This window comes from Narcine bancroftii, chromosome 1 (genome assembly GCF_036971445.1).
Source record: "Narcine bancroftii isolate sNarBan1 chromosome 1, sNarBan1.hap1, whole genome shotgun sequence".
NCBI classification, from domain to species: domain Eukaryota; kingdom Metazoa; phylum Chordata; class Chondrichthyes; order Torpediniformes; family Narcinidae; genus Narcine; species Narcine bancroftii.
The window spans coordinates 374,421,701-374,538,526 of record NC_091469.1 but is presented as its reverse complement, the minus strand read 5'-3'; the positions used below and the strand labels follow the sequence as shown (position 1 = coordinate 374,538,526).

The window sequence follows — 116,826 nt, the reverse complement described above, 5'->3', positions numbered from 1 at the left end:
TCTGATCTATGTGTACGTATTACCAATGGAAGCCGGCTACACATTACCAACAGTGGCTGGCTTGCACATGCGCTTTAATTCCTGCATATGTCACTCTGAATGAATAATTCTGGACGCCAGGCCCAGGTAAGTACGCAGCTGCAGCAATATAAATGTTTGCACTCTGATGCTTCAGCCAAACAATGAATTTGGTGACATGTTCATGACAATAAATTCTGATTTGGAAACATTACACTATTCTAGCTTAATTACTTTTATGGGAATAGAAATGGGGAAAGATGAAGAGTTACAGTTAATATCTCATTTCAGATGTTTAAAATGAGTTAGTAGCATATGCTACTTCATTAAAAATGAAGCAAAAATATAACAGCAGAAATTAGATCATAATACAATGCTGTTGTTCCCTTTATAATTCAATTTAAATAAAATATCAACCAGGAAAATTATGTTTACCTGATAGGATCGTCAAGAAGTCATATGATATACTTTTCATAGATTGGGTAATAGAATATAAAAATTGCAATGTTGCAACTTTACAAAAAACACACTTGGAGTATTCTGTGTGGTTCCATTCGCCACAGAGGGAAGATTTGATTGCACTGGAGAGGCTGTAGAGGAGATTAACCAGTACATTGCCTGGATTGGACATTAATTATGTAGAGATTGGATATACTGAGCTTGTTTTCCCTGGAGTGAAGGAGGCTGATGGGGTAACCTGACAGAGTTATGTAAAATTATAAGAAACATAAAGTCAGTACTCAGGACCTTTTTTGTCATGGTAAGACCATCAAAAACCTCTGGCCAAATGTTCAAAATGAGAGGAAGGAGTCTTAAAGGGAGGTGGGGGGGGGGGGGGTGGGGGGGGAATCCAAGGAGAAAGCTTTTTACACAACATCTCAGCCAGAGGAGGAGAAATTGAATACAACCACTGTTTAAGAGACATACAGCAAGCCATAGATATAGGCCTAATGCAGTTAGAGTAGAAAGGCAAAATGGACACTGCAATAGATGGGTCAAAGGGCCTGTTTTTGAGTTCTCAAGATACCAGCACCAGCAGTTCTTTCCCCAGTTTAATACTCTTATTGCAAATTCTCCTATGAACTCAGCTCCTCCCCAAAATTTATGCTTTTCACCCCCCTGTCCCACCTTAGTCTCAACAAAGGATCCCAACCCCCCATAATGAAAAAAAATGGCAGCACTGCCACTGGTGCAGACCCACTGCAGAGCAGGGGTGGGGCCTCAGAGACACAACATTAGTGTGGGGTCCAACCAGTGGCGTATCTAGGTAAAGTCGCGCCCTAGGGCTGCCACTGACATCAGCGCCACAATGTTTAAAATAAATGCACAAAAATGGCCTATGAATTAAACACTTGGCTGATTTCTTTAAAAAAACCACAGTGTTAGTGAGAAAGTTCTGACAGTCTGATTGATGAATTACGAAGATTTTCATAGAATGTGAATGAGCAAGGTTTTATTAATATTCCCCATAGCTCTACAACTTTCACACTTCTCTTTCTTTTGCAATGGTTCTTTTCAGAAATCAGATGATAGAGCATAAATAAAATTAATAAGGGTTGAACTTTCTTTGGATAAGAAAATGTTGTTCTCCTTTGGGAGGTTAATGCTGGCAACATGGTCATTGCCAAGGGGGTGGCATTCATGGGCATTGCCCCCCAAACAAGATATTCTGATCTCCCACCTAAACCAGTATATTTTTAGGTTGTTATCTTTTTTTATAGGGGAAATGCTGATCTCCCTATTTATCTCTGGCTGGTAATATGCTTTGACGGTGCTTATAAAGGTACCTGTCTGCCACCAATGCCTTCACATGTATTTCCAGCCCATCTAGGGGAATGTGTTGTAGCCACTTTCTTCAGAAAAGTGCTGGTCCCTGGGTATCTACGACGTAAAGTGAGAATGTTTTTGGTTGTTGTTGTTTGGATTGTACTTGGACTGTATATTTCCAAACACTGATTTTATCTCCTGTAACTGATCTTAGAGTTATTTCAGTTGTTTTTACTGGGAGGCATGTAATGGCATTAGGGACACCTCTGCCCATATCTAACTCCATCTTCAGGGGTGTCTGTTTATTTTTAGCCGTCCTGGTTTTTTGATTCCAAATGTTTGGCAACTTGATTGACACTCGTCTGGCCTGCATACCAAGGTGGCCAGGTATGCACTGCAGACTCCAACACACTTAACGCTGTTTCACTTACCAAAAATGATCTGTTCACAATATTGACTCCCATGCTGAGTGCTCGTATGTATATATACACACATATACACATACAACATCCCTATCTGCTGATGCAGCTCTTCTCCTCTCCACTATCTCAAAAATCCTTTCCTGATTTGCCATCCTGATCTCCCTCCCAAAACATGACAGCAGTCCCATAAGAACAACACAGGATCCAAGAATTAAGGTTCCCAATGTGTGTGGTTGCTAAATTCAGATGAATCGCTATCAGAAAGTGGCCAGCACAGCTTGTACAGTGGGTTGGGGGCCTCCATAGGCACTCCCAATGTTACTGAGAATTGCTGCCATTCAGTGCCTGCTGCTGGCATTCATTAGAACAACCTGGTTTATTCCATTCACAACCCTCTTCCTCTTGAGTCTAGCCTTAATTGGCTGCATCCACTAAAGTTTAGGTAACTTAAAAGCCCTTCTGACCTTTCCACAAAGCTGCTCCCAACCATTTCTGAACTATATTTCTGTGCTCACACTCCCTTTCTCATTCCGCTAGTCCTTGTTCCTTTAAGTCTATTTCACTTCCAGATAAATTAAAGCCCTCCCCTGTGACAACAGCAACATCCTTCCAGGCAGCAGACATCAACTCAAGGTACAAGGTTTCCTTCCTGCCCCAGAACTGAAAACTCATGCCCTCCTTACTGCAATGTCTTGACCACACATTAACATGCTGAATTGTTTTGCTCACTTGCACATGGCACCAATGTTCTGAGAGATCTCCAGATTTAAGACTTTCCCTCTGCTAATCCCAGTTGATAACCTAAGAAATCACCATTAACGAGAAACTCAACTGGATCAGCCCCTGAGCTCCTGTGGCTACATGAGCAGGTAAAAATTTGGTCAAGGGATTCACTCCTCTCCCTCCAAAGACCATCCAGTGTCTACAAGTTAGGTGTGTGATGGACTACTTTCACTTGTCTGAATGAGAACAGTTTCAATGACTCAAGTAGCTTAACACCAACCAGGTAAGAAGCAGCCTGCTTGATTGGCAGCCCATTATTCATTCATTGTAGACACTGACACACGTGTACCATCCACAAAATGTACTGCAGTTATCTGCTCTTCCGACTTCTAAAATCTCAGCACCCAAGGACTACTGGCACAAAGGTACATCAACCAGACTTGAAAGTATAATCACCTTGTCCTTTATTGTCTGGTTCCAAATGCTGGAACACCCTGAGCAGCATTGTGGAAAAGCCTTCACCAGAATAACAAGAGCAGTTCAAGTTAGTGGCCCGCTATAATTTTCTTAAAGCAATTTGAAATGGTTAGTAACAGCTGGCTTTTGTCAGCTCTCACCTGATCCAGAAAAAAACAGTAACCCCTGAATTCCTGCAGTACTGGGCTGCAGCTACATGATGTCATAAAGTCCTAGCGATAACAGGCCCTTCCGCCTATCTTGCTCACACTGACAAAAAATGCCCAAACCACATTAGTCCCAGCCTGCCTGTGAGGCCCATTTCCCTCTAAACTCATCCTATTCATGTATCTATCCAATTTATTTTTCCTAAAAATTGCAACAGCAGGTCAGGCAGCATCTGTGGAAAGAGATACAGTTAATGATTCAGGTCAAAGACTTCATCAGAACAATCTTCGAGCAGAAATGTTATCTGTTTCTCCTCCCACTGATGTGGCCTGATTTGTTGAGTATTTCCTGTCTTTTATTTTTTATTTTCAGCATCTGCTGTGTTTCTTTGATTTTCATGAACTTATGACCCTGAATTCTGCTGGGAGCAGATCACAATTTAATTAAATCTATATTCAATTTTTACATTTCCCTCTTCAGCACTATTTCCTTAGTTCAGCAAATGCACACAATGATTTTCAACTCCGCTCCATTCTATTTATGTACAAGTAACAACCAAATTCCTAAAATGTGTTACCCCTGATTTTCACTTAAAATCAGATTTCAGATTGTCAAGGGTACATTCATGACATCACATACAACCCTGAGATTCTTTTTTCTGTGGATGAGGCAAAATTATCATTTACTGGTAATGCAAAAGAAACTGTACACAACTTACACATGTAAACAAGTAAATAAAAATAAAGAAATGTAAACAAACTGACTGCATAATACAGAAAGAATAAAAGAAAATCAATAAAGTAAAAAAGAGACAAAAAATGAGTCCCAGGTCAAATTTGTTGTTGAGTCTGATGGTAGAAGGTTGGCAGCTTTTCCTAAACCTGATGGTCCAAGTCTTGTGGCACCTATACTTCTTTCCTGATGGCAGCAGCAAGAAGAGAACATGTGCTGGATGATATGGATCTATGATGAATGCTGCTGTCCTCCAACGGCAGCATTCCTTGTAGATGTTTTCAATAGTGGGGTGGGTTTTACCTGTGATGTCCTGTGCTGTGTCCATTACTTTCTGGAGGGCTTTACACTCAGGGACTGTGATGCAGCCAGTCGCCACACTTTCCACCAATGTGTAGAAATTTACCAGGGTTTTGATCAATTAAGATCAGGTGACCCAGGGAATTAGAGGAGGAAGATTTGAAAAACACATACTCAACAAGATTCAAGATTCAATTAAAACAGTGTTACATTACATGAAATTTCTTTTTGCCTGCTGCAAGGCAGACAGATTCACCACCGGCAGGAATTGCCTAAGCACCTTTTACAGTTAGACATGCAGTAAAGAGAGTCTATCCCCCCCCCCCCCCCCACCACAGAGCCACAGAGTGTCCGTAGATTTGCCTCCAGCACTTCCACAGCCCCTCCAGCCACACCGAGTCCAGTCCAAACCAATGGCAACACAAGCTCCAGATCTGAACCTCCGACATGGTCAGCACCCTCAGCACCTCCTCACATCCCAGTTCTGATACCTGGTACTCCTCCAGCCAGTTCAAGCCAGTCTCCAGCAGTCCGCAGCTCGGCGTGAGACTCCCATCAGTGGTCTGCAGCAGCCCATAGCTTCCAAGAGTTCCTCGCCTCGAGTTGCCAGCAGCCTGCCGCATGCATGGTCCCTTAGTTGCAGAGCCCCTCACTAGTCCACCGCTGTGGTCACCATCCTCATAGGTAGTCTCCTCCACTTCTTAGATGGGGGGGTGATCCTTCCAGCCTCTGGTGCCCTGCTCCAGTCCCCTGCTTCCCCGGAGTCTGCAGCACCTTGTGGCTGCTGCCAATTAATAGATGCCACTATCTTGGGTGCAGACTCGCAGTCATGGAATTTCAACTAAAACCCCTGTTGGCTCCCTCAATGGGCCATTCAAAGCCCGTGTGGAACCAACAGCAGTCAACTGGGTGGCTGGTCCCCGTGGGTCTGCACCTGCGGCATAACTGCCGCTACAGCGGTTCTGGCAGCACTGTCATCTTCTGATTGGGCAATCAAGGTCAGGTGACCCAGGCAGTTGGAGCTCAGACTCAGCAGGAAGAACCTGATCCAAGCATCATTCAAAGTGAGGGACTGTGTAGTTGAGTGGTCATCCTTGGAGTGGGCTGAGTCAGAGTGGAAAGACTTTGGGTTAAGAAGCTTAGAGGCTGAGGTGGTGGTGCAAGAATTAATGTGAGGGCCACCTTATTCAAGGAACAAAAAGGATACAGCAGGAAAGGACAGGTAAGAGCAGGTTTACATTTATCTTAAAAAAAATTATTTCAAGTCATTGACAGTGGGAACAGCATCAAAGGGAGAGGATGCTCCTTTTGTAGAATGGGGACAGTCAGGGAAACCTGCACTATCCCTGATGAGGTGTATCCAGTTGTAGCTCCTGACAAACTGAGTTAAGGAATTGGACCTAGAGTTGGATGAACTCTGGATCTTTCAAGTGCCTGAGAGTGTGATAGGCAACAGTTATAGGGACTGTATCACACCTAGGAGGCAGGAGGAAGGTAGCTGGGTGACAGTCACAAGAGGGAAAGGAACAGGTAGCCATTCTTCTCCATAACAAGTACAGTACACCATTTTTGTGGGGGGAGGGCAAGGGACAAGCCATGGCGATCATATCTGTGGCATGGAATTTAGTCGTGAGGGAAAGAAGGGAAGGGAGGAGAAGAGGCGTGCTGTAGTGATAGGATATTCCATATTTAGGGAAACAGAGAAGAGATTGAGAATCTCCAATGGTATCTTGCCCTCTGATGCCAAAGTCGGACACATCTCAGATCGAGTTAGCAGCATTCGCAGGAAGGAGGATGAGCAGCCAGATGTCATAGTCCATGTGGGGATCAATGACATAGGTAAGAAAAGTGATGAGGTCCTGTAGTTCAGGGAATTAGGTGCAAAGTTGAAGGTCAGGACCTCCAGGGTTGTGATCTACCTGTGTCACGTGTTAGTGAGGTTAGAATTAGGAGGATAACACATCTTAACACGTGGTTAAAGTCATGGTGCAAGAGGGAGGTCTTCAGGTTTCTGGATCATTGGGCTCTCTTCCAAGACATGTGAGCCTATTCTGACGGGATGGTTTGCATCTGAACTGGAAGAGGACTAATATCCTTGCAGGAAGGTTTGTTGGTGTTGCTCTTGGGTGGGGTTAAACTAGATTTGCAGGAGGATGGGAATCATAGTGCCAGAGTAGATATGAGAGTGGAGGAAGGAAAGGATTATGTAAAAATTGCATTCAATGTTATAAGTCTGGCATGGTTTGGATGACTGGAAGGCCACAAATCTAGTTCCACTGTTTAAGAACGGAGGGAGGCATAAAAAAGAAAATTGCAGGTCTTTTAGTCTGACATTGGTAGTTGGAAAGTTATTGGAGTTGATCCTAAAGGACGAGGTTATGAAATACCTTGAGGTGCATGACATGATAGTCCAAGCATGACTAACTTCTTGGAATTTTTAGAAGTAATTTCATAGAGGATGGACAAGGGAGAGACTGTGGATGTTGTGTACTTGGATTTTCAAAAGACCTTCAATAAAATGCCACATAAGAGGCAGCTTAATAAGATGAGAGCCCGTGGAATTACAGGAAAAATATTAAATTGGGTGGAGCATTGGCTGATAGGCAGAAAGCAAAGGGTGGGAAATAAAGGGATCCTGTTCTAGTTGGTTGCCAGTTACTGGGAGTGTTCCACAGGAGTCAGTGTTGGGGCCGTTTCTTTTTACAATGTATATTGATGATTTAGGTTATGGATTAAATGGTTTTGTGGCTAAATTTGCAGATGACATCAAGATGGGTGGAGGAGCAGGAAGTGTTGAAGAAAATGAAATGTTGCAGAGAGACTTGGACAGTTTAGGAGAGTGGGTAAAGAAATGGCAGATGGGATACAATGTTGAGAAATGTATGGTTGTATATTTTGGAGAAGAAATAAACAGACAGATTATTACTTGGATGGGGAGAAAATTTAAAATTCGGAAGTGCAAATGGACTTGGGGGTCCTTGTGCAGGACACCCTAAAGCAAGGGTGTCAAACTCAAATTCACGGAGGGCCAAAATTAAAAACTTGGACTAAGTCGAGGGCCGAACTAAATATTTATTGAAAATTTTCAACCACATCTGCATGTTTTCTCTTATTTCAACATATGTAATGTTAAACTTTAGGATATAACTTTAGGAGGATAATGTTACAGGTCACGAGTAGGTAGCTCAAGTTCACCCTTTGCTTGACCTGAGGGAAACATATTTGGTCCCTGTGGAGATGTAGTCAGCATTCACAGGCTGTGTCCATTTTGGCCTGCATCAGGACTCAGCATTTCCTGCTCACTCTTCAGGCTCTAGGCCTCTATTCACCCTCAACCCACCATCCCTCTACCTGACCAGTCCTTTACCCAACCTCTACTCACCCCTCACTCCACTCGCTCTGCCTCTACCCACCCCATCCTATACACGCCCCTCTACTGCCTCTCCCCTCAACCTGTTTCTCCCTCTACCCGTCTCTCACCCTCTAATCACCCCTCCCCTACTCGCCCTGCCCCTCCCCTTTTACCTCTTCCCTATCCACCCCTCCTTCTACTCATCCCTCCCTCTAACTGCCCCTCACACCACCATAACTTCCCCTGCCCATTACTCCTCACCTACACCCTCTGCCCACCCCTGCTTACCCACCCACTCAGGCCCAGCGCGCTGCCGATCAGCCTTTGCGGACAGCCACCATCTCTCTCTTCACATGCAGGGCCGAACCAGCCGTCCCTGGGGTCCGCGCAGGTGCAAGACCGTGGCGACCGGGAGAAGTGCGCTCGCGCTGTGGAAGGGCCGTCCGGTGCCAGTCGCGCGGGGCTCGCGCTGCCCGGGGGCCGTGCGCAGCCTGCCATGCCCGTCGCACCGACAGGAAATCACAGGCGCTCGCCCATCCGCCACACCGCTCGACAGGTGGGAGAAGTGACTGGTTGTGCGGGGAGCCTTCCAACCGGCTTGCCGGCTGATGACATCGACAGACTTCTCGTGTTACAATTTCTCGTGTTACAATGGGGAAGGATGTGCAATGAAGGGGGAGGATGGTGGGGGTGACATTACCAAAAAACAGCATCGGCTCTCGCTGCAGGGCGGACCACCTCTAATACATTTTTGAAATGACCTTGCGGGCCAAATATAATTATATCGCGGGCCAAATTTGGCCCGCAGGCCAGAGTTTGACATGTGTGCCCTAAAGGTTAGCCATCAGGTTGGATTGGCAGTAAAGAAAGTGAATGCTATGTTGGCATTCATTTCAAGAGGAATAGTGTACAAGAGTAAAGAGGTGTTGATGAGGCTCTATGGGGCACTGGTGAGACCTCATTTGGAGTACTGTGTGTAAATTTGGGTCCCTTAGAAGGGATGTACTGATGTTGGAGAGAGTTCAGAGAAGATTTGTGAGGATGATTTCTGGAAGGCAACAGATGAGAAGCATTTATTGGCTCTGGGACTGTTTTCATTGGTGGATAGAATATCAAAAGAGGATCTCATAGAAACATTTTGAATGCTGAATAGATTGGATAGAGTAGATGTGAATAAGATGCTTCCCGTGGTGGGTGAGTCCAGGACAAGAGGGCACAGTCTTTGTATTAGAGGGTACCCATTTAAAACAGATGAGGAAAACTTTCTTTAGCTAGATGGTTGTGGATTTGTGGAATTCGTTGCCACGTACAGCTTTGGAGACCAAATCATTGGAGGAGTTTAAGAAGGAAATTGATAGTTATCTATAATTAGTCAAGGTATCAAGGGATTATGGGAAAAAGGCCAGATTTTTGGACTAGATGTGAGAATGGTTTCACTCATGGTGGAGCAGATTTGATGGGCCAAATGGCCTTCTTTGTTCCTTTATCTTGTGAAGTCAAAGGGTTGTACGTAGTGGAAATTTTCTCAGGTCATAGTTCAATGGAAGTATTGTCAGAAAGGCAGACAAGCTTAGAGTATGGATTGGTATGTGGAATTATGATATTATGGCCATTAGTGAAATTTGGTTACAGGAGGGGCAGGATTGGCAGCTCGATGTTCCAGGCTTCCATTGTTTCAGATGCGATAGAACAGGGGAATGAAAGGGGGAGGAGTGACATTGCTTGTCAGGGAAAATATCACAGCTATGCTCAGGCAGGACCAACCAGAGGGCTCATCTACTGAGGTAGAACAGGAAAGGCAAGAACACACTATGGCTCAGAAGAAGAGAGAGGTTTATAATAGGAATAGGTAACATGAAGCAAATGGGGTACTTGAGGATTATAAAAATGCAAGAAAGAAATCAGGAAGGTTAAGACACAAGGTTGCTTTGGCCGACAATGTGAAGGAAAATTTTAAGGGTTACTAAGAGGAAGAGAATAGTAAGCAATAAAATTGGTCCCCTTGAAGATCAGAGTGGTCGATTGTATAGAACATAGAACAATACAGCACAGTACAGGCCCTTCAGCCCTCGACATTGTGCCAACCCACATATTCCTCACTCGACCAGAACACAGCCACCAGGGTCATTGATTTCTTCTGGCATCCTCCGGATCAGAGCAAATATGTAGATATCAAAGAGCTATTAACCTGCACTTTTGGGATCTCAAAACTTGAGCATGCAGCCTGACTGCTGCACATTGAAATTTGGGGGTCAGGGCCCCTTCCGCTCTCATGAATAACACATTAGCGTTAACTGATAGCCACAAGCCTTGCCTGCTCTTCAACCAGATCTTCCTGGAGCAACTACTGGAGGATCTCCAACTGCTGCTCACCAAGGAGGACTTCAGTGACCCCAGGAAGGTCACAGCTTGAGCAGACGTTCTCTGGGGAATGAAGAGAGACTCCAGCATCATGGTAGACCAAAATGCAAGGCCTCAAGTGCAGCAGATGACTATATCACCACAGATGACCAACAGGCGCATGGACACCCCCGGTGAACAGTACTGTTTCTATCACCAATGGTGATAGCCACTGCTGACCGTCGCTAGTGGCTGTGGTGGTCGGCTTACAAGACAGTCTTCTCCACTTGTGAGACTCCCTATCAGGGCGACGGTTCCTAGTTGACATCAGGGCCAAGATCAATGTCCTGCCATCCTCAGCTTGTTATACACATAATGGAAAACCAGGCCCAGCCCTGAGGGCTGCAAACAATTCCAACATCCAAACTTTCAGCACCCACACCATCCCATTTGACTTTGTGAATAGCCAGTTCACATAGATGTTCACACTGGCAGCAGTGCAAAAACCACTACTGGTGGCAGACTTTCACAGGGCTCATTGTTTGTTGGTGGACATAAAAGGGCAGTGGTTAGTGCACACCAAGACTTTTCAAACCTTCTCCCAGGGGAGGCCAAGCTACCCACCCCTCACCTACATTCTGTCACCAATGGCGATAACAAGTTTGCATGTATCCTGGCAGAATTCCCCTCCATTGTGGTACCACAATTTACCTCAACAGAACCAAAACACGGGGTTTGGCACCACAACCTCATTAAGGGCCCCCCCCGACACACCAGGGCACACTGCCCTCCCCCCCCACGAGAAACTCAACCTTGGTAAGGAGGAGTTCTGGTAGATAGAAGTGCTGGAATAGTGCAGCAGTCCGACAGTCCCTGAGCATCGCCCTTGCATATGATACCGAAGGCGGCAGGAGAATGGAGACTGTGTGGGGATTATCGCCACCTCAGTGAGGCCACCACACCAGACAGGTATCCAATGCCCCACATACAGGACTTCACTGCAAACTTACAGGGGGCATAAATATTCTCTAACCTTGACTTCATAAGGGGCTATCACCAGATACCGGTCCATCGGAAAACATTGCTAAAACTGCGATCATCACAGCCTTCGGTTTGTTTGAGTTCCTAAGGATGACTTTCAGACTTAAAACTGTGGCTCAGACATTCCAGAGGCTGATGGAAACAGTTGGCCAGCATCTCATATTTGCATTCATTTACTTGGATGACTTTCTGATAGCCAGCTGCAACCACCAAGAACACGCGGCCCACATAAGACAGCTATCCACCTGCCTCAGTGAGTTTGGCATGACCGTCAACCCAGCCAAGTGCCAGTTCAGGCAAGAGATAATAAATTTCCTGGGCCACAAAATCAATAGTCACAGGGCGACACCTCTGCCCAAAAAAGTTGAGGCCGTCAGACATTTCTTCAAGCCACTTACGGTAAAAGGCCTCCAGGAGTTTGCTGGTATGATTAACTTCTACCCCCGCTTCAAACCAGCAGCAGCCTGTATCATGTGCCCATTATTCACGGTCATGGTGGGGAAGCAAAGAGAGGTTGAGTGGAACAAGGAAGCTTCAGAAGATTTCCAGGCCAATGCAATGCCCTGGCCACAGTGGACACATCCAACACAGCGGTCAGGAGCAATGGGTCATCGGGGGCAATGCCAACCTTTGGCCTTCTTCAGCAGGCACCTTTAGCCACCCCTCCCCGAGCTCAAGTAGAGTGCTTTTGACCATGAGCTCCTGGCATTGTACTTAGCGGTCTAACATTTTAGATATTTCCTGGAGGGGAGCCGATTCAAGGTCTTCAAAGATCTCAAGCCATTGACCTTTACCTTCAATAAAGTGTCAGATCCTTTGTGAGCCAGGAAGCAGAGGCAACTGTTCTACATATCCGAGTTCACCGCGGATAGAGAGCACATCACCAGGAAGAGCAATGTGGTGGCCAATGAACTGTTCTGGCCAACTGTCCAGGAAATACAGATTCTATCCCAAGGAATCAATTACACACCCCTGACCCAGGCACAACAGATGGACCCCGACATCCCCGCATACAGGACAGCAGTGACAGGATTCCAGCTGGAGGATGTCTGCATCGGCCTCAGCGACCGACCCTCCTTTGCAACATTTCAACCAGCAAGCCTCGCCCCATCATCCCAGCAGAATGGAGATGACTGGTGTTCAATGCGGTACACAACCTGGCGCACGACATCACAACCATCATCAAGATGGTAGTCAGCAGGTTCATTTAGCATGGCCTCTGCAAGCAGGTCTTACAGGCACTGCCAGACGTCAAAGGTACAGACACACATGAGGGAACGTCTCCCTCCAAACATTTGAACTGGTACAACGGTGATTCAGCCACATGCAGACATTGTGAGACCCCTGCCAGTGTCACAGGGGGCACAATATCTGTTAGCGATGGTGGACATCTCACAAGGTGGCCGGAGGCAGTCCCACTGGTGGAAATGTCAACAGAGGCCTACACCAGAGCCCTAAATGATACTTGGATGGCCCAATTTGGAGTCCTGAAGCACCTGACATCAGACAGATGTGCACAATTCACCTCAGGGCTCTGGGCGGCCTTACCTAGCCTCCTGAGAACCCAACTCTACCAGACCATGGCATACCATGCTCAGGCCAATGGGTTTGGAGGTTCCACAGGCATTTCAAAGCAGCACTAATGGCCCAACTCAAAGGTTCAAACTGGGTTAATGAATTGCTGTGGGTCCTCCTGGAAATCCGCACCACATCCAAGGAGGACTTCAACACCTTGGCAGCAGAAATGGTGTATGGAGCACCCTGGTCATCCCTGGGGAATTCCTGGCCACCACCAGGGAAATGGACGAAACACCAGCAGCAGCACTCAAGAGACTGAGAGAACGACTGGGCACCCTGGCTCCGACACAGCCCTCAGTGCACAGCCAGCCCAAGACGTTCATCCCCAGGGACATGAGAAGTTGCATGTTTTCGAGCAGCGAGGAGTGCACTGGGGGCTGCTACAGCAGCTATATGAGGGCTCCTACTGGCTGGTCAAGCATAACGGGGCTACATGAGTGCTGGACATTGGCAACAAGAATTTAACATTTACTACTGACTGCCTTAAACCAGCACATTTGGACACGATCCACCCACCAGCCCCATGCCACAGAGGCAGGCTGCCCAAAGATAGTACCTGGATTGCCAGTTCTTGGGGTGGTGGTGGGTTTATGTGGCAGCCCTCGGCGTCCTAACACACAAGATGGTGTTCGAATGTGGCAATCATGCAAAGACCATGCCAACTAAATTGACCTTCTTCACGGGCTGCTGGCCGCACGGCGGGAAAAAGTGAACACCAGCGGGAACACCAGCCTACTATCAATAAAGTACTCACCTCGTGTCAGTGTCTTGCTTTCATGCCCTGTTGGTCCAGATCTCTCTGAAAACTTTGAAAATCTTTGCTATCCACAACACTTTCAAACTTTGTCATCTGCAAACTTGCTGATCCAACTTACCAAATGATCATCCAGATCATTGATATAGATGACAAACAACAATGGACCTATCACCGATTTCTGAGGTACACCACTTGTCACAGGTCATCAGTCTGAGAACCAATCATCTACCATCACTCCCTGGCTTCTCCAGGCCAGCCGTTGTCGAATACAGTTTACTATTTCATCATGAATGCTGAGCATCTTAACTTCCTGACTAAGCTCCCAAATGGGACCTTGCCAAAGTCCATGTAGTGTTACACCCCAAACTAGCAACAATAGAGGACACAATACAAAAGGGCTAAATTTGAACTCGATATTTATTATTATTAACAATATATCTTACCCAAATTAACTCCACTCTACACCTCTAATAGTAACTATATAGATATTATTTATAAAAAGTGTGTATAGAAAAAAACCACAGACCTTTTCAGTCTGGGCCTATTAGTCAACAACAAAAGAAGGAAAAAATCCCCAAAACCTCAGGTCAGTCCAGTCAGGTAAGTCAGTCCAAAAACACAGTCCACAGAATTCACTCTCAAAGTTCAGTGCCAAAATTCAGTTCTCCAACTGATAACAAAAGGATTCTGTATAATCGGACAGAGAGTTATGATTGATGTTGCTTGGCAGTAAGCTTATAAATTCTTTGCAGGTTTCTTCACCATGCACTTTCATCGGTTCTTCAAGGTTGGTTTGTTTTAACCACCTCCCTTGTGAAGCCTGTGCCTTTAACACAGCTTCTTCACAATTTCCTTAAGTAGCAGACTCAAAGTGACCTTTATGTCACACTCAAATTCAGTCAGCCAGAACTGTTCTCAACAGAGTGGGATATCTGCATATCCTTCTGGCTTCTCCACCAAACTCTCTATCTCTGCTTCAGCCCAGCCAGAATATCTCTCTTCTTATCTGCATAGCTCAACCTTGGCAACTCAGCACTTAGTTACACAGTTGTCAACAGAAATCCATCATGTAAAGTAACAGTCCACAGTCCAAAAGGTCAGTCCATGGTCCATAATGATAGACAACATCTAGTCTCTCCTTCATCAACTTTCCTGGTAACCTCCTCGTAAAAACTATTTGCCATGGTGACTATCCCTGATCAGTCCCTGGCTATCCAAATACTTGTATATCTGATCTGTTAGAACACCATCCAATAATTTACCTTTTTTTGATGTCAGGCTATAATTTTCAGGGTTACTTTTGGAGCAATTTTTTTGGAACAATAGAACATAAGCTACCCTCCAATCTTCTGGCAGCACACCCATGGCAAAGGACATTTTAAATATTTCTACCAGAGTCCCTGCAATTTCAATACTAGTCTCCCTCAAGGTCCGAGGGAATATCTTGTCAGGACCTGGTGATTTATCAACCTTTATTCACTTTAAGACATCAAGCACCTCCTCTTGTCAGTTCCATAACCTGTTTTTTTTTAAAATTCCATTGACTCTGTCTCACTTTCCTGAGAAAATACTAATGCAAAAAAAAACATTTAAGATCTCCTCCATCTCTTTGGCTCTATACAAAGCCGACCACTCTGATCTTCATGGGGATCAATTTTCTCTTACTATTCTTTTGCTTTTAATATATCTGTAAAAACCCTTGAGATTTTCCTTCACATTGTCTGCCAAACCAACCTCATGTCTTCCCTGCTTTCGTGATTTTCATGCATTTTTTATACTCAACTACCTTATTTGTTCCATCTTGCCTATACCTGCTATACACCTCTTCTTCCAAACCAGATTCCCAATATCCCTTGAAAACCAAGGTTCCCTATGCCTGCTAACTTTGCCTTTAATCCTTACAGGAACATAAAAACTCTACTCTCAAAATTTCACCTTTGAAAGTATTCCACTTACCTCACTCATCCTTGTCCAAAAACAACTTTCCCAATCCACATATTCTACATTTTCTCATAATTGGTCTTTCTCCAATTGAGAATCTCTACCCAAGGCCCAGACCTGTCCTTCTTCATAATTAACTTCAAACTAATGGCATTATGGTCACTGGACTCAAAATGTTGCACTATATATACTTCTGTCACTCATCCTGTCCCATTCTCTTTTTGGAGATTCAATATTGCACTCCCTCTAGTTGGTACCTCTATATATTGATTTATAAAACTTTCCTGAATAAATTTGACAAACTCCAAGCCATCCAGCCCTTAAATGGTGAATGCAGGGTCAATTTTAACATTTAAGAATTTGGACAGGGACATTCATGGCTATGAAGTGGATGCAGCTAAGTGAAACTCGGCAGAGACTAGAATGATCAAAGAGGCTGTTTCTGTGCTGTAATGTCTATGGTTTCTCACATCGTACCAAGTCACCACAAACTCCTAAGTAGGGGCGCTGACATTCTTTCTTCACAAAGCCATTAGAGTGGGGCCCAGGAAAGATCTTCTGAGATAGTGACTCTCAAGAATTTAATTTGCTCACCCTCTGCTGGACAAAGTGGTGACTCTGTCTTCCTTACAGTCAACAAAGAATTTCATGTATGTTACATTCAACATATAGTATTACATGATAATAATGGAACCTTTACCTCTGATTCCCCAAGGATCACTGGACCGTATACCTCTGGTTTCCTCTTCCTGAGTTCAATAACTTCCTGGATTTGGTAACATAGAGTACACCACTTCAGCCAAGTTTTCAATCTCCCTCCTGTATGCTGACTCATCGCCTTTTTTTGAAAAAGTATAATCCACGACCGTGGTATTGTCGGCAAATTTGTAATTGGTGTGATTGTCATACTGAGCCACACGGTCACATGCAAAGTGAGTAGAGCAGCGGGCTAAGAACGCAGCCCCGTGTTGAAAATTGTGGAGATGTTCTTACCAATCCTCACAGATTGTGGTCTGGATTTAATTATACAGTGAAGTGTTGAGTCCCATGACTTGGAGTTTTGAGGTGATGATGGTGTTAAATTCCAAACTATGGTCGATAAAGAGCATCCTGATTAATCCACCATTGCCTGATGATGCGTCTTTTACTGTTAGAATAAGGGGAATGAATGCAAATATTTTGAACGCAAAACATTCTCATCCTGAATTACATTTCATAAATGCTTTCAACTTGAATTCAATTTGAAGAAGCAGTTAATAAGTTGCTGCTTTTTCTTTTTTTTAATTAGTTAAAACTCTGCCATAATTTTATTTTTCTATCTAGGTTTACTGTCATACAGTTTTCAATTCACAGACATGAGTAAACATTAGTAAATATTATGAGTTGTCTCATCATAGTAAAAAATTAAACAAACCACCAGTAAAGTTTTATTTCACTATTATTTCATCTCAACATATGGCAAAGAAACAAGTTAGTTAAATCTAATATGATTTATGATAAAGAATGTGTTCTTCCATTTAAAAAAAATCATTTTATTCAATGCCATGTTTTTCTTTTAATTCCTGAACCTTTTGTATGTACTTCTTCATCATGTCTTCTTTGTCTGAACCTTTCTGTGCTTTCTATGCATACCATTTGGCTTTTCCTTTCAGGTCAAGCATGCCTGGACAGTCTATATTCACATCACCAACAGTTGCTTGTTTGTATAGGCTGTAGAGAAGCAATATCAGCGACTCTGGATTAATCCTGTCCATGCGAAGATTGCAGATTCTCCCTGTGGATTTTCTCCACTACTCCGGTTTCCTCTCACCTCCCAAAGGCACGTAGGTCAAATGGCTGCTGTCAATTGCCCCCAATGTGCAGATGAGTCGTGGAGTCTGAGGAGGTTTAATGAGGGTGTGGGAAAAATAAAATGCAATGAGTATAAATGGGTGCTTGATGGCTAGCATAGAAAGTGGACCGAATAGCCTGTTTTCTGCGGTGACTCTGAATTTCATAAATTTAATTATTTATCTTTGGTATGGTGCTTATTTCTCAATCAATCAAAGAAAATACTTGTGCAGCCGGCTAATATTGCAACGTTGCTCGAGCAAGTATAATTTGCCTGGTGTCATCTTTCTTAAAATCCAGGACAACCAAACTACAATAACTATGATACACTACACCAGATTTATTTAACTTGATCTTCACATCGTCTGCTGCTCCAACGGTACCAGCTCTGCAGATGTTCCCATGTGTGGTCTCTCCTCCCTTGATGGATGCTGCTGCCGTTCTCCCATTTTGTCATTGGAAAACCTGAGGGTACTTACATTTTGGTTCCACCTGGCTTAAAGTACTTTTCAGAATTTAGCAACTAATTGACTAAAAATACCTTTTATTAAAATGCTACATAGACATTGGATGGAAGTTAATAGATCAAACTCAAGAGCTACAAAAACAAATTTGAATCAAGTGATTTATTGGAGCAAATTACATTTCTTTCAGGCTCAAATTCATCTCATGGGACTACACGATAAAGGCCAAAACTGATCAATGATTCCACATTTATACAAAATTTTGTTGGTTAAAAAAGGTAAGGGATCATGGTTCATGGGGTTTATCCAACAGTCTTTTTCCAAGTCTTCCAAGCATCAGAATGCTGTGGGAGAAACATATTATAATTATTAAACATACTTCCTAAAGATAACACACTTCTGTGGTATTAAAATGAGTTCCTTAATATTTTTATTTGAAGATGGCTTTGTATTCTAACCCAATGGCAAAAATCTAATAATCATTGTCTTGTTTTAATCTTATTTATTGTGATTTGCCAGTAAATTATTAATTGACTGACTATGCAGTTACCCAGTCCAGAATTGTAAAGCTTTAAATTGGTTTTGAGGAAGGGTTGCTGGCCCAAAACATTAACCAGTTTCTCCTCCCACAGATGGTGCATCACCACCTGAGTTCTTCCAGCATTTCTGGATTTTTTGGTTCCAATTCCAGAGTCTGCAGTTTTATTAGTTTGTCTAATTGCAGGGTGCAATGGAACACAAATACACTTGGCATCATTTGCACCATCACCTCCAGATGGAGGAACTTAGTCATCCACTAGTTCCTCATGCTTTTTACCCCACCCATTTCAAATGTATGAAGGTCAGATGAACCCTTGACTCCTTTGATGCCCCATCTAGATTAATGCTGGAGATTAAAACTAAGATTTGCCCACTGTAATTCCAGCAAGTCCACTCACAATGGAATTCAGTCTCTTCATTGAAACGGTCAACCCGAAGCTGGACACAGAAAGCATCTACACAAACAACACAGCCACCATTGCGACAAAGTGCACTACCAAAACGTCATCCATCAATAAACGGAGAGTTTGAGCTTTTTAATTAAATGGAATAAAAATACTTGGCTGCTACCATATCTTAGTCAGTGGGGGAGAATGTATAAATTAGAAATATCACAAACAAAGGTCACTGAATGAAAAGCTGCTAAGAAATCATAACCAACTAGTTCAGTATTTTGTTTATATTGCAGTGCAGATGATCTATTTAGCCTTTGGGTTTGACTCAGTGTTGTTTTTGCTTACTCTTGCTTCTTTAGTTCTATGCCCTATGCTGGCATTCCACAAAACACTCTCAATGTGCTCTGCTGGGGTAAACAACTGAGAAAGCATGACATTTTAAATAGAAAGGAGGAAACTCTTATTTTCAAGACTATGACAGGAACGGACAATGTTGATCCACCTACATAGTTCTTAACCCTGGGAACTTGTACACCTGCTTGTGAGACTGAACAGATTCTAAACCCTCCAATAAAATGGACTTGGGGAAGGGAAGGCTTGCATTTATTTTTGTGCTTTTCAGGGTCTTGGGACACCCACAAGGCACTCTAAAGCCAACTAAGCTCTGTGACGTTCAGCCAATGAGTGGCAGTCAAGTTGTGTACAAGGTTCTACAAAAAGCCATAGAACCTCATCATTTTGATGCTTTTCAGTTTTTTTAAATTGAGGACTGAGTATTGCCTGAGACCTCAATACTGCTCATCTTCATTTGACTGTAGTGTTTTACCTCTGTCCCAGGGGGTTGATATCTCATCCCATGACCTGACTCCAAACACTGCAGTACTCTGTCAGTACAAGCCTGAAATGTCAGCATAGATAGGTCCAAGCTCCTGGAATGGGACCTTCGACTCAAGTGAAAGTACTGACGTTATTCTAACAAGGAGGGGAGTTTGAGGATTCCCCCCCCCCCCAACCAGAGGTTTAATTGAGATGTCATGAAAGAGCATCAAAATTGATGGCAGAAACTGGTGAGAGATGTGGATGGAAGCTGTCTGTTAACACAGTGAGAACTTTGTCCTTTATGCTCTCACTACATTTTTCAGCCCATATTTTTTTTAAATGTAGCTGCCACAGCAATCTTAATTCATTTTATCTCAATAATACACACACTGTTATCTCCGTTACCTTAGTCCTGCAACTAAACCAGCTGGCATGAACTTCCTTGAATTGTAGAATCTCATTCCCATTATTCCAGTCAGTGCCCCTGAAACAACTTGAGAATAAAAAGGCATCTATCAAAAGAGATTAGAAAACCATATGCATATTTGCCTGGGGTAACAATTCATGTAACAGACTTGTCAAAAATCATAGGTATTCTAAACAGATCAACCATCGCTTTATCAGCACAAGTGGGCGAGAAGATTTTCCAATCCTCGCATTTAAACTCAATTGAGCCCCATTTCCTGCACTCTTTAAACTTAGTGGGCCCTGACCCCTGCACACACTCTAAACTCTTTTTGTTTAAAAGCCTGTTTCCTGGGCTCCCTTTAAACTCACCCAATATACTGGAAAATTTATGAAAACTATGTAACATTTTTTTTAAAAGAACTAAAAACCTATTGGATGTTACACCTATTAATACACCAATCATCCAGACAATCTGCTTGTCCAGCAATAAAGCAGCCAGATTATTAGAATTTTAAAGTAATCTTTTGGCTCTTATCAAAGTTTAAATTCCTATTAAGCTGCAATGGATCAGTGCTTGTCATCATGGACTCAATCCCGTGGCTTGATGACCTCAAGTTATTGTAGGAGCATGTAGTTCTACAGCACACAAACAGGTCCTTTGTCACAATATGTCCATACCCACCAAGCTAACCCCATTTGCCTGCAATCTAAACCTTCCCAGCCATGTGCCTATTTAATTGTGTTTTGCATTATGCAACTTCTCAGCCAGCTTGTTCCCCAAACCCACCATTCTGTGTGAAAAACATGACCCTCAGAACATTTTAAAATTTTCCCCCTCTCATCTTAAATCTGTGCCCTCTAGCTTTACTTGGAAAAAGACCAAGGCCAGTTGCTGTCTCCATGTCCCTTATGCTTTTATAAAGCTCTACAATTCTTGTTTATATCCTTGACATATCTTGTTCTGATTCAGTATCTAGCCATGAATAAGAAAACAGGAACAGTCACTCCCAAACTATCAGGACCATGACATTGAAACACAATAAACCAACAAATAAGATACACTGTACTAGGCATCTGGTCTTTGAGTACAAATGGAGTCTGATGAAGGGTTCTGGATCGCAAGGTTGACCATTCTTTTACTCCACAAGCTGTTGCTTGATCCACTAAGTTTCTCCAGCAGAGTGCGTATAGTTTGAGGAGTACTCTTCAATTGGAAAAGTAAATCAGGTTGTAACTGTTAATGCATCTAAAAGCAGAGTGGCACTGTAAAATGGAAACATAATTTAACATTTGTTGTTGATTACAATTGTACAGTATACTATGAAAATAACTGATCCTGTGTAAGCCAGAAAGCAAAATCATTCACAAAAAAAGGCAAGCCCAACATTTGAATACCTTAAAAAAAAAATTAATACTCACTCAGAGACAACCATATGTTTTGGGGGTTTTGGGTGATCTGATAGGCGCCGATACCCGCTGCACTCCCAAACAGCAAGCCAGCTGCTAAGGAAGGCACACTACCTGATGCAAACCAAAAGTACATTAATCATTCAGCAAATGTGAAGGAAACACTTGTATTTTGTTATGTAAAAACAGGGAATGTGTGCAATTTAACAGCTCTGTGTTTAGGAAAGTTCCCTTAATCAATATATACAGGTCCCAACTAAAGAGAGAGTGAAATGCTGGATCTCCTATTGGGGAAAGAGACAGGAAGTATGTGTATGGGCACACTTTGGATCCAGTGATCAAAATGCCATAAGTTTCAAGACAATTATGGAAAAGGACAGGTCTGGCCCTGTAAAATACTCCTGTAAAATTAAAAGCAAGACTAATAGGTACAAGGAACCTTGGCTTTTGAGAAATATTGAGACCTTGGTTAAGAAGAGGGAGGTATATAGCAGATATAGGCAGCAAGGAGGAAACAACGTACCAAAGTAGTGCAAGAAAACACAAGGAAATCAGGAGGGCCAAAAGACATTAAGTTGCTCAGGCAGGTAAGTTGAATGGAAACCTTAGGGGCTTCTACAAGTACATTAAGAGAAAATGGATAGCAAGGGACAAAATTGATTTTCTTGAAGATCAGAGCAGTCATTCATGCACACAACCAAGAGATGAGAGAGATACTAAATAGATTTTTGCACTTGTATTTATTCAGAAGGACACAGAGTGTATGGAAGCGAGGCAAAAGAGCACTGAAGTCATGGACGGTGTTTGCTGCCTTGGCACAAATAAAGGTGAATAAATCTCAGGTTCTGCTAAGATGTTCTCTTGGACCTTGAGGGAGGCTAGTTCAGAAATTCTAGAGGTGCCAGCAGAGTTATTTAAAATATCCTTAGCCACGGGTGAGGATAGCTAAGGTTGTTCTGTTTAAAAATGCTCCAAATATGACTCAGGAAATTGTAGATCGGTGAATCTAACGCTACCAGTGGAAGATATTCTACGACATTGAATACACAAGTACTTGGATATTCAAAACTGATCAGAAAGAGTCAACGTTGCTTTGTCATGTCTAGCTAATCTTTTAGAGTTTTTCAAGGAGCTTACCAGGAACGTTGATGAAAGATAGGCCATTAGTATGGCCTTTAACAAGATCCCACATGGGAAATTGATCTATCACCAGGTGTTCAGAGTAAGGTAATAAATTGGATTTATCATTGGCGTTGTGCAAGCCAGAGAGTGATAGAGGATGACTGTCTCTCTGACTGGAAGCCTGTGACTGGTGGTGTGTATCAGGGATCAATGATGGGTGTATATTATTTGTCATCTATATCAATGATCTGGATGATAATGTGGTAAATTGGATTGGTAAAATTGCGGATGACATTAAGATAGAAGGTGTAGTGGAAGCAGGGATGGCTTTCAAAGCTTGCAATGGGATCTAGACAAGCTGGAAACATAGCTGAAAAATGGCAGATGAAATTTAATGCAGACAAGTATAAGACGTTGCATTTAGGTGACAAACCAGGGTAGGACGTACAGGGTAAAAAGCAGGACATTGCAGAGTGTGTTAAAACATAGGGATTGCCGAATACAGACACAATTCCTTGAAAGTGTCATAACAGGTAGAGAGGGATACAAAGAGAGCTTTGGCACATTGAGTATAGGAGTTGGGATGTTAGGGTAAAGTTGCACAAGACGTTGTGAGGCCAAATTTGGAGCATTGTGTGCTGTTTTGGTGTCCTAACTGCAGGAAATATATCAATAAGAGTGATAAAAGAATGCAGAGAAAATTTATAAGAATATTGCTGGGACGTGAGGAGCTGAGTTTATAGGGAAAGGTTGACTAGGTTAGGACTTTATTCTTGAGTGTCGAAGAATGAGGGGAGATTTGATAGAGGTATACAAAATTATGAGGGGTATATAGCAGTCCTCTAACCTTAAACTCTAGTTTGATTTATTTCATGAATACCCTATTTTTTTAAAAAATTAATTTGTTGGGAGAGTAGAATGTGACAAAAACAGGCTCTTCATCCCACTACTTAAATATCCAGAGTGGACTTTTATCTCAATTTTAGTAGCCTTAACAGCACAATGCAGAGGTGTAAATTCTTATACCCAGCTAGCAAATAGTTCTTGTCATCAGAAAATAGCTCAGAGTACTAATTCTGGGACATCTCTGCAAAACTTAAGGTCAGACATCAGAATGCTGTTTTCAAATGATATTATACAATACAAGAAGGAAAACAAGCTTTACAACAGGCAGAAACATATGCAACAATTAAATTAATGGACATAGGTTAAAATATAGGAGTTATTAATCAACCAGAATAATACAATGCTACAAATATTAAAGAGATCCTGAGCAACTTCTCCAAAAAATGTTTGTAATCTAAAGTGATCATGATATACATTAATTAATGTTGGAAAGAGGCAGAATGGAAGTGACTTTGCTCACTCGCCATCAGAGGAGTTTTATTCTCCCCTCTCTGATGGATAGAGCTGAAGTACCTCACACATAGAGATAGCTTCCTCATTCAATGACAGAAAGAGAGGGGACTAGGATGAGGACAGCTCCCAGAAAGAAGCCCAATGCTGGAAAAAGAGAATTCTCCCACTACAAATGGAGAAAAACAACAGGGAGACGAAACCTCTCTCACTTAATGGGGCACTGGAGGACAGGATAATGCAAAGAGGGGCGGCTGCTCAATCAAAGAGGGACGTGAGGGGGGGGGGGGGAAGAGAGGAGCTCCCTCGGTGATTGACAATAGGGAGATGGGTGTTCTCTCCCTCCAGAGACATGGGAGTGGAGGGGGTCCTGATAAATAAACAGTAGGGAGAGGGGAGGCCCCCACAATGTTGGAGACACAATAGGGGGATAAGGGGGCACTGGGAGAGGGAAGCTCCGATGGGAAGGGAGCTTCCTCTGATGCAGGGACACTGGAAGGAGGGGAGCTCCCCAAACACCGATGGGAAGTGGAAGCTCACTCACTCACAGACGAGGGAGAACGGAGTTCTCTTCCCACTGAAATGTGACCTTATTTTTCTCGGTACCCGAGCCGCAATCTCTTAGTTCCCCTGCCCTGAAATTCTCACCGGCTTTGACATAGCCCAGCACTCCTCCCGAAGCCACCAAAGCCGCATAGCCAAACCCCCACCAGTCCACCGCCATGGCGCTCCGCATTCGTCTGAGCATGCGCAAGTGACGCTGGGCGGACTGGGGAGAGGGCGCGCATGCGGCTGAGATGCAGAAGAGGAGGAGGAGCAACCGCGGAAGCGTCATTGACTGCTGTGGACTTGGAGCGCGGGAGGGGGAGGGGCTCTGGACTTGGAGATGTTGAGGGAGTGGGGGGGGGGGGGGGGAGTAAAAACTTTTTTTTTCTTTCCGGCCCTTTTCGACATCCGAAGTTTTTAAATTCAACTAGTTTTGAAGGGTCAGTCACCCCCATAAATAACAGTCCATGAACCTTGCTCCAAAGAGCAAAAAGGTCAGCAACATCTGTCCCTGACTTCGAGTACGTGCAAGGTTTAGTGGTGTGTACGCCTGGGAAAACTTTTACAGGACAAATCCTCCCACCAAATGGCGCCCTATGTTGACCACATTAGTTCATCTGTTGGCATTATCACTACAACATTGGCATATATCCTTATTTCCAAATATAATAACTTTTAAGAATATGAAATAACAAAATCTTCACAGAATCACAATGTGCAAAATAAAACATCTGCACCATGGGCATGGTCGGTCCAGCCTCACAGCTCCAGTACCATGGTTCAAGGCCACTGACTACCAATTTCCAGCCAGGCAAGCCCACTCCCGAAACGTCATCATGCCCACCTTTTGCTTCTTCTCTCCTTTGTTTTAGCATCTACACCTCCTCCATCAATACCATTCAGGGTCCATAAACAATCCTTCCAAGTGAAGCAACATTTTACTTGTGAATCTGCAGGGGTCATCTACTGCATTCAGTGCTCCTGTTGTGGTCTCCTCCACATCAGAGATTGGGAGATTGATTTGTTAAGCACCTCAGCTCTCTCCACCGCAATAGTGTGGATCTCCCAGTGGCCACCCACTTCAATTCCCATTCTATTCCCTTGCTGACATGTCTGTCCATGGTCTCGTGCACTGCCAAACTGAGATCACCTCATCTTCTGACTGGGCACCCTCCAACCAGATGGCATCACCATCAACTTCTTAAACCACTGCCCCACCCCCTCCCCTCCCCTCCATTTCTTCCCCCAGCTCTCTCTCCCTTTTCCCCGTTTCCTTTCACATAGACAGAAATCAATATTCACCTCTGGTTATTGTATCCAATTAACACCTTTTGTTGGTCTAGACTCCTCCCCCAGCCAGCATGTCTCGATTTTGAGATTTCCTGATTTTAATTTAGTCCTTGAAGATGGGATCACACCTGAAACGTCAACAAGATACTGTTTCTTTGTCTCCTATGGATGCTAATGAGACTGGCTAAATTCCTCCAGAATTTTGCTGTGTTTTTGCAGATGATATTCTTGCTGCTATGAACTGGGATGGGTTCAGAAACCACCAATATAAATAAAAAGGTGCATTCATCATTCGTCTTGTACTGAGGATGTGCCGATCACTGCTGGAAATTAGTTCTGTCTCTGTGATTGGCAAATGGATTTAGAATTTCCAACTGAAAATCATCTAATAATTAAAGTGTTTTTATTTGTGGTTAACTGTAAGAAAACAGTTTATTTGGAGACTATCAATATCCTCCATATATCCTCTTTACCAATACAAATAGGTAAAATCAATCCATAGATCGAGTTGGATGTGTATTATTTTCACACAGAAGGGAAGAATTAATTTTAATTGGTTTTACAGCTTCATTTTCTTTCTACTCTCCTTTATTTTAACAACTTTTTTTCTCTTGCATAAAATTTGGTGCTCTGTCTCTGGATGAACAGCTTCAACCAAGGGAGTAGTTTTCATTTTATTTTTCTTCCCTTTGCGACATTTATCGGTAGCTGTATCTTCTGCAACAGAACAAACAAGAAAATAATGAAGAATTCAAGATCAGTGGATTAGTACTCAGTGAAAGTTTTGGTCAAGTCCTTTGGATTTAGGATCAGTGCTCATTTCTTTATCAGACATTTATGGAAAACAGATTCTATTAATAACTATCTGTATAAATATTTATTTTGCCTTCTGAAGCAATTTACTTTGAAATCCCATATTCAGTTTTAAAACAACACAACAAATAATAAAGTCATCTGAAGATTCAATTCTCCTATGTTTTGTTCTGATATTGTTGGCCATGATATTAGGAAAAGTGGACAAACATTTTTTTGTTCAAAATAATTAAACACATATTTAATGAGGGAAATGCAGTTTGCAAGCTTTTGTCCCAAAAAAATCCCTATTGATTAATTCCATCTTGATTTTCCACTTTCTTCGACAAATCTAAATGTAATGAGTTTCCTGGTTTAATCTTTTGGAAATGTGGCATATTTGCCCCGTGTTATTTTCCAGTGCAGATCTTTCCTTGATGGGTTGGACACATAACAATCGTTTTTAGAACTCTTGCTCTTCTTTGCTCGTTACACATTTTTTTCCTCAGTCTACATCAGCAAAGTTGATGCCCTTCATTTTTTAAAAATTACACCAAATCTATTTATCACTGCTTCATAATCCAATTGGATACACGTGACTACCAGCTATCAAATATGTTTTGCTTCATGCATTTATACATATCCAATCCAAACCCTGCTTGGTGTGTTTTAGCTTTTAATGCCTTTAAATACTCTATTTTAGAACTATTCTTTATTCCAAAGCTGCCACTCATGCACCTTACTTCTCTTAAATAGTTCTAGCTGCTACCTCATTCCTTTGTAATTAACTTAAAAGTGAGACTCTGAAAGAACACATGTTGACATCAAGGGCTTTTGGACACAGCAGATGGATTCAGGCTAAACAAATTAACGTCACATCATAATCTTACCATCACGGATTACACTGCACTAACATTATCCGGTATTTCAAAAAAAGTTTTTTCCCTAATGACAGCCATTCTGTTATTTTAAATCTCACACACCTGCAATGTTTATATTTATGGACACAGGAATACCCTATAATCAGGAAATGAGCATCATCTTTCTCAGTTGAGCTGTCGACCAAGGTTTATCAGAAGATTCAGGGGAGTACCAACTGGGCCAGTCTACAAGAAACAATCAGCTTGCAGATGGATGTCATCATGATTACCACTTCAACCTTGTTCTTGTTATTTAACATGTTAAAACATCCCAAGGGACTTCACAGTAGTAAGAATCACACGTGACCCAATGTTTGATCAAAAGTGCAGATTGTAAGGACCAACGTAACAGAGAACAGAGGGAGCAAGATGATTGACAGTTCCAGATCTCCAGAATCATTTTATCTGAATTTTAAGTTTAATTTTAATCTAGAGATAGAGCACAGTAGCCATCCTTCCGGCCCACGAGTGTGTGTCGCCCAAATACACTCATGTGGCTAATTAACCCACCAAACCTGTATGTCTGGAACATGGAAGGAAAGCAGAACACCCAGAGGAAACCCATGCAGTCATGGGAAGAATAAAAACCAGGGTCGCTGGCACTGTAATAGTGTTGCACTAACCACTGTGCTAAACGTGAACACTAATGAGTTAGTGATTAAAACACTGGATGCTTGAGTGGCAAGAATTGCAGGAGTAGAAGTACTTGGCGAGTAGATGGGAAAATGTAGAAATTTGCATCCATACCTTTACACTGTGTGTTCTGTTCCTCATCTACTTGTGTTACACTTGTTGCACTTGATAACCACACAGCTAAACAAGTAAGTCGGGCTTCAGTATTTACTTCACTTAGCAGTAATGGAGAACTTTGAATCTGTGAACAGATAGAGATAAAAATAGAAAATATCGCTAGATGCATACCAGATCCTTGAAACCAATAATTCTGTCTATGTCCTCTGTCGGATTGCTTTCCTGATCCCCTTTATTTCCTCAAACATGCGAGAGGAAAGTCCTGTATACAACACCTGAATTACTGATTGTTCAACTTTCAATCCAGAATTACTTGATTTTCACTCCTTCTCTTTCAGGTTTAAATATGCATCACAATTTTGTTTCACTTAGTAGAAGCGGATTTGAAATAGACTTCTATGACTGCGATCTCTAAATTTTGATTTGGCCAGACAGACTCAAAATTCAATGGATTCATCAATGAACTGCTTTGAAAAGTACCAACCCACATCCCAAAGATTAATCAAAAGTTAATTGGCTGCTGTAAATCACCCCAAGTGTGTGGCTGAGAGGTAGAATCCAGGGGGGTTGGAAATGTGGAGAGAATAAACATTTTGATTAACATAGGATTGACATAAATGGGTGGTTGATGGTCAGCAGGGAGCCAGCATGTTGATGGCCTTGTTTCTATGCTTCATCTCTCTATGGCTCTAAAGGGCAGTGGAAACAGAGGAGTCTTTGAATATTTGGATATAAATAAATTCTTGAAAAGCAAGGTTAATTGAGGAGTGGGAAAGGAGAATGTAGAGTAGAGGTTATGATCAGATCATCACAAATTTGTTTAATGGTGGGGTTAGTCTGAGGGCCAAAGTGGCTTACTGCTTCTGATTCCATGTGTGAGATAAGATGAGAGTTTACTGTCATGCATAGATACACCAAGATTGTTACTTGCTGCTGCCACACAAGACACATCAACTAGAAAAGTATACATTAAATTACCATAAAGTGCCAAGACAGAAAAAGGGACAAGTAATATTTAGATAAATATTCACATTTGCAGCTAGTCCAAGAAAAAGAATATTTCAGTGGTGCAGGCAAATCTTGGTTGCCCAGAGTTGTTTATGCTTAGAAACATGGAAGTCTGTAGATGCTCTGATTGAAGTCAAAGCAGAGAAATGCTGGGTGAACTCAGCTGGTCTTGCAGTCCATAGGAGGTAAAGATGTATCACTGACGTTTCAGACCTGAGCCCTTCCTCAATGTAAGGGGAAGGGCTTAGGGTCAAAACATTAGTAATACATCTTACCTCCTATGGAAGCTGCGAGCCAGCTGAGTTCCTCCAACATTTCGGTGTTTCGTTTATGATTAGGGCCAGGGTAATGCATGGTGGTTCAAGAACCTGCTGGCTTTTGGATAAAAACTGTTCTTGAATGTGAAGCTGACAAACTTCCAGCTGCTGTACCTTCTACCTGAAGGTGGCAGCGAGAAGAGGTTATGACCAGGTTTATGGGGTCCTTTATGATGTTGGCTGCCTTCTTGAGGTAGCATCTCACATATATGATTTAAATGAATGGGAGGTCAGTGCTAGTGATGGACTTGGCTAGGTTTTCCACTTTCTGCAGCATTCTGTGTTCCTGGACACTCAAATTACCCAACCAGGCTGAGATGCAACCAATCAGTACACTGGTTCAATAAATCATTCGACAACATGTCAAATCTCCTCAGATGTCTTGGAAAGTAGGGTAACAATAGTAATAAGAATGGCCCTCAATCATAAAATTATGGGGCAAGGGAAACACTGAAATGAAGGACATCAGAAAATGGATTCTGCACAAGGAAATTTATACAAACAGTAAAATTGGAAATCCAGAAAAATACTTCAAGCCAACTGCAAGAAGTCACAGGTTTATATAGCCATCACCATAATTTATCCTTCATACTTGGAATAGGTTTCTAGAGGTAGGAGACTGGAATCATTTAAGAATGAACTAGAGCTGTAATTCTGAATGTTTTATGACAATTTTGGATGATAACCTTATCTACTGCTAATGGTCACTCAGGTTGTACTGTATCAGAGACACCCACATTCCCCCACACTCCAGCAGCAAAACAATATTTTGTTTATTTTCCCCCAGTTCTTTCAATCTCAAATGTTAACTCAGTTTCCCTTCCCACAGATGTGGTGTGACATAATGAGTATTTCCAATGTTTTCTATCTTGAACTAATGTCAAAGAAAGTCTGGAAAAGCAAGATTTGACAAGTGATGTGGAGAGTTTGCAATATATATATAGGTTAATGGAAAAGCAAATATTATGAGTCAAGATATTGAGATCAAGAGCCACAAGGCAATTTTGTAACTCGTTAAATTCTGGAAAGTTCTTGTGGAAGCTTTAGAGAGGGTGCAGAGGAGATTTACCAGATGCTGTCAGAATTGGAGAACCTATCTTATGAGGAAAGTTAAAACACAATGGTAGACAAACTCAGCAGGTCAAACAGTGTCCTTTCTTTTTCTTTTTTTTTCTTCTTTTTCTTTGGCTTGGCTTCGCGGACGAAGATTTACGGAGGGGTAATGTCCACGTCAGCTGCAGGCTCGTTTGTGGCTGACAAGTCCGATGCGGGACAGGCAGACACGGTTGCAGCGGCTGCAGGGGAAAATTGGTTGGTTGGGGTTGGGTTTTTCCTCCTTTGTCTTTTGTCAGTGAGGCGGGCTCTGCGGTCTTCTTCCAAGGAGGTTGCTGCCCGCCGAACTGTGAGGCGCCAAGATGCACGGTTTGAGGCGATATCAGCCCACTGGCGGTGGTCAATGTGGCAGGCACCAAGAGATTTCTTTAGGCAGTCCTTGTACCTCTTCTTTGGTGCACCTCTGTCTCGGTGGCCAGTGGAGAGCTCTCCATATAACACGATCTTTGGAAGGCGATGGTCCTCCATTCTGGAGACGTGACCTACCCAGCGCAGTTGGATCTTCAGCAGCGTGGATTCGATGCTGTCGGCCTCTGCCATCTCGAGTACTTCGATGTTGGTGATGAAGTCGCTCCAATGAATGTTGAGGATGGAGTGTCCTTTATATAGCATCGGGTATGTAGTTTTATATTTGCTATATAAAGGACACTCCAACCTCTCTCTCTCTCCACCCCCCACCCACTGTTCCAGGTGACAATTGCCAATACCAAGGACATCTGTTTAAATTGAGTGAAGGAACATTTTGAGGAGATGTTAGCAGGAGGTTTTTTTTTAAAAAGAAAACAATGGTGGGTTCTTGGAATGTATTCCTGGGGGTTGTGGTTGAGATTGATACAAAAGAGACAATAAAAAGGCATTTCGATAGACACATGGATTCAATAAATTTGTGGGGGTGGAGAATAGAAGGTAAAGACTAGAGAGGGAAGGATTAAATTGATCATGGAATAGGTTTATTTAGGTCAGCACAATTTTTGTGAGCCAAAGGGCTTGTACTCTGCTGTACTGTTCCATTAAATTAGAACAAAAAAATACTAGAAATACAAGTCTACCACAGGTCAAACAAGCTTTCTAATAGAGAGAAAAAAATTAAGATTTCAAGTTTCTGGCTTTTCATCAGAACCAGCTGATGATGTGTAGCAGAACGTAGCAATCAGAAATCCTGCTGGAGAAAATAGTCCACAAGACCAGAAGAGAAAGGAACAGAAGCTGGATATTCATTCTACTGAGTCTGCCCTACCATTCAATAATGAACCATTTTCCCACTCAGCCCCACTGCCTGGCCTTCTCCCCATAACCTTTGATCCCCTGGCTAATCAAGAACCTATCAGTCTCTACCTAAAATGAACTCCATGACTTGGTCTCCACAACCACCTGTGCCAACAAATTCCAAGATATACCAACTCTGTCCAAAGAAATTCCTCCACATCTCTGTTCTAAGCGAACACCCTTCAACACCTCTTGACCTCGACTCTACAATGTGGGGGAACAAAAAATCTTTCGATAACTACTCTGTCCATGCCTTTCAGCACACAAAATATTTAAATGAGATTTCCCCCCTCACCCTCAAAATTCTAACAATGACAGGCCAACAGCTGTCAGACACTCCTCATATGATAATCCTTTCATTCCCAGAATTATCTTTGTGAACCTCCTCTGAATGCTCTCTAATGTCACCACATCCTTTCTTAAATGAGGAGCCCAAAGCTGCTCACAATACTTCGTGAAGTCTCACCATTGCCTGAAAAAGCCTCAACATTATAGCCCTGCTCTTATGTTCTATTCCTCTTGAAATGAATGCCAGTATTGGATTTGTCTTCTTCACCATAAGGATTCCCAGATCCCTTTGCATCTGTGTATTTCCATTTTTCTCCCCATTTAGAAAATAGTCTGCCCATTTATTTTTTCCACTAAAGTGCATGAGCATACACTCTCCAACATCTAATTAATGGTAGGTATTGCAGGATGAACAACAATAGGTGGGATAAATAACAGGTGGGATGAGTGACAGAAATACAAAATATAAAAAGAAAATTCTGGAAAGACTCAGGAGCATATTTAACATTCATAAAATAAGCTGAATGCCTACCTCTTCAATGTTCAGCTTCCATAGTTTAATGTAGCCATCACTGGATGCTGTGGCAAGAATGTTATTCTGTTCCACTTGAAAGAAGTACAGTACTTTCACTCTGATGAAATGTAAAGTTTAAAGTTAGATACAGGTTGAGTATCCCTTATCCAAAAAGCTCCAAAGACCGAAACGTTTTGAGTGGAGAGAGTGCAGAGAAGGTTTACCAGAATGTTACCTGGGTTTAAGCATCTAGAGTATAGGGAGAGATTGGACAGATTAGGTCTTTATTCTTTGGAGCGTAGAAGGTTGAGAGGGGATTTGATAGAAGTATTTAAGATTATGAAAGGGATAGACAGAGTGGATGAGGATAGACTATTTCCGTTAAGAGGAGGAAAGATTAAAACAAGAGGACATGAGTTAAGAATTAAGGGGCAGAGGTTTAGAGGTAACATGAGGGGGAACTTCTTTATTCAGAGAGTGGTAGCCGTGTGGAATGATCTTCCGGGAGAAATAGTGGCGGCGGAGTCGATTGTATTATTTAAGAAAAGGTTGGACAGGTATATGGATGAGAAGAAGAAGGAGGGTTATGGGCATTGTGCAGGGAGGTGGGACTAGAGAGGGGTGTTTGGTTCGGTGCGGACTAGAAGGGCCTAATGGCCTGTTTCCGTGCTGTAATTGTTATATTATGTTATGAGTGCCAACATGATGCCATAAGTGGAAAATTCCACACCTGACCTCACTTGCCCATGTGGGGCTCTAACACTTTGTTGGTGCCAGTTTGTTACCAACCATTGTTACCATCAGACCATCAGTGCATTACTCACTGTGGTTTTTGCTTATTCTCTGTTCTGCAGTACAAAGATATTGTTGAAAGTGGCCAAAATGGTTCTGAATCAAGTCAAATACAAAACATAATTTTCATGTGAAATCTGAAATTCATCTCCATATAAAATGCTATTTTTGACTGTAACATGACTTGCAACATTATCACATTGAAAAAAAAAATGCTGTAACCTTTTGATCAAAACACATCACAGGTGGAGACTGAAAGCCAACCATTGTTTGTTGTTTAATAGATGATAGAGGTATTCTGCTTAGTTACCCTAAATGCATTATTCCAAAATCCAAAAATCAGAAACACTTTTGGACCCATGCATTTCATATAAGGAGTACTCAACCTGTAATTGAAAGTAACAGAATGGTGAATCTGTTGGAATGAAAAGTCAACTCCCTACACTGTGCAGGCTTGATAAGAATTTAAGATATGATTTTGTGCAAAAGCAATTCCTCCTCCATTCACCACTAACGTTATCAATGTCATACACATCTAAGGCAAGTGGGCAGCACCCACGCTCAACAGACATATCGTGCTGCAGAACTGATTGAATCTTCTAATTGGGTTTTTCTGCATGACTCAGAAGATTATAGGTTCAAGCCCCTTTACAGGACTTAAACACACAACATGGGCCAACTGCTTAGATGCATTAGGAAGAGGTCACATTATCTTTCATTAAGTAGTCTCCTGTCTGTTCATGGAAAGATAAAAGATGCTCCCTATAATTCAGAGTGGGGAATTGCCTTGGTTTGAAGAATTGGAGGCAGTTACCCTGATGATCTTGACAATGTTTAAACTTTAACAAACATAACCAAAAAAAATCCATTGATCCAATTTCTTCGATGATCACGTCATGTACTAAATTGCATCCGTGGAGTCAAAAATAATTCTTTTACTGTGAAACACAATTTGTGAAAAGTGGTATGTAAATACAAATATTGCCTAATGGAGATTTCATAGCAGCAGTGTCTTCAGTTATGCTACAGAATTGCCAAACATCAAAGCCAGAAGCTTACCAACATCGTAGAACAGGTTACTTTAGATTGGGATTGAAAGCAAAAATTCACTGACAAAGGTTTCAAAATTATAGAGCATCTAGAACAGGGAATCCTGAACAATGGTTCACAACAATTCTCAACTTGATCTACTGCCCCAGACTTGAGATATTCTTCCATGTGGAAGGTCCAAACTGCTGCACTTAGGATAATTTCCTTCAGATTCTCGGGTCAATGCAGAGAGCATTGATCACACAGGAAGTGGTAGTAAGCATCAAAGGATTCAAACTTTGTGGTAAAAATGGCTTCAGAAAGAAGATCGTAATTTGGGGTAGGGTCCGATGGAGAAAATGGCTGTGTTGGGTGCGAAAATGTATTTTACATAATGGAAGACAGCAGGCAAGCCATGGAGAAGGTGAAGTCCTCTGCGCTAGTCCAAGTTGGGTTGGTCTTTTAAGTTGTACCTCAAGCAGGTTTCAATCCTCTAGTTTTAGCCAACTCGTGCATTTGGCACATGGGACTTTTGAAACTCATATGCTCAGTAAAACTTTGGACAAATTATATTAATTGTTTGCTGGATACCTTTGATAAAGTCCAACATATAAGGGTAGGGAAGAGTGCAAATCTAAACCACAAGGAACACATTGGCATGAACTAAGAACTGATCGACAAGAGAGGAAATAGTAGGAATAAATAGTTCTTTTTTGAGGTAGCAAGTTAAAACCAAGTAATTGAATAAACCCAAGAAACATAATATACAAACAAAATGGTTTAACAGGGATGGAGTTAGCATGAATATGCTGATGAGAGAGTAGTATTTCCCTTTCTGCACACTTGCCAGAGGTGGTCCATAGTGAAGACATAGTACAGAAAATATATTGGCCAAATATTAAAAAAAGTTGTAAATTTGAACAAATAAAAATTAATTCTCAAAAAATTCTCCCACTGAAACAAAACAAAACAAAAAGGGCTCGCGCTCACCAGTCACTTGCCTCTACTGGTGGTGAATGGGTTCATTATTGGTGGCCTGCTACAAGTAAAAGAGTACTTCAGGTGCTTAATGGGTGAAAAACATTGAGAATTACTGAGACAGAGCTATGAATATTGAATGGTGGAGCCAGCTTGAAGGGCCTGAATATCCTTTATTTTCCAATGGTTTCGGTGATAAGGAAACCTTTTCTCATGCAGTTGAGTTGTCATGTTCTGGTCTTCTCTGCCCATGTGAGTTGGGAAAGCAGATCCAGAAAAGAGTAGATACTGGAGAGAAAATAAATAAAAGTTGTAGAACCCGAAGTATGGGATGTATTGATTTTTTTTTTATTTTTTAAAGTGAGGATCACTGGACTAAAATAACTCCTTCTAATGCTGAAATACGACTACCCAACTGTATGTTTGAAGTATGTGAATCAGGGACAGTTAAAATTGAACAGATGGTAGGTACCTCTGATTAGTCCAATCTGACTCTTAGACTCGAGATGCAATTGGACATCCTTCACTGAGGCCATTAATATTCACTGATGAAGTAAATTCCATAACGTTAAACTCCAAGAATTTTTTTGGAGGTTCAAATGAAAGGAGGAACTGAGATAAAGTGGTGGTTCAAGCAACCAAGAGTTGTGGATAAGGATTGAACTGGGGATGAAAATAGGGTTTTGAGAGGGAAAGAGAGTAAATGCAAAAAAAGTGATAATCATTTTTTAAATTTTAAAAATACAACACAGCTGAAAGTTTTTCCAACCCATGCTGCCCAATTAATTGCGAGCTATACAAGTGGCACAAGAAGTGGGATCACAGCCTAAAGTCATCAAAAAGTGGAAAAAAAAGTGTGGTTTATCTGGATAGCAGTGACAACTTTGGGATTTTTAAAATTCAAGGATGCTTTAGACAGGCAGATTTTCCCAGAGACAATGATGAAGAATTTGTAAACTATGATCAGAGAGGGCTAGAAAACAATATAAATATCAAGTGAGATGCTGAGCAATTGCTGACATTGGGATTTTTTTTAAAATTACATTTAAAAAATTTAGACATACAGGAATGGTAACAGGCCTTTTCTGCCCACAAGTCTGTGCCACCCAATTGACCTACAACCCTCTGGTACATTTTGAACAGTGAGAGGAAACGAAAGCCCCTGGGGAGAACCCACGCAGACATGGTTACAGACAATGCTGGATTTGAATCCTGGTCCTGATAGCTGGCGCTGTTACAGCTTTGCCTTAACTACTATGTTGTGTCCCCCATGGGATAGTGTGGCACGAGGTGTTGGCATGATTTACAAGGTTTAATAGGAATACAGAGTGAAACTAAAGGAGCATTCAGTCAGAAAGAGGTTGCCCCATCTAAATGCTAATAAACAATATCAATGAGCTTACAAACCAAAATTTTACACTGTACCTGGCCTCATGAGCTTTGAATTCAGAAATACATTTTCTTGACTTTATGTCATACAGCCTGACATACTCTTCATTTCCAGCAATGGCGATGATAGACTCCTATTAATCAACAGAACATACTGAACTTTAATAACAACGTGAATGTAATTTCACTGTAGAACAACATGATGGACTGCAACTCAAAGCAAGTACTGCCAATTCTAGACACTGCAATAATCTATTAAAGTACTGCCAGCTTACTATACTTTTTAAAGTTCCTACCTCTACACACCATCCTTCACCATTCATTTAATGGCCATGATATCTCACTCCATTACAGACATTGTTCCACCCACTGGCCTCTCCAATTTCTCAGCTACCTTGCTTTCTCAGTTGTGATTGAGAGATCTTCAACCCGAAACATGAACTCTTTCCACAGAGGTTGCCTGACCTGCTGAGTTTTTCCAGCATTTTCTACTTTTATTTTAGATTTCCAGCATCTACTGTTTTATTTTCTGATTTCCTTTTAAATGTAGAGCCTGGTAACAGGCTCACGAAACAATGTCCTCCCCCCATACACCAACTAACCTACGATCCTCATACATTTTGAAGGGTGGGAGGAAACCAGAGCACACAGGGAAAGCCCAGACAGACATGTGAAGAACGTACAAACTCCTTCTAGTCAGTGGCAGATTCCAACCCAGGTCACTTCTGCTAAAACAGTGTTACACTAACAGCTATGCTGTTTCATAGACAAGCGAGATTAGTAACAAGCAAGGTCACATAAGGTCAATTTTGACAAGCTCTTTTTTTGGGTCAAGGTTGCAGAAGCATGCCTTACATTCCCATTTTGTTTCATGTACCATCTCTAGGCTGTAGAGAAATAGTTTAATAAAAATCAAAAACAATACTGTACCATACATGTTCTACATTCTATTCACTTTTATTTATTTGCTAACATGGAAACTGATATTTCCACTGTTCCAATGCGAATTCAATTACATTTATCTTAGATTTACATTCCAAAATTTTGTACTGTTGGTGATACATTTTGGTTTACATTTATCTCCACTAACCTTCAGTTGTCACATGTTTTTTTATATTTGCACTTTGATAATGATGGTTCAAATATGGCACAGAATTTTTTAGACTATGCTTGAAATATTAGGATAACGATCACAATTAATCAGAATCCAACAAAAAAATGAAAGTACAAGAAATAATGGCTGTATCCACAGAAACTGTACTTTGACCTGCTTTTGCAGGTGCAGAGAAATACCATGCTTTCCATTGAGGAATTGTGTTTTTTTTTCCTTAAAAACATGCAGTTATGAGGCAGAAGTTTATTGATGGTTGCTTATATACAGGGAGAGTATAGAGGAATGGGGAAATGGAGCAATAACTCTCTTTTCCACAGGGTTTCAAATGGATCAGGAAATAAATCGATGGGGGGGGCAGGAGGGAGAGTCACGTGACATGGAGGACATAAAACTCCCAGGAAAATAAAAGAAAATGATTATTTAATTGAAGTAAAGAGAGATTAAAATATGAAGGAAGAATATAAGAATAGTCTATTTACTTTTTAAAATGCCTTTGAAGAAAGGAATTGTTGTTGCTGGAGCGGAAGAAGCTATTGAAGAGATGCCTTTGAGGCAGAGAAATCCTGGATCTGAAGTGATAACCAAGGCCTGTCAGAGAGTTGAGTTGTTGGGAGTAGCAGTGAGTGTGACCGCCTCTCGGCTGGCGAAGATGGCATCTGGCCAAGGAAAACATTCTTTAAGCAAGGTCAGAGGCTCGAGTTTGAGTGAGATGATTGATTTCAGTGGCCAATTAGCAACTGTGGTGGAACATGGACAGACAGGATTTGGAGAGGTTGCTTCAGTCAATGAAGATGTTAAACAAGTTAAATATAAAACTAAGGCTATACAAAAGGATAAAGAGAACACTGATGGTGAATTGCCACACATGGTATGGGAAATGCAGGATTATATCAAAATGATGTGGAAAAAAATAAATTATTTAAGATCTGAGGTTAATGATATGAATGAAAGATAAAGCAATTATCAACAAATATGATGCAAGTACAAGAACAACAGGATGAGGAAAATCAGAATATTATGAAGGTTTATCAAAAGGTTAAATATGTAAAGGAGAAGCTGAAAAATATGGAGTGTGAAGTTAAGGAACAAATTGTTGAGAGGAAGATAAATTTAGAAAAAAATTGATAAGATGGAAAATTTTAGTAGGAGAAACAACATTAAGATTGTTGGCTTGGAGGAAGGAGAAGAAAAGCATGACATGATTCAGTTTCTCCAAGGATGGAGACCCTAGGTTCTGGAGGTAAATCAATTTGAAGGTCAAATTGAAATTGAAAAAGCACATAGAGACCTCAAACCACGACCACAATCAAATGAGAAACCTTGCTCTATAGTAATTAAGTGTTCAAAATATCAAGATAAGGAAAAGATTTTAGCTTTAGCAGCAAAAAAAGTAAAAATAAAGAAAAGTCCACTTGAATATCATGGTTGAAAGGTTTTCTTTTATCTGGATATTACTGCACAGCTATTAGTTAAGAGGACACAGTTTAATGAAGTAAAGAGAAGTCTTTGGGAAAAGGGATACAAGTTTACGTTATCCAGCGACGATGAAGATTGTATTACCAGACGGCAAAAATAATTTTTTTAATGGATTACAAACAGGCATTAGATTTTGTGGAAACTGCCTTCTAATAGGCTGAGTAAATGAGAAGGAACTATTTGGAATGGGTCATTGGCCTAGTAAACTAGAGACTTTGTTTTGATGTAATATTTGGGAGGTGAAGGGTGCTGGAGTCTATTGTCTGTGTTTGAGAGCTCATTTGTGGCAATAAGCCACACCTCATATGATAAAGGGGGGTGGTGCTATATTCCTTAGTGCCATAGAGGGAGTTAAATTATTAAATATATGTTTATGAATGGAGTTATATTGATAACATTGATGTTTTATTTTACTTCAGAGAATTGATTAAACACAGAATTTAAATTGAATGATGGAAGAGATAGGAGATTCTTAAAAGATATATGATTAATTAGGATTAATATTTAAAATATAAGATTTACATATTTGGATATGTTATACCATGTTGTTTTATGTAATCTTTATAACTTTTTTTTAAATATCCACTCCATTTTTTTCTTCTTTCAAGTTTTTTTTAGGGAAGAGGGCTTAGGTCATTTGGGGGATTGGGGTGCTTCTTTTCTTTTTTTTCTATTTTCTTTTCAAATTTGTAAAAACCATGCATGACAAATTGTCAATGAAATGTATGTAATGTAAATGATTGCATGGCATCTATAAATAAATTTTATTTAAAAAAAAAGGAAAGAAATAAATTCAATTTCCTATTCAGTTGTTAAACAACAGAAGATTGCACTGAACCTTTACTCACTTACTTTAAAAATAGTCGCAAGGGTATTTTTTAATAGGCGCAAAACTAAATTATGTGTTAACCAACAGTGTTTGGTTCTGATAACAAAACTCCAAACATAAGCAAGACAAGGTAGGTCAAATACCATGTAAATATACCGTTATAAATTTCACTGAAAAAATCCTTTCATTGCAGGTGATGGAACCACGGATGGAGGCTGTTTTCAGAGTATAAATATCCAACTGGTTATTTGAAACCACAACATATTTGTCTCCACTGGGGGACCACAGAACAATGTGAGCATCTGAAACAAAGACAGCACCATTACATTGACATCTTTGAACAAACACAAATGTCCATCTTCTAACATTTCATTATTGTGATGCATATTTGCCCTTCTGATCAAGTACATAATTAATTAGCAATAACAAACCCAGAAAGATGGCTCAGTTCTGGCTTCAGTCTAAGGAAATGGAGACGGGCCGCTGGAAGAAGCATTGATGGGAGACATTATTTTAGCTGTGCCCATAAGAGTTTGATTTAGCATAGTTATGGACCAGGCTGTTCGGCATGGGGAAGCTGGACCTGTAAGACTATGATAAAGGTTTAACGAAAAAAAAATGTTTAACATTTTACTAAATCAGGTGAATTTAGTTAAGAACATAATAGGAGCGGGAGTAGGCCAACCAGCCCGACATGCCTTCTCTGCCATTCGATGAGCTAATGGCTGACCTAATCTCCACCTACGTGCCTTTTCCCCATATCCCTCAATTCCCTTACTCTGTAAAAATCTTTCAACCTTGTCTTAAATATATTTACTGAGGTTGCCTCCACTGCTTCAATGGGGAGCAAATTCCACAGATTCATCACCCTCTGGGAAAAGCAGTTCTACCTCATCTCCTCCCTAAATCTTGAGGCTACATCCCTAGTTCTGGTCTCTCCTACCAATGTAAACAACTTACAGTGGAACCCCGATTTAACGAAAATTCGAATACAACATAACAAGTAATTGGACCCCTTAACGTCTACATTCCATTCTTTGAGATGGGACGTAAAGCGAGCCCATTTAAAGGATGCAGTACCAGGGATGGCCACCCTGTGGTGCAGTGGATGTTTAGAAGTGGTGCATCTAAATGATTAAGGTAAGTACAGTAATGTTTATCTTGGTGGGGGGGTGGGGAGGTGGTGCATGTTGCTGAGAACGGAGGGGGAATAAGTGTGTTGCTGAAAACGGAATGGGAAGGTATGTGTGATGCCAAGAATGGGGATGGGGGGGGGGGGGTCGGGTCTGTGTTGCCGAGAACAGGGGGGCGGGGGGGGGGGGGTTGTGTCTGTTTTGCTGAGAACAGGGGTAGAAGGGGGTGTGTGCTGCCGCGAATGGGGATGGGTGTTGTGAGCTGCCACGAGCAGGGGTAGGGGTGCGTGCTGTCACGAATAGGAGGAGGGGGTGGCCACGGTGAATGCTGCCACGAAATGTAGGTGGGGGGGGTAAACAGAGGGAGGTACACGATCAATGAGTATCTATATTGTACACAGTAGTGAAACCTCGATTTAGCACGACCCCACTTTTTTAGCGATCCGATTTTTTGGACCTGGACTATAGCGATATAATGGGGTTCTACTGTACCTACCTCATCTTATCTATGCCTTTAATAAATTTATATGTTTCTGTATGTTTCTCATTCTTCTAAATTCCAGTAAGCACAGTCCCAGACGACTCAGTTTTTCCTTATAGGCCAACCCCTTCATCCCTGGAATCAACCTGGTGAACCTCATCTGCACTGCCTCCAAAGCTAGTACATCCTTCCTTAAGTGAGGAGACCAGAACTGCATGCACTATTCTTTATGCAGTCTCGCCAGTACCTTGCACAGCTGCTGTAAAACCACCCTGCTCTTAAATTCAATGCCTCTAGTAATGAAGGTCGACATTCCATTTGCCTTCTTGCTAGTCTGCTGCGCCTGCAAACCAACCTTTTGCAATTCATGCACTAGAACTCCCAAGTCCTTCTGCACAGCAGCATGCTCCAATTGCTTGCCATTTAAATAATGTTCTGTTCTTCCATTTTTCCTTTCAAAGTGGATAACCTCACATTTCCCAACATTATACTCCATCTGCCAGACCCTTGCCCACTCACTTAACCTATCTATATCTCTGCAGACTCTTCGTATCCTCTGCACAATTTTCTTTTCCACTCAATTTAGTGTCATTACCAAACTTAGATATACTACACTCTATCATTTATGGGGCCCAGCAGCAACCTCTGCAGCACACCGCTCACCACCGATTTCCAACCAGAAGAACACCTCTGTACCTCAATTCTCTGCTTTCTATTGGTTAACCAATCCTCTAGCCATGCTAATACATCATCCCCAACTCTATGCATCCTTATTTTCTGTGCAACCTTATCAGAAACCTTCTGGAGATCCAAGTAAACAACATTCATCTGCTCCTCTCTATCTACTACACTCATTATATCCTCAAAGAAGTCCAGTAAATTTGTCAAAGAGGATCAGCCTTAGCTGAAAACATGCTGTGTCTGCCTGATGGATCCATTTTGCTCCAGATGCTTTGATATTTCTTTAATGATAGCTTCAAACAATTTCCTAACTACAGATGTTAAACTAACTGGCCTATAGTTCCCTGCAATTTGCCTACATCCTTTTTTGAATATTCATGTGACATTCCCATCTTCCAATCTACCAGGACCTGCCCAGAGTCCAGGGAATTTTGGTAAATTATCACCAAAGTCTTGACTACAAATTCTGCACTTCTTTCAGTACCCTGGGATGCATTCCATCAGGACCATAGGATACATCTATCTTTAGACCCTCGGGTTTTCTGAGTACTACTTCTTTAGTAATAGCTATTACATCCAGGTCCTCATCTCTCATCATATCTGTCTTTGATGTGAATACCAACACAAAATAGTTATTTAAAGCCTCCACTATTTCCTCATTACTCAATATCAATTCCCTCTTTCTCATCTTCCAAAGAGACTAACCTTCACTTTAGCCATCCTTTTGCGTTTTATGTAAAAATAAAAAAACTTTTACTGTCTGTCTTTATATTTTGTGCTAAACTTTTCTCATAGGCTACCTTCCCTCTTTATTGCTCATTTCACGGTTCTTTGATATTTTTTTAAAAATTGTTGCTTCTTAAATTTAAAATTCTTAAAATTGCCTGCAGAGTCCCCATCCAACCCGCCATAATTAGTTATGGTTTAAGATTGTTGTGTAAACTGCAATTAATTAATTAAACGATACAAGTTTTTTTAGACAAGCTTTTCTTTTTTCCTACTTTTTTGGGGAGGGAGGGGGCGGGTGGGCGGGAGAAAATATTACTTTTGTGTCATTTTTATTATTCTTATGTTATGGATAAACATTGTACATGTTTCAACACAAATGGAAAACAAAATTATAAAAATACTATTGCCTCGTTCTCATCCTTAACTATCCCACCTCCCCTGTCCCCTTTCGCCCTGTCCTTCCTTATTACCTGATATTATTGGATATTTAATTCCCAATCCTCTCCACTCTACAACCACATTTCTGTAATGGTCACTAAATCACACCCCTTTGTACTGATTTGTGCCACAAATTCACTGCAGGAATTCAGATAAAGAGCCCTTATATCAATTGTGCATTTTAATTTGCTAATCGTTGCCTCTTTTGCACTTGTCTTTTACCCCCCCTTCCTATTTTTCTCTTTTTTAATGTTTGCTTTTACTTTATCCATCCCTCTCCAATCTGTTGAACCCACCCCTCCTACTATTTGAAGCCTTGTCCAGTGAGGATCCAGGTCCCATCACGGTTCAGATGGGACACGTCCCCTTTGAATAGTTGCCTTCTTCCCCAATACTGGGGCCAATTTTCCATAAATTGGATCCTACTTCTCCCACACCAATCTTTTTGACCCTGTGCCAATTTGCACAGAGATTACCATCTTTTTGGTTCTGCTTTTTAATTTGGCTCCAGCTTCTTAAATTCCCTAATTTTACCTACATTATTGGTTTAAAAGTGAAGTCTAAACAATTATTTGAGAGCAATTCAGTAAAATCAATGAGAGGCATTTAAGAAAATTGAGAGGGTTTGGGGGAATTGCATTCCTTCATACAATTGAATGGGGCTGTCAAATCCAAAACTTCTAGAAAAAGAAAGCTTATGTCATTCAACATAGCAGAATAAAGTTCATACTTATTCTAAGCAAAGAGAAATTTGGAAAGCAAAAATGTTATGAAAAAATACAGGCCAGTAATATCAAATTATTTCCAAAGACATTTTACATAATGAGTAAAATGATAACTTGGGAAAAAGTAGGGTATTTAATGACCAAGATAATAATCTGCATGTGGAGACAGAATGTGAGTAAACTCCTTAATGAATCCTTTTGGTTGACCCCACATTTGTGGGAAGCTCCCAATGTTATAAATACTGGATGGAATAAATATTGTAGAGAAGAAACAGTTGCTAGTTTATCATTGAAAATGGATGAAATACTGAGAAGAGATTTTGTAGTCTTTTACCACAAATGCCTCAGGAATGGTGCTTGATGACTGGACCATTGTTCAAAAAGAAGACAAAAGATAATCAAGTAATTACAATCCAGTTTAATTTCAATTGTGTGCAAATTGTTGGAATTAATTTTCAAGGATATTATAATCCTTCAATCATGAAGCTACAGATTAACCAAGAATAATCAAAATGGATTTGTTGAGAGTTCATATTTCCTGAACTTGATTGTTCCTCCTTGTTACCTCCTCAAAACATTCAATGTCTTTAATGCGGTCTGCATAGATTTTAGCAAGGCTTTTGGCAAGATTGCACATGGCAGGCAGAAAAGTAAACCCCTTGATATTCCAGGGAGTGAGGCAATGGGAATTCAAATTATGTTCACAACAAGAAACAAAAAATGTTTGATGATTGTTTTTGTGATTGGGTTTTCACAGGGCTCAGTATTCAGTCCATTCTTTTTATTTGTAACATACATGAATGATTGAGATCAACCATTCCCCCTAGGACTCTGCTCAAAGTTTATAGACCCCCTTCCCTGCGAAGCAGTCAAGTTTAGTTGGTTTCTTCCGTACTTCTCTCATACTGATTACATAAAAATGTTTTTTTGCCCCCTCCCCCCCCCCCTTTAAATGTGCTGTGGCTCCAATTTAGAATCAGTGATTTAGACAAATTTAGTAGGTACTATCAAAAAGGTTTGAGCTTAATTAGCTGGGTTTCATTAGTCGGGGGATTGAGTTTAGGAGTCGGGAGGTAATGTTGCAGCTCTATAAATCTCTGGTGAGACTACATTTAGAATATTGTGTTCAATTCTGGTCACCTTACTATAGGAAAGATGTGGAAGCTATGGAGAGGGCGCAGAGGAGATGTCTGGATTGGAAAATATGTATTTGAAGCAAGGTTAGCACAGTTAGGGCTTTTCTCTGGAGCGAAGAAAGATGAGAGGTGACTTAAAAGAGGTCTATAAGATGAGAGGTATAGATAAGGTATACAGCCAGCACCTTTTTCCTAGAGAATGAGTAGCAAGCACCAGAGGACATCTGTACAAACTGAAGGGAGGAAAGTTTAGGGGAGATTATTGGGGTAAGTTTTTTTTTATATACATAGAGTTGTAGGTGACTGGAATGAATAGCCCGGAGTGGAGGTGGAGGCTGGAACAATAGGGGCATTTAAGAGACTCAGACAGGCACATAGATGAAAGAAAAATATAGGATTATGAGTTAGGGAGAATTTTCTTTTTTTTTTTTGAAAGGGTAGGTATATGTAGGCCGGCACAACATCATGGGCCGAAGAGTCTGTACTGTGCTTTACTATGTTCTATGTAATACATTTAGTAAAATGTGACAAGGCAAGAGAATGTTCAATACCTTGGAGGATACAGTGAAATGTGGAGATATACAGGCACCTTAACACATATCTAAGGTTACAGGTTAGATTGGTAAGGGGATTAAAGATCTCTTTTACTAGCTGGGATACAAAATATAGCAGCAGGTAGGTTATGCGACAACTATGAACATGCTGCCAGAAATGCTAAATTATTGGTTTCTTTGAACAGAACAAGTTCATGGGACTGAAGGTGTACAAAATTCAGAGGGACTAGGATTCCTTCCCAGCCCATTTAATTTTTTGAAAGCTATTTTAAATAATCAACTTACTCTGTTTTATAGATTTGATGAATGCAGATTTTCCATCAATAAGATTCCATGTTCTGAAAAATTAAAACATTATGTTAAAGACCAGAAATGCTCAGGCTCAAGTACTAATGTAAAATGTGAGCTCAGCTTTTACTACTGACCCTGCTCTGGTATGTTTTAACAATTACTATGCATGACCCTTGACAATAAACGTTTATACCTCATTGCACCAATCCATTTTACAGAGTAGTTGGTGCTTAAAAAAAAATACATGTTAGATGCGGGAATACAATGAGGAAATAATCAATTAAACCATAGAAAGTTAGTGACACAGTATGAGGTTACTCAGTTAAACAAGAAAATCTACAGATGCTGGGGTCAAGTGCAATACACAAATGCACCCCTAATCTTTGGCTTCCTCATCGGAAGACCACAGACAGTACAAATAGATAACAACTTCTCTTTACTATCACCACTCAAAGATCCATTCTAAATCCACTAGTCTACTCACTATACACCCATGACTGTGTTGCCAGGCATAATTCCAATGCTATCGACAACTTTGCCAATGACACCACGGTTGTAGTCAGAATCACAAACGGCAATGAAGAAGCGTAAAGGAGGTAGATCAGCTCATTGAGTGGTGTCAACGTTAGCAAAACCAAAGAGATGATTGTGGACTTGAAGAGCAAGTCAGGAGAACACGAACCAGTCCTCATCGAGGGCTCAGTAGCGAAGAGAGTCAAGAACTTCATATTCCTGAGTGTCAACATCTCAGAGGATCTGTCCTGGAGCCTCCACTTCGATGTAATCATGAAGAAGGCTCACCAGCTGCTATACATTGTGAGGTATTTGAGGAGATTCAGTACGTCACTGAAGACTTGAAAACTTCTACAGGCGATCATGGAGAGTATTCTGGCTGGTTGCATCACTGTCTGGTACGGAGGACAAAAAAGAACTCCAGAGTGTTGTTAACAAGGCCTGCGACATCACTGGCACCAGACTTCACTCCATCGAGGACATCTACATGATGAAATGTCTTAAGAAAGCAGCCTCTATCCTCAAGGACCCCCACCACCCAGGCCATGCCCTCTTCACTCTGCTACCATAGGGGAAAAGGTACAGGAGCCTAAAGACAAGCACTCATTTGCTCAAGGACAGCTTCTTCTTTGCTGCCATCAGATTCCTGAATAATCAATGAACTAAAGACAGTGTCTTTCCTCGACTTTTCGTGCACTCTTTTTATTTATGTTTTTGTAAGGTGGTTTATATGAATGTTTGCACTGTGATACTGCCACAAAACAATGAATTGTGTAATTTATTCATGTCAATAGATTCTGATTCATCTAATGGAATGCTCACCCCTATATTGCTGAGGACTGTGACCTAAGCTTGGCATCATTCCTCAGCAAAGTTATATTGGAGATAATGCAGAGTGGATTTACCACAATTGTACTTGAGTTAACATCCAAGGAAAAACAACACAAAACCTGGTTTGTACCTTTCAGAACAGAAAGTTATGGGGAGTTAAATTGAAGTTTTTGAGCTATTAAAGGGAATTGAAATGTGTGACAAATAGAAAAAAATTGCAGAATCTGGGCTGAGGAACAGAATCGAAAAGTTAGAAGAGTAAAGTGAGGAAATGCTTCTACATCAAAATAAGGAAAATTGCAGCAGATGGTAACTGATGCTTGAATACTTCTGATGATAGATTTTTGATGTTCAACAATAATAAAGGATAGGAAGAAAAGGCACATAAATGAATTTAGGTCACAGATCATTCATAACTACTCCTACACCCTTTCAAATGTATAAATCACAATTTCCAGCGACTGTTTCTTTCATTACTTAGCAGGACAAATAAAACCTAGATAAGAAATATTTTATGATTTATTTCTATAGGTTTTTTCAATTAAGATCAAACATTAAATTTACAACCTCTTGTACACAATTGTTCATTCACTAGAACCACAATCTATTGCAGTTATGGAGAAAATAGGCAGCTGGGTCACATGATGAAACAACAATCTATGCCTTTGTGATATTCCAACATGCAGGCAAAACATTGTTCAGGGAATCCAAAAGTGCATAATTATTGATGTTGCACCATCACAATAAATTATTAAAATGAATTTCAGATCTGTTGACACATTTTGGAAAAATATTGAAACAATAGGACTTTGTTCAAGATGTCTTAATGTCATTGTAGCCATTTAAATATCCTCAATGTGGATGAATGTTGGATGAATCTACATACCTTAAGGTTTTGTCTGTTCCTACTGACAAGGCCAGCTTTCCAGATGGATGGACTGAGAATGATGACACATGGCCTCTGTTTAAAAAAAAAAGAAGCCAATTTAATCACATGATCCCTGATTTCAAAAGCATACTCTAAAATTGTCACTGAGCTGCAGCATATCTACCACCTTAAATATCTGCTCCCTCCTGCAGTGTCATATTGTGGCTGCTGAATACCAGCTACAGGAGCAATTCTTCAAAGTTTCACAGCACCGCTCATCCTCCAACAGAGAAAGGCATGAGGGAGAACACATGGGAGCATTGTTACCTCCAAATCACCTGCTACTTTGTAAAGTCAAGGGCACAATACCTGCAAACCCCTCAGAATTTTGACAATTGCAAGGAGGTCAAAGCAACTCCAATGAGTTAGTTGTCAACATCCTCCTCTTTCTTATCCATTCTCCACATGACTATTATACATTAATCTCAGGTTTTTAATTTGGCCAAAACAGAAGCCCCTCAGAGTAAACATTCTGAGGTTTTTTTAAAAAAAAAAATTATTCATTCATGGGATTCTGTCAATGGTTTTAATTGAGCATTCTGAAGAAAGTGGCACCCGGGCCTCCTGATGGTGTCTCCAGCAATGTCCTGGGGCTAGATTGACTGATCTCCAACCAGCACCACCACATTCTTTTGTGTGGGGTCAGTTTCCACCAATGAACCCTTTTCCTCTTGAAGTCCAGAACCTCAGTTTTATAACTTCTCAAATGATGCCATAGTTGATCAAAACCTATCCTAATAACAAGGACAAATGCTTTTATCTCTTCAATAAATTCCTATCCTGTCATTGGAGATTAATTAATACCAAAATACACAGATGTTATGATTTGAAATAGGTCATGAATTATAAGAAAATTGTGTGCCAGTGATTCATACTTATGAGCTTGAATAGACTTCAAACATTCCCATCTCTTGGTGTTCCACACACAAATCAGTCCATCTTCTGCTCCACTGAGTAAATGTGTATTCCCAAAGAATTCCATACAGGTTATTGTACCTTCAAATAAGGTAGGGCAAAATTAGTTTAATGCTGTGAGACACGTCAAACTAATCACAATGTCCTTTACCGGTATCTTGCATTAAAGATGTTCCATTCTTGGATTGAAATAAAAACAATTGGGTGCAAAAATCATGTAAGCGAGGAACCTAATCAGCTTAATATTCAAAACATTCACCACCCACTACTGTTAGCTCTCAGGCTCTCTGGAAGCAACTTGCGCACACTAAGAAGTTCCACAGGACATTCCTCATTTTAAACCACTCCAGAGGACATGGATAGCAAGGCATTAGTATAATTTAGTACCTCAAGTTCAGAAGTGTTTCTAATTACAACTGAATGACTGGTGCTCCTTCAATTTTGTGAAGAGTTTTAAGGCCAGAAATGACTCAGATGAGATGAGTCCCAACCTATAACTCCTGGCAATACTGAGCTCACATCTAAACTGTTGATTTTCTTTTTGTGAGAGTTATGGAGAGTTCAAAAGGAATGCAAAATAAAAGAGATACAACAAGTTTAAAATGTACAAGTTAAAACAGTTTATCATCTAACAGTAGTTCCATGATGAACATTAGCTTAATTAACTTAAAAATAGATGCATGGAGGACATTTGCAGAATCACAGACGACAATGAGGCAGTGTATAGGAGTGAAATAGATCAGTGAGTCTAGTGGTGTCACAACAACAACAACCTTGCACTTTACATCATAAAATTAAAGAATTGATTGTGGACTTGAGGAAGGGGAAGCCAGAACACAGACCAGTTCTCATCAAGGGGTCAGCAGTGGAGAGGGCAAGAAACTTCAAATTCCTGGGTGTCAACATCTCTGAAGACCTAACCTGGGACCCCCATCATGTCAATGTAATCATGAAGAAGGTACGCCAGCGGTTATATTTCATTAGGAATTTAAGGAGATTTGATGTCACCAAAGACGCTTCCAAATTTCTACAGGTGTACCATGGAGATGATTCTGACTAGTTGCATCACTGATTGGTATAGAGGTGCCAATGTACAGGACATGAACAGGCTAGAGACTGTTGTAAACTCTGCCAGCACCATCATGGGCATTAGTCTTCACACCATTAAGGACATTGTTAAGAGACAGTGCCTCAATAAAGCAACTTCAAACAAGGAAACTCATCACCCAGGTCATACCCTTTTCTCACTGCTACCATCAGGAAGAAGGTACAGGAGCTGGAAGGCACAAAATTATACAAACAGCTTCTCAATCATCATCAAATTTCTGAATGGACAAAGAACCTATGGACACTTTTAAATCTTGTATATAAGTAATTGTAATTTATAGTAATTTTGCACCTTGTTCTGCACAATACTGCTGCCGCAAAACAGCAAATTTTGTGACTTATGTTCATAATTTTGTACATATGTACAATGTTAGTAAGTGTGAGGTTATCCACTTTGGCAAGAATAAAAGAGCTGAATATTATTTAAAGGGTAAAAAACTACAGCATGCTGTTGTGCAGAGGGACTTGGGAGGGCTTGTGCATGAATCACAAAAAGTTAGGTTGCAGGTGCAGCAGGTTATTAAGAAAGCAAATGGAATGTTGGCCTTTATCGCTTGAGGAATTGAATTCAGGAGTAGGGAGGTAATGTTGCAACTGTGTAAGGTACTGGTGAGACCGCACCTGGAGTACTGTGTCCAGTTCTGGTCTCCATATTTGAGGAAGGATATACTGGCTTTGGAGACGGTCCAGAGGAGGTTTACTAGGTTGATCCCTGGGATGAAGGGGTTGACTTATGATGAAAGATTAAATCGTCTAGGATTGTATTCGCTTGAGTTCAGAAGAATGAGAGGAGATCTTATAGAAACATATAGGATTATGAAGGGTATGGATAGGATAGATGTAGGAAGGTTTTTTGAGCTGGCCGGGGAAACTAAAACAAGAGGACACAGTCTCAAATTCGGGGGAGTAGATTTAGGACAGAGATGAGGAAAAATAGTTTTTCCCAGAGAGTAGTGAATGTTTGAAATTCTCTAACCTCTTAATGAGGCTGCCTCATTAAACATATTTAAAATTCGGTTAGATAAATTTTTACATGATAGAGGAATTAGGGGATATGGGGATAAGGCAGGTAGGTGGAGTTAGGTCATAAATTAGATCAGCCATGATCGTACTGAATGGCGGAGCAGGCTCAATGGGCCTTTTTTGGCCTACTCCTGTTCCTACTTCCTATGTTCCTATAACAAATGTTATGCCATGGGGGAACTCCAGGATGTTTCATGGCCAGGACAACCATTGGTGATGCAAGTGTCATTAGCTTGAGGAGATCAAGGTCCTGATTTTAAAGCTTCAGCAACAGTTGCTGTGACTAAAATCCACCTGTGAGGCCGAGTACTTCATGGAGAGCATGCTTCAAGAAGATGTTGCCTTGCAGGGTAAGTGAGTGCAGGAAGAGTGAATGTAAGACCATCAGACATAGGAGTAAGGGCAGGCAACCAGTTCAGGACTGCACCCCCATCAAGGTCAGTATTTAGACCAGTAAACTGATTGGGTAGAGATTGGCCTGGGAATTACAGCCATAGCATCATGGGCGACTCAACTTTATAGAGAAAATAGGAGTATAATAGCAATAGGGGTTTCTATAGTTAAGAGGAGCAGATGGGTGTTTCAGTGGTTGCATGCGATTCCAGGATTTAATCCTGCCACAGTCAAGGATATCATTCAGCAACTGCAGAACATGTTTCACATGGGTACCATGTAGGGAGATGATGTTGTACAAGCAGATAAGGGAGGAAGAGACCTTCTCAATGGTTATCTTCATGCTTGCTTTCTGTACAACTTTGAACAATTTCCAATAATAGTTCATCAATTCAAAAAAGCTAATCTTTGTTTTTTTCCCCCCATAGATGACCCCCATAGGCTTCAACCACACACCCCACCCCCCCACTAAGGTGAACCTCTTTCTCCATCTCGAGTATTTCTTACAACGTCAATTAAAAGTATCAATGAGCAGCCATTTCCAAAATCAGAAGCAAAGAAGCACTTTCTCCAACAGGTTAACTACTCTGGAACCAGAAAACTCACCAACCTTTATTATTGAAACAATAGTTTCTTTCACACTACTGTAACTGTGAATATTTATTATCTATCCTTTATATTTATTATCTATTTCCATATCTTAATTTATTGCATACTTTTTTTTAATGCTTGGACATACAGGGAATAAATATGTATAAGCAGCAGAGTTTTAATTTAATTTTGCATCCTGTTTGGTGCAGATGCCGTGAGTTGAAGGTTCCTGTGCTGCACTGCACTTTGTTTTATCAAGAATTTATGACTGATAAAAAAATCTGGAAAAGTACCCAAGGGAACCAGAATATCACAATATTGTGAAAGCTCTGTTTGTGGTTATCTTTGAGTTCTCTTTTTTTTTTAAACAAAAGTCTGCAGCCAGTAAGAATTGTGATGCATTTGAGCATTGTATTTATGAGCATGATATAAACTCATTATGAATGTGTAAGTTAAAAACACTCGTCCTAAGCAGGGGCGCTTCAATTACAACATACAACTGACTGACATAATAAATGCCAAGACATGTTTCAGATACAAGATATTATAAAAGGTAATTGACTTAAGATGATAATTTCATTGCTCTTTCCACAAACATATCCATGTCTGCTAAAATATGTTCAATAATTTACTTTCATCAACTCTCAAAGACCAAATCATCCCATTTTCTGAGACATTTGTTTAAAAAAAAATCAGAATTCAAAAGATAACCACAAACAGAGCTTTCACAATATTGTGATATTCTGGTTCCCTTGGGTACTTTTCCAGATTTTTTTTAATACTGTTGATAACATCAATTGTAAATTCTTGATAAAACGAAGAACAGTGCAGCACAGGAATACTCCATTCAACTCAAGGCACCTGCTCTGAACAGGGTACAAAATTAAAACTCTATTCCCTGCATGTTCCTGTGTTTATTTAGAAGCCTCTTAAATGCTACTCTCCTATCTGCTTCCACCATTACTCCTGCCACTCCATTCCAACCACCCACCACTCTGTCGAAAAAAGCTTGCCCCGCACATCTCCTTTGAATTTTCTCACCCTCACCTTAAATGCACATCCTCTTGCTTGAGATATTTTTACCCTGGAAAAAAAGATTCTGACTGTCCATCCTTACCTTTGCCTCTCATAATTTTATAAACTTCCAGATCTACCCTCAGCCTTCGAACTTCCATTGTCTCCCCACAACCTGCGACACTTAACATTGATCCTTAAAATATACCACCCATTATACTGTTTCAGCAAAGAAAATAATAAAACATAAAAACAAAATTTTACTTACCATTGTGATGCAATAATGATCCCTGATCAATTTTCTTTTTCATGTTATACAACTGAATTGTTTCATCTTTACTTCCTGTTGCCACATATTGATCATTCACAGCCACAGTCGTTAAAGAGGCAGTGTGGGCATGATGGGTAAAGTCAACTTCAGGATCCCAACTCTAAAACAACACAGCACAATTTCAGTCAACTATTTACAAAAGTTAACAGCATTTATTGAAAATATCCGCAAATATATTCTTGATGTAATTGATCAAATCCACATTTATAAGAAGATTTATAAGAATGCAGAGTGGAAAACTGAAAATCCTGTGTTAATGGGACCAAAACCTGTGCAGACAAGCAATTGGATCATGGAGAGAAAGCAAACTGCAGTGCTAAAGAGTTACTTTAAAATGCAGAAGAATTGTCTAGTGGCATTCAAAATACACTGAGACCACTTGGATAAGTGAAGGTCAAGGAACATCACTGAAGATTATCTATGTGCAGTCCCCAAATTTAGGCTATGGTTGCAAGCCATTAGAAAGGCAGCTATTTGGTAATTATTGAAATAGTATCTCTCCTCTTCTAAATAATTATTTTCATCAGAAGGTGTAAGATTAATATCACTATGAATTATTTCCCATTTGAAGAATGGGGATCACTCAAAAATCTTATCATTGTTCTCTGCAAAATTATTAAACAAATGCCTTGGATGCTGGAGCGCAAATGCTAGTTGCATATTTCACCAATAGTGAACTTTAATTTAAAAGTATCATGCCTTTAAGCACATCTCTGGTGGATGCCACTAAAAGAACAAGGATTCTTTTCAGTGAGGCTCAGTGTTATATATGATCAAACCTTAGGGGTTCAATCCCTGGTAATTCAATGCAAATTTGCAGTTTTGGTCACCCAATGACAGGAAAGAAAACATTAACAGGAAAGAGTGCAGAAAATACTCACAAGAAAGATTATCTGCTACACCTGGAAACTCACCCTCCTACTGAAATTGTGACTCCCGACTACCATACTTTCTGCATTCCGCCTATTCAACTGCTGTCTATGAGACTGGGAGGAAGCCTTAAACCACACATGTCAAACTCTGGCCCGCGATATAATTATATTTGGCCCGCAAGATCATATCAAAAATGTATTAGAGGTGGCCAGCTGGCCGCTGCGCCAGTATAGCGCATGCACAGTAACCGCTGTGTCCCAGGGTGAGAGAGAGAGAGAGAAAAATCCTGGTCCTTGAAAAGTAGTGGTAGGTGGCTTTATAAACACGCTGTCGTGTCCCCCCGCCCACCCCCCCACCTGGCCGGTGTCAGGGGAAGCCAAGGCCGCTTACCAGCGCCCGGAACCCCAGTGGCACAGCGTTTCTTGGAGCTGCAGATGGAGTCGGGACGCCGGAGGGAAGATTGTGGCTCCCCGCCGGGCGATGGGGACGACGGCCGCCCTGCACCTTCCCACCGGACCAACGGCGGGTGCCCGGAGTATACGTGGAGAGCGAGGCTGGTCAGGCAGGTAGGGTGAAACCCCCCGCCAATCTCGGGAGTGGCATGGCCTGGATCAGGATTAGCCGCGCTCACCTGCTCCTCCACCACTGACCGGGATCCCAGCGCGGTCCTGAGCGCGGAGACTGCCCTGGAAAGGTCCTGGGACACCGGCACAGAAAGAAGAGCAGGGTCCGTAGAACATTACAGATCAGAAACAGGCCCTTCGGCCCTTTGACTCTACCTCGTGAAAACCCAACACTGGAGAAACTCAGCGGGTTAAACCGTATCCTTTATCCAGCAGAGAGGTACCTGACAATGTTTGGCCCTTGATCCCCCTCATCAATGTATGAGCGAAAGTCTGTGCTTCTCGTAAAAACACCAGAAGGGAGAAACTCAGCAGGTCAAAGGGGGTCTGGGAGAAACTCAGCAGGTCAAAGGGGGATCCGGGAGAAACTCAGCAGGTCAAAGGGGGGTCCGAGAGAAACTCAGCAGGTCAAGGGGGAGGGGTCCGGGAGAAAATCAGAAGGTCAAGGGGAGGGGGTCCGGGAGAAAATCAGAAGGTCAAGGGGAGGGGGTCCGGGAGAAACTCAGCAGGTCAAGGGGGGGTCTGGGAGAAACTCAGCAGGTCAAGGGAGGTCCGGGAGAAACTCAGCAGGACAAGGGGGGTCCGGCAGAAACTCAACAGGTCAAGGGAGGTCCGGGAGAAACTCACCAGGTCAAGGGGGGTCCGGCAGAAACTCAGGGGTGGCCTGACCTCGCCAGGACCGTTGCCCACTCCCCCTCCCTGCCGCAGGTCGACCCGCGACTCATGGTGACAGGGCCGCTGATCCGCCGAGATGCCGCCCTGCAGCGAGAGCCGATGCCCCCGCACTGTCGTTGTCCAACCCGATTGCCCGCAAACCCCGCCCTCCCGCACACAGGCCTGAGTAAGTATTATGAACTTTAATCTCAGGATAAAACGATCTTCCAATAGTTTCATGTCACAGTGATAAATATATTCCTGGTTAAAAATGGTCCTGCACCTGGATACAAGCTCATTAGGCATAAAACTTGAAAAGTGTGTAAATCAAAGGTTATCTGTACCAATGGAAAAAGGCATGGCAAATAACCCTGCTAGAGTTCATGCCCACAATCAGTCCCCCATTTGATTGTTTCAGGAATCATGTTATTCTCCCACATTCTCAATAGCCCTCAGATTTTACTATTCGACAGCACACTAGCAACATTTGACAAATCCTCTATAGAGAAATATTATTTATTGAAAATTTTATTTCTCATTTGTTAATGCTTCTGGAAAGAGTTTGTGCTGGAAAGAGCATAGAAGAAAAAGGTGGAGCCAAGAGACAGCATCAGAGAGTGAGTAAAATAAAAGCTGCACTTACCGGGACTTGGGCTTAGTCAGGTCAGACTCGGGGTTGGAGGAGACAGTGAGTCAGTGTCTGGTGTCGAGTGAGAGGAGGAGCTGGGAGTTAATTGGGGTTAATTGGTAAGGGGCAAATAAAAGGAGTAGAAAAGGGGGGAGCGGCGCAGTGAGTGAGTGGCCCAGTGAAGGAGTGGGGACTTTGGTTTGAGGGACTTCGGTTTGAGGGACTTCGGTTTGAGGGACTTCGTTGAGCAGGGGCTAAGAGGGAGCTTATTAGTAAAGGGTATTATAGTAAGAAAGGAGGAAATGGAGTCAGTTGGGGTAGTCAAATGCTCCAATTGTGGGATGTGGGAAGTCAGAGACTGCACAGCTGTTCCTGATGACTACACCTGCAAAAGGTGCATCCAATTGCATATAATGAGTGACCGTGTTAGGGAGCTTGAGCTGCAATTGGATGAACTGAGGATCATAAGGGAAGCAGAGGCAGTGATAGAGAGGAGTTACAGGGAGACAGTCACCCCTAGAAGGCAAGAGTCAGGGAATTGGGTGACTGTGAGGAAAGGAGGGAGAGCGCCAGTGCAGAGTACCCCTGTGGAAGTGCCCCTCAGCAACATGTATTCGGCTTTGGATACTGTTGGGGGGAAACAGCCTATCAGGGACAAGTTGTGGGGGTCAGGTATCTGGCGCAGGGGCTGCCCCTGAGGTTCAGAAGGGAAAGAAGGATAAGAATAGGATTCTTGTAGTTGGGGACTCATTAGTCAGAGGGACAGATAAAAGGTTTGTGGGACGAGATCGGGGATCCAGATTGGTCTGTTGCCTCCCTGGTGCCAGGGTCAGGGATATCTCTGATCAAGTACATAGCATTCTGCAAGGGGAAGGAGAACAGCCAGAAGTCGTGGTCCATGTGGGGACCAATGACTTAGTTAGAAGTGGGGATGAGGTCCTGAAACAGGATTATGTAGAATTAGGTAGGAAGTTAAAAAACAGGACCTCCAAGGTAGTAATCTCTGGATTGCTGCCCGTGCCACGAGCTAGTGAGGGTAGAAATAGGAGGATGTGGAAGATGAATGTGTGGCTAAAGAGATGGTGCAGGGAGCAAGGGATAAGATTTCTGGATCATTGGGATCTCTTCCGGGGAAGGTCGGACCTGTACAAGAGGGATGGACTCCACTTGAACTGGAGGGGGACCAATGTGCTGGCAAGTAGATTTGCTAGAGCTGTGGGGGTAGGTTTAAACTAGTTTGGCAGGGGGGTGGGGAACAGAGGGTGAGAGCAGTGTCCAGGGAGTATGGCCACCTAGCTAGGAATAAAAATGATAAGAAAGGTAGGATGGAGATTAGGGTAGAAGGTAAAAAAGAGAATATATGTGAGGGTCATTCTCTGAGATGCATATATTTTAATGCAAGAAGCATAGTGAACATGGATAGATACTTGAGCTGAGAGCATGGATAGATACTTGGGGTCACGATATTGTGGCAATTAGTGAGACCTGGCTACAGGAGGGGCAGGACTGGCAACTTAATGTTCCGGGATACATTTGTTTTGGATGTGATAGATCAGGGGGTAAAAAAGGAGGAGGAGTTGCTCTGCTTGTTAGGGAGGACATTACTGCTGTGAGGTGGCAGGATGGTATGGAGGGATCGACCAGTGAGGCTGTTTGGGTGGAATTGAGGGGTGGAGGAGGCAAGAGGGTCCTAATAGGGGTGTATTACAGACCACCAAATGGGCCAAGGGAATTAGAGGAACAAATTTGTAGGGAGATAATGTATATGTGTAAAAATCATAGGGTAGTGATCATGGGAGATTTTAACTTCCCACACATTGATTGGGATACCCATACGGTTAGAGGGCTGGATGGGCTGGAGTTCGTTAAATGTGTTCAGGATTGTTTACTAAATCAGTTAGTAGAAGAACCGACTCGGGATGGTGTAATACTGGATCTCCTGTTAGGGAACGAGCTAGATCAGGTAGCGGACATTAATGTTGGAGAACCAATTGGGTCTAGTGAACATAATTCTGTTAGTTTTGGGGTAGTTTTAAGGAAGAGCAAGGAGAGGCCTAAAGTTGAGGTTCTGAATTGGAAAAGAGCAAATTTCGTAGGAATAAGAAGGGATTTGGGGAGTATTGAGTGGGACAGGATATTTTCAGGCAAGGATGTTAATGAAAAATGGAGGATATTCAAAAAAGAAATTTTGAGGGTACAGAGTAGTTATGTCCCAGTCTGGATCAAAGGAAAGGCTGGAAGTCATAGGGAGGCTTGGTTTTCGAGGAATATTGGAAATTTGGTTAGGAGAAAAAGGGAGGTGTACAAGGAGGACTACAAGGAGTGTAGAAGGAATCTTAAGAAAGAAATTAGAAAGGCCAAAAAAAGGCATGAAGAGGCTTTGGCTGACGGAGTAGAAATAAATCCAAAGGGTTTCTATAAGTACATTAAAAGTAAAAGATTAGTGAGAGATAAAATTGGACCCCTTGTAGATAGCGAGGGTAGGCTGAGTGAGAAGTCTGAGGAAATGGGGGAAATTTTGAATGATTTCTTTGCCTCGGTATTCACTAGGGAAAAAAATGTTGAACCAGTTGAAGTAAAGAAAAATAGTGGGGAGGTCATGAAGCATATAAGGATAACCGAGGAGGTAGTGATGGCTGTGTTAAAAAAGATAAAGGTGGATAAATCTCCCGGACCGGACAAAATATTCCCTAGGACACTCAGGGAGGCTAGTGGACAGTTAGTGGGGCCATTAACAGAGATATTTCGGATGTCACTGGCCACGGGGGTGGTACCAAAGGATTGGAGGGTGGCGCATGTAGTTCCTCTGTTTAAGAAAGGGTCCAAATGCAAACCTGGGAATTATAGGCCTGTAAGTCTGATGTCTGTGGTGGGCAAGTTGATGGAAAGTGTTCTGAGGGATGCTATTTACAAATTTTTGGAGGTACATGGATTGATGGGGAGTAATCAGCATGGTTTTGACAGGGGTAGATCATGCTTGACAAACCTGATTGAGTTCTTCGAGGGGGTTACAAAAAAGGTTGATGAAGGGAAATCTGTGGATGTTGTCTATTTGGACTTTAGTAAAGCTTTTGACAAAGTTCCCCACAGGAGGTTAGGAAAGAAGGTGGAAGCATTAGGTATAAATAAGGAGGTAGTGAAATGGATTCAGCAGTGGTTGGATGGAAGGTGTCAGAGAGTAGTGGTAGAAAATTGTTTGTCCAATTGGAGGCCGGTGACTAGTGGAGTTCCTCAGGGTTCGGTCCTGGGTCCACTATTATTTGTTCTATATATATTAACGATCTGGATGTAGGGGTAGAAAATTGGATAAGCAAGTTTGCGGATGACACAAAGATTGGTGGTGTTGTGGACAGTGAGGTAGATTACTGTAGATTAAAAGGTGATTTAAGAAGGCTGGAGGTGTGGGCTGAGAAATGGCTGATGGAATTTAATGCAGATAAATGTGAGGTGCTGCATTTTGGAAAGGCAAATTTAAATAGGTCATATACATTGAATGGTAGACAATTGAGGAGTGCAGAGCAACAAAGGGATTTGGGAGTTATGGTAAATAGTACCCTCAAGGCTGATACTCAGGTAGATGGTGTGGTGAAGAAGGCATTTGGAATGTTGGCCTTCATAAATCGGAGTATTGAATTCAAGAGTAGGGAGGTTATGATGAAATTGTACAAGGCATTGGTGAGGCCAAATTTGGAGTACTGTGTACAGTTTTGGTCACCAAATTATAGGAAAGATATAAACAAAATAGAGAGAGTACAGAGAAGGATCATGAGAATGTTGACAGGATTTCAGGGTCTGAGTTACAGGGAAAGGTTGTGCAGACTGGGGCTTTTTTCTCTGGAGCGTAGAAGATTGAGAGGGGACTTGATAGAGGTGTTTAAGATTTTAAAAGGGACAGACAGAGTAAATGTGGATAGGCTTTTTCAATTAAGAAAGGGGGAGATTCAAACTAGAGGACATGGTTTAAGATTGAAGGGGGAAAATTATAAGGGGAACATGAGGGGAAATTTCTTTACGCAGAGGGTGGTGGGGATGTGGAATGAGCTTCCGGCAGATGTGGTCGAGGCGGGATCATTGGTTACATTTAAGGAAAGACTGGATCGTTACATGGAAAAGAGGGGACTAGAGGGGTATGGACCAGGTACTGGTCAGTGGGACTAGGAGGGTGGGGATTTGCTACGGCATGGACTATTAGGGCCGAACTGGCCTGTTCTGTGCTGTAAATGGTTATATGGTTAAAACTATTATTAAACATTTATTTTAATAAGAAAAAGTTTAACATTACATATGTTGAAAGAAGAGAAAACATGCAGATGTTGTTGAAAATTTTCAATAAATATTTAGTTCGGCCCTCGACTTAGTCCAAGTTTTTAATTTTGGCCCTCTGTGAATTTGAGTTTGACACCCCTGCCTTAAACCATCTTCTTCTTCCCTCCTCAAGGAGGGAGATGCTCCTGGGGTCATGACTACCTTCAACAAGTGCCTAAGTCTCAGAGGAGACATTGACAACTATACATGGGTATGATGTATGGGACACCTGTACTGTGCACAGAATGACTCCACTGTGCGCAGGATGACTGGATTGTATATGGAAAGTCTGCTGCATAGTGTATACCTGATGTACTGTGTCTGGAACGCCTTTACTGTGTGGGTATATTGCACAAAGTATACCTTACTGTGCAGGATATACCTGGACTGTGTATGGGACGCCAGTACATTGTGGTAAAGGACACACGTGTATTGGATGCCGAGCTGGACTGTTCACAAAACAAACCCTCTCACTGCTCCGGGAAATCCCTGACAATAAAATTGTCACAGACTCACCTCCCTCCAGCACTTTATCCGGTAACCGAACAGAATCTGCTGGTAACAGCCCCCGACCAGCACAAGCTGCCGACCCACCGACTCCATGGATCCGATCATACACTCTGGAAAGACCCACTGCCACTTTGTCGAGGAAATGTGACGTCAGGTGCTGCCCTGACTGGGCTCCTAATGGAGCCGATTATTTTATTTGACGTTTCGGACCAACATTAATCCCGAAAAGTGTTTTATTTGTTTTTGCCGTAGTTGGCGGGACGATGCGAGCCGTTCGGTGGGGTGGGGGGAGGGGGTGGCGAGAGGAAAGTTGCATTCAGGCGGCTGGGTGGCCTTCCCGAGGCAGTGTAGGACCGGCAAGTCGGTTGGATGGGCAATGCAAGTCGGCGCCGGACTCTGTCGTTGGCTCCAGAAAGGAGGGCTGTTTCCAGGTCGCGTCAGCGGACCCATTGCGGGAGAGGATTCCTTCCCTGAACATCGGGGTCAATGCAATAGGGGAAACCCCGGGACGAATGGAAGGGAGGGTTCTTCTGTCCTCTGAATGGACTCTCCTTCCTCTCAAAATGTTGGTACAAATCATTGTGATTGTATCTGAAGTGGAGGCTGATTCAGAAGGTACAGATACATGGAATCCAGGGTGGATTCGTCATTGGCTTGAGTTCCACAACCAGTGGTGTAACACAGGGATTGGTGCTGGGACATCTGACATTTGTGATATGTTTACATGACTTGGATGGGTTTATAAATTTGTAAAAGACATCTGGATTGGGGAAATTATGGATAGTGTAAGGGGCTATCAAAGGATACAACAGCATATAGGGACAGGGAAACTGCAGACTGAGTTTAATCCAGACTCATCGGAGGTGTTGTACTTTAGGAGGTCAAATGTGAAGAGAATGTACATTTTTGATATGTAAAGGGGTTCAGGTCCATGTTCTAGGAAGTGGTCACAGAAGAGGGTAGGATTGTAAAAAAGGAATATTGTATGCCTGCCTTCGTTGGGCTTGGAATTGAGTATAAAAGTAAGGAAACTATAAAACTTTGGTTAGACTGCGTTTTGAATATGCCTGGTTGCCCGATTAGAGGAAGGATGTAGTGGCTATGGAAAAGATACTGAGGATGCTGTCTGGAAGAAAGGGTATGGGTTATAAAGAGAGATTGTACAAACTTGGGTTGTTTCCTCTGGAGTGCTGGAGGCTGAGAGTTGATTTGATAGAAGTTTATAAAATTATGAGATACAGGATAGACAGTTCAATTTTTTTCCCCAGGGTAAAAATGTCATAGAGGATAAGGTACCTGCTTGCTTTGCCTCTTTACTTATGTAATGGATCTGTGTCAATTTTGATCCTTAGTTTAATGTTAAAACTATATTTTATCTAGATATGGGTTAATAAATTAGTTTGGGAGGACATGGCTTATTTACATTCTACAGAGACATGGTTCTTCTGGCTTCAGCACAAAGACAACACATTAGCATTTTAAACACACCTGGTTCTTTGCATTGGAAGCCAGTTTGAGATGAAAATGGCTGCTGATTGAAGTTAGAGTCAGAAGATGAAAGGATTTATGATGGTTTTTGAGATACTGAAAACAATAGATGTTATTTCACAAGCACCTATATAACCGCACACCCATTTTAGCTCTAAGGAGAGCAGACTTCACAGAGACACAAGTGCTTTTAGCACATCAAAAGACCTTATGAACTTCAAAGACAGAAATTACATCATATACCATGTGAGATGAGAGATTTGGCAACAATATATTATTGAAATGTGAGAAAAAGAAGTCAGTTTAAGGAAACTCACCGTTCTGTTAAGATGCAGACCTGACCAGAACTATTTCCTAATGGAAAGGAAAAAGCTGCCTACGTGTTACTCCTAACAAAAGAACACAGAATAAGTAGATTTCAAAAGAGAAGTCTACTTCTGACTGTCTCTAAGATAAAGAGGACAGTCTCATTGTTTGGAAAATAGATACCAAAGTCTTCATTTAAAAGCAGAATTGATCCTGGGAAGACAGGACTTGTATTCTCCTTTTCACAGGAAATACATTATTGGCTCAGAAGATGGTCACTTCTGCTTAAGGACAACTCATCGAAAGAATTGTGAGTTTAAAGTGGCCTGAAGATATGATGTTTAAAAGCACTTTATAATAATTATTTCTGAACTGAAATAATACTTTCAAGCAAGATTAAAATACTGCTGAAGTTTTAAAATTGACTTTTCAGACTTTTAATCGCATACACGTTTATATTTGCACATAGTGGGGTTTAATTTAGAGATAAGTAAGAAATAGTATTAATAGTTTAATAAAAACTTTTATTTTGCATTTACCATTGTCTGGTGAATTTTCAAATGCTGTTCCTTTATTAGTGCTAACAAAGTCCCTTTAGTCCCAAGGATAATTGAAAGGGTTGTTAGCTTGTAACAGCTTCCTATGGCCTGCTCAGTTGCTATCGCAATATTGTGTATTTCCTACAGTCCTAGAGTCTGGAGTCTTTCAAATTTCATCACATCCCAGAGAACATGCATTTATTTTTTTTATTTTTTATTTTTTTATTTTTATTTTTTAAATTTTTTATTTTTCACACCATAAATCACATTAGCCATGATACACACTTTTTCTTTTTCACACATATACAGTGACTTTTTCTCCCCCCCCCCTCCCTCCTCCCAAGCCACCCCCCACAACCCCCCCTCCCATCCATTTTAGGTATACAATCTTTTATGAGGGAGAATACGTTTAAAAGAAATGTTCTGCCAAATTATTTTTTCCAGAGACTTGTACATCGAGTTCAACACAGATTTATGGATTGAAGAGCCTGTCCCCATGTGGTACTGCTTTCAAAGGACTGAAGTTAGAGTTCCCCTGTTAGGAAACTCATTTATGCACGTGCCTCTTTGTCTTTCGATATCCCAACGTACCTTCCTACGACAACTTTTTTAATAATGTAGTTACTGCCCCACTAGGGAAATACCACACACATATAATTTTTCACCCAGAAATGTAGACATTTTCCATTCACAACAGCAGGTGAGTCAAGAAATGATCAATGGGTCAGACAGCATCTGTGGAGAAAAGTAGCATTAATGTTTCTGTTCAATGATCCTTCATTTGAGAATAGATCATCAACCAGAAATGTTGATCTTTCTGCCCCCACAGATGCCTGATCATATGAATCTTTCCAGCATATTCTATGTTTATTTCTGATCTCCAGCCTTTATGCTGTTTCATCAGGGAACATTTCTCAGCTTTTCTCTGACTTCATCCTCTGACGTCTTTTATTTCCATCTCAAGGACAGCCTCCATCTTGCCAGAACAATAGAAACCCTGATGGCAGGACTCCCTTAGTAATCTCCTGAGTGTCGGTCTAGATTTCTCTGCTCAAGTCAATGGTGTCAATCTTCTTACTCAGATGAAAGGGTTATTGACTGGGTCTCCGTTAACTCTTTCAGTTGTAGCCTTTTGGGAGATCTATCCAGGAAGCTCAGAATCTGTGAAAGAACAAGAAACTCAACTGTTTTCTTGATAAACATTGTTAACCTCCCCCTCATGGTCCACTTTAACCAATGAGATCAAAGACATTAAAATATCCATGCATTGGAACTACGGTGCATGAATTTGATTTCTGCTGATACCCACATGGCAACTTTAAAGTTTGAAGTTCAAATTTATTGTCAGATTACATACCTGATATCACATACAACCCTGAGATTCCTTTTGCTGTGGGCCAAGTTTAGTAATTTCAGTACTGGTATCTGTAAACTGTACTCAGACTGTGTGATGTAAACAGACTGTGCAAATGCAGATGTAGGGATAAATATACAGAAAAATAATTAGCAAAATATGAGCCGTTAAATTAGTCTATTGTTAGAGACTGAGAGTAAAGTGGTAGCAACTCTTCCGGAATCTGGTCGTACAAGTAATCCTTCCTGATGGCAGCAGAGAGAACAATGCATGGCCTGGGTGGGGTAGATCCATGATAATTGATATTGAACATTCCATGTAAACCAATGGTTCTCAATCTTTTTCTTTCCACTCACATACCACTTTAAGTAGTCCCTATGCCATCAATGCTCTGTGATTAGTAAGGGATTGCTTAAGGAGGTATGTGAGAGGGAAGGGAAGGTTAAGAATCACTGCTTTAGACCCAATTGTTACTGAAATATTTTGTTTGAGAAAAATTGTCATTGGCCCCTTTGGAGTTATGAAACTGCACATAATGAGTCAATTAGGTACGATTAAAACAGTGGTTTTCAAATTTTTTCTTTCTACCCACACACCACCTTAAGCAATCCCTTACTAATCGCAGAGCACCTATAAGTTTAGGGATGAGCATAGGGAATGCTTAAAGTGGTATGTGAGTGGAAATAAAAAGGTTGGAAACCACTGATGTAGATATTCTCGAAGGGTGGGAGGGGAGGGGGAAGAGTTGCCTGTGACTGTAACTTTAGAAACATTTTTAAAGATTGATCATGTAAAGCTTGTGAAAACAAAATTGGTTCCATTACATTGTGAGTTAGAGAGCAGTGTGGTGGTACTGTTTGACATTAATGTTTAACACTTGAGGCATGCTTTCTTTTTCAATGACTTATTAATCCAGAATTGCACCTACTCTTAGTTAAAATAAGCATTCAAGGGCTCTATCCAAAGCAGAAGAGTTCTCTTTTCCACAAAACTTAGTGCTCTCAGTATGCACTTTACATTCTTGTGGACAATAGAAAGTGAATCTGTGCTTTTTCTTCAACGAGCAACAAAATAGATCTTGTAATCATTTATGCCATTGCTGTTTTGTGAATTTGTCCATGTTACAACTTTAAAATACTTTATTGGCTGTAAGATGCTTTGGGAAGTTCCTCACATGTAAAATATGTAACGTGAAGTTTTATTCACTTAAGTGTTCACTGACTTTGTACCCTTTCCATTATTATTCCTTCCTATTCAATTGGTATAGTTCTCATTGCTTTTGAAAATAAACAGTTTCACTGTCCAGTCCTTTCATCTCTAATCTGCCTATTCTCTCAAACATTCTGAAGAGGAATTGCTATTCACTTGAAGAACTATATTTTTGGTTCCTCTTTTGCAGTATTGAAATGGAGATGGTAGAGAATTTAAGGATTTAGCTGTAAATATCATCAACGATCTCTCCTGTCCCAGCTAAGTTGACACTATGGCCAAGAAAATGTACCTACACAGAAGCCAAAAGAAGTTTGTCCCATTGTCTCGTACTTATTTTTATTGATGCACCAAAGAAAGCATCTTGTCTGGATGCATCACAGCTTGGTCCAGGAACAGCTGTTCCCAAGACAGCAAGAATCTGCAGGGAGTTGTGAATGCAGCTCAGATGACCAGACAACCTTCTTCTGTAAATTCGGTCTACACTTCCCACAGCTTTTAAACATAATTAATCATTATTCTTCTTAATTACTTGGGGATTTGGTCCTTTTTTTATTGGTTGGATTAGGGGTCTATATAGTAAACCGGTAGCTAGAGTATTGACAAATGGTTTGATTTCGGAACCCTTTAAGTTAACTCGATCAACTCGTCAAGGTTGTCCTTTATCACCAGCTTTGTTTGCATTAGTGATTGAACCTTTAGCACAGCTGATAAGACAAAATACAGATACAAGGTATGAAAGTTTTAGACGAGGAGTATAAAATTAATTTATTTGCTGATGATGTATTGGTGTATTTAATAAATCCAGCTCAGTCACTTGAAGGAGTGTTTAATACAATATGGATGTATTTCTGGATATAAAGTTAATTGGGAAAAAAGTGAAATATTACCGGTAAGTGAAGGAGATTATTCAGTTTATAAGAATATTATTAATTTGAAATGGACTGATCGAATTAAATATTTGGGTATAATTTTGAATGTTAATTATCAATCTTTATATAAATTAAATTATGTTCCATTCATGAAAAAAATTAAAACTGATTTGATCAAATGGAAAGATTTACCTATTAATTTAATGGGTAGGATAAATACAATTAAAATGAATATCTTTCCGCGTATGCAATATTTGTTTCAATCTATTCCGTATTTAATTGATAATATTTTTTTTCGAGACTTGAATAAAATGGTTAGGGAGTTTTTATAGAGATGTAAATTTTCGAGAGTAGCTTTGAATAAATTAACTTGGAAATATGAGTTGGGGGGGGGGATTACATTTACCACATTTTCAAAATGATTATGAAGCAGCCCAACTTAAATTTATTTGTTCATTGATGGATTTGGTACGGCCTCCTAGTTGGGCTAAAATTGAGATGGCAAATATTTCTGAATTTGAAATACATCAATTTTTGTTCAGATGGAATATAAATTTGTTACAACAATATAATGTGCCTATACTAAAACATTTAATGAAGTTATGGATAAAGAAAAATAAAATGATAGGCTCTAGGGGTAAATTATCGGCTTTGACTCCGTTGTATAATACTCAACTTATTTCATTTTCAATACATAATCGAAGTTTATTGCATTGGAGATTTAAAGGTGTGAAAAATTTGGGAGATTGTTTTAAAGAGGATAAATTTTTATCTTTTAATCAGATGTGGGAAGGTTTTGGTATTGATAAGAACTCTTTGTTTCATTATTATCAATTTTGATCTTTGGTAAAATGTATGTTTGGTAGAGATATGATTTTACCTGAAATGACTAAATTTGAGACTTTTCTTATGAAGGTACCAGAGAAGGGTTATATTTCATCTGTGTATCAAATATTACAGGATGGTATGGATAAAAAGGGTTGGGATAGATCTAAAAGTAAATGGGAAGTGGATACTGGTTTTATTTTTTCCAAAGATGATTGGTTAGATATCTGTTATGATAGTGTAACTAGATTGATAAATGCAATGATTAACTATAATTTTTTACATCAATTATACTTAACACCTGAAAAATTAAAAAAGTATGGTTTTCATGAATCAGATTTGTGTTTTAGATGTGGTAATACAGTTGGAACTTTTTTCATACCGTTTGGTCATATATACATATACCATCTTTTTGGAAGAAAATTTAATCGTTTTTAGAATATCTGTATAAGATTAAAATAGTTTTAGATCCAACAGTATTTTTATTGGGTAGTTTTCAACCTCTGAAAGGCTTGAGATGAGATAAATTTCAGCTTGCTTTTGTATATTTAGCTTTATCTGTGGCGAAAAAATGTATTGCTAGTACGTGGAAAGATACAAATATGATTGATATCAATAGATGGCATAATGAGATGAAATATTGTTTAATAATGGAAAAAATTACGTATGTTTTGCGTGATCATTATAATTTTTTTATTAATAAGTGGTTGTTATATTCAGAATATTTATATTTCAATTTAAATTGATTAGATCTTAATGTGTATTGTCAGAAATAAAACTTCTCACACATGAGTCTCTTTAAAACTGATGACACGACAAGCTTTATTTACAAGTCTGCAGAGTTGGACTCAACTGGTTTCTCACCAGTTAAGCCCCGATACATACTGTGCATTGATTTTTATACCCTTATTGTTTGCCCTTCCCCTTCTTATTAATACTGTTTTAATTGGTTAGTATTACAAAAGCATTCTAAGTATAACTGCATTTTTAATTATCACGTTCGTTACGTACGCTGTGAACTCTACATACACTAAATTCTGTTTCTCACCCTTCTTATCAATCCTTTGTCTCCTGCATGTCTCTCACTATGACCATGAAAAGATAGGTTTAAAAAAACATATTCAGCAGATCCTTTTGTCCTTGACTGCTAGTAAACTCCCTGTCCGTTCTGGCTTCCCTGTTTATGATTAATCATCACATTTTAACTTAAGTCATTTTAACCTAAATTCTCTATATAACAATCCACCCCTTTCTCTCTTTAAAATGTGTTGAATATATATATAGATATGAATGGGGATTTTAACCTAGGGAAAAGAAACGTTTTATGATTCATTAATCTCACGCTGAAATAAAAGTCTTACAGGGTCTCCCATTCCCCCTGGTTGCATAGCTTGTTGGACCATGGAAATCACCAGGCTGCGTAGACAGGGAATAATACAGGGCAAAATAAGTAGGAGGAATAAAATACCTCCGATGACCCACAAGAAGGTACGCCACCAGGTTCCTCCAAACCATTTGTCCATCCAATTTAATTGTGGGAAAGGATGCCAGGTTTGAACCGGTACATGGGACAATGTACGAATATTATCAGCGATTTTTCGAATGGCTTTGCCATTATCATCAATCTGTAAGCAGCAGTTAGTCAAATTAAGCTTTCCACATACACCTCCTTCCGTGGCTAGGAGATAGTCTAGGGCCAGACGGTTCTGATATATAGCAGAGCGCATTTGACCTTGCTGGGATGCAAGTAATTGCAGGGCTAGAGCTGTTTGATTTGTAACAATTTCAAGGACTGCTTGTAAGCGAATTATGCGATTTAACATATATATAGGAGTACGATAACCCCAGGATCCATCTTGAGCCCATGTAGCGGGACCATAATATTGAATTATGCGTTCTGGAGGCCAATCATCTCCCCATTGTCCGAAATGTACCGTGGTAGAGCGGGGTTGACGGTGTAATGTATCAAAAACCTTCACGCCTAATTTATGACCATGATCGTGGGGTAGGAGGAAAAATTCTGGGCGGATTATTCCTAGGAAACAAGTTCCACTCCACTGTGATGGAAGACGAGTATAAGCTTTATTACCACATACCCAGAATAATCCATTTGGGGAAACTCCATACCCCCTTTCCCAAACTCTTTTAAGAACGGGATTTGATTGGTATGGTCCTGTGATGGTGGAAGTGGTACAATTCCAAAACTGAATACTGCTATTAGACAGGGGTAGGCAATTAGTTTTAAAAACAGTGGATAAGAACCAAGTCTGGGGTTTAGGAAACCAAGTGAAAATACCAGGCGAAATGCGAATCCATACAGCCTTGCAGGGACTTTCTCCTACTGGGTATTTGCCGGCTCGTGAGAGACAATAAAAACCAGAGGGGACGTTAGAGAGAGACCAAGTTTCTCTTGATCTCGTTCGGTTAGTTGTCCAAATTCGGGAAATAATGGTCAATGAATTGAGGGGCTCCCCCCACCAAGGCCATTGCTCTGACATCCGTGGACCTCCGCAGACCCAACAATTGGTTACATTAAAAGTTCCTGCAATTTTAGTTGCCAGATCTACAAAAAGGTTATCTCCCCCAACTGCATTACCGAAACTTACATGGTTATTTGGATGGACTCGAACTAAGTCCGGCTGTCTTAAAGGGACAGGCATTTTCGAGTGTGGAGTGTAACTTTTCATTGGAACAGTACGCTGGTGTATGCAAAACCAGAGTCCATCAGGGCATGGTGGGCTTGAGTCACCCTTCCAACCGTTAAGAGGGAAAGGAGTGGTATTAGGAATCTGTATATAATGACCCATATTATTTCCTTCTTTTTCCACACAAGGGGTATATGGATGTTGGGTTGTATTTTCTGCCCAGCATTTCTCAGGAACTGAGGTATGGGAAATGAAATTACCTTCCTTTCTTCCCCAAATGTGGTCCTGAAACAGGACCACTGTGTCTCTGCATTTCTTACATTTCACACTTAATAAAGACATAGGCAAACTAAGAAAAATCAAAGAACATAACAATAACATTGTGAATTAAGTTTTTTTTCGAAATCGTAAGGTAAGAGGTTTTTCTCCAGGAACACAAGTCCAATCTGAGTTCGTATCAGGGTCCTGAGGCGCCTCTACAGGTCCCTTAAATCTGGATGCGTGCGTCCACCCCTTCTCTCTTGTTCGTGCTGCAGCCTCTGTAGTTAAGAGAACTTGGTATGGACCTTCCCACTGGGGCTGGAGTTTTTCAGTCTTCCAGGTCTTGATGAGAATCCAGTCTCCTGGTTCCACTTTGTGTAAAGAAAAGTCTAAAGGCGGTGTTTGTGCCAATAGTCCTCTCTTTCGTAAATCTGTAAGAGAGCGTGACAGTGCCTGTAAATAGTTCCTAACAAATATATCCCCTTCCCCCAAGGTGGGACACCCCTCAACTGTACTCCAGAAGGGAAGCCCAAACATCATTTCATAAGGGGACAGCCCTACATCTTTTCGTGGGGCAGTACGAATTCTCAATAAAGCCAGGGGCAGACACTTTATCCAAGGCATTTTACTTTCCACCATTAACTTTGTCAATTGCATTTTTAGTGTTCCATTCATACATTCAACCCTCCCTGAGCTTTGTGGATGCCAAGGGGTATGTAATTTCCAAGAGACCTGTAATGCATTACAAATCAATTGCTGGATTTTTGAAGAAAAATGTGGACCCCTGTCTGAGTCTATAGAATCCATTATACCATATCTGGGGATTATCTGCTCTAGGAGGAGGCAAGCTACTGTAGAGGCTGTAGTATTTATTGTTGGGAAGGCTTCCACCCATCGGGTAAAGTGATCTATTATCACCAACAGATATTTCCATCTTTGGACTTGAGGTAACTCTGTGAAGTCGATCTGGATACGTTGAAAAGGGCGTATGGCTAATGGTTGACCTCCCATGGTCCCTGTCCTCATTACCTTCTTATTAATTTTTGTGCATAGGTAACAATTCTGCACCTCCTATTGGGCCAAGGTGTAGATTCCCTTACACACATATTCTCAAAGCACTGTGTCACATAAGGCTTGGGTGCCCCAGTGGCTCTGATGATGCAGGTGTTTTAAAATATTGCGAGTTATTTCTTTATTTAGAACCATTCTTCCATCTGGTGTCTTCCATGTTCCATCAGGCAACTGGCTTGCGCCCAGCTGATCCATGTCCTTTTCTTCCTTAGCAGTGAAAATGGGAGCTTTCTTTATGCCTTGCCTTATTGGGATTAAGGTCAGCAAACGGACTTCTTGTTGCATGGCTGCTCTTTTGGCTTCTTCATCAGCCAGTCTGTTTCCAATTGCTGTCGGGTTATCTCCCCTCTGATGGCTTGGTATGTAGACCACTGCTATTTCCTGGGGTAATGTCAAGGCTTCTAAAGTCAGAGTAATCATCTGTTCGTGTGCCAATTCCTTTCCTCTTGATGTAATTAGACCACGCTCCTTCCAGATCTTACCAAAGGTATGCACTACCCCGTATGCGTATTTGGAATCTGTGTAAATCGTTCCAATTTTCTTTGCCAGTATTCTGAGGGCTCTCTGCAAGGCATATAGTTCACAGGATTGTGCTGACCAGCTTCCGGGTAGTCTCGTGGATTCTACTACTTTCCAAGTATTTCCTTCTATTATAGCATACCCATTTCTTCTCATTCCGTCAACACATCTGGCGGAGCCGTCAATGTAGAATTCATATCCTTCTCCCAGCGGAGTATCGCAAAGGTCTTCTCGGGTCTTGGTCTGAAGATCTGTCAACTCGACACAGTCGTGCTCCACCTCTCTCTCTGTTTCACTGCCGTATAAAAACTGAGCTGGGTTGCAGCTATTAATCTTTGCAAACTGTAAATCTTCTCCAACCATTAAAATGGTTTCATACTTTAATATGCGAGAATCAGTCAGCCATCGATGGGCAGTTTGTGTTAATAAAACACTCACAGAATGGGAGGTGTACACAGTTATCTTTCCTCCAAAAGTAAGTTTACGTGCTTCCTCTACCAACAGAGCAGCAGCCGCTACTCCCTGGATACACGTCGGCCATCCGCGAGACACTGGGTCCATCATTTTGGAAAGGAAAGCCACTGGGTGTCGCTGACCGCCTTTTTCCTGTGTTAAAACTCCCACAGATGTTCCTTGGTTATGAGTGACAAATAGATGGAAGGGCTGTTTTAAAGAGGGCAGAGTGAGTACTGGGGCTCGTGTCAGGCGATGCTTCAAGTCCTCGAACCATCCCTCCTCCTCCTGGGTCCATTTCAATGGATATTCATTTTCATTTGTCAGTTTTTCATACATAAACTTCACCAAAGCTGAGTAGTCCTCTATCCATAACCTACAGTAACCTAAAAGTCCCAGGAATTGTCTTATTTCCTTCTTATTACGGGGTAACGGCATTCTAGTGATTCCCGCAATCCGTTCAGGGGTAATCCGTTTCTGTCCTTTACTTATCTGGTGTCCCAGATATATCACAGTTCTCTCAACAAACTGTAACTTGTTCCTGGACACCCGTAGACCCTTTTTCCCCAGATAATTCAAGAGTCTAATGGTATCTCCCCTCATTTCTTGTTCCTTGGGTCCTGATAATAGTAAATCGTCCACATACTGCATTAGTTGGGAATCATCAGATTGTGGATAGTCCACCAGGATTTGTTCTAGCATTTGTCCAAACAGGTTTGGAGATTCAGTGAACCCTTGGGGCAATACAGTCCACCGAAACTGTCTCCGTCTACCTGTCCATGGATTTTCCCATTCAAACGCAAACATATCTCTACTTTCCTCTTCTAATGGACACGTCCAGAAGGCATCCTTCAAGTCGATAACACTAAACCACTCATGGTCTGGGGGAATCCGACTCATAATAGTATAGGGATTAGGCACCACTGGGTGGCGGGTCTGAACAATAGCATTCAAACTTCTTAGATCCTGAACTAGGCGATAGGATCCATCTGACTTTTTCACTGGGAGTATAGGGGTGTTATAAGGTGACATGCATTCTTCTAATAGTCCGTCTCGTATTAAAGTCTCAATTACCGGCTGTAGCCCTTTTCTCCCTTCCAAAGAAATAGGATACTGACGTTTCCTTACCGGCTGATGACCTGGTATTAATGTGACATGTAAAGGTGGGATGTCCAGACCTCCTCGATTTCCCTCCTTATACCAGACTCTCTCGTCAATCTGCCGTTCATCCTCTTCCTTTAAAGCGCAGAGGTGGACTCGCACTTCTCCGTCCACAGGGAGAGCACCCAAACCTAGGAGAGCCTGTAAGTCCCTTCCTAGGAGGTTAAATCCAGCCGACGGTAATAACAAGAGGTCTTGTACCCCTTCTCTTTCTTCCAGTTTCACTGTTACTTGGGGAATTATTGATACCATTCTGGGAGCCCCTTCTATCCCAGAAATTGTCAAATTACTTTTTACAGGCTCAGTTCCGATTGGCACAGTTATTACACTACTTCGTTCCGCTCCTGTGTCCACCATAAACACCACCTCTTCTCCCTTGGGACCAATTTTTAGTTTTACCAGGGGTTCCCTCTTATACTTGGTCCCTAACATTTGGAACCCCTGACACCCCTAATCTTCTTCCATAAGTTCGAGGGCACGCAATTCCCTCTTGTATCGGGGGCATTCCCTCTTAAAGTGTCCTTCTTCATTAGGGTTAGGGTTAACCTTCGGGGTCTTCCCTCTCTTGGATATCTTGGATTGTTTAGAGGAAGGTTTTGTTTTCTTTCCCCTCTGGATTCAGCATTCATCTGTCGGATAGTCTGTACCATAACCTTTGTCGCCCTCTTTTGATCTTCTTCTTCTCTCTGCACATATACTTTTTGTGCCTTTTTTAACAGGTCACTTAGGGGTTTTTCGCTCCAGTCCTCCTCCTTTTCTAGTTCCTTTCTAATATCTTGCCATGATTTGGAAACAAATTCAATTCAAATAAGCTGTTCACCCATTGGTGTACTAGGGTCCACGCCAGCATACCGTTGGACATTCTTTCTCACCCTCTCCAAAAAATCAGTAGGGGACTCGTCTTTCCCCTGGTGGTTCCCAAATGCCTTGGTAAAATTGTGACCCTTTGGCACAGCCTCCCGTATCCCTTTAATTGTCCACTCTCTATATTGTCTCATACTTGCCAATCCCTCGGGTGTTCGTTTGTCCCACCTGGGTTCATTTAAGGGATATTTTTGTTCATGGGGTCTAGGGTCCCCAGGTTGTTCATATTCCCACATGAGGAGGGCAGCCCGTCGAATCATCTGCCTCTCCTGGGGTGAGAATAATGTTCCCATTATTGCCTGCATCTCTTCCCACGTATATGTGTTTGGTCCCAGGAATTGGTCAAGCTGTTCAGCCAGTCCTATAGGATCTTCTAATAACTTTTTCATTTCTTTCTTAAATCCCCGCACCTCTGTACTAGTTAGGGGAACATTCACATATCCCGTTCCCCCTCCCGGTCCTCCCATAAGAACTTCTCTCAGGGGATTTAGGCTTATTGAAAACTTTGATGGTCCTGGACCAGTCTGGGATCTTGTCCAGGGTCGGTTTACCGGTGGAAGTTTAGGGTCCGACTCCCTTAATTCATCCTTTTTTTCCCGGCCCCCTTCGGGGCAATCAGATTCATCACCTTTCCCCTCCGGTAATAAGCTTTCCTCGGGCGCAGTAGGCACCGGGGGAATATAAGGAGGGGGAAGGTTGTCCAGAGGTTCCCATTTCTTTTCTCCCGCTACCCTCAATTTAAAACATTCTGTTAAGGATCCTGGCCAGGGAACCCAACAAAATGCATATGCTGACTCTTCTTGATTCACCTTTGGTCTCGAATTTACATATATGTTTAATGCTTGTCTAACCCAATCCTCATCAGATCCAAATTTCGGCCACCAGACCGAGGAACCTTTAATAGGTTGTTTTGACCAAAGGAGACAATATTGGACCATCTTTTTCTTGTTTTTGTCCCGATATCTTTTACTATCCCAATTTTCAAACATTCTCCCCAAAGGGCTGTCAAGGGGTACTCCCAGGAATTGTCCTGAATTTTCAGACGAGCCCTTAGATTTTGATCCTCCCATTTTCCCACCTAGATCTGTTTATCGTTGCTGAGGACCCTCTCGTTCTGGACCCTACTCCCTTCTTCTCAGACGCCTCGTCGGAGGTACTGTCCCTCCTTCGGTTACCGCTGAGGTTTTCCTGGGGTTGACCCCTCTCTTCTCGGCACTTCGTCGGAGGTGCTGTCCCTCCTTTGGTTACCGCCGAGGTTTCCCTGGGGTCTATCCTAGAGTCCCGCGACAGGGTCCTCACGCTACGACAAAAGATCTATACCTAATCTATTACGTTAGGTTTTTATCCAAACAGGTGTATCCCGTTACACCTGTTACCCAATCCCCACACCACAATCGTAAGTCGTCACTTACCGGTGTCTTCCCGGGGATTGAACCGTCACCCTTCTCCTCTCCGTCTTGTCGTGTCACCTTGTCCGGATACCACTCGCTCAAGCCGCCCGAAGCGACGAGCAAGGGACTAGGAGCCGCTGAACTCAGCGGGGTGCACCGCCTCCGATGTCCCTCTTCTCGCCTCCCCTCACGGCTGGAGTGTAGATCCCGGACGAGCCCCCATTTGTCAGAAATAAAACTTCTCACACATGAGTCTCTTTAAAACTGATGACACGACAAGCTTTATTTACAAGTCTGCAGAGTTGGACTCAACTGGTTTCTCACCAGTTAAGCCCCGATACATACTGTGCATTGATTTTTATACCCTTATTGTTTGCCCTTCCCCTTCTTATTAATACTGTTTTAATTGGTTAGTATTACAAAAGCATTCTAAGTATAACTGCATTTTTAATTATCACGTTCGTTACGTACGCTGTGAACTCTACATACACTAAATTCTGTTTCTCACCCTTCTTATCAATCCTTTGTCTCCTGCATGTCTCTCACTATGACCATGAAAAGATAGGTTTAAAAAAACATATTCAGCAGATCCTTTTGTCCTTGACTGCTAGTAAACTCCCTGTCCGTTCTGGCTTCCCTGTTTATGATTAATCATCACATTTTAACTTAAGTCATTTTAACCTAAATTCTCTATATAACATGTATATTTAATTTTTCTTTAATATTTTTTCTTTTTTCTTTCTTTATGGCTCTCCTTAGAGTTGGCTGAAGGGGGGGTTCTTTTCTTTTCTCTTTTTTTTCTTTTATAAAAAAAATAACGTTCATGTTTATGGTTAATTGTTGTATATGTCATATATTGTTTTTTGAACGAATAAATAAAGTTTTTAAAAAAAATAATTATTTGGGATCAAACATTGCACATGTTCATTTTGGAAGTTTGTTTGGTCATTAGTACACTTGTTTGATATATTACTTCATAGTGCACTTAATACGCACCTTAAATTCTTGTGGACGTTCGAAAGTTGATCTGCTGCTTTCCTTTCATTTTTAGCGGGAACAATACATGGATGAGACATTTATTAAACATGCCTTCTCTGCCATGGGTGAGGCAACCGTTAACATGAAAATCATAAGTAACTGAATGACCGGGTAAGAAAAAGGTATAAAATTCAGTTTAATGCTGTATTTCAGAGTATAGAGGCCTAATATTCTGCATTATCTGTCTAGATGAAAATAGTAAAATGTGAGCAGTGAATGGCCAACTCATAGATCTTATTGAAACATTTTAAATGTTGAAAGCCATGGACAGAGTAGATATAGAAAGGTTGAACCCCCAGGGAGGAGCGTCTAGGACAAGATGTCCGGTTAGCTCAGTTGCTTAGAGTATAGTGCCAATAAAACTAAAGTTGCATGTTTTATTCCCCCTATGAGCCACTGCTTTGGGACGGTCCTGTTATATAGCGGTGAGCGCAACACTGTTACAGACTCAGCGATCGGGACTTGGGTTTGAATCCTGTGCTGGCTGTAAGGAGTTGGTACATTCACCCCATGTCTACCTTCCCTAAGGGCTCTGGTTTCTTCCTACCATTTGAAATATACTGGGGAGTAGGTTAATTGGGTGTAATTTGGTGGCACAGTCTCGTGGGCTGAAATGGCCTGTTACCATGCTGTATGTCTAAATTTAAAATTTATATATAACTTCAGGACAGAGATACAGAGAAATTTCTTTAGCCAGAAGGTGAAAATGTTTGAATGTGCAATGAATTTGTAGATATTTCGCTTATTGGACACTTCTAAAACCTGATGCATGAAAATAGCAAAATGTGAACAGGCCAACTCTTGCTTTCTATTCCCAGTAATTTCAAGGCCACTAGTCCCAAAGTCAAGATATGGGATGTACATTTTCAGAGGAGCAGCAGAATTCTCATTCTAGTCAATGAAAATCAAAGCCTCAGATATTATAACTCTGAATAATAAAAAATAAACACCTGGAAAAACTCCGCAGCTGTAGAGAGAAACAGTAAAGGTATCAGATAGAAGACTCTTTACAGAACTGAGATAAAGGGGAAAAATAAGTTGATTAAAAGTTTCAGAGAAGCTGGAGGGATGCATAGTATTAAGGTCTATGGAATCCTTGAAAATGTTCACTTTTAGTGTGTTTGATATTTCTCCAACGTGGAACCACATGAGACATATACCCTGAACTCTGATATAGCACCAAAAAAGAAAATGTGATGTATAGCCTTGGGGGTCTCCGTTCAGTTCACTATCTTTTTATCCTGCCTGTAAATTTTACACGTGGCAGTGACTATAAGAGAACGTTCCTTGTGCATGTGATCATATACTCTCAACCTCAATGTCTTCTTTGGCTTGGCTTCGCGGACGAAGATTTATGGAGGGGGTAAATGTCCACGTCAGCTGCAGGGTCGTTTGTGGCTGACAAGTCCGATGCAGGACAGGCAGACACGGTTGCAGCGGTTGCAGGGGAAAATTGGTGGGTTGGGGTTGGGTGTTGGGCTTTTCCTCCTTTGTCTTTTGTCAGTGAGGTGGGCTCTGCGGTCTTCTTCAAAGGAGGTTGCTGCCCGCCAATCTGTGAGGTGCCAAGATGCACGGTTTGAGGCGATATCAGCCAGAACACGGAAATTGCATGTGGCAATCAGAATCAGAATTATTGTCAGGAACAAGTCACAAAATTCAGTGTTTTGCAGAGGCATCATAGAGCATTCATATTATGACCATCTTACAATAACTCAGGTAAACTAACAACAATAGCATAAATAAAATTAGTGCAATATGCCATGACAAAAAAGCGATAATGTGTGCATGTATATAAATGATATATAAATTCAATTACAGTTTGTTTAAAAAAAAGTAATGTTTCAATAGTGCAGCCAGATCATTTGGTAGTCATTGGAGTTAGGGTAGTATGGGGAGGATAGTTATTGGAGGATTTTTTTTTTTTTTTTAAAGTTTTTCTTGAACCGGACTTCAGGCTTCTTTACCTTCTACCCAAAGGCAGCAATGAGTAGAGTTTACAACCAGGGATAGAAATCCTTTATGATGTCAGCTGTCTTCTTGTGGGAGTGACATATATAGAAGTCTTCAATAAATGGGAGGTCAGTGCCTATAATGGTTTTGGCATGGTTGCTACTTTCTGCAGCCTTCTGTGGTCCTGGGCATACGAGTTTCTAAACCAGGCCGTTAATACACTTTCCACAGTGCACATGTAGAAATTTGAGAGAATATTTAAATGACATGCCAAATATCCTCAGACTTCTCACCAAATAGAGCCATTGGTGTGCTATCTATATGGTTTCCTCGATCTGTTGGCTCCAGGAGAGGTCCTCCAATATGTGGATTCCAAGAGATACTAACCTTCACCATTGCCATTCAACCAATGAAAATGGGTTTGTGGTCATTGTTAAAGTCCACAATAAGGTCCTTGGCCTTATTGACATAGACAGCAAGATTTTTTTTTGAAAATTTTATTTTTCATTTGCTTCAATACATACATTTAATTCTTCATCATGTAACAATATAGTGTAACAAAAATGATACAAAATGATATATAATTTTTTTATTTTTAATCCCCACTTCCTCCCCTAAAAGGAAAAGAAAAAGAAGAAAAAAGAAAAAAAAAACACCTGAATTGATTTATCATTTACTATTCGTATATTCCTAACATATTATTCTATCCTGTACATATTAATTGGGAGGAGTGGATGTTATGGACGATGTGGATGGACTTTTACTGACAAAATCCATATATGGTTTACAAATCATACAAAAATTCTCAGGTTGATTCCTTAAATTATAAGTAATCTTTTCCAGTGGTATACAATTTTTAATTTCCATATGCCATCTATTCAACCTTATAAAATTATCTGACTTCCATGTTACTGCCATAAGTTTCCATGCCACCGCTATTGCTGCACTCAAATTTTCATTGATATTTGTCTAACTTCAATTTAGTTTCAGTGTCAAATAAATTACCAAGCAAAAATATTCTGGGATCTTTTTGTATCTATTTTCATAATTTGTCCCAATAATATATTCAAGTCTTCCCAAAATTTTCAAACTTTTTCACAAGACCAAACTGCATGTAATAAGGTTCTTGTTTCTTTGTTACTTCTGAAACATTTGTCGGAACAATTTGAATTAAGTCCATGTAATTTATATGGAGTGTAGTATAATTGGTGTAAAAAATTTTATTGTACCATTTTATATGTAACATTAATTGTATTGGTTACACACTCCTGGCACAACCTTGACCAGGCCACATCATGAATTTGTATATTTAAATATTTTTTCCCCTTTTTTTTACTTGTATGGTTCCTTTTTCTGCATTGTGTCTTGTAATTGTATATACATTACAGTAATAAATTTCTCAATAAATGTATAAATTATTAATTATTAAAATGGGCTCTGTTCTGGAAGTCTAAAATTTGCACCTAATTTTTTAAAATATGATTTAAGATGATAGTATGAAAAAATAGTTTTATTTGATATATTGTATTTCTCTTTCATTTGTTCAAAAGTCAAGAAAAAAAGAACCCAAGAAGCAATCTTTAATCCTCTTTATTCCGTTATAGGCCAGATATCAAAGAAAGGATTATTTAAAGTAAAAGGAATGTGGATTCTGCTTTAACATCATCTTAGCTATTTGGTGGTTTTTAATTCCTCTTTTTATATGAATTCCATTCCATATCTTGAATAAATGTTTTAAAATTGTTACTCCTTTCAAAAGTTCCTCATTCCATTTATACAAAAAAATGTTCTGGATTAGTTTCTCCTATGTTATTCATTTCAATATGTACCATGCTGTCTTCTCCCCAATTTGATAAACAGGATAGAAATCTTAATTGAGCTGTTTCATAATAATTTTTTTAATTCAGCAAATGTAATTCTCCATGATCAAATTTGTAAGTTAGTTTTTCCAAAGCTGTCCTTCTGATTTTATTGCACCAAATAAATTTTCTTACACTTTTATTTAATTATTGAAAAAACTTCATTGGTATAGGACTGGGTAACGACTGAAATAAATATTGCAACCTCAGAAAAATATTTATCTTTATACAATTTACCCTTCCTATTAAATTTATTGGTAAATCTTTCCCTCTCTTTAAATCTTCATTAATTGTTTTTTGTAATGGTAGATAATTCAATTTAAATAAATTATTTAAATTTCTATCAATATTAATTCCTAAATATTTAATTCCTTCCTTTTTCCACTTAAACTTCATCACCTGCTTACTTAATGTATAATCCCCATCATTCATAGGCATCACTTCACTCTTTCCTTCATTAACTTTATAACCTGATATCCCATATTCTGCCAATCGTACATTTATTTTCTTCAATGATATTTCTTGTTCTGTAAGATATAACATCATCTGCAAACAAGATAATTTTATGTTCTCTATCTTCTATCGTAAAGCCCTTAATCTCATTATCTCTTCTTATCACTTCTGCCAAATGGCAGATGGGATAGTACATATAGCCAATGCAAATACAAATGGTGATAATGGGCATCATTGTCTAGATGACCTTTCTAATGGAAAAGGTTTAGATATTTGCCTATTCGTGACCACCTTAGCTTTGGATGATTATACAAAGCGCTTATCCAATTTATAAAATCATTTGGAATTCCAAAAACATTTAATACTTTAAATAAAAAGTTCCTTTCTTGTCTATCAAATGCTTTTTCCACGTCTAAAGCCACCACTATTGCTGGTATCTTTTCTTTCTGGGCCAGTCTGATCCATATTTATTAATTTAGGTAAATATTTAGTTAATCTGTTAGATAATAATTTGGATACAATTTTATAATCTGTATTTTATAATGATAACGATCTTTAAGAAGATGGTAATAAAGGATCTTTCCCTTTTTAATGTTATTTTTAAAGATTCTGGTAAGTCATTAGAATCTCTCATTTGATCCAAAAGTCCCATTAAAAACAGGAATTAACAACTCCTTAAATTCTTTATATAACTCCAGAGAGAAACCGTCCTCACCCAAAGCCTTATTATTTGGCAAAGACATCAAAATATTATATACTTCAACATCTGTAAAGGAATTGGATAATTCAATTTTTTCTTCAACATTTAATTCAGGCAATGTAACTTGTGATAGATATTCATCTATTTTTTCCTCATCCTTTAAAGATTCGGGCTGATATAATTGTTTATAAAAATTCCTAAAATCATCATTAATTTCTTGCATTTTATATGTAATTTGACCAGTTTCTCTTTTTCTTGCTATTATTGTTCTTGATAATTGCGCCACTTTGAGTTGCCATGCTAAAACTTTATGGGCTCTATAACCTAATTCATAATATTTCTGTCATGTGCAGTCCATCTCTTTCTACTTTATAAGATTGTATTGTTTCAATTTTTTTGATTCCAATTATCTTAATTTCTCTTCATTTTTATGAACATGAAATTCCTTTTTTAAATACAATACATCTTATAACTATTCAGCTTAAAACATGGTGTTATTCGTACATTGTGATGAAGCTAAACACGACTACACAATCATGTGTTTAGAGAGAACAGAGTATGTAGTCCTGAGGTTTTTTTGTTAATGGTCAGGGAGGAAGGGGTGAAGTTGTCCTCACTATCAATCAACATGGGTACCTCAAGGATGCGTGCTTAACCCACTGTTCTACTTTCTCTACACGTATGACTGTGTGGCTAAGTAAAATTCAAACGCCATTTACAAATTTGCCAATTACACCATGGTCATTGGCAGAATCACAGACCGCAATGAAGAAGCATACAGGAGTGAGATAGATCAGCTGGCTTAGTGGCATCACAACAGCAACCTTGCACTCAACTTTAGCAAAAGTAAGGAATTGATTGTGGACTTTAGGAGGAAGAAATCAGAACACAAACCAGTCTTCATCGAGGGGTCAGCAATGGAAAGGGTTAAGAATTTCAAATACCTGGGTGTCATCGTCATTGAAGATCTATCTTGGGACCTCCTTATCAATGCAATCATGAAGAAGGTTCACCAACAGCTATACTTCATGAGAAGTTTAAAGAAATTTAGTAAGGTAAAAACCACAATGCTGGAGAAACTCAGCAGGTCAAACAGCATCCTTATATAGCAAAGGTAAAAATACATAATGACATTTTGGGCTTAAGCCCTTCATCAAGGTATGGAAACATGTCAGCAGGTGTCTGAGCAAAAGAATAAGTGGGGAGATGTGGTCGCAAAGGTGGAGAAGGGAGGGAGGGGACAGAAGTGATCAAGGGAAGGAGGGATGGCAAGGTGAAGGGAGGGAGGAGAACTGGAAAGGGGAAGAGGAGAGCAGGTCAGCAGAAACCAGAAAAGTCGATGTTAATGCCATCTGGTTGGAGAGTGCCCAGACGGAAAATCAGCTGTTGTTCCTCCAATTTGCGGGTGGTCTTGTTGGGATAATACATATGGCCATGGATAGACGTGAGTATGGGAGTGATACAGAACTGAAATGGTTGCCTTCTGGGAGGTCTCTGTAACTGTAGCAGACAGAGTGAAGGTGCTCAGTCTGATCTCACAATCTGCGCCCAGTCTCTCTGATGTAAAGAAGGCCTGTAAGGTCTTGTTCAATAAATTGAGATTGTCAAAGATATCTGCGAGATAGAATATATCCGCCTTTGAATCCACAAATTTTTCTCCTTGCTCATTATGAGAAGGAAACAATCATTCCAGAGTGCAACAAAATGACAAAGACAGGGTAGGGTTTTTAGTGTAGGTCACATACAAACACTTTAAAAGAGATCTTATTTAAAATACTGGAGCTCTGCTCATGCTAGACATATTGGGGCCAACAGTCTTTGCAAACGCTTTGGAGAGTGCCGAAGAGACTTCACTAATGGATTGTTTACAAAAGGCAACAGGTGAAAGATCTTGTTGGAGCCGCAGATTGTCTAGAGATGTTCTAAGAGGGTCATGGGGTTTTGCAAGCAGAGAGAGGCTTTCTCTCAGAGAGAGAGAGAGACACACACACACACACACACACACACACACACACACACACACACACACAGATTGCTTCTACAATGTTACAGCCATCAAGAGAAGCTGGGACTGGAACAGGACAAGCTGGCAAGCTTGTGGAAACCCTATTTGGAAGACAGCCTGGTCAAACCCCTTGTGGTTCATGCAAGAGGAGAGGACTGGTTGTCTAATGTTTCATTTGAAATAAGAGAATCTAAAAGGAACTCTGGTGACCTGAAAGAAAGAGGTTATCATCTGGAGAACCCTGATGGGGCAAGATTCTTCAGTAAGACACTAAAATGGCTAATTAAAAAAGGAATCAGTTGTGGGTGTCAGCGTAAAATAAATATCTCTCTGAGCAACCTTCCTGAGCAGTAACCATTTACCTTTCAAGCACCGAAGCCTGGTGAACTTTATAAATGTTAAATTCTGTGCACAGTATAAGAATTGCCTGGAGCCAGTGAACTTGGAGGAATGAGAAGTGAGATTGGACTGTGAACCAAAGAACTTTTCTGAACCTACACACATTACATACATGTGCACTTAGAATTAGAAGGGGGTTAGTTAAGTCAATAGTGATAAGTTAAAGTGTGATTCTGTTTTCATGTTTAAAGATAATTAAAAGCAACTTTTGTTTAAGTAACCATTTATCCTGGTGAATATCTATTGCTGCTGGGTTTATGGGTCCTCTGGGCTCATAACAACACATTGCTTTCATGTTGAAATAAACATCGCTGCACCACTTTCCCAGCACACCTCAATTTTAGATTTCAGTTATCTGCTTACAAGGTCTTCTAAGAGCCTTTGAATATCACAGATTTTCTGTTTTTTGCACTAAAGTTGGCCATGACACTTTTTCTCATTATATTCCATCTCTGTTCTCACCCACTCACTTAGCTTGTCCAAGTCCACTTAAAATCTCTGCATTCTCCTCTGTACTAAAATCTTTCAAAAAGTGTGATATCTCTCGTGCAAAGGATGATACGGAGGATGTTTTATTGTGGGATCCTGATGACAAAGTGGAAGCCAACTCAGGAAGCTGAGAAATAATGCCCACTCTGCCCCCACCCAACTAGTGTAATTCTGAATATTTATTATCTATCTTTTATATTTATTATCTCTTTCTGCATAGTAATTTAATGTATACTACAGTTGTTTTTTTTTAATATAGTACCTAGCTGCAGCAGCTAAGAATTTTGTTACAAATCTACATTGTTCTTGTGTGTATAACAATAAAGTCATCATGATTTGGTCCCCTCAGAAATAATTGCTACAGTTGGTTACTAGTTGGGGAACAAGCATTGAACCCCTTGATATCCCATTAATCAGTTCCTGCCATCCTGAGAAAGATACTTTATTCCCATACTTCTCCATCTATTAACCAACACACAGTCCATGCCAGTAAATTACCATATATGTCAATGTATAAGACGACCGAAGCACCCAAAAAGAGCGCCAAAAACAGGGTCGTCGTATAGGCCAGATTTTAAAAAAGTGACCTTAAAATTCTTCTCATAATACCTGTACCATTTGATTGGTTTCAGACCCCATCCTACAACACATTTTTAAGCTACTGGTATATTAGAAATTTTTATTGCAAAAAAACACATCTAAAATCCTTCAAAATCACTATCATCATCCGAGGCAAAGAACTCGGCAAATATCCGGAGCCTCACTGTTTACCCGGTCATCATACAGGTCCCAGTCCCAGTCAGCTTCCACTTCGTCATCAGTGTCCCACAATAAAACATCCTCCGTACCATCCATTGCACTAGAGATACCACACTTTGAAAGATTTTAGTGCAGTCTCTCTTTTCACGTTCTCCCGTACTTTGATCACAAAATCACACAGCACATCAAGTGATGCAGTACGCATTTCCCCACCTTTTTTAGCACTCTATAACACCCACCACCTGGCCATGCCCAACAGCTCAGTCAACATAACACCAGTTCAGTCAGCACATCTTATACACCTGATATATGATAAAACCATGAAATTCAGGCTGAAATTGGGGAACCGTCTTATCTGTAGGTTGTCTTATACGCCAAAATATATGGTATTGTAGCAGCAGCTACACTGTTCCTGAAAGAACACACACAACCAGACGGGTTGAGCTCAGTGAGCAGACTATTGCAGGCTGCTGAGCTGCACTTATACTCCCAGCCCGGACCTGGCTGAGAACCACGCTGGAGGGTGCTGACGTCACCCAGGTGTCATGTGGTCCCCCAGCGCGGGCTTCTGAGCCCCCCAACAGCGCCATTTTGGGCGGCTGCCCCACCACGTGGCTTACAAGCAGGGCCAGTTTGCCTGCCTCATGGTGAGCCGCCACACAGTTCCCCCCCCCCCCAGAACCGGCACCAATGTCCTTTATCGCCGGGCGGCCTCGCTTCTTGGGCTGGGCTACGACCACGGGCTCGGTGGGATCGAGGTGCGCTTGCTTCAGCCTGTCCATGGTAAACAGCTCCCACCTGCCGCCAATGTCCAGCATGAACGTAGAGCCAGAATGCTGTACGACCCCTCGTATGGTCGCTGCAGAGGTGCCACTGTCAGGCCCTGCCAAACGAAAATGTACTCCGCAGAAAGCAGTTCACCAGGAACGTGAGATGGGCGGGTGCCATGCCTGTGCAGCGGTGGGGGTTCGAACAAGTTCAAGCATGCCCTGAGGTGAGGAAGTAGTTTGTGCAGCGACCGCTGGGGATTGTGAGGTGCGTTGACAAACTCACCAGGTAGTGCCAGTGGCGCACCGTAGACCAGCTCAGCTAATGACACTTGCAGATCCTCCTTGGGAGTGGAGCGGATGCCCAGGAGCACCCAAAGCAGTTCGTCTGCCCAGTTGGGACCGGTGAGGCGGGCCATGAGTGCTGACTTAAGGTGGCGGTGCAGACGTTCGACCAGTCCATTGGCCTGCGGGTGGTAGGCTGTGGTGCAGTGTAGCTGTTGGCAAGCTGTGCCCAGAGCGCAGATGTGAACTGCATGCCCCGATCGCTAGTGAAGTGACCCGGGACGCCGAACCGGGTGACCCAACCATGCAACAGTGCTCAGAAGCAGGAGTCGGTGGAGGCGTCTTGCATCAGGATCGCCTCGGTAATGGTTGCCCCAGGAAACGGGTAAGGGCCCGATGATGTCCACGTGAATGTGGCTGAACTGTTCCCATACATGCTCAAACTCCTGTACGGGCACCCTGGTGTGCCTATGCACCTTGGATGTCTGGCAATGGGTGCATGTTCTGGCCCAGCCCGCGATCTGCTTCCTCAGACAATGCCATATGAACCATTCTGCCACCATCCGGACCGTAGACCTGATGGACGGATGTGAAAGGTCATGGATGTGACGGAAGACCTGCCTGTGCCACTGCTGGGGAACCACTGGTCGTGGGGTGCCCATGGAGATATCGCACAGGATGGTGCCTTCACCACTCGGAGTCGGGAGGTCTCGGAACTGCAGGCCCATGATGGCAGTCTTGAAGGTCCACGTCTCCTCATCAGACTTCTGGTCCCGGGCGAGCTGGTCACGCAGATGGCCAGTCGCGAGAGTGCATCGGCAACCACATTGTCCTTCCCCACCTTGTGCTGAATGTCGGTGGTAAACTCCTACACGAAGGAGAGGTGACCCTGGTGGAGGGCCGACCAGGGATCCTTTGCCATCGCGAGCACCTGGGTGAGGGGTTTGTGGTCGGTGAAGATGGTAAAAGTCCTCCCCTCCAAATAATAGTGGAAATGCCACGCCGCCAGGTACATGTCCAGTAACTCGCGGTTGAAGGCACTATACTTACGAAGCAGGCGGCTGAAGAATGCCAGTGGCTTCCAATGTCCATTCACCTGCTGCTCCAGGACAGCACTGATGGCTGTGGCAGAGGCATCGATCGATAGTACAATATATAGGTTGGTGTGCGGGTGGGCGAGCATGGGGGCCTTTGCGAGGGTATCCTTGGTGGCCTTGAATGCGGTGCAGGCTTCTGGGTTCCAAGCAAGCGTTTTATGCTTGGCTGCAATGAGGGCAAATAGCGGCTGCATGATGCGCGCAGCTCCCGGGATGAAGTGGTTGTAAAAGTTGACCATACCCGCGAACTCCAGCAGCCCCTTGAGACTGTAGGGCATGGGAACTCCCTGAAACCCGGCGACCTTCGCTGTGGCGGGCGTGGCTCCTTCGGCCATGATGGTATGGCCCAGGAACTGCATGTACTCTTTCCCGAACTGGCACTTTGCCGGGTTGATGGTAAGGTTGAAATCAGCCAGCCAGGAGAAAAGGGCGCGTAGGTGAGACTTGTGTTGTGCCTGGTCCTTGCTGGCGACGAGGATGTCATCCAAATAAATAAAGATGAAATCCAAATCCCTGCCCACAGAGTCCATGAGGCGCTGGAAGGTCTGAGCGGCGTTCTTGAGCCCAAATGGCATGCGCAGGAATTTGAACAAGCTAAAGGGGGTGATGATGGGTATGTCCTCAGGGTGCACCGGGATCTGGTGATATCCATGCACCAGGTCAACCTTGGAGAAAACCCTTGCACTGTGCAGGTTGGCTGTGAAGTCTTGGATGTGAGGGATGGGGTAACGGTCAGGAACTATTGCCTCGTTGAGCCGTCGATAGTTTCCGCAGGGATGCCAGCCGCCGAAGGCTTTTGGGATTAGGTGGAGCGGCGAGGCCCATGGGATGTCAGACCGCTGAATGATCCCCATTTCCAACAGTTGCAAAAACTCCTCCTTCACCACCTGGAGCTTGTCAGGCGGGAGCCGGCGTGCCTTGGCGTAAACCAGTGGGCCCTGGGTGGGGATGTGGTGGAACACCCCATGTCGCGCCGAGGCAGCGGAAAACTGTGGCTTGAGGAGTGTCGGGAATTCATCCAGGATTCACTGGAACTCATCTCTAGGTATGCTGATCGTGGCCATCTGCGGTTGCTCTGAGTGGGAGGCATCGAGGCTAATGGCCTGGAAGGTATGGGCGTCCACCAGGCGCCTACTCGAATGTCTACCAGAAGCTCGTGTGCGAGGAGGAAGTCTGCACCCAGGATGGCAGTCAGGAGGGACGAGACAGTGAACTTCCACGCAAAATTTTGTTGGCCGATGTGGAGGTGGACTGTCTTGTCTCCATATGTCCGGATTTCTGTTGCGTTGGCTGCACGGACTGGAGGTCCACGAGGTCGGTTCCTGGACTCGACGGCCATGGCTGGGATGATGCTGATCTGGAGTTCAGTGTCAATGAGGAACCACCAGCCGCTGACTGAGTCCCGCAGATAGAGGAGGCTGTGTCCTTGGCCAGCCGCTGCAGCCATTAACAGTGGCCGGCTTGGTCGTTTCCCTGGAATGAGCAGGGCTGATGACACTTCCGAGCCTTGGCTCCCCAGCACTGGTGGAAGAAGCAGAGGACTGGGCCGGATGCTGTGGCCTTGGGGGCCCCTGCAGGGGCCAGATGCTCTACCACAGCACTATGGGCGGGCTTGGCGTGGTCGTCCCCATGCCTTGTGAGCTGCTGGACCGCTGAGCCCTCCGGGAATTGTGCGAGCCATAGCTCTTGGGCCTTCTGGGCGACCTTTCTCGGGTCGGTGAAGCTCTCCTGGACTAGCAGCAGCCGGATGTCCCCAGGCATATGGTCGAGGAAAATGCGCTCGAAGAGTGGGCAGTTGGTGTGCTCTCCCATGAGTGCGAGGATCTTGTCCATCAGCTCCATCGGGGACCTGTCCCCCAGGGCATCGAGGTGCAGCATCCGAGCGGCACGCTGGTGTCTGGATAGTCTGACGGATCCAATAAGCACTCGCTTGATGGTCTTGTATTTGTCTTCGGCGGGTGGGTGCTGAACGAGGTGCAGCATGCATCTGGCGGTGGCCTGGTCCAGGGCAGCGACCAGATGGTAGAATTTGGTCATATCGGACGAAATCTCGGGGAGGTGAAAGTGAGCCTCCGCGTGGCCGAACAAGGTCTCTGGCTCTTGAACCCACAATTCAGGTAATTTCATGGCTATAGCGCTGATCCCAGGCTCACTCATGATGGGTTCAAAGACGTTTGAACCAGTCGGGGTCACCAATTGTAGTGGCAGCAACACTGCTCCCGAAAGAACACACACAACCAGACAGGTTGAGCTCAGTGAGCAGACGAGTTTATTGCAGGCTGCTGGGCTGCACTTATACTCCCAGCCCAGACCTGGCTGAGAACCGCGCTGGAGGGCGTTGACGTCACCCGGGCATCACGTGGTCCCCCATTGTGGGCTTCTGAGCCCCATTCTGGGAGGAAGGGAAAACCCCCGACGGCGCCATTTTGGATGGCTGCCCAGCCGCATGGGTTACAAGCGGGGCCGGTTCGCCAGCCGTCACAGTACTGTGTAGTTCTACCCTGTTGATCAGCCTTCGATATAAGAGGTTATGAAAGTTTCCAGAAAAACTAAATAATTCATAACTACTGGAAGAACTCAGCAGGTCAGGCAGCATCTGTGGAGGCAGGCGGACAGTCAACATTTCAGGTTGCAACCTTGCATCAGGAATGAGTGCAGTAAAAACATAACCAGTTTATAGAAGTGAACGGAGGGGGTGAGGCAGAGGGTGATAGGTGAAACTAGATGAAGGGGAAAAGAAGGAACCAGCTAGAGAGTGTTTAGACAAAAAGGGTAGGGAAGGGGAGAGATAGGATGGCAGGTGATAGACCGATCATGTCTCAGCACATCATTAAATACCTGTCCATAGCACTCCCATTTTAATTATTAGCAGTTGGTCCTTGGCCTTCCTACTTTGAAGAAGGGTTCAGGCCTGAAACGTTGGTGATATATCTTTACCTCCTAAGGGCTCTACTTCCTGCTGCGTTCATCCAGCATTTTTGTGATTTTACCACAATCACAGCGTCTGCAGACTTTTATTTTCACTCTGATTGAGTTTGTTGTTTAGGAGTCTGATGACTAGAGGGGTATCAACTGTTCCTGAATCTGACAGTATGAGTTCTGTAGAACCTATACCTTTTTCTTCATGGCAGCAGCAAGAACAGAGCATGTCCTGGGTGGTGTGGATCTTTTTTTAAAAATCTTTATTTTTCACAGTAAACCATATTGACCAAAATACATATAGAGATTTTTCTCTTGAATATATACAGTGTCATTTTCTCCCCTTTTCCCCCCCTCCCTTCCCTCCCTCCCTCTTCCCCCTTCCACTTTATTCAAAGTTCAATCTATAAGATACATTAAATCCATTAAACAATGTCATCACTTAATAAAATAAACAAGAAATGTTTATCTTTTACTTTTATATTACTGAGTCAGTTCATTTCATTGTCTTCTCCTTCTGTCATTTTAGGTGGTGGAGGTTCATGGTAGGATTTCTCTATTGTATTTCATGTATGGTTCCCATATTTATTTGAATATTGTGATGTTATTTCTTAAATTATATGTTATTTTTTCTATTGGAATACATTTATTTATTTCTATGTACCATTGTTGTATTCTCAAGTTGTCTTCTAATTTCCAGGTTGACATAATACATTTTTTTGCTACAGCTAGGGCTATCATAATAAATCTGTTTTTTGTGCTCCATCCAAATCGAGTCCAAATTCTTTGTTTCTTATATTACTTAGAAGAAAGATCTCTGGATTTTTTGGTATGTTGCTTTTTGTGATTTTATTTAATACCTGATTTAGATCTTCCCAAAACTTTTCCACTTTCTCACATGCCCAAATTGTATGTATTGTTGTTCCCGTTTCCTTCTTACAGCGAAAACATCTGTCTGATATTGTTGGGTCCCATTTATTTAACTTTAGGGGTGTGATGTATAGCCTGTGTAACCAATTATATTGTATCATGCATAACCTCGTGTTTATTGTATTTCTCATAGTTCCGGAGCATAGCTTTTCCCATGTTTCATTCTTTATCTTTATGTTTAGATCTTGTTCCCATTTTTGTTTAGGTTTACAGTTTGTTTCCTCATTCTCCTTTTCTTGCAGTTTGATGTACATGTTTGTTATAAATTTTTTAATTATCATTGTGTCTGTAATCACATATTCAAAATTGCTTCCTTCTGGTAACCTCAGACTGTTTCCCAATTTGTCCTTCAAGTAGGTTTTCAGTTGATGGTATGCAAACACTGTATCGTGAGTTATATTTGTGCTTCATTTGTTCAAAAGATAATAATTTATTTCCCGAAAAACAATTTTCTATTCTTTTCATCCCTTTTCTCTACCATTCTCTGAAGGAAAGGTTATTTATTGTGAAAGGGATTCGCTGATTTTGTGTCAATATTAATTTTGGTAGTTGATAATTTATTTTATTCCTTTCTACGTGAATCTTCTTCCAAATGTTGAGCAGATAGTGCAATACTGGTGAATTCCTATGTTGCACCAATTTTACATCCCACTTATATAGTATATATTCAGGTATCTCCCCTATTTTATCTAGCTCTAATCTGGTCCAATCTGGTTTTTCCCTTGTTTGATAAAAATCTGATAGGTATCTTAATTGTGCTGCTCTATAATAATTTTTAAAGTTTGGAACTTGTAAGCCTCCTTGGTTTGTACCATTCTGTTATTTTATCTAGTGCTATCCTCGGTTTCCCCCCTTTCCATAAGAATTTCCTTATTATTTTCTTTAGCTCCTTGAAGAATTTCTCTGTTAGGTGAATTGGTAATGATCAAAATAGGTAATGTATCCTTGTGAAGATATTCATTTTAATACAGTTTATCCTTCCTATCAGTGTTAGTGGTAAGTGCTCTAAGTCGTCTTGTAATTTTTTCATTAATGGCTGATAATTTGGTTTATATAGATGGCCAAGATTATTATTTAGTTGTATCGAATTGCTTGTTTTTGCCATCTAAATGGTGATTCTTCCTTAAACTTTGTGAAATCCGCATTATTCATTGGCATTACTTCACTTTTATTTGCGTTAATCTTGTATCCCGATACTTCTCCATATTCCTTCAATTTCTTATGTAATTCTTTTATTGATAGTTCTGGTTCTGTTAAGTATATTATAACGTCATCTGCAAATAGACTGATTTTATATTCCTTCTCTTTTATTTTTATCCCTCATATTTTATTTTCTGTTCTTATCAGTTCTGCTAGTGGTTCTATAGCTAACGCGAACAGTGAGGGAGATAGTGGACATCCCTGCCTTGTTGATCTGCTTAATTTATATTAGTTTGAAATATATCCATTTACTATCACTTTCGCCAATGGTCCCTTATATAATGCTTTAATCCAATTAATTTATTTCTCTGGTAGGTTGAATTTTTGTAGTACTTTGAATAAATAATTCCATTCTACTCTGTCAAAGGCTTTCTCTGCGTCTAAAGCACTGTTGGAGTTTTGTTTCCTTGTACTGCATGGATTAAGTTAATGAATTTACAGATATTGTCCGTTGTTTGTCTTTTTTTAATAAATCCAGTTCGGTCTAGTTTTACTATTTTTGGTACACAGTCGGCCAATCTGTTTGCTAATAATTTAGCTATTATCTTATAATCTGTGTTAGTAGAGATATTGGTCTATACAATGCTGGTGTTAGTGGATCTTTCCCCGTCTTTGGTATTACTGTAATTATTGCTGTTTTGCATGAATCTGGTATGTTTTATGTTTTTTCAATCTGGTTCATTACTTTCAGGAGAGGAGGAATTAATAACTCTTTGAATGTTTTATAGAATTCTTTTGGGAGTCCATCCTCTCCCGGTGTTTTATTGTTCGGTAGTTTTTTTAATATCTCCTGTATTTCTTCTATTTCAAATGGTTTTATTAATTTATTTTGCTCCTCTTTCTAATTTTGATAGTTTAATTTTAGTTAGAAATTCATCTATTTTGTCTTCTTTCCCTTTGTTTTCAGTTTGATATAGTTGTTCGTAGAATTCCCTGAAGTTTTCGTTGATCTCCGTTGGGTTATATGTAATTTGTTTGTCCTTTTTCCTTGATGCCAATACCATTTTTTTTAGTTTGTTCTGTCTTAAGCTGCTAGTATTTTGTGCATTTTTTCTCCTAGCTCATAATATTTCTGTTTTGTCTTCATTATGTTCTTCTCCACCTTATATGTTTGTAGTGTTTCATATTTTATTTTCTTGTCTGTCAATTCTCTTCTTTTCGTTGTATCTTCCTTTATTGCTAATTCTTTTTCTGTATTTGTTATTTCCCTTTCCAACTGTTCTATTTCTCAATTGTAGTCCTTCTTCATCTTAGTTACATAACTTATTATCTGTCCTCTGATGAATGCTTTCATTGCGTCCCATAGTATAAACTTATCTTTCACTGATTCCGTATTTATTTCAAAGTACATTTTAATTTGTCGCTGAATGAATTCTCTAAAATCCTGTCTTTTAAGTAACATGGAGTTTAATCTCCATCTATACATTCTTGGTGGGATGTCCTCTAGCTCTATTGCCAATAACAGGGGTGAGTGATCCGATAAAAGCCTAGCTTTATATTCAGTTTTCCTAACTCTTCCTTGAATGTGCGCTGATAACAGGAATAGATCTATCCTTGAGTATGTTTTATGTCTACTCGAATAATATGAATATTCCTTTTCCTTTGTGTGTTGTTTCCTCCATATATCCAAAAGTTGCATTTCCTGCATCGATTTAATTATAAATTTGATTACTTTGTTCTTTCTTTTAGTCTTTTTTCCAGTTTTATCCATGTTTGAGTACAAATTAAGGTTAAAATCCCCTCCTATTAGTATATTCCCTTGCGTATCTGCGATCTTCAAAAAGATGTCTTGCATAAATATTTGATCTTCTTCATTAGGTGCGTATACATTGAGTAAATTCCAAAATTCCAAAAGTCACGTGATGGAGTAGTGACCGGTAAGAAAATACCAGCCCTCTCCAGAAAAGTTTTAAAAAAGTAAAGAAAAAGCAAAGCCACAAACACAGAAACCATAAGAAATTAAAAATAAAATTGTGGAGAAAATGGCAGCAAAGAAAGAAAAACCCAAAACAACGGGAAGAAAAGAAAAAGGAAAGACGTCAGAAGAGAAACGTGATGGCCTTACCTGTACGAGGAGAGAGAAGCCCGCTCCCTGAGGTCAGTGGAAACCCCGAACTCAGGACTACAAAAATGGCTTACGGAGCCAAACAAAAGTGCGCGATGCACAGGACAAAATCAACACCGAAGGGAGGGGGGACGAGCTGAGGAGTAAATCTCCACAGCTGAAACAGACAAGTATAACACGACAGCAAGACTCCCAACAGGAAAACATAGAAAATAACGGGAACAAGAAGGAAGAGAATAAAAAAAGGAAATCAGAGAAACAACAGATGACCAACCCAGAGGAAGACGACCAACACCAAGACACCTTTAATAAAAATAATAAAAACAAAAATACCCAACAAAATAAAATAAACAACCCAACAAGAAGATCAGAAGAGACAGAGGTAAAGGACACAGATCCTGGAGTGGACCCAGAAGAAGAGGAGGGAGAACATCAAACTCTACACAGAGAAATGGAAGATGAAGGGAAGGGACATGGATAAAAAATTCTTTAAAGAATATATGGAAACATTAAAAGAATGGCTGACACAAGAATTTAGTGAAATAAAAAGAAGAATAAAAGGTACAGAAGAAAAAGTGAAGAGATTAGAGATGGTCATGACAGAAATAGGAAAAAGAGTAGACAAGGTGGAAGAACGAGAAACAGCCATAGAAATGGAGGTAGATGACTTAAAAAAGAAATTGGAAGAATCTGATAAAAAAGTTAAAGAAACACAGGAGCTGTTAGCTCAGAAGATAGATATAATGGAAAACTCTACTAGGAGAAACAATATAAAGATAGTGGGCCTCAAGGAAGATGAAGAAGGCAAAGATATGAAATAATTTATAAAAGAATGGATCCCCAGGGTCCTAGGAATGCCAGAATTACAGGAAGGAATGGAAATAGAAAGGGCACACAGAACATTAGCCCCTAAACCACAGCCACAACAAAAACCAAGATCCATTCTAGTAAAATTCCTGAGATATACGACAAGACAAAATATATTGGAGAAGGCAATGAAAAAAAATAAGAGAAGACAAAAAACCACTGGAATACAAAGGTCCAAAAAAATTTTTTTTCTATCCAGACATAAGTTTTGAACTCCTGAAGAAGAGGAAGTAGTTTAACACAGCAAAAACGACCCTATGGAAAAAAGGTTATAAATTTATGTTAAAATATCCAGCGGTGCTTAAAATAGTTATCCCGGGGCAGCAAGGAAAACTGTTCTCCGATCCGGAAAAAGTCATATGACAACAATGACAACAAACTATATATAAAGAAGAAGAATAAAGTATAAGTAAGAACTGAGAAAGAAAGGGAAGAAAGGAAGTAAGGAGGGAATTAAGAGTGAGCTTTGTTATATATGAAGATTAAAATCTTTTCTGGGGGGGCTGGGTGGAGAAGAATAACAGTCACTGTGAAATCAGTTGACGCTTGTGAGCGGGTTCACAAATCCAAATGAAGAGGGGAGATGTGGTTGCCCGACAAGGGACAAAGGGCAACTCAGAGAGGGGAGGGACTACTGGGGTTAAAGGAATTTTAGATATGGGAATAGTGGAAATATTTTATGTTTTAGAAATGTTGTCTTACAATGTGTTCAAAAAAAGAAAACAGAAATGGATAAGAAGGGAAGGTGGTGATGAGGAAACGGAAAGGAAAGATAAACAAAGTATGAAATGGCCATGTTGAACTATATGACTTTAAATATTAATGGAATACATAACCAAATCAAAAGGAAGAAGCTGTTAAATTTACTGAAGAAAGAAAAAATTGATATAGCATTCATGCAAGAAACACATTTAACTGAAGTGGAATACAAGAAATTAAAGAGAGATTGGATAGGACATGTAACAGCAGCATCATATAATTCAAAAGGCAGAGGAGTAGCTATATTAATCAATAAAAATGTACCAATCAAAATAGAAGAGGAAATAATAGATCCAGCAGGGAGGTATGTAATGATAAAATGTCAGATATATTAAGAGGAAGGAGTTTAATGCAGCAAAATCGACCCTATGGAAAAAAAGTTATAAATTTATGTTAAAATATCCAGCGGTGCTTAAAATAGTTATCCCGGGGCAGCAAAGCAAACTTTTCTCGGATCCGGAAAAAACACGAAAATTTGCAGAACACCTACAAAACAGACAGAGAGATGAAGAGATGTAACAAGAACAAAAATGACAACAAACTATATATAAAGAAGAAGAATAATGTATAAGTAAGAACTAAGAAGGGGAAGAAAGGAAGTAAGGAGGGAATTAAGAGAGTGAGCTGTGTTACATATGAAGATTAAAATCTTTTATGGGGGGCTGGTTGTGGAAGAATAACAGTCTCTGCGAAATCAGTTGATGCTTGCGAGTGGGTTCGCAAATCCAAATGGAGAGGGGAGATGTGGTTGCCCAACAAGGGACAAAGGGCAACTCAGAGAGGGGAGGGACTATTGGGGTTAAAGGAATTTTAGATATGGGAATAGTGGAAATATTTTATGTTTTAGAAATGTTGTCTTATAATGTGTTCAAAAAAAGAAAACAGAAATGGATAAGAAAGAAAGGTGGTGATGAGGAAATGGAAAGGAAAGATAAACAAAGTATGAAATGGCCATGTTGAACTATATGACTTTAAATATTAATGGAATACATAATCAAATCAAAAGGAAGAAACTGTTAAATTTACTGAAGAAAGAAAAAAATTGATATAGCATTCGTGCAAGAAACACATCTAACTGAAGTGGAACACAAGAAATTAAAGAGAGATTGGATCGGACTTGTAACAGCTGCATCATATAATTCAAAAGCCAGAGGAGTAGGTATATTAATCAATAAAAATGTACCAATCAAAATAGAAGAGGAAATAATAGATCCAGCAGGGAGGTATGTAATGATAAAATGTCAGATATATTCAGAATTTTGGAATTTACTCAATGTATATGCACCTAATGAAGAAGATCAAAAATTTATGCAAGATATCTTTTTGAAGATCGCAGACATACAAGGGAATATACTAATAGGAGGGGATCTTAACTTTAATTTGAACTCAAACATGGATAAAATTGGAAAAAAGAGTAACAGAAAGAAAAAGTAACCAAATTTATAATTAAATCGATGCAGGAAATGCAACTTTTGGATATATGGAGGAAACAACACCAAAGGAAAAGGAATATTCATATTATTTGGGTAGACATAAAACATACTCAAGGACAGATCTATTCCTGTTATCAGCGCACATTCAAGGAAGAGTTAAGAAAATGGAATATAAAGCTAGATTGTTATTGGATCACTCACCCCTGTTATTGGCAATAGAGCTGGAGGACATCCCACCAAGAATGTATAGATGGAGATTAAACTCCATGCTACTTAAAAGACAGGATTTTAGAGAATTAATTGAGTGACAAATTAAAATGTACTTTGAAATAAATACGGAATCAGTGAAAAATAAATTTATACTATGGGACGCAATGAAAGCATTCATCAGAGGACAGATAATAAGTGACATAAATAAGATGAAGAAGGACTACAATCGAGAAATGGAACAATTGGAAAGGGAAATAACAAATACAGAAAAAGAATTAGCAATAAAGCAAGATACAACTAAAAGAAGAGAATTGACAGACAAGAAAATAAAATATGAAACACTACAAACATATAAGGTGGAGAAGAACATAATGAAGACAAAACAGAAATATTATGAGCTAGGAGAAAAAACGCACAAAATACTAGCGTGGCAGCTTAAGACAGAACAAACTAAAAAAACGGTATTGGCATCAAGGAAAAAGGACAAACAAATTACATATAACCCAATGGAGATCAACGAAAACTTCAGGGAATTCTACGAACAACTATATCAAACTGAAAACAAAGGGAAAGAAGACAAAATAGATGAATTTCTAACTAAAATTGAACTACTGAAATTAGAAACAGAGGAGCAAAATAAATTAATAAAACATTTGAAAGAGAATACAGGAGATATTAAAAAAACTATCGAACAATAAAACACCGGGAGAGGATGGACTCCCAATAGAATTCTATAAAACATTTAAAGACTTATTCATTCCTCCTCTCCTGGAAGTAATGAACCAGATTGAAAAAACACAAAACATACCAGATTCATGCAAAACAGCAATAATTACAGTATTACCAAAGATGGGGAAAGATCCACTAACACCAGCATCGTATAGACCAATATCTGTACTTAACACAGATTATAATAGCTAAACTATTAGCAAACAGATTGGCTGACTGTGTACCAAAAATAGTAAAACTAGACCAAACTGGATTTATTAAAAAAAGCCGAACAACAGACAATATCTGTAAATTCATTAACTTAATCCATGCAAGGAAACAAAACTCCAATAGTAGCGGTTGCTTTAGATGCAGAGAAAGCCTTTGACAGAGTAGAATGGAATTATTTATTCAAAGTACTACAAAAATTCAATCTACCAGAGAAATATATTAATTGGATTAAAGCATTATATAAGGGACCATTGGCAAAAGTGACAGTAAATGGATATATATCAAACCAAATTAAATTAAGCAGATCAACAAGGCAGGGATGTCCACTATCTCCCTCACTGTTCGCGTTAGCTATAGAACCACTAGCAGAACTGTTAAGAACAGAAAATAAAATAAGACGCATAAAAATAAAAGAGAAGGAATATAAAATCAGTCTATTTGCAGATGACGTTATAATATACTTAACAGAACCAGAAATATCAATAAAAGAATTACATAAGAAATTGAAGGAATATGGAGAAGTATCAGGATACAAGATCAACGCAAATAAAAGTGGTGGTGTCGATCTTTGATGATTGCTGCTGTTCTCAAATGGGAACATTCCCTGTGGATGTTCTTGATGGTGGGGAGAGTTTTGCTTTGGACATATTGGGCTATGTCCACTACTATTTTCAGGGTCCTCCGCTCAGATGTATTGGTGCCTCCATGCTTAGGCAGTGTGTCCCAGATTCCTCTGACCCTTAGCATGAAAAGATTCCTCGTTAGATCCTGTCTAAACCTCAAACTCTATCCCCTTTTGATTTAGATTCTGCTGTGGGGAAAATATCCCTAATGCGTATTCCTCCTCATAATACCTTTTAAAATCTTTATCAGAACTCCCCTCCTTAACTGCCTCTGCAACAAATTAAATGGATTTGGAATGTTAATAGCAGTATAGCATTAAATTATCAGAGTTGTTGACTCAAGTTTGAACCTTGCATTGGTTAATATATATACCTTATATGTCAAGCCAGTGGTTTATTTTCCCTTTAATTGCATGTACAGGATTTGACAAAGCTCTCAACATTGTGAAATATAAAGTGTTCACAATCACTACTCTGGAGACAAAGTCTTTATTTCGAGTCTGCAGAGTCTGGTGTCCATGGTCTGGAGACACACCAGAGGTTCATAATCATCACTCCTTTGTACAGTCCCGCGCTAAACATCACCCCACCTTCATTTACCTTCTTCTAATCGAATTCCAATACATTACAACATTCTCCTTCTCTCTTCCATCAATCCAGGTATCACTCAGTTCCTCCCTCTTCATACATCACATGTTATGTTAATTAGTCCATTCCCTCCTTAGGGGCGTCTGTTAATATTTCGCGCAAACAGAGGAACTACTGACATGGTCTTTGCCCTCAGACAGCTCCAAGAAAAGTGCAGAGAACAAAACAAAGGACTCTACATCACCTTTGTTGACCTCACCAAAGCCTTCGACACCGTGAGCAGGAAAGGGCTTTGGCAAATACTAGAGCGCATCGGATGCCCCCCAAAGTTCCTCAACATGATTATCCAACTGCACGAAAACCAACAAGGTCGGGTCAGATACAGCAATGAGCTCTCTGAACCCTTCTCCATTAACAATGGTGTGAAGCAAGGCTGCGTTCTCACACCAACCCTCTTTTCAATCTTCTTCAGCATGATGCTGAACCAAGCCATGAAAGACCTCACAATGAAGGTGCTGTTTACATCCGGTACCGCACAGATGGCAGTCTCTTCAATCTGAGGCGCCTGCAAGCTCACACCAAGACACAAGAGAAACTTGTCCGTGAACTACTCTTTGCAGACGATGCCGCTTTAGTTGCCCATTCAGAGCCAGCTCTTCAGTGCTTGATGTCCTGTTTTGCGGAAACTGCCAAAATGTTTGGCCTGGAAGTCAGCCTGAAGAAAACTGAGGTCCTCCATCAGCCAGCTCCCCACCATGACTACCAGCCCCCCCACATCTCCATCGGGCACACAAAACTCAAAACGGTCAACCAGTTTACCTATCTCGGCTGCACCATTTCATCAGATGCAAGGATCGACAATGAGATAGACAACAGACTCGCCAAGGCAAATAGCGCCTTTGGAAGACTACACAAAAGAGTCTGGAAAAACAACCAACTGAAAAACCTCACAAAGATAAGCGTATACAGAGCCGTTGTCATACCCACACTCCTGTTCGGCTCCGAATCATGGGTCCTCTACCGGCATCACCTACGGCTCCTAGAACGCTTCCACCAGCGTTGTCTCTGCTCCATCCTCAACATTCGTTGGAGTGCTTTCATCCCTAACGTCGAAGTACTCGAGATGGCAGAGGTCGACAGCATCGAGTCCACGCTGCTGAAGATCCAGCTGCGCTGGGTGGGTCACGTACTTCTGTTTCTCACAAATGGGGGATCGTCCGGGATCCCACTCCCTCCACTGACAGAGTGCCCGACGACGAGGGTAGGTGCACCCCGGCTGATTCAGCTGGACTCACGGACGGCGGGTGACTTGTCAGTGGATGAAGCAAGTGATATCCGAGAGGAGGCAATGAGAACAAACGATGGGAGGATGTTAAGGAAGCGCGCTAGGAATAGCTACTGGATCCCGGTAAGAGGAATTTTACTTACCTGTTAGTATGGGAGGTGTGAGTAGCAAGGGAAATAGTCCTAAGGAAGGACGGGACAATCGGATAACTAAGCAAAGTCCGTTAGGATTAATGCTATCTGATTGGGGTGCGGGGAGAACCCGTGAGAAGGACAAACAGACCATGGTCAGGTATTCCAGTTTGGAATGGGTTAAAAGTCCGATTAAAGGGAGTTCAGTATATTGGCCAAAGCTCGGATCCGAGGATGACTGGATGTGTCAAGCATTGAACATTTGGCTCTATCAAAGTCAAAGAGATAATATTGAGAGCAGAGAATATACAGCCTGCTGGCTCAGTGGATCGGTTGATCAACTGGTTTTGAATGAAAAGGAATGTAAGGACAAGAAGGATGAGGAAACTTTTGTCCCTGAAACACAAGGATGGGATGTGTTACATTCCCTTCCTCCACCTTATGCTCCTCCTATGCTGGCTCCTATCTTTCCCCCCCTCCTATGCTCTACCCTTCTGCACCTTCCCCTCCTCCCCCACAGCTAAAGAAAGGAGAAGAGAGTAGGGGTGGTATGATGACCCTTCACAAAGTACTCGATTACCACCTCTATTGACAAGAGAGAGAGGCGACTTTAATTCAGATTCATTTCCCAGAGAACAGGAATCTAGACATTATAAAGGAGAGGATAAGCCAGAAATTATCTGGATGAGACCTTGACGGGAAGTTCCCATGGGAGGGGGTCTCGGTTTTGTAAATGTGCTCCTGACTAGTACGGAGGTGCGTAATTTTAAGAGAGAATGCCCAATAAACAGAAAGGAAAGGCTAAGATTTTGATGCAGGCAGTCAAGGAAGTCATTGAGAGACAGCATGGAAAGGGTAGGGGCTGTGTGCCAGCTCCTGGACATTGGGAGGAGCTCCGGGAGTGGGAGAGTAGAGACCAGAGCAGGGGCAAGGGTCGAGGGGAATTCCGGGGATGACGACCATTCCCGGGACCTCATGGTAATCCCGGTAGGAATTGGGAAACAGGAGCATTAGTTTGCTACCATTGTAAAAAGTAGGGACATTTTAAGAGAGAATGCCCAATGCAAGCCAGGGAGACGTGATCTTATGCACTGATGTGTTGGAATATAGGGGTTAATTAATCGTGGGGTGTGTGTGGAGTGTGTGCTTATGTACTGTTCAGTTTGTGTGCATGGATCCAGTACTATGTGGCAGTTTAATGTTTACCTCATGGTGAAGGGAAAGAGTAATGTAAGTAAGGGGCAGCCACAGTATGTAGCAAAGTCGGCTGATTACAGTAGGTTTAGAATCATCTGCTCCCAAAATAGAAAAGAGAGGATATGTATGAAACAATTTAGTAGGAAGGTTAAGGCAAAAGGAGGTGTTGATTAGCACAAACAAAAAGAATCCTGACAGAGACTGTCAGAAACAAAGAGAATGGAATCAGTAAGAAGCTAAGACAGAAGGAGGTGTTTAGTAGAACAGAAGAACATGACCAGATGAGAACAAAGAAATAATTAGAAATATCTGGGGTATGAATTGATTTCTGATCAAAACAACAGGATATTCTGACCTTGAGGATTAAAAAAGATGGGAACTCTACACCTCAGATAACTGCAGAGCAGGAAATTACTTGTGATAAATCTTAAGCAAGAAATCTAGCAAAGAAAGCCAACTTTTGTTCTGTATGATAAGGTTGAGCTATATAAACAGCATCGAGTCCACGCTGCTGAAGATCCAGCTGCGCTGGGTGGGTCACGACTCCAGAATGGAGGAGCATCGCCTTCCCAAGATTGTGTTATATGGCAAGCTCTCCACTGGCCACCGTGACAGAGGTGCACCAAAGAAAAGGTACAAGGACTGCCTAAAGAAATCTCTTGGTGCCTGCCACATTGACAACCGCCAGTGGGCTGATATCGCCTCAAACCGTGCATCTTGGCGCCTCACAGTTTGGCGGGCAGCAACCTCCTTTGAAGAAGACCGCAGAGCCCATCTCACTGACAAAAGGCAAAGGAGGAAAAACCCAACACCCAACCCACCAATTTTCCCCTGCAACCGCTGCAACCCGCATCGGACTTGTCAGCCACAAACGAGCCTGCAGCTGACGTGGACATTTACCCCCTCCATAAATCTTCATCCGCGAATCCAAGCCAAAGAAGATATAAACTATAGAGACTGGACAGTAAAGGCCAGTCTTGGGGAATAGCTCACTGTGCAGGTGACCTATGAACTAACGACTGAACCAGAGCTCTGTTAAGCTTTATTCTTATGCTGTGTAATAAACTGATTCTCCTATCACTTCATTTAACGAACACGCTGGACTCAGACGACACATAGACTAAATTAAGGGTAGGGTAAAGCCAGAGTCCGACAGATTGAAGCAGATTATGAATAGGGGGGTCACAGTTCTCAGTCAATACACACCATGGGGCTGCACGGAGAACCATTGGTAAATTTAAGCATAGGACCCCACGGTGACAAGATGACCTGGGGCAGCCCGGTCTAGTATTTTACAACCACCCGAGGGTGTTAAGATAGAGGGCACAGTGATGATTTCGGCAGTAGGAGGAAGAGACTTTACAGTCCCTGTATTAAGAGATGTAAGAATACAAATGGGAGAAAAGATAATAACAGAGGATATTTTACTAGTTCCCCAAGCTGGAGTTTGTTTGTTAGGACGAGATTTACAGGATCAATTGGCTATCAGCACCAGACCACAGGAATCAGGTATCGGGGTTCAATTGTATGTATTAAGCGAGGAAGATCGAGAATTAATAAATCCTGGAGTATGGGCAGAAAGAGGCAATAGAGAAGTGTTAGATATTCCTCCCCTGCAAGTTACTTTAAAAGATTCTGAACAAGTAATTAGACGAAAACAATATCCAATTCCTATGGCTGGCCGAAAGGGGCTGCAGCCAGTAATTGACCAGTTGGTGAAAGATGGTATACTCGAACCTTGTATGTCACCTTTTAATACCCCAATTTTACCTGTCCAAAAACCAGACGGTACCTATCGATTAGTGCAGGTCTTGAGGGAGCTGAACAAAATTATTCTCACCCGTCACCCGGTTGTACCTAATCCCTATACAATAATGGGTAAAATCGATCCCCATAGTAAATGGTTTAGTGTGATTGACCTCAAAGATGCTTTCTGGACCTGTCCGTTAGCAACAGAGAGCAGAGACATGTTTGCCTTTGAATGGGAAAATCCTTTTACTGGACGCAAGAATCAATATTGGTAGACGGTCCTTCCCCAGGGCTTTACAGAATCACCAAATTTATTCGGTCAGGTCTTAGAACAAATACTAGATGAGGCTCCTCGGAGAGAGAATTGTCAGTTGATACAATATGTTGATGATTTGTTAATTACGAGAAAAACTTACGAATTAGTTAAACAGTATACTGTTGAAATTTTGAATTTTCTGGAGAATAAGGGTCTCAGGGTGAGCAAATCCAAATTACAATTTGTTCAATCAGAAGTTAAATACTTAGGTCATCTGGTAAGTCAGGGAACTAGGAAAATAAGTCCAGAGAGGATACGTGGTATTCTACAGATCCCCCCCCCTCCCAAGAATGCCCAAGAACTTAGGAAATTCCTTGGTTTAGTGGGATACTGTAGAATCTGGATTGAAAATGATTCTAGCCTAGTCAGATTTCTCTATTATAAACTCACGATTCTAGGGGGTGAAGCTGTTGTCTGAACAGAGGAAGAGATTAAAGATTTTAACTTGGTGAAACAGTGCCTTATTAGTGCCCCAGTGTTGGCTTTACCCAACCTAAATAAGCCATTTGACCTATATACCAATGCGAAAGGAGGTGTAGCCACCGGAGTACCAACACAAGAGAGGGCAGGCTGTAGACAGCCAGTTGCTTTTCTGTCAAAAGTTTTAGACCCTGTTTGTCGTGGTTGGCCAGAGTGTGTGCAAGCCATTGCAGCCACTGCTATTTTAGATGAGGAAGGACGAAAGATTATGTTTGGTGCCCCGATGATAGTTCACACCCCTCACACAGTCCACAATATTCTCTTACAACGTGCTGGAAGGTGACTCACAGACTCTAGAATTTTAAAATATGAAGCAATCCTAATGGATAGGGATGATTTGACCATGATTACGAATAAAGAACACAATCCAGCAGCTTTCTTGGTTTCTCCAAATTCTGACAATACCATAAATGAGTTAGAGCATGTATGTTTAGAGGTAATAGATTTACAGACCAAAATTAGAGAGGATTTAAGTGATGAGCCTTTACAGGAGGGTGAAAGGTGGTTTATTGATGGATCTTCTCGTTGCATTGATGGCACTCGCTATAGCGGGTATAGTGTAGTGGATGGGAAAGAAGGACTGGTGATTGAAGCCAGTCACCTTCTCGGTCATTGGTCTGCACAATCTTGTGAATTGTATGCCCTCTGTAGAGCTCTCCAGGGTCTAGAGAACAAGTTGGGCATGATCTACACAGACTCAGAGTATGCTTTTGGAGTAGTGCACACCTTTGGGAAGATCTGGAAAGAGCGGGGAATGATAACTGGAAAAGGTCAAAAGTTGATCCATGAAAACTTAATTGTCCAATCTCTAGATGCTCTTACATTACCTGAGGAAATAGCTGTAGTTCATGTACGGAGCCATCAAAGTGGTGACAGTCCTGAAGCACAGGGGAACAGACAGGCAGATGCAGCTGCCAAACAGGCTGCGCTCACGGAGAAAATAGACATGCAGCTGTTACTCCCAACCCTGGAGTATCCTATTCATTCTATTAAACCTGGTGATTGGGTATATGTAAAAGCATGGCAAGATCACCAACTAAAACCTGCCTGGGATGGCCCCTATTATGTACTTTTGATTACAGACACTGCAGTGCGAACTAAAGAAAAGGGGTGGACTCAAATACAACGAATTAAACAAGCTGCTGATCCACGGACTAAAGACATTGATAATCTACCCTCCACCGGGCGTGCTGTCCTTCATCCTTCTGATCTGAAAGTTACATTACGCCGGGAAAAAGTGCTGTAATGTTGTTTTTACCATTTACTGTATTGTTTACTTGTTGGTTCCCCGTTTTTGGGACATCCCTAAATTACTCACGATGTATTAAGTCCTCCTGGAATAGGGGCAGCAGAGGTGACAATTATTTACCTTTAGAATATAGACAGGGCATAGATATAAAGTATAGTCATAGTGGGGTATGGGTTAATATACGATCCGAACATGGACCAGGGGAACAGAACGGCTCTAGAGGAGTAGATTTGATTTGTATTTTGGCCTCTACAGGTATTAAAGAGAGGAGTTTTAAAGGGATAGCACAAAGGAGATGGTGGGACAAAGACAGACAGAATGGTAGTCAGAATTGTACATGCGGCAGAGATAGAGTTAATACATATGCTAATGTTCACAGACAGGCTGCAACTCACAGGCTCAGTGATACTTATGCTAATGTTCGCAGACAAGCTGCAACTCACAGGTTAAGTGACAAGAAACACCCCTCCCCAACTTGGTCTCCTGTAAAGCATCCTTTGGGTCACACAGACATTCGGAATGTTAAAAAAAAACCACCACTGTAAGGGGAGTTCCAGCTGTAAACTAAGTAAGCTGCTCCAGAATACTAAAGCTGCTTGGCATTTAAATCGTTTAATCAGACTCCAGGCAGCCTTGGAGATCATCACCGAACAGATAGCAATGGCCCTGAATTTAGGGGCTGAAGAAAAACGACAGATACGAGCCACAGTTCAACAAAACCGCCTGGCTCTCGATTACTCGTTGGCTGCTGAAGGCAGCGTTTGTGAAAGACTGGTTAAGGACAATGCTCACAACGGTCAGGCGGTTAAAGACACTTCTTCAGGAGTTCGAAAATCTTCCCATGCCCAGGTTCAGACGGGGCAACCTTGGTCCGGTGTGGGATGAACTAGACTTTTTATTGGTAACTGGAGTCTGATACCCATAGCCCTTATAGCAGCTGGACTCACTATTCTGGCCATTATGGTGCTCCCCTGCCTAAAGACTTGTGTGCAGTGTTTAATTTAATGGGCCCTTTGGCAGGTCACTACAACCCAAATGATGTATGCTTCCCAAACTCTGTCTGATGATGCTGAGGCCGCAGTTCGTTTACTCACTCGCTGGGAAAGGGAGCAAGCTTAATGGAACACTACCGAATGGGGATTTACTAAGCGTAGCTAAAGAAAAAGGATGGATTGTAAAGGATACTGGAATGTGAGGAGTCAAGCAAGTGCTAATTAAGAATGAAGTATTATGGGTTAACTTAAGGTGAAGGGATACTGGAATGTGAGGAGTCAAGCAAGTGCTCATTAGAAATGAAGTATTATGGGTTAAATCAGGGTGAAGGGATGCTGGAATGGGAGGAAGGGTTATAAAAGTATAATAAAATAAGGATCTTCAAAACAGGATAGCAAGTGGATAGCTTTAGCAAGTCTTGGGGATTGATTAATGAGTAAAGAACAAAGACATGATATTTCCTGGCTAACAAGTTTGCAGGAAGGCACATAAACTGATAAGAAGTTAGAATCCACGTGGGCAGAATTACCTAATGCTAAACCAATCCAGGAGGCAGAAGAATGTTAGGGGGAAGGTATCTCTGTACTGAAATGAAATGTATAAAAGTTGGGTCAGCCTCAGTATCTGTGTGTATTCCCAGGGTAAGGGGAAGCACCCAACTTTGCATTGTTGTAATAGTATAATAAATGTTCTTTGTTCTCAATTTTTGTCTCGAGTAAATTCTGTGAAGGTACTTCTGTTTCTCACACCTGCATGGGTCTATCTAGACACCTCTTAAACATTGCTATCGGATCTGACCTCCAGAAACTACAGAGGACTATGAACATGACTCAGGCCATTACACACACCCCTCATCCTCCTCTAACTCCATCTACAGCAAGAGTGGTTTCTTTGCTGCCATTATCAGACTTCTGAATGAATCTCAAAATAGTCACATAATACTGCCTTTGCTGTATTCCAACTCAACTCTCTCTGTAGCTTTAAACTTACTGTGCTACATCGTGTCACACTTGTACAGCACAGAAGTCTGCAGATGCTGTGAATGTAGTAAAAACACAGAAATGCTGGAGGAACTTAGCAGGTTTCACATAGTCCATAGGAGGTAAATATATACAATTGACCTGTAAGGCCTGAGTAGAAGAGCTAAGGCCCGAAATGTCAGTTATATATATTTACCTCCAATGGTCTGTGGACCATGTGAAACCTGCTGAATTCCTCCAGCATTTCTGTGTTTTTATTAGTCACAGTATCTGCAGACTCTCATGTTTCACTTGTGCAACATAAGAGATGTCTGACTGGACTGGTCACAAAACAACATCTATCACTGCATCTTGATACATTGCGAAAGTTGAACTTAGAATCTCTTTCCACTACTACCTATGGCAACCAGGCACCCACCACTCTGTGCAAAAAAACTTACCCCATCCTGCTCCATTTATGCTGGCCCTAGTGATGCACTTACAAATTAAGCTTCAATAACTTGCAAATAATCCTTATTCTGTTGAATCGTATCATATATAATGTAGGAATCCAATCTGACCTTGGACTGTATTCAGCTCCTAGAGCAATCCTTTCCTATTTCCTTTTATTCAATTGTGTCTCTCAAATGCCCAGAACTCCACTCTGATTCTCCAACTGTACGAGGGGTAATTTACACAGCAGCTTTCCAACTCGCAGATCTTTGGGATAGGAGAAGAAACCAGAGCACCTGGGGGAAACTCATCTTTGGTGGAATGCACAAATTCTCCTCAGGTAGCCATGGAGATCAGGATCAAGCTCAGCTGTGTGGCAAAAGATTGAAAATTTGCTTTAACAAAACCAAGCAAAGTTGTTATTTAGTGGGTTTTATATTGATGAAAAACATCACAAAATCTTATCAACATATGGTGGGGAGGATGTGAAACACCAGCATTTGACAAAGAAAATGTCCTTGTGCTCCTGAGGGGAAAAATCTTGGAGAATGATTTATTTTGCCTTTGTTGTTGATCTATCAAAGTTCAAATTTATTGTCAGAGTATATACATGACATCACAACTCTGAGATTCTTTTTCCTGCGGACGTGGCAGAATTTCTACTTAGCAGAAATGCAAAACAAAACTGTACTGAAGAAAACATAGATTGAGTTTATTTTTTAGGAGCCTGATGGTGGAGGGGGAGCAACTCTTACTGAACCTGGGTTGTAAGAGTCCTCTGGCACCTGTACCACTTTTTTGATGGCAGCAGCAAGAACAGAGCATGTCCGAGGTGTTATGGATCCTTGATGATTCCAGCTGCTCTCCAATAGCAGTGTTCCTTGCAGATTTTCCTTGATGGTGGGGAGAGTTTTGCCTGTGATATACTGGGCTGTGTCCATTAACTTTTGCAGGGGTTTTGGCTCAGATATTTGTCCCCCCCCCCCCCCCCCCTTAGCCCATGATGCAGCCAGTCAGCACACTTTCCTCTACACATCTGTAGAAGTCTGCCATGGTTTTCAATGTCACACCAAACCTCCACAAACTCCTATGAAAGTAGAGGTGCTGACGTGCTTTTTTCACCGTGATATTCAAGTATTGGGTCTAGGAAAGGTCCTCCCAGATAGTGATTCCCAGGAATTTAAATTTGCTCGTCATCTCCACCTCTGATCGCGCAAATCGTATACCTCTGGTTTTCCCTTCCTAAAGTCCACAATCAAAGAGTGCGAGGTTGTGGTTAGTAAACCATTCGTCCAAGTTTTCAATCTCCCTCTTGTATGCTGACTCATTGCTACTTATTATACAACCCACTACCATGGTATTGTGAGCAAATTTGTAGATTATGTCATACAGAGCAACACAATCATACATGTAAAGTGAATAGAGCAGGGAACCAAGAATGTAGCCCTGTGGTGCTCCAGGATTGATAGAGATGTAAAGGAGATGTTCTTACCAATCCTCACGGATTCTGGTCTGGAGGCGAGGAAATCCAGGATCCAATTACACAATGGGATGTTGAGGCCCAGGTCTTGGAGCTTGCTGATCAGTTTCAAGGGGATGGTGTTGAATGCCAAACTGTAGTCAATAAAGAGCATCCAGATGTACGAGTCTTTACTGTCCAGGCGTTTCAGGGTTTTGTGTAGAGCCAGCAAAATGGCATCTGCTGCGACCTGTTTCTGCAGTAGGCAAACTGGAATGGATCAATTTCACTGCTGAGACTGAAGTGGATATGTTTCAAACCACTTCATCACTGTGAATGTGAGTGCCACTGTTGGGTAGTCATTTAGGCAGTTACTGCACTCTTCTTGGGCACAGGTACATTGAAAACGTGATTGAAATGGGTGGGTACCATGTTCTGCCAGAATGTGAAATGGAAAATATCTGTGAACAATTTGGCAAGTTGGTCAGCACAGGTTTTCAGCACTCAGCCAGGTACTCTATCTGATACTTTCCTTGGATTCACTCTCCTAAAGGCAATGATATTTTCTATCAATGACCTCCTAGAATCTTTATTGACTACTCTTCCAAAAGCATTTATTTTTAAGAAATCTGGATTTTTAATAGGTGTGTTACATTATTCAACTGCTTTCCAATTTAGAGTTTATAGGCTTCTCAGATCATTCATAGTTGCAGCTGTTATTTGTTAATTAATTGCTCAACATTCATTGAAGGGATTACAGCTGGTCAGATTTCTAGCTATTTAATGAGAGCTTGCTTGGCATTGTTCTATTCTTGACTGAATAATAAGGATGGCTTCATATGATAATAGGATAGAGTTTGCTGCCAGTTCTCAAAATGTGTGCTGGTACTGGCCAAGGTATTCTGTGAATAGATTAGTGAATGGTATATAACTATATTTGCACATGGTTTCTGATGGTCAGACTGTTCTTTCTTTCAGGATCTTTTTCTCCAAAGTTTTGTCCTTTTTAAAAAAAAAGTTTGCAATTCTGATAATATTTTCAAAACCCACTGACTGTACTTTAAAGTTAAATGTTTGATTTTGAAGCAGTTCCTCTATTTTTCATTTACTTACACCACAGTCAAGGAAAATGGATGTTTAATTGGATACTGTTTATAATTTCAGTACAAACACAAAAGATGAATACCAGCCAACGGCCACGTATAACTACACACAATACTACCAGCAGTACCAACAGTATTACTCCCAGTGGGGCTATGATCCCTATTCTAGTTACGGCTATGGGTACCCACAGTATGGTACCACTGAGACATCAGCAATAACTTCATCACTAATGACAGAAATGTCACAGCTCTCTGAGGTAAAGTGTGTACCTTGTATACAACTTTCTGAATCCTTTAAGTTTTTTAATGTTTTCACTCATTTTTAAGTTTTTATTTTCCAGTTCCAGCAAAGTTCTGCACTGGGTGAGGAAACTGAAGAGGAGTGTGTGGAAGGTGGGAGTACTTCACTGTTAATTATACAGTCTATACTTGCAACATTTTTGAAATTGGAGTGACCTTGATTGGTTAATTCTGAAATAGATTGTGATCCACATGGAGGATGTGGTAATTCTGTCTTAACTAGTTACTCGAAGTATATGGTTTATGTGAATTTTGTTCCAGATTAGTGTCTACAGGTGGGATTTATTATGTTTATTCCCAGTAAAGAACACTTTTTCCAAAACTAGTTGGCAGTAGGTTGGAAACTTGTCATTCCTTGTCTTTTCAGTTTGAGAATTTTGAAAGTGGAATTTAGTAAAAATGCTAATCCTTGGCACTACAGCTGATACAATTAAGTTATTAAAGGTGTCTTAAACTTTGATACAGCATTGGATCAACTGAAGTTTCTGGTGGGAGAGGTGAGGAAGTGGATAATAACTTGCTTTTTCTTAGCAATATTTGATTGGAGTTGATCTTATTTTAAGGCAATTAACTTTTATCAAAATTTGGTTACAACACTTGATTGTCCTAGGTTTGTGCATTAAGTCTATAATTGAGGTTCTGAACAAAAAATAGCTTTTTTTTAGGACTGTTACTTTTACTTAAGGGCCTCTGTTTCATCTGACCCAGTTAGACTGAAGGGCAATTTTGGCAAGATCAGGAAACCCTGGCTGGTGAGAAATGTTGAGGTTCTGGTCAAGAAATTGGAGGCATTTGCCAAATAACAATGTCTTGAAATATAACCACATTATAAATTAGAAGGTGCTGGCTGTTTTAGGGCACATAAAGGTATGCATTCCAGGGGTCTGAATGTTGTGTGAAGCAAGGGAAGAAAATACAAGGGCCCCACCAGAGATCTCTGCACCTTCAGTAGCTATGGGTAAGCTTGGGGAAACTGAAGGATGGCTAATATTGTGCCACTATTTAAGAAGGGTTACAAGGACAAGTCAACAAACAAGCCAATAACCCCCAATGTAAGTAGTAGAGTAGTTGGAGGATCTACTAATTGAAACAGTTTGCATAGGTTTGTGTGTGGAAAATAGTATCTCATGACTTTAGAGTTTCTTTTTGAAGAGGTGATAAGAGCATGAATGTTAGCAAGGCTTTTGACAAGGTCCGGCCTGTAATCTGGTCTAGATGAGTTCAAATAAAATCCAAGTTGAGCTTGATTCAAACATTAGCTTGGTGGAATGTGACAGGGTGGTAATGGAGGGTTGTTTGTTAGGCTGGAGGTCTGACCAGTGGTGTACAGGGATTGGTGTTGATTTCACAGGTTGTGCATATTAATGATTTGGTTAAGAAAATTGGTTGCCAAATTATTAAGTTTTAGAATAACACCAAAATCAGTGTATTGCACAGTGAGAAAGGTTGTCAAAAGGCTACATCATAACTTGATCAACTGGGAAAGTGGGGCATGGCAGATGGAATACGCCTCTCAGGAATTTGGGAGGTTAAACCAGGGTAGGACATAATGTTGTAGAAGAGACACAAGGGTTCTTGATGCATTTACCCTGTGAATGGTGACACGGGTAAGCAAGGTGATTGATGAAGGTGTACTTGATGCCATGACCAATGAAAGAAGGCATAACATAGAGTTGAGATGTTGTAGTTGTACAAGATGATGGTGATACTGCACCAGGAATGTTGTGGGCACATCTGGTTGCTGTGTAGAAGACATGATTTAAGCAAATGAGGGTGCAGGAATCTGAAGTATTTTCAGTTCTGGTCACTGCTATAGGAAATGTGGTGTGATGGGGCAGAGATTTAAGTCTGTTGCCTGGATTTGTAGGTCAGAGCGATTGGGTGAGGTTGAGTTGGCCAAGGGTTTATTCCTTTGAGTGCAGAAGGATAAGGGGTGATATTGTAGATGTATAAAAAATCATGAGAGGAATGGATCAGATAAACACAAGGACTCTTGCTCAGAGTAGGGGAATCATTAACCAGAGCTTGGGCTGATAAGAGATTTAATGGGAATTTGAGGGGTAACTTTTTTAATGGGTATATGGAACAGGCTGCCAGAGGAGGTGGTTGAGGCACATACTATTGCAATGTTTCAGAAATAAAGGATGGGATTTGAGGAACATGGGCAAATGCAGGCAGGTGGGATGTGTGGGTGGGACATTTTGTTTGGTCCGGGCAGGTTGGGCTGAAGGGTCTGTTTCCATGCTCTGCCTCTGAAAGATTAATAAGCGTACCACCTGGATTGGAGACCTTGAGTTGTAGGGAGAGATAAGATGCACTGCTTAGAGTGATGGAGGCTGGAGTGGGGGAGGTGACCTTGAGTTTATAAAAATCACGAGGGGCATAAATCAGATGAATGGTCAGTCTTTTTCCCCTAGGGAAGGACAGTCTAAATGAGAGGGGAAGAGATGTAAAGGGGACCAGAGGCAAGTTGTCAACAGCATGTTGGGTGTGTGGAATGAGCTGCCAGAAGAAGTGGTAGAGGAGTACAGATGCAGTGTTTGAAAGGTATTTTGAAGGTACATGGTTAGAAAAGGTTGAGGGATATGGACTTGGTACAGACAAATGGGGCTAACTTGTAAAGATTCCCTGATTGGCATGGAGGAGGTGGTCTGAAGGGCTTGTTTCTTTGCTGTATTACTCTGACCCACTGAATCTGTACTGGTTTCCAGGTGAGTCATCTCATTAACCAGATCACCAAGAAACCTACAAGGAACATGCAAACACTATGCAGTGATTGGGTCAAATCCAGATCCTTGGAGTTGAGGGTGCAGCACTATCTACTCTATTGCCATTCTGCTTTTGTTACTGAAGTGAATTTTGTTTTGATTGTGCAAGGATTTTTTTTGGGTTATTGACTGAATATTCTTTTTAAAGATCCAGATCCAAACTTGGATGTTGATGAAATTAACAAACAATTCATGGAACAAAGTGAAGATCTGTACGACTCCTTGATGAATTGTCACTGGCAACCCCTGGATACCATCACATCAGAGATTCCCCCTGTAGTGCAATAAAAGAAAATGTAACATAATTCTTCAAAATTTTGAAAATAAGGCTGTATAATACTTTTTCTGACCTGGGAAATGTTATATTAGACATCCTGTATATTTAAAATAATATTTGTATTGCAAATATCAATCTGCTATGTGAATTGATTTAATTTTGTACACTGTTTTTCATCCTGGACTAGCTGAAAATAAATGCTCTTCTTTCTGTCTTCACACTTGATTTGAGCTGCACAAAGTCTTGATTGGTTGAGAGCAAAACTACATAGTTGGTACACAAGGGCAAATCTTTCCACTGAAGTTTTGATTTTTTTTTCAGCTAAAATAGTTTTCTAAGTTTTCTCCTCCTAAATGGATCAATATTTGTTTTCTCCTATGTTTTTGTACACTACTTGTTGTAAAATTGTTTGTAAACACTGCCCAGTTTAAATTGAATTTTCTGAGTGGAATTTTTTCCCATTCATGCCTTGCATCTTTCCACTACTTGCTGAGTTAAATCTTGCTTCCCCAGTAAGAGATGATTTTCAGATTAGAGTATCAATCAGGTGCAAATTTCCAAAGAATCCTGTGCATGAAGCATAAGCATTGTTTTTAATCAGTGGGAATAGCCTTTTATTGCTAATAATTTTCACCTGAACCTTTAACTTTGGAGAATGAGGAGATATTGGATGGAACTATACAAAATTACAAAGGGTATAGATAGGGTAAATGCAGGCTTTGTTGCCTAAGGTGAGGTGAGAACTGGAGGACACAGGTTAAGGGTGAAATGTTCAAGGAAACTTCTTCACTTGGTGAACAGTGAAAATAGAATAAGCTACTGTTACAGCAGCTCTGGATGATGGGTGATATGGCTTGAAGGGCATAATCCCTGTGCTTGTAGTATTCTATAACCTTGTTGCTATAATTCCTGTATATATTTCTATTGATTCTTGTGTTTTCATTTGTTTAGCACCACTATATTCTCTAATTGTGGGCATGAGGCTATTTTGCCCACGTCTGGTCTGTTTTCAAGAGCAAACAGCTAAGACTGCTTTCATATGCTTATCTGCTGCCTTTTAG

At 41.1% G+C, this 116,826-nt stretch overlaps 4 protein-coding genes and 1 pseudogene across 12 annotated transcripts; 1 reads left to right on the top strand and 4 right to left on the bottom strand.

Annotated features, from left to right (window-relative positions):
• Positions 1 to 17,067: 17,067 nt before the first annotated feature.
• LOC138758684 (acyl-CoA-binding protein pseudogene) lies at positions 17,068 to 17,349 on the bottom strand (annotated as a pseudogene).
• A 687-nt stretch (positions 17,350 to 18,036) lies between these two features.
• On the bottom strand, positions 18,037 to 24,739 carry LOC138751267 (transmembrane protein 14C-like). Of its 4 annotated transcripts, none has more exons than XM_069913341.1 (4): positions 24,585 to 24,739; positions 21,471 to 21,568; positions 20,049 to 20,155; positions 18,037 to 18,233 (listed from the first exon to the last, which is right to left on the bottom strand). In XM_069913341.1, the coding sequence occupies exons 1-4, from the start codon at positions 24,722 to 24,724 to the stop codon at positions 18,192 to 18,194; spliced, it is 387 nt and encodes a 128-aa protein (XP_069769442.1). In that variant the 5' UTR covers positions 24,725 to 24,739; the 3' UTR covers positions 18,037 to 18,191. The 4 variants fall into 4 exon arrangements, with proteins under 4 accessions (XP_069769442.1, XP_069769443.1, XP_069769444.1 ...); XM_069913342.1 differs by having other exon boundaries at positions 20,049 to 20,136; XM_069913343.1 differs by having other exon boundaries at positions 21,471 to 21,572; positions 24,585 to 24,692.
• Positions 24,740 to 26,158: 1,419 nt separating this feature from the next.
• pak1ip1 (PAK1 interacting protein 1) lies at positions 26,159 to 61,870 on the bottom strand. Of its 2 annotated transcripts, XM_069913339.1 has the most exons (10): positions 61,761 to 61,870; positions 54,099 to 54,261; positions 49,663 to 49,783; positions 48,746 to 48,820; positions 46,510 to 46,562; positions 40,504 to 40,649; positions 36,965 to 37,062; positions 32,759 to 32,858; positions 28,232 to 28,358; positions 26,159 to 26,489 (listed from the first exon to the last, which is right to left on the bottom strand). In XM_069913339.1, the coding sequence occupies exons 1-10, from the start codon at positions 61,857 to 61,859 to the stop codon at positions 26,332 to 26,334; spliced, it is 1,140 nt and encodes a 379-aa protein (XP_069769440.1). In that variant the 5' UTR covers positions 61,860 to 61,870; the 3' UTR covers positions 26,159 to 26,331. The 2 variants fall into 2 exon arrangements, with proteins under 2 accessions (XP_069769440.1, XP_069769441.1); XM_069913340.1 differs by lacking the exons at positions 54,099 to 54,261; positions 61,761 to 61,870 and adding an exon at positions 53,934 to 54,038.
• A 240-nt stretch (positions 61,871 to 62,110) lies between these two features.
• On the top strand, positions 62,111 to 115,963 carry LOC138751264 (tRNA selenocysteine 1-associated protein 1-like). Of its 5 annotated transcripts, none has more exons than XM_069913338.1 (5): positions 62,111 to 62,319; positions 77,764 to 77,861; positions 112,482 to 112,677; positions 112,762 to 112,813; positions 115,637 to 115,963. In XM_069913338.1, exons 2-5 carry the CDS (start codon positions 77,854 to 77,856, stop codon positions 115,774 to 115,776), a joined length of 396 nt encoding a protein of 131 aa, XP_069769439.1. In that variant the 5' UTR covers positions 62,111 to 62,319; positions 77,764 to 77,853; the 3' UTR covers positions 115,777 to 115,963. The 5 variants fall into 5 exon arrangements, 3 of the variants coding, with proteins under 3 accessions (XP_069769439.1, XP_069769436.1, XP_069769438.1); XM_069913335.1 differs by having other exon boundaries at positions 62,111 to 62,369; positions 115,637 to 115,962; XM_069913337.1 differs by having other exon boundaries at positions 62,111 to 63,858; positions 115,637 to 115,962.
• On the bottom strand, positions 69,147 to 77,425 carry LOC138751263 (endogenous retrovirus group 3 member 1 Env polyprotein-like). Its single transcript, XM_069913334.1, has 2 exons — positions 76,734 to 77,425; positions 69,147 to 71,684 (listed from the first exon to the last, which is right to left on the bottom strand). The coding sequence occupies exon 2, from the start codon at positions 71,371 to 71,373 to the stop codon at positions 69,670 to 69,672; it is 1,704 nt and encodes a 567-aa protein (XP_069769435.1). The 5' UTR covers positions 71,374 to 71,684; positions 76,734 to 77,425; the 3' UTR covers positions 69,147 to 69,669.
• Positions 115,964 to 116,826: the final 863 nt, after the last annotated feature.

Bases quoted from the DNA above. Each gene is read 5' to 3' on its own strand.
- LOC138751263 (XM_069913334.1), bottom strand. From the start codon at position 71,373: ATGTTATTGTTATGTTCTTTGATTTTTCTTAGTTTGCCTATGTCTTTA.
- LOC138751267 (XM_069913341.1), bottom strand. From the start codon at position 24,724: ATGCGCGCCCTCTCCCCAGTCCGCCCAGCGTCACTTGCGCATGCTCAG. The intron at 21,569-24,584 runs GTGAGAATTTCA...TGCATCAGGTAG, and splicing joins GCTGGGCTATGTCAAAGCCG to TGTGCCTTCCTTAGCAGCTG. The intron at 20,156-21,470 runs GTGAGTATTAAT...CTCTTTTGATAG, and splicing joins AAACATATGGTTGTCTCTGA to ATGCCTTTTTATTCTCAAGT.
- LOC138751264 (XM_069913338.1), top strand. The intron at 112,678-112,761 runs GTAAAGTGTGTA...TTTATTTTCCAG, and splicing joins AAATGTCACAGCTCTCTGAG to TTCCAGCAAAGTTCTGCACT. The intron at 112,814-115,636 runs GTGGGAGTACTT...TTCTTTTTAAAG, and splicing joins TGAAGAGGAGTGTGTGGAAG to ATCCAGATCCAAACTTGGAT.
- pak1ip1 (XM_069913339.1), bottom strand. From the start codon at position 61,859: ATGATCGGATCCATGGAGTCGGTGGGTCGGCAGCTTGTGCTGGTCGGG. The intron at 54,262-61,760 runs GTGAGTCTGTGA...GTGTTGTTTTAG, and splicing joins GGATAAAGTGCTGGAGGGAG to AGTTGGGATCCTGAAGTTGA. The intron at 48,821-49,662 runs GTATGAATCACT...TTTTTTAAACAG, and splicing joins AAGTCTATTCAAGCTCATAA to AGGCCATGTGTCATCATTCT.